At 40.1% G+C, this 144,179-nt stretch overlaps 1 protein-coding gene across 1 annotated transcript; it reads left to right on the top strand.

The window, feature by feature from the left end:
- The first annotated feature begins 65,149 nt into the window (after positions 1–65,149).
- LOC124547332 (pyrimidodiazepine synthase-like) lies at positions 65,150–107,103 on the top strand. Its single transcript, XM_047125099.1, has 5 exons — positions 65,150–65,236; positions 79,086–79,417; positions 86,036–86,168; positions 102,011–102,123; positions 106,878–107,103. The coding sequence occupies exons 1-5, from the start codon at positions 65,212–65,214 to the stop codon at positions 106,998–107,000; spliced, it is 726 nt and encodes a 241-aa protein (XP_046981055.1). The 5' UTR covers positions 65,150–65,211; the 3' UTR covers positions 107,001–107,103.
- Positions 107,104–144,179: the final 37,076 nt, after the last annotated feature.

Here is a 144,179-nt window from a genome sequence, read left to right as displayed (position 1 = left end):
AGTCTTTTCATCTATATATAACTGCTACACCCCTTAAGCAGTGCAAATGCAATTAACGTACTGGATAGCAGAAGTACCATGAGTGTATGTGCTGGATTGTTGTTGAAATGAACTATGTACACCTCAAACCAATGTAGGAAGATTTGGCCCTTGTGCCATGGACAACTATCCTCCTGATATACATCTAGCATAAAGAGGTGTGAACTTCAGAATGGAAAAAAGACCTCACATATAGTAGTGAGTCCAACTACTCAAAACGAGTTTTTCTTATGTATATTGTAATGCAGCCTCTACAAATTATATGAAATTTATTATATTTTATTTACTGCTACTGATTTTGGGTGACGGGTGATTTACAAGCGGTACATAGACACAATTAGGCTACTATCAACATATATAACTATACATGTACATGCAAATGTATAATATTTGGTTGTAACACTAATTTTTACTTACATTATAAGACCTTGAATGTTAATTTTCAAATATGGTCTACTTTCGGTTTTGTAATATTTTCTCATGATTGTTATATTTCTGATTTACATGTAACTGATATGGTTTGCCATTAAATTTATACGTTTGATGAAAACCACCTACGTTGGGAGAAATGCTCATCATAATAAAATAAGAAAAATCAGAGCTCGAAATGAAAGATTTAGGTGTTCCTTTTTCCCACACGCCATTTGAGAGTGGAATGGTAGAGAAGTAGTATGAAAACAGTTCGATGAACCCTCTGCCAGGCACTTAAGTGTGAACTGCAGAGTAACCATGTAGATGTAGATGTAGATGCGAAAAATAATTTATATCTCATATAAAATTTAGGGTTGTCTTTTATTCTGAATTACCTGTCACCGATAAGAACTTTATCAAAGTTCTCAATACATTTTTTATTTCTGAGATATGTTTGTTCCTTTAAGATATTGTTCTGTTTTTTTGTTAAATGTTGCAGAGTTCTAATTTCTTCAAGATTCAAAACAAAAGATAATCCTAAATTTCACATATGTTATTCACTGATATGACAAAAATAGATTTATTCGTAAAATAACATTTATCATACTACAACATAACTAAAACTTATAATATACCCAAAGATTATACATTCATATGTAAATATATAGACTTATGTATTTATAATAGCTGGGTTGCATATGGATGCTTCTTGAGAATGTGCCATCACTAGAAAATGGTAGCTGTAAAAACAAATGTTTAAAAGCAGCTCTGGTGCATCGTTATTACAACAGCTCACATTTAACAATAAAACTGAAACAGTTGTGCACAGTATAGTGAATACACACAGCGAAATTTATCAATTTTCCTATATAAATGCGATGATATTGCATAGCTTCATGTACAGGGCTCTCAAAATGAGCTGTCATCAATAGGCATCTCACTTGACGATGCTCATTGGCAGAAATAGAAGTAAGCAGGCAGTAATATGTGAGGAATGAACTCAACAGTATGCTGCAGATACTGTACTAACGTCATAAACAAGAAGAGAACTCTTGTTCAGTCTGATCTCTCATAACCATCAAGCAAATAATTCAAGAAATCTACACATAGTGCTGACATAATTCCAGAGACCAGATCTCTGATTTCTGTCACAGACTGTCAGAAGCTGACAGTTGCAGACATAATCATATATGATGTTTAAAAAATAATACTTTCATCAAAACAAGAAATAGTTCAACCACATCACATCAAAAAAAGGTTTGCACCATCTCGATTCCGAGAGTTCTGGTACCTGTACGGATAATTGAAATTGAGATCAACATAGACATCATTTCCGCCCTTTTTATTTCTCATGAAAACCACACATTGCATGTTGTACCACCATATAGCGAGAGCTTCAGAGGTGGTGGTCCAAATTTCTGCAGACACTGGTACCTCTAATACCCAGTAGCACGTCCTCTTGCATTGATTCATCGTGGCATACTGTCCACAAGTTCATCAAGGCACTGTTGCTCCAGATTGTCCCACTCCTCAATGGCAATTCGGCGCATATCCCTCAGAGTGGTTGAGGGGTCACGTCGTACATAAAGAGCCGTTTTCAATCTATCCTAGGCATGTTCAATAGGGTTCATGTCTGGAGAACATGCTGGCCACTCTAGTCGAGCGATGTTGTTATCCTGAAGGAAGTCATTCACAAGATGTGCATGATGGGGGCGCGAATTGTCGTCCATGAAGACGAATGCCTCGCCAATATGCTGTCGATATGGTTGCACTATCGGTCGGAGGATGGCATTCACGTATTGCACAGTCATTACGGCTCCTTCCATGACCACCAGTAGCGTACGTCGGCTCTGCATAATGCCACCATAATGCCACCCCAAAACATCAGGGAACTTCCACCTTGCTGCACTCGCTGGACAGTGTGTCTAAGGCGTTCAGCCTGATCAGGTTGCCTCCATACACGTCTCCGACGATTGTCTTGTTGAAGACATATACGACACTCATTGGTGAAGAGTTTCTTTTTCAGTGGTTGAGTACTTCTGTTGGAATTTACTCAGCATTCTGTAGCCAGAGTAATATGTTGTGTCTCTTCCCAATAATTGGATTACTATACTTAGCAAGCTTCATCTATGTAGAAAAGAAATTGTGGCACTAAGATCAAGAAAACCAAGTGGTGGGCCCATTATACCACCTCTTCCTATACAATAGGAGGCTCCAAATGATTTTAGTGGGCTGTTAAAAGTACGACACATGTGAATTAAAGACTCTAAGAAGGGAAATTAAAATTTAAATTTTTCTGTATCATTTGAGAACTATTTGATTGCCGGTTGTGAATTTTCGATATTTGTTGTCATGCTCGTAAAAGAGGCCAATTTTATCACATTTATTACGTCATCAGTGCCAACATGAATTATGATACTATTTGCTGTCTTACCTGAAGGCTTCATGGAGCTTGAAGGATATTAAGTTCATGAGTACACACACACACACACACACACACACACACACACACACACACACACACACACACAAACGTATGTGCACCAACTATGTATGTTGTATTGAGTACTGCTTTGTTGGCAATGGTAAGGATACTTTCCTTGTTGAGAGCCCTTCCTGGCACAAAGTAACAATGCGGACGCGATCGGACCGCGGTATTGATCGTCTGGGCATGGATGAACTACAGACAAAATGAGCTGTGTACGTCCATCCTGGTAGAATGACTGGAACTGATCGGCTATCGGATCCCCTCCATCTACTAGGCGCTGCTCATGCATGGTTGTTTACATCTTTGGGCAGGTTTACTTTCATGTCTGAACAGTCAATGGGACTATGTCTGTGGTACAATATCCTCAGTCAACATCTATCTTCAGGAGTTCTGGGAACTGGGGTGATGCAAAACGTTTTTTGATATCTGTATAAACACATATCCGAAATTTTTCATTTTCACATTATTAGTGAAAGTTTACAGTTTAGGTGATGGAAGCTCATTAACACATGAATTCAGAATAAATGCTCAAATGTCCTCTTCTTTCTTCTAAACAAGCATGAACTTGTCAAATCATGGTTTATCACGCCCTTTCAAATACTTCCTGGTTGCCTGAATGGTTTTGCAGGCTTCCATAACACGTCAATGCAAAGTTTTTGCATCTGGATGGTCTGCTTCACCAGAGTACTGAGATCAGGGAAATGTACAGGATATGGAACTGGTTGTTCTCTTCATATCCATCCACCTCTCATGGTAGATACTATCCAGTGCATCTTGAACACTGAGACTAGAATCTGCTGCAACTCCATCATGCATAAAATACAGGGTGTTACAAAAAGATATGGCCAAACTTTCAGGAAACATTCCTCACACACAAAGAAAGAAAACATGTTATGTGGACATGTGTCCGGAAACGCTTATTTTCCATGTTACAGGTAATTTTATTACTTCTATTCAAATCACATTAATCGTGGAATGGAAACACACAGCAACAGAACATACCAGCGTGAGTTCAAACACTTTGTTACAGGAAATGTTCAAAATGTCCTCTGTTAGCAAGGATACATGTATCCACCCTCCATCGCATGGAATCCCTGATGCGCTGATGCAGCCCTGGAGAATGACGTATTGTATCTCAGCCGTCCACAATACGAGCACGAAGACTCTTCACAGTTGGTACCGGGGTTGCGTAGACAAGAGCTTTCAAATGCCCCCATAAATGAAAGTCAAGAGGGTTTAGGTCAGGAGAGCGTGGAGGCCATGGTCCGCCTCTACCAATCCATCGGTCACCGAATCTGTTGTTGAGGAGCGTACGAACACTTCGACTGAAATGTGCAGGAGCTCCATCGTGCATGAACCACATGTTGTGTCGTACTTGTAAAGGCACATGTTCTAGCAGCACAGGTAGAGTATCCTGTATGAAATCATGATAACGTGCTTCATTCAGCGTAGGTGGAAGAACATGAGGCCCAATCAAGACATCACCAACAATGCCTGCCCAAACGTTCACAGAAAATCTGTGTTGATGACGTGATTGCACAATTGCGTGCGGATTCTCGTCAGCCCACACATGTTGATCATGAAAATTTACAATTTGATCACGTTGGAATGAAGCCTCATCCGTAAAGAGAACATTTGCACTGAAATTAGGATTGACGCATTGTTGGATGAACCATTCGCAGAAGTGTACCCGTGGAGGCCAATCAGCTGCTGATAGTGCCTGCACACGCTGTATATGGTACGGAAACAACTGGTTCTCCCGTAGCACTCTCCATACAATGACGTGGTCAACGTTACCTTGTACAGCAGCAACTTCTCTGACGCTGACATTAGTGTTATAGTCAACTGCACGAAGAATTGCCTCGTCCATTGCAGGTGTCCTCGTCGTTCTACGTCTTCCCCAGTCGCGAGTCATAGGCTGGAATGTTCCGTGCTCCCTAAGACGCCGATCAATTGCTTCGAACGTCTTCCTGTCGGGACACCTTCGTTCTGGAAATCTGTCTCGATACAAATGTACCGCGCCACGGCTATTGTCCCGTGCTAATCCATACATCAAATGGGCATCTGCCAACTCCGCATTTGTAAACATTGCACTGACTGCAAAACCACTTTCGTGATGAACACTAACCTGTTGATTTGATGCTACGTTTTGATGTGCTTGATGCTAGTACTGTAGGGCAATGAGTCGCATGTCAACACAAGCATTGAAGTCAACATTACCTTCCTTCAATTGGGCCAACCGTCGGTGAATCGAGGAAGTACAGTACATACTGACGAAACTAAAATGAGCTCTATCATAGAAATTAAGCGTTTCCGGACACATGTCCACATAACATCTTTTCTTTATTTGTGTGTGAGGAATGTTTCCTGAAAGTTTGGCCGTACCTTTTTGTAACACCCTGTATATGTTTCTCCTTATTTGAAGGTGCACGTCTAGTAGGTCTTGGCAGGTGCCTTGAATAAAATCCCCGTAGACAGTACCTGTAAAATGTGCCAGTCACCTACAATTACTGCGGCCCAACAGAAATCTTAAACTGTACTGTAGTATGAATTGCAATTAGCGCCCTATGCATGTTGGTTGTGAAAATTTATTATTCCATCTCGTACAAACATTACCTCGTCTGTGCACGAAACTGTAGAGAAAACAACATATTGGCAATTTGTGCTATAAAGAATCAGCAAAAGATCTTCTGTGGTGAGTGATTAGCAGATATAAGCTCCCGTACATGTTGATGATAAGGATACGTGAGTTACTCTTGAAGTATCCATGATGCTGAACTTGGAGGTCCACTTGTCCTGCGCTGATAGTGGCTCTTCTTCGACAGCCCATAAAAACTTGCACTTCTTGGTCCAGTGTTTGAGCAACACGAGTTATTCCCTGGCACAAAGTTCGTGATGCTACAGATTTTGTCTCAGTAACATGACAATACAAAGCACTTAAGGTTGGATGACTCAGCTGTCTTTGGTCCGGAAACACCATATGACACGACCGTGCAGCCTTGACCCCATTACCACTCACACAGCTACACACAAAAATCATATCTGCCTGCTCACAAAATGAATATCCTTCTATGTTCGAACTGAGCATCTTCAGTTAACTCGCTACCTGTAGTACATGTACGGAGTGGACACACTGAAGAGTAATGAATGACGAATGTAAACAAGACTCCCTAGCATCACACTGATTATCTAGGATACAGTGAGACCACCAAGCCCATAGATAAGTTCACAGGTTGTACTTGACAAGCCGTTGAACATTAGTTTTTATAAATTTAAAAGGATTTTTTGACATATATTTATACAAACGTTTTATCTTGTTTTGGTGTAAGGAACCTGTTCCTAACATTTGTCACGGTATTTTGAGACACCCTGAATAGGTTTGGTAAAATAAGAAGTGATATGAATAAAATATCTTCTCTGGAGTGTAATTTCTGATTACCTCTCAGGCACAGACTTGGTCATGCAGCTCTCAATGCTTCTAATATCATGATGATGGTGTTAACAAGCTGTAACATCAGACTGAACAGAGTTTGCACAAGGGAAGACAGACGACAACTGTCACATATCAATTAGAGGCAATCAGAGATACCATATGTAGTGTTATAGCTCTATGGAAACTTTAGTGCTCAATGTAATATAGAAATAATAAGCAAATGCAGTTGGAGAAGATTGTGACATTTCTGTTTCATGGAGGTGATAACTGGTATTAATATGTTACTTGAGAACAGTGTCACTAAAACAGTGAGACAGTAGTTGCAAAAGCACACAGTGATGTAAGGAGCATATTCTTGCTATAACATAACAATGTATGGAGCATTTTGTTACAATTTTGTTGCAAACCTGGAGCAATGTACTACAATTTTTCTATAACATGAGGCACTTTGCAACAATATTACAGTAACATGGGACACTTTGTTATCATTTTGCTATAACTTGAGGCAGTTCGCTACAGATTTACTGTAACATGGGGCATTCAGTTACAATTTTGCTGTATCTTTGAGAATTTTGTTACAGTTTCCTTTAACATAATGCTGAATGTGGTAATTTATTACAACTCTGCTATAGCTGATGATATATGGAGTAATTTTTGAAGTTTACGATGTCTGTGAATGTGACATCATGATAGCATAAAAATACAAAAATAAACTTGTCAGAATGTAGTAGGATCTATTTCTAGAATCCTCTCAGCTCAGTTCTGATTCAGAGACTTTTTACCAGGAACGTGAAGTTCTGATAGCATAGATACATAAATGTAAAATGGTCATAATGCTATTATACATCTTTGTTCCAGAGTTCGAGTGTTAACAACCACCACCACAGATTTCGTGGGACATGGGCAATCTGACAAAAGTGCTGGCTGAAGTAGCCGTGGAATGTTTATGCACTATGAATAGCTCCCACTACAATTACAGGGATGTCACCACATTCCTGAATGAGTGGATTCCCATGTTGTCTCATTCTTGACAACAGAAGTAGTCATGATACGATGTGACTAAGAATTAGTCAGCCTGTGAGTACGATGTGCATTTTGACTGTTGGAAGTGATTGTGAAGACACAAACTGTGGGATAAATATACACACAATAGCCTGATCAGTTTAGACCTGCATGTCTATGCTAATAGAATGTTGCACTCCTGACTGTATGTGGGTCCTGATGCTGATTTGACATGAGTGCATTGTCGAATAAGATCCTACTATATTCTGATCAGGTTACATTTATGTGTCTGTATGCATATTAAATATCACTTGTAAATGCAATGCTAACCCAGATTGCTTTCTGCTTATACGAAGGAAGAGTGTAGTTTAAAGTACGGTCTGCATTGCCATCATCAGACACAAAATGATATCTCACAGTGACGAGTGTATAAATCAGCAGCTTAGTTGTCGAAGGGGCTACACCGACACAGGCACAAAATCTGTGTGATCTGAACACTACTAGCATGTCATAGAACGTCAACTCTGCACAAACAATTTATTTGAATTGTGTAAACATTTAATGACATATACCTCTGGAAACCTGAAAGCTCAGCTACAGCCCAGCTGACTGTCGTTGCCATGCTCACAGCCATGCTTGGTTGACAACTGGCCTCTGCACCAACTCCGACATCACACATTTGGGAAGTAATTTTAAACAAAATTGTTAAGCAAGACGCTTCTAGAACTAGTACTTGTGAACGTGATTTACTGTGATGCTGAAACTTTGTAGCCCCTGCCCCTAGTATCTTTTTAACATTTGATGTACACCCTCCATTAGGATAAGCCCCCTTTTCTGAAAAAAAAAATGTTGACCAACTTCTGGTAAGCCATTTCAACAGTTACACATCTTGATTCTTAAATTCGATGTAAATCAATTAACGACCCGTAACCGGTTCCCGCGGAAGGGGGAGAGAATTTTGCAGTCCAAAGTGGTGTTAAGGGTAAAAAGGAGCATTATTTTTTTTCCAAATTTTGCAATATTTTTCTTGCAACTACCACTGTGCCTCGGTGGCGTGATATAGGTTACAGAAGCAGCTCCGAAGCACTGGGGATGGATCCCATGTTCGGTTCCTCTTAAGCTAGGAACGCTATCCACGGGGCTGCTGAGCAAGCAACGCTTTCAGAAGGTTCAAAGCCAACCTGTGGGAGAGCAGAGATCAGTCCTGTGCGGTGTGCGTGTTGGCCAGCGAGACTGTGCGAGCAGCAGCGGATCGCTATCTTGACTACCAGCCCTCCTACCCTACGGACGTGTCAAACTGTTCCTACTATTGTGGCCGAAATGCTCACCACCACTAAGCAACCATTCCCGCCACGTTCGTAGCAGAAGGCAGACCAAATGTACCCCATAGAATAGGAGAAGGACAATAAATCTCCATTCTTTGGCAAATCTCTTTTTCATTCCACATACTAGAGTGAACAGGATCAGTCCTGCATGCCTACTTACGCTTCTTATCCCATCCTGAGAAGTACAGCGTGATTGTCTTAAACAGAAGTTGCTTTATGAAATTCCTATACTTTCCCTTTCCTCGTGTAGTGGTGATATTGCTCTTGATTGTATTGATGATAATATCAGTTTTGAGGTTGTTACGGAAGATGTAAGGATTTTGCGAAGTAAACTCTTCACTCACTGAAAGAAATAAGCAAGAGAAAATTTTCTTAGAGCTGAAAGTAAAGGTGTCAGCAAAAATTAGTTACGGGGAACCTCGAATTAGAATATACATAAGATTTTTTTTATAACTGTGCTTGTATGACTTATTTGTTTCATGTCTTTATAAATATGTTTATGTATATTTTGTAAATCTCTGAAAACCAATCTTACGTGACTTCAGACATATTAAAATGTGCAAATACGTCTGAAAGAGTCCTGCGTATGTTGTACAACAAACCTCAAATATGTGGAGTTGCATCTAGTGGTTAAAAATTAGTGTTGTGCGACGATTCAAGTTTGTAATCCACAAATGATTCACCCTCTGCAATGGGGAAAGTTTAACGAATCTACAGCGCCGAGTTAAAGAAATGAAACAGGGGCAGTTGTGTGCTAATGGAAATCTGAAAATTCACCACAATGTCGACGAAGATTTCATCCAGAAGTAGCTGGTTCAGCAGGGTCCTTCAGCCTCACGATGCAGTGCAGACCATCATAGCTTATAGAATCCGTAGGCAGGTGTAAATAGCTACCCTGAGTGGACATACGAACTGTCCACACTCCATCACGCATGTGAATAATGCTTTGCATGGTGTGGAAAACAATAGCTGTGAGGAACTTCAAACAACAGAGTCAGCTCACACCGACCACTCAGCAACGAAAGAAAAACAAAGGACAGAGAACTTGAAAATTTTTGTTGCTAACTAAAGGAGAGACACACAGTTGTCATAAATGCGGATAAAGAAAGATAAACATTTAACTGCATGTGAAAAAGGACTACATGAGATGAAACATAATTTGTAATATTTTCCTTCTATATAAAAAGTATTTGATTTACTTGTTATTTTAATACAGTATCAGAAAATTTTTGGTAAAATATGTCATATAAAGAATTTGATAAAAACGATGTTCCCACAAAGCTGACGCACATTAGTCAAATGGTATATAAAATTATAATAGACAAATATGGCAACAGCTGAATGGCTAAAATAAAGGATTCTGACCCTTGGATCATGAAAGCAGACGACTGCATCTTGCCCCCTTTGGGTAGAAAAACGTAAAATGTATAAATCTGTATAAATTAATAAGAAAAGGAAATTTTGTACTGTGTGCTACATATACGAATTCACCGCCCATAGTACAGGGCAGGTGTAATGGCACTTACTAGATGTTTCAAAGAAGTATACATAAAATAAGAAAAAGGAAGTGATGTGCTGTAGCAGAGATGCAGTTATCTGAGACAGACGTGACTGTCACTTTTTTTTAAAGTTGGGTGATATAGAGAGTCTGTAGTGTGTCTTAGTGAAGACAGAATGTGAACATTTTATCGTTCCTCCTATTATAATAGTTTTGTTAGTAATATTGAATTTTGGGTTAATACAAATACGTCAAGTAAAATACAATGTCTGTATATTGATTTGACTAACACGGCATCGAAATATATGTTTCTTTCATTATGCAACAAGGTCAACAATTAGCAACTTCTGTGGCAGCCGTATTCATGATGACCATCGCAGCAGAAAGAAGAAGTAAATTTTCCCACTGAGAAGAAAACACAACTGAGAAAATTTACTGTCAAATTTCCTAGAAAGTTTATTTAAGACATGTTAGATGATGTCTGTTCGGCAGCTGGCCGTGAAAGCATTTCATTAACTTTCATTTATGATCTCACAGTTAAAAGTCATAAAACATTTCGAATTAAAAATCTCAAATTTATTATCCAGCCACCAGTAAAAAATAGAATATAATACAATACCCATTTCTGGTGACTGCGAATGTTGGTTATCGTAATGCACTAACTTCCAACTGACAAGTACACCACCGTGTCACCTTCAAATCTTAATTTAAAATGTTATACGAAAATGAGATAATAATAAATGAAAAGCACCAGTTTGCTTTTGTTCTACAATATTTTGTTCTACAATATTGTAGAACAAAAGCAAACTGGTGCTTTTCATTTATTATTATAATGTTGTTCTACCAAGAACCGACGGAAGATTCTGTTAATATGAAAATGAGATACTTTGGTTCCATACTGTTCATACTTACCAGAAATACAATTCCACCTCTAAATGACCATTCGCCATCATTAAAATAACAGTATAAAAATGGCACATAGTCTATAAAAGATTCTCCCATATTGTAGTCCTCATGGCTGATTTGGCCTTGCTAATGTGTGCACGAATCTACAGGAGTCCTACACGAAGAAATATTAAGGTAGAATCTGAAGCAAGTGATGGAACAAAATGCAATAAGCTTAATGAATTGTTCCTTGAATATGCAGTACTACGATGTTGCTTTACCTTGGATTGCAGAGTATGTAATTATCGTATTGTTGCCTGATATATGGTACTATTGCTAGATTCCAGTGATACGATGGAAATGAAGAATGATAAAATACCAATATAACGGACAACTATGAAGGAAATAGCTTGGGCTGTTTATGGAATGGGCAGAAAACAATCAGGATACTTTCGAAAGAATCATTACTGTTTTACAGCCCACCCTCCTTATACATCTGCGATAGTGTTCTTTTTCTAGCAACAGTGATACATACCAGACAATGAGCTGTAATTTTCATTTTCTTAAGAAACGTAAATACCTCGAGGAGAATTGACGATAATGAGGCGAAGGAAAAGGCACTAAATACGTTAATATCTGAGTGTGTATGTCCAGAGCTGAATGAGAGCATGTATTACACCGACAACCGATATCTCAGCGTCTTGTGGCGGTAACACGACACTAATGCTGTAGGTAGATAATAAATTTAAACAAAGTTAATAAAATTCAAATAAATTTATACAAATTTAAAGAAATTTAAAAAATTTATAAAAATTATATTCGAATTGAATGAGCATCATCTAGTGAGGGCGACACCATACCAAATCGCCTCAGCTGCAGGAGTAAGCTCTTAGAGCAAAATTAATGTCCATTTTTTGCAAGAGGTTGGCGAACACACTTTATGCTGGTACTGCATATAATTGTTTAAATAAAGACTTACGTCCAGTTCCTAGGATGAGGTGAGTTAGGTTAGTGGAGGTAGCCCAAGTGCACTCTCTTTCCCGCCATCTTCTTTGGTTAGTAGATGTAGTCCAAGTGCCCTCTCTTTCCCTGCCAAAATTCAAACTTTCGGCCAGTTCATAGGAAGAGGTGATTTAGGTTAGTGGAGGTAGCTCGAGTGTCCTTTCTTTCCCGCCATTTTTTAGGTTAGTAGAGTAAACTCCTAGAGCAAAATTCGTGAACATTTTCCAAGAGGTTGGCGAACATACTTGGTTGTGGTACTGCCTCTAATTGCTTAAATAAAAACTTAGCCCAGTTCTTAGGAAGAGATGACTTAGGGTAGTGGAGGTAGCCCTTTCTTTCCTGCCATTTTCTTAGGTTCGTAGAGGTAGTGCAATTGAGCTATCTTCCCTCCAGAATTCAAACTTGCCGCCATGGGGTGTGGCACTTCCTTAGTTTGGTAGAGGTAGCGCAAATGAGATATCTTCCCTCCAAAAGCCGCCATCTTGGATAACGGTAGTTGTGTCATCAGCTGATGTTAATCGCGTCATCAGCTGATGTCACATGACGTCACGTACTTGCGTCACGGCCGTCATCTTGGATAATGGCACTTGGGGTGACCTACTTTGGGATGACGTCCTGCTTGCCCTACTACTAGTGTTCCTTACATCTGCTGTATGTCACGATAAGTGTTTCCATCCACCTCCACCACACTCCAGACACCAAGCAGTCATGTTAGGAAACGAGCCACATATTTAACATATAATTACAATTATGTATTACGATCCAGGCGCGAGTTTGGTGACATTCGACAGTGACCGACATATCGGATATACCTTGTCCTGACGACTGTGTCTCTGGAAATATCAATTTCCCATGTAAACCTATATCCTCCAGAAGACTGGATATAATTTTCCATGTAAAAATCTTTCATATGCATCACAGCTATAGATACATTGAAATCACAATTTCCTTCATCAAATCTATACCTCCCTTATGACCAGAAATAATCTCTTTACTTCCCACTCACATCGTTTTCTTTGCAGACATCAGCACTTCCCACCCACATTATTTCCTTTGCACATGTTGGAACACGGACCACAGTAACTTTACACTCCAACACATATGCATTTCAGACAAGCGGTGCAGTTATACGTGTAGAGTGTCCGAAAAAAATCATAATATGTCCACACTCACACCAGCTAGGTGTCTCGATTATCCTCAGTTCTACGAAATTATTTGATATTTCGGTCTTCCACCCAATCAGATTCGAAAACAGATAGCATGTATTTTCTTTCAACACTTCCAGAAGGTGCTACATCCGCCAAGGCCCTCTCAAAGAAGTGTTTTAAAGAACAAACATCTGGTATTATGTGATAATCAACAGACAAGAGCGTTGGAAAGACGTCACTGATACAGGGTGGTGTGCTGTAACAAAAAAATCGCGCTACAAAGAACATGCGAGAATCTGCTTAGGGGAGCTAATGAGACGACGAGCTGTGTGTCCTTGATGTTACAGCTGTATTGCCTGCCTTGTTTGTACACCATAGCAGATCCAGTTGAAACTTTACATTGGTATATTACACAGATGTTTAGGATATGAATCTATCACACCTTACAGACATACACATCAATGTGTTGAAATCCGAATTCCGCACATCAAACCTGTCCTCTTTTGTCTATGTATATGTAATTTTTTACTGCAATAGTAGTCTCATCACTTCCCACACATGTCTGGTAATATGTTGGACGTCCATTCTGTAGGATCCAAACAAACAAATATGCACTTACCTCACATGTGTAAATGGAGGAAAACAGACAAGTCAGCATTGCTCTGGAACTATAGCGTATTTCTACCTGTGTGTGTGGTATGTGGCCAGTGGAGCCAAATAGTTTTTTCTAAACAAAATTCCTACCTAGAATACCCCAGAAACTGTTTAGTATCCTAAATTCAACGACATTCCTGAGCGCTAGGGGAAATACTTTCTGCAAACCGAAACATGCCTGCCTTGTGAACAATAGCAAAATACCTGTCTTACCTGTGCTGACCACACCTTCCCAAATATGCATCCCCGTCTTGAATTTATAGCGATTGAGCAAACATCAAGCAGTATCATAAGAGTTTACAGTACCTTGTCAATTGAATCAAATTACGTTGGTGCAACATTCTCACACCTCCACACATAATTACGGATTTAAACACATTCTTGCTAATTTTTTACCGTCACACCCTGTTCAATAGTAAACCAACCATAACACTGTATTCAATCTAGAGCCAAGTATATCGCCATCTTATGCGTATGTGTAGTGGTAATTTTTTATTTAAAACCTAGTACTTACACGCTTAAACAGCTATCGTACACTGAGGGCCAGTTAACAAATGAGTACAAGCTGGAACAAATCAACATCAATGTTTCCTCCAGCGACTGCAGTCATCTTGCTGGAACAAATCAACATTTCATCCAGCGACTGCAGTCATCTTACTACCTCCTATCTCTCCTGTCTCTAGGTGACATACCGACGGGATTTACGATCACTTGCCACCTAGACAATCACTTCTTAGTGCATGGAATACATCCATCTCAAAAATCTGTGCATATGAATTTCAGCCTGAGATATTCTTCTGCTTTAGCTCACCGACTTGTCACTTCCTAGTGCTTGGGTCGCTTTCCTAAAGATTCCAGCAAATGAATCCTAACCCAACATAAGGATTCTACTTCAACTCACTCCAGATGCTTACTGCTAGGCATTTTAGGACACTTAACGCTTCTGCTGACAGTGCACGGAATTTCTAGTCATATAAACGTGCAATAGCTTTAGGTACGATCAGGTCAACAAGCAACTCTACCACAAGTCTTCCCATCTACTTGCGCACAACCTACGAACATCCCACATTAAAACAAATACACTGCAAGCGGCTGTACATTGCATGGTGGAGGATACATCACACTAGTATTATCGATTACGTTTCTATCCCAATCTCACACGCTGATCAAGTAAAAAATTGCGTGTTTACATCCTTACATACCCTAACCGACCCCTGTGTTTCTGGGAGAAATATATCGTCTTTCCAAGAGATTTTTTTCTATCAGATATTCGATGATGATGATGATGATGATGATGATTTATGCTGGTGGTCGCTAAACAGCTAGGTCATCAGCGCCCTTGGATTAATATTCTATATGATCATAGCAGAATCCATATGATACTTTTGCCTCACAGATCAGTCATGTTACATGAACGGATGTGGGCTCACAGGATTGGTTACATAGCGATTATTCAGTGTCGATCTGTCGTATCGATGTTACTGTTCTCTAGTACCTATCATTTAACCACAAACAGTATATGCATGTTAATGTCAAGATAGAAACTGACAATGACCTCAGAGTTACAGTGCAAATTTAGGATGTACAGTGAAGTACAAAGATTTGGCTCGTCTTGAAAGAGTGTGGGAAGCTGTGCAGAAAACTGACGCATGTAACGAATCAGCTGATGGCTGAGTGCGACACGTTCTGGCTTGGAATTCCCGTTTTCGAGAAGTGCAGCAATTACTCACTGTGCTTGGTGCATTAAAATAAACAGCTCGACAGGCATCACACGACATATTTCGAAAGCAATGAAGTACTGTGAACACTCAAGGTCTACAGAAGTGGTATGTGCTGCAATGGAGCGAGAGTAGATCTCTGGTATTGTTTTGCTTAAGTTAGTGGAAGCATTGAGATGGAGATGTGCTGTTCATGATTTCGGTCACTCAATCATTCTAACAGCAACGAAAGTTCATTACAAGATAGTATACCTTCTCCAACAGATGTTGCATGCAATAAATGTGGAATTCAAAGTATAAAAAAAGTTATTATTGAAATACTGTCTGATAGTTTCCAAACATGAGTCAGTGCTATTTAAAGTATAGTGATGCTAGGCGTAGTACTTCCTCCTACCATTAACAAATATTCCACTAAATTTAGAGTCCTCCATGTCATATACATGCATATAGAATCCGTTCTAGTTTTGAAATGTAATTTGCTTATGAAAAACAAAAACACTCCACAGTGCATTGCTATCAGATGTGTAACATAGGTTCCAAACGACTGTCAGGGCTAGTTAAGTACAGTGATGCTGTGTAAGGTACTCTCTTCCATAATTAATATGTGTTGCATTGAAGCTACTGTCCTCTGCACCATATACATATCATACTGTTTTTCTGTAATGCATGTCTGTACTGCTAGCCTTAGATAGACTCAACCTCGAGCAGCCCATTTCCACACTTAGAAACCAGATTTTAGTGGAGACATCTTCCTATCACAATCTTATAGAAGCGGGGAAAGTCTGCAACAGAGTCACTGCCAGGAAGGTAGATTTCCGATGAAGTGCTGACTAGACGTTTGAAATTCTAAGATAATAAGTATAAGCTACAGGAAAAAGAGCTACAAGAGCGTAGCTACTGCAATACTCCACATACCCGCTTCATCAGAATAGCAATTTTAACTTCAGCCATTTCCAACCTGTATGGTTAGATTGTGGCTCTTTAGATGCTTTTCTGGTAGCATACTTTACATGAGGTGGAATTTAACAGTTCTGCTGAGTTAGCACTTTTCCTAGCACACACTCCTACAAAAGTAGGAAGAGACTGTGACACAGTCGCTGCCAGGAGGATGGATTTCAATTAGAAGATGAAAAGATGTTTGAAATGCTAAGAAAATAAGCATAAGCTATAGGAAACAGAAATGTAGGAACTGACAGCTACTGCAGTATTGAAAGCTATTCCATCACAAGAGCCATTTTTAACATCAGCCATTTCCAACTTAAATGATTTGATCACGGGGCTTTAGATGCTTTCTTGCTATTGTTGTTAAGCATTCTTACTGCCATCACATTGTCATCCCAATGTAGGAGACATGTTTTCTCAGCCGTATAGATAGCTGCTAAAGCCACCACACATTCGAAAGTAGTGTAATGCGCTGGACCACCCTGCCCGAAGCTGCATCAGGGTACAGTGCTGCAGTCTACCGACCAGTTAGTGTTCTGTACTGCTCCATGTAAACCGTATTCAGTACAGCATTACAGTCTACCTACAGCTAATGATCTGTACCAATATGTCCGAAACCACATTCAGGTACAGTACTATTCTCTAACATCTACTTAATGCTCTGTCCCATCCATACATCAGGGTCTAGCTCATGAGGAACAGTCCCTCCCTCCCTGCCTTAGACACCGTGTGTGTGTGTGGGGGGGGGGGGGGGGGGCGTGTTGTTCGCTTGTTCCATATATATACATGTCTGTGATTCGTCACATCTGCTTGTTATACTCTAAAATGTCTAGCAGCCGTCAATGTCTTGGTATAAGGATGAGTTCAACTGACAAACACTTTTAAATTTGTGTGTCGACTTTAGCACCTATTGATGTTATAAATTTCTCAAGCTCATCTGGGTCAAGCCGAGAAACCAATTCTCCTACGTGTGGCTGACAATGTGATGGCAGTAGGAATACTAGGTAACAGCAGCAAGAAAGAATCTAAACGCCCGTTATCAAGCAATACAGGCAGGATAAGTCTGACGTTAAAATTGCTATTCTGATGGAGCAGCTGTCTGGAGTATTGTAGTAGCTACCAGTTCTTACAGTTTTTTTCCCTACAGCCTATGCTCATTTCCTCAGAATTTCAAACATCTAGTCGCCACCTCATCAGCAACCTACGTTCCTGGCAGTGACTGGGTCACAGTCTGTTCTTGCTTCTGTAGGAATGCGACAGGAAGATTCTTTCATTAAGAACATTCTGGTCTTTAAGCTTTGACTTAAAACTATGGAAATCGACCGAGTTTGATCTCAAATAAATGCTAGCAGTGTGGAAGTACATTACAGAAGTCAGTATGGGTTGCATATGGTGCAGAAGACTGTAGCTCAAATGGAACATTCATTAATTATGGAAGGGAGTACCTTACACAGCATCGCTGCTCTTAAATAGCCCTGACAGTCGTTTAGGACCTATGTTCCAAGCAACTGATTCCAACGCACGATAGGATTACTAGGTATTATTGTCTTCACAGGCAAATTACATTTCGAGATTAGAATGGAGTCTTTATGCATGTATATGACGTGGAAGACTCGAGATTTAATGGAACATTTGTTAATGGTGGGAGGGTGTACCACACATATCATCACTCTACTCAAATAGATCTGACATACGTTGGAGATTAAGTTACACACGTCTCATTCTTTTACGCTGCTGGGTTACTCGATATTTCTTTTTCTTTCCTTGCTAAGCAAAATACTTTTTGTGTGCATATACGAGTATATGGCATGGAAGTCTGTAGTTTTTATGGTACACCTGTGGGAGCGACTACCAAACACAGCACCACTTTACTTCAACAGCCTTGACAGATGATTGGTAATTATGTTCCAGACATCTGATTCCATTGCTTCGCTGGATGGGATGTATTTTTATCATAAGCAGATTACATTACGAAACTAGGACGGAGTCTATACGCACATACATGGTATGGAAGACTATAGTTTTAATGGAACATTTGTTAATGGTGGGGGAAGTACCACACATGACTTCACTGTACTTTAAATAGCACTGACTGACGACTGGAAACTATCAGACAGTATTTCACTAATAACAATTCTTTCTCTGCTTTGAATTCCACATTTACTGCAAGCAACACCTGTTGGAGTAAGTATATCAACTTGCAATGAACTTTCGTTGATCTTAGAATGATTTAATGATCGAAATCACAGACAGCACCTTTCATCTCAATGTTCCCACTAGCTTAAACAAAACAATACCACACACCTACTCTAGCTCCATTGCAGTGCATACCACTTCTGTAGACCATGTGTGTTCACAGCACTTTGTTGCTTTAGAAATGTGTCATGTGATGCCTCTCGAGCTGTTAATTTTGACACAGTAATACCAAGCACAGTGAGTAATTGCTACACTAACACTGCTGCTGTCGGAAACGGGAATGCCGAACTAGGATGTGTCATACTTAGCTGTCAAGTGCTCTCGATAAATATTTCAGTTTTCTATTTGAATGAGCCAAACCTTCGTAACTCACTATACATTCTCAATCTGCACTATAACTCTCAGGTCACTGTCAGCTGCTATCCTGACATTAACGTGCATAGACCTATTTGTGATTAACCTACTGGTGAGCAGTAACATTGATATGACAGCTCAACACTGCATAGTCACTGACTAGCACTCTTGTGAGCCTACATCTGTTCATGTTGTATGACTGCTCTGTGAAACAAAAGTATCATATGGATGCTGCGATAAGTGCCTTAAAATGCCTAGCAGTAAGCATCTGGAGTGAGCTGAATTAGAACGCATATGCTGCCTTCGGATTCATTTGCTGGAATCTTTAGGAAAGCGACCCAACCACTAGGAAGTGACATGTTTGTGAGATAAAACAGAACAGTATGCCAGGCTGAAATTCAGTTGCACAGAGTTTGTAGTGAGGTGCGATCCACCCACTAAGAAGTGACCATCGAGGAAGCAGTATGTCATCTAGAGACTGGCAGAACAATTCGGATTGAAGGTAGTAACACGCCTGCTGTTTCTGGAAGAAACACTGACACTGTTCCAGCTTGTATTTGTTTGTTAACTGGCATTAGATAAGTGCACAAGTACAGGGTTTGCTTCTAAATAAATAAGTACCACTACACATATGTGTACTACCTATATGGATAGTCTCTGCTCTAGACGAAATACAGTATCATCGTCGGTTCACTTTCAAACAGGACGTGGGGGTAAAAAATGACCAGTACTTTGATTAATACCTGAATATCTCCCTAGTCTTGCAGTAGCTCCAAAATTTTGTGGGGAGTTGTGAGGTTGTTGCCTCAATGTAAATGATTCAAAGAATGTTGTACTGGAAACACTATGATACTGCTATGTGTGTATCGCAGAAGACTATATTTAATGTAAAAAAACCTTAATGGCTTTATAATTGTAACAACGATGTGGTGGAAGTGTTCTGCTACAGAGAAGCTGTGGTATGCCATGCAAAACGACACCCAGCTGGTGGGATTGTGGACATACCGCAATTTTTTGGAAGCTATATAAACATAAGTGATAATCAAGCTACTTATCAGGAATATTATGCAGTTGGAACGTAATGTTACTGTGGTTAGTGTCCAAGCGTATTACCAGACATTTGTAGAATGTGATCAGACAACTATTCCTGTAAAACATTTCGTATGCCTAGCCATAAGGGGAGGATAGATTTGGTGTGGGTAACTGGAATTTCAATACATTGACGTATATGTCTGTAAGGAGTGGTAGATTCATTTCTTAAACACATGCGTAATGTACCAATGCAAGGGTTCAACACTATCTGCTACAGTATACAAACAGGGCAGGCAATATAGTTGTAGCATCGTGGACACCAACCCACATCGGTGATGTCTTTTAAACCCTTTTGTCGATGGGAGCAACTACTGCCGATTACCACACAGTGCCGGATGCCTTTGCTTTACAACATTTCTTTGAGAGAGTCTTGCAGCATCTTCTGGAAGCGTTGATTGAAAATACATCCAGTCTGTTCTCGAATCTGATTGGCTGGAAGACGTAGAACTGAGGAGAATCGAGATACCTAGCCAGTGTGAGTGTGGACATACCATAATTTTTTCTGGCGCTGTAGACATATGAACGATACTTGCAGTGCTTGTCCGTAATGCATATGTGATGGAATGTAAAGTTATTGTGGCCTGTGACAGGTGTGAACAAAATGATGTGGTTAAAAAGTGAAAAGGCTATGTCCAGTTCTACGAGAGGTATAGATTTGACGTGGAAAAATGGCGTTTTCAACGCATTAGCTGTAATAGGTATGAAAGATTTTACTTGGAAAATTATGTCCAGTCATAAGGTGGATATAGATGTATATGGGAAACTGATATTTCCACAGCCGCTGTCGTCAAGAGAAGGTATTTCTGATACTTCGCTCAATGTCGAATGTCACAAGATTGGTGCTGTGCTCGTAATATTTAATTCTAATTGAAATGATAAATATCTGGCTGGCTTCCTAGGACGACTATGCTTGAAATGATGGATAACTGTAACTATCATGGCACACAGCAGATGTAAGGAACGCCGAATTCTTGTATGTCCATGATTTTTTTCAATTTGCTTATTGCAAATCAAACATGATTTAAATTCATAAATGTCTCTCAGGCATCCCATTCAGCAGCAGACAGAGACGACGACTACTCACCCATTCTACAGAGGCCCATTCCATTTCATGAAAGCACGCACAGCAATATTAGGAGCTTCTCCTTGATAGTGAAGTATGTTCTACGATTACTATTACTACAGTGATGTTTTCTTTTTCTCCTCTCAAGTAGGACAATGATTTGTGGTCATTCGACATATGACTATTTTAATTTGCAGTTTTATTGTCTGTAGGAATATGCTGAATTCCAATGTCTTTTGTAACACACAGCCTAACGGTACAATGAGCAACAGCGCTGGACCTCGCGGCAACCGGCCAGTGTGGAGTATAAGCACTGGTGGCTCATGCCATGGGCAGCACCGGCCTGTTAATGGAACATGGAAATAAGTCGGGACGTGTCTAGAAGATACCCAGTTTTTGAGAGCACAGTTTGGACTTTTAACTTATAGTGTGGTGGCGTGGAGGTTTGTACACATCTGTGATGTTGGCTAAGTTATACATTCCACTCATAAATCTATTGTGTTTTTTATAAGCGTAATACAGGAGCGACCTCAGTATCTCAGCGACAAGGTGGTTATGGTAAGTGTGCTTAGTCCTGCCTGATGTCTATGATGGCAGGCAGCCCTGGCAGCCCCGTGAGTGACAACGGACGGTCTGCAGGTTGTGAACTTATCAGAAGAGGGGCTCCTGGTGATAGTTTGACACACAGTTGTTCCTATCCTAACTTTCCACATAGCGGGGGTACCATAGTGGTGGATTCTCGACCTGTCTGGTGATAATGAACTTTGCGATCGCAGGTTAGGGAGCTTCCCACTTAAAGATATTTGTTTAAATAAAGAGTGTTTATACTACACAATGTACACTTTGACTTCAACTTAGGGGAATAAGTCAGGGCTGCTGCCTGATGGTGCCCGCATAGTGAAAGGTGGCTGTATGCCGTGACGGACGACAGCAACAGCCAGAGAAATGATTTGTGAGATGGAGCGGTAACCAGGTGTTTTCCATTGTGGAGTGTAACTGGTAAGAACAGATTTTTTTACCAGATGAGGCATTACTTAGAGGAAATGAAGCCTATGCCATATTGCTGTACAGGACTTTCACAAAACTTTAGCGATTTGAAAACGTGTGTCAGTCACTCACTCACTATGACAAGGGGCTTGATATGTTGAGGAAGGAGTGGTTAGCAGAGAGGTTCAAAAATGGTTCAAATGGCTCTGAGCACTATGGTACTACTTGAGGTCATCAATCCCCTAGACTTAGAACTACTGAAATCTAACTAACCTAAGGACATCACATACATCCATGCCCGAGGCAGGATTCGAACCTGTGACAGTAGCAGCAGCTGTGTTCCAGGCTGAAGCGCCTAGAACCGCTCGGCCACAACGGCCGGCAGCAGAGAGGTATTTTGCGATTGTTCACAAGGATGGCATGTGTCAGTTTGCAGAAATCATTTCCCTAAGTTTTCAGGGATATCTTTAAAGCCAGAACACATAACAGTTCATCGGATATGCTAGACATGAATTTTGTGCATAAACAACTATTCGGTTGTGACAGGTATTACCCCTCCCTCTCTGTTGCAGATGCTGAGAAAGCTTTTAGCATTAGCAGCAGAGTGCTGTGGAAATAACTGTATTACTAGAGGCTGCTGTTGAAAGTTTTGACAAAGGGGGTTAGAGAGAGCTGTATCTCAGGAAGTACTTTGTCTGTGAAAACGATCAACAGAGTCCGTTATCTATTAATGGAGAGGTCTGCAAACTGTGTACCTAACACACACACACACACACACACACACACACACACACACACATATATACGTGTTGTGGAAGTAAGCTATTGTTCTAAACTGGCGACAACTTCTGTCTGCTCTCGCCCATCTGTACACATGATGTTGAGGGTATATTTGTGCCTAGATCCTGCACAATTGGTTATGTCACTCTTGTGATTCATAACAGGACTCCACATGCTGTCTTACGCAGCAACCACTTGGAGCACTGCACTGAGTGCCTCGTATAGTTCCGCTGGTGGCTGTAAGGCATCACAAAGGTCGGCAGCACATGCGGCAGCCTTGCTACAAGCCACAGTTGCTGGCAGAGTGCCAAGGCAACTACAGATATATTTCCGCTGGCAGCCTGGTACCTTGCATCGCACCACGCTGTGCAGTAAATATACAGTTGAGAGCGTCATGTGTAGCAGTATTTAACCCTTTGAATGTCAAGGTAACAATCTATCGTCACCCCCTACTGACGCTAATACTGTCAGAGTGCCGATTCGTCGGTACTCTGCTTCGTTTTGTTTAGCTTACAGAATCGGGCGCTAGATGGTGTTGGCGTACTGATTACAAATGCTCTTTGCCTAGAGCTATGTGTAGGTCGATAGCTATCGACAATTGAGCATCGTTTCGGTAAAATATTAGCGTTCGATAATTCCGCTTTTGCATCGTTTGTTTATTGACGTCGTGTTTCGCAGTTCTAAGATCTTGTTTTTGCGCAGTATTGTTATTTATCAGGGTTAATGTCCACTGCACTAGTACCATCTAATTTACAAAGCTTTTTCAAGTTGTTTTTATATCCCGCAGCATGCATCTGTAATTTACAGATGAATTGGTGTTACTCATTGTGCAGATGGTCTTAGCACGGTGTTATTATCAATAGGAGGTATGTGTAGTCCGATTTTTAACACCATTGCAGTTCTCAGTTTTAACAGTCCGTAATTTTTGTGCATATGCCAGTTTAGGCAGTTGTTTCAGCTATCGTTTTAGACTGAGTCTTTTTCCCACCAGTTTATGCACAGAGATTTATTGCGACTTGTGGGTGAAGGGAGCGTCCTACATGGAATTACCATTTATTTTGAGTCTGCCTGCTACAGTTTCGACTGAACTGTGAATTTTTTTCCAGCAGGGTATCAACAGTTGTGTGACATTGTCAATTTTGAGCTGTATTGTGAACTTAGGCACTCGCTGTGTAGCAATCTGCATACAAATATGTAATTAGGAGCCATCTTTACTTTAGTCTCCCTCCAAAAATAAAAAAAAGGACACTAACCTGATCTGTTCCTCTCCAGCAGTTAGACAGAGACTGACCTTTTCCCACCAAAATTTCCCACTATTTCCGTGGGGTGAGTGACGACATAGGAGTGGGGAGAGGGGTGGGGGATTTAGGTTTTTAGATTAGTGGAGACAGCGCAACTGACCTTTTCCCGCCACTTTCAGGTGGTAGAAAGGGGTGGGTGATGTTATAGGGCTGGGGAAAACCAGCCACTACTCTTAATAAATCATTAATGGCTTGTTCCACTACTGACACACACAATCACTTACTGTCAAAAGTATGACTATTTAGTGAAATTTGTGACTGTATCTAGGACTTCTTGGTAGGAAGGACAAATCATATTATTCGTTGAGTACCATACCATATTATCTAGTGTGGAGAGTCATCAACAAATGTAGAAGTTACTCTGGGTGCGCCAAGGAAGGTTGCTGGAAGCCTTGGTATTCAAGTGGATTATGTTAGTGGTAACCTCAGACTGTTTACAGATGCTATAAAAATTTCTGTCTCAAAGAGGCTGATCTTCATAAGATTCCAGAGTAGTACAATGACTGGACAACTTGCGTTAACTGTTCAGAAATAAAAGGATAGTGCACTTTACAAAACGTAAAAACGTAGTATCCTATGGTTATAATATCAATGAGCCATAGTTGGAAACGGTCAACTCATAAAAATACCTGGATGTAACGCATTTTAGGGATATGAAATAGAATGAATGATCACACAGGCTCGGTAGTAGTTAAAGTGGGTGGTAGACTTCGATTTATTTGTAGAATACTGGGGAAGTGGAATCAGACAACAAAGAAGATTGCTAACAAATCATGTGTCCGACTCATTCCAGAATACTGCTGAAGTGTGTGAAGTCCGTATCAGGTAGGACTCACAGGGGATACTGAACACATACAGGTCACACGAACGGTCGCAGATTTATTTGACTCGTGGGAAAGTGCTACAGAGATGCTGAAGAAAATGACTCTTGAAGATAGACATACACTATCCCAAGAACGTCTAGTAACAATGTTTCAAGAACCGGCTTTAAATGATGATTCTGCGAAGGTACTACAACCTCCTGTGTATCGCTCACATAGGGATCGTGAGGACGAAGTTGGAATAATTACAGCATGCAGAGAGGCATTCAATCTTTCTTCCCGTGCTCCACACGTGAATGGATCGGGAAGAAACCCTAATAGTTGGCACAATGAGATGTACCCTCTACCATGCACTTCACTACGGTTTGCAGAGTATAGATGTCGATGTAGAACGAGGTCGTAGAACGACCGGCTGTTAGCTGGATTACAAGTTCTCATCTGTAAAGAGCCTCCTCTTGGTATTTGGATCCATTTTTTTATTCACCGAGAAGCACTGGCATTAGAAAGTATAAGCCCTATCCTTCATGAGGTTCATCAATCAGTGGTCGAAATGGTAAACATCATTAAAAGTTGGCCACTTAAGTCGAGATGTTTTCAACAGACATGCAGTGATGTAGAGGCAGAGCCCATTTCCCTAATTTATTACAGTATTCTGGATGTCTTAAACACGGGAATGAACTTTACTCGTACCTTGTTCAACAGAAACGTTAAGTTCCTAATAATTCACAGACAGCGACTCTATTTTAACGCTGGCGCATCTTTGTGATATCTTTGAAAAACTCTGTTCATTTAATGTATGTCTTCAATGTAATGCGACCGTCATTGTACCAGGCTCCTACTGTCAGAAAAAATTTCAGCAGAATGAGATGAGGTACTGATGGAAGTAAAACTGTGAGGACGGGTCCTGAGACTTAACTTCCGTCAACACTTACCACTGAAGGACAAGAGCGATTCATTGATTTATCTTAAGATTCCGCTTTGAAACTAAAATTAATTTCCTCGTTACTGCTTCAGTTTTGGAGGTTGGCGAAGCATGAGTATTAGCTAGTGAGTCACTAGTGTCCACGGGTTTTGATACCTTTTGCAACAACTTACTTATTTGAGGTATGGTTTTCTTCGAAAGAAATACGATTGCAACGTTGCTTTTTTTCTACTAATAACAATTTGAAAAAACCTTCATTCATAATTTACATTCTATTCGTTCCCCTTTAGAAAATTCTGGTGTTTACAAAATTGTCTGTGATACTTGCTCCTCTTACTATATAGGAGAAACTGGACGTGCCTTCACTACCAGATATAAAGAACACTTGCTAAGAAAAAACTGCACTAGCTCCCAAAATTAGTCTTTTACCGACCATCTTCTAATTACAGGTCATTCACCTAAAGCCATCGGCGATAGCAACATTTTGCACACCGAAAAGAAAGGGCGTAGACTGGGTATTCTAGAAGAATTAGAGATTTTCAAGCATTTTGCTCGAAAGGATAGCCTCATCCTTAACGAACAGCTACAGCTACATAACAAAAATTTTTTAAATGGTATAAAGCCATTACTCGATATCTGACTGCGGGTATCCTTGTACAGGTTACCGAAAAGTTCTTTTCCTTCTAAGGTAGTCCTATGTTTTTTAATTATCAAATGTTTCTGGGCTGTATTTCACGTCAATATTGCTTTCTACAAGTTGTCATTCACTCCTATTTACATTTTCATAATGATGTTTTCATATTTTATCTTACTGTTATAAGCTTTAATGTGGACAAAATGTTATGTTGTATGCTACTATCAAACAAACATTGCTTTCCATTATGTACTAAATACTGTTTATTTGTAACCATTTCTGCCTATATTTCAATGTGAAGTAGCATAATTGTATCTGCGGCTACTAGATGGCGCGCTCGTTGCAGTGCCATGTTCACCTGGCCGCATTTGTTAACGCGGGCACCTCAGTCCGTTTTGCAACCTGCACCACGCAAGTAACGAGCAACCCTTAGTGGCTCGCCATCACACTTTTCCTTATCTTAAATATCTTTGTGACTAATACCCTTTTTGGCATATTAATTATTTTATAAATGATGTATAAGTACTGCCAGTCTTTCACGATGATTCCGTTCATAGACTCGTGTATCATACGTTTTTAGTCATAGTTCTGGAACCATGTTATATACCATTCTTTGATTTAAATTCTGAGGAAGACACTCCCAGCAAAACCCGGCTAATTCGTTAAAAATAATGACAGAGGGCTGTTTTCTTTCAATGGTAACTATTCACGCTTTCTGAACGTGCAGCCATGTACAAAATTTTGTTTTGGTAATTTACTGCTTGCCCCCTTCCCCCTCCCAAAAGTCAGTAAACGGTTTTGCTAGCTACCCATTAAAAGAGTAGTTGGTACTCCACTGAGACACAGTTCTGGTGTCCGTCTCTTCAAATTACTCATCTCATAGCACTGGAAAGTTAAAAACTGTGTCTGGTAGTTCTAATCAAGTGTGTAAAATCTCAAAAAGAGCTGCAATTTATTATTTGCGGGAAAATTTCCGCATGAAAACTGATAGTGGAAAATTCATTCCTGGAGATGAACTAAAGTCCGTCCCTAATGCTGAACAGGTCTCACAAAACCTGCAATGGTTCAAATGGCTCTGAGCACTATGGGACTCAACTGCTGAGGTCATTAGTCCCCTAGAACTTAGAACTAGTTAAACCTAACTGACCTAAGGACATCACAAACATCCATGCCCGAGGCAGGATTCGAACCTGCGACCGTAGCGGTCTTGCGGTTCCAGACTGCAGCGCCTTTAACCGCACGGCCACTTCGGCCGGCACAAAACCTGCAATACACACACTTACATCATAATGAAAAACATATGAAATATGGGAACTATATTTAAAAAAAGTCCAGTTTCGACGAAGTGTTACGCTATTAAATTAAAACTCTTGTAATATTTAACTTATACAATATTTTGGCGAAATTAATAGGAGGTTACAGAAGGGAGGTAATTTCTACCAAACAATAAAATACCTGGTGTGGAATAAGAAAGTTTTTAGAAAAAGTAAAACTCCTTATGTATAAGACTTATTACTTCCCTATTGTCATCTACGGAGGATAAACATGGACAATGACAGAAAGGGACTGGAGCAGACTGCAAGCAGGGGAAATGAAATTTCTCAGAGCAGATAAGGAAAAAAAAAGTATGGAGAGAGTAAGGAACGTAGATATCAGACAGGACCTTAAACTAGAAAGTATAAATGAAGAAATTGAAAAAGAGAGATTAAGATAGTACGGGCATGTTAAGAGGAAATGTGGGAAGAGACTCCCCAAAATTGTGGAAGAACTAAAGTTGGATGGGAAAAGACCTAGAGGGCGCCCAAGAACACGGTGGAAATGGGAGTGAGAATATCTGTGGAAAGGAGAGGTGTGACCTGGCAGCAAGTGGAGGAAGAAAAGTGGTGGGAGGACCGAGCCAAATGGAGAGGACTCGTCAGCAGCCAGACCCGGCAGTAGCTGGAGCGGGATCCAAATATAGATAGATAGAGAATATTTTGGCTACAATAAGTATGAGAAACGTTTTCCAAGTACACATAGCGATTACAACGCTGCTCCACTCATCCCGTCAGTGGTAATTTACCAGGAACAGAGTCATTTCTCCTCGATGCATAAGGGCATGCACTATGCGCAGGGCCTTGCAATTGTTGTTCTTCGACCATTATTCAAGCGCTTTCGCACTCCGCTCGTTACAACAGTCTAAACCGTCTCCCATGACGCCATCACTTACAACGTAGTTCGACGCAACAAGGAATTTTTTGCGTTTCGACAATGGTCCTAAATATAATGTGAGGCGGAAGCAATATAATCCAGCGGATGCAGGGCGTCGGATGTGACACTAATACCACTCCAACTTATTTTAGAATGAAAATGTTGAGTACAACGTCGGGCGAACGGTTCAGTTAGAAAAAATTCTTACTGTTAATGCAGATCAGCACATAGGTGGGAAGCGTCCTTAGCGTCCGTGATCAGGGGTGGAGAGGGGGGGGGCGCAAGACAGGGCACTTGCCCCCTCCTGGAACCTGGGGTGCGGACTCTATTTATTACAGGATTCTCAAGAAATTCTAGAAATGGTTACGGGCGACTCTACTACGCCGCAGATATAAGACCACTGAGTGCGAAATACAATACTGAGATTTTAGCAATGACAGCTTGTCTGGGGATGATTTAGATTTTCATGCCGATCATGTAAAAATTCTTTCACGAGTTGGTAGTTTCGGTGCTATGCAGCACACAAGATATAAGCAAAACTTTTCAGAACAGTGATGAAATATGTCATCGATCTTACCTGTCATTTCCTCGCAAGGGCGCCCATACCCTGGGGCAACGCGGGGTGGCGGCTCCTCACCCCTAGCTCTCAGGAAAACTAAACAATGTAGTGTAGTCAGGTATTGTCCTTTAAGAAAAGATTTCTAAAATATTAAAAATATTCCAAACCCATACGTGTAGCCTCACCCTCCTACAAGCTATCGTATGGGCATTCTTATTTCCTCGTACAGCCCTTTTCGAATTGCGAAAAGTGATCCATCCAGTACCCTGAAGCACGGAGTCCAGTACAAAGTAAGCATGGCAGCAGCATCGTTCCTGTCATTTGTCATTAGCATCGTTCCTGTCATTTGTCATTAAGTTCCTGAGGAACGCCCCCAACCACTGCAGCACAACGGAATCTCAAGAAGAATCGTGATGGCTTGCGAATTCTACCTTCAGATTTACACGGAAGAGCTAATGCAGTAATAGAACACAGCTATTTGCACGATATCTATTAGCCCAAATGTAACAGTCCAAAAAGAAAATCCTATTTTATGCACTGGAAGAGGTAAAAAATTTCAGGGTTGAAAAGAGTTTCTCTCCAGAAACTGAATGTTTTTTTAGCTTTATTGGGTATAACACAGGGTCACATGCCATTTTGAGGATGGTTTTAGAAGACTTCTCACGTTCATCTAGTCGGTTACAGGCCTAGGCCACGTAACTAAGCCAAAAATGCAGTTTATAAAACACAATTTGTTGTTTTATTTTTTCCAGTCAACATTAAAAAATGGAAAGTACGAAAGTGATGAACTAAATCAATTGAAGTGGCCAAATGTGCTCTGTACGTTAAGAAACTGTTATGAAGGCAATAAAGTCTTTTTTGAAAGATAGCAACTAATCCCTTCCCTTCGGGACGTATCCATTTGATGTTTTTAACAGTCTTTCTTATTTCTGTTGTAGATTTTTAATTTTCGTTTCGTACCACATTATAGGACTGTAACTAAATTTTGCTGCAAATATTTTATAGCTCTACTTCACAATTCGTTGAGTACCCTGGGTTTAGTCACATGTGGATGTAATTTTAGACGCTGGAATCAATATTCATATTAAAACAAGATAATATGTACTTTACATATGCAGTTGAATATGGTTACCGTTTGGATATCAAAGTAATCTGAAAAATTTTAGCTGGATTATTATAAGTCGCTTATGCTACAAGAAACTGTGTACTTCTTGCCAAATTTAGTTCTGGGATGCAAAAAATTTTCAAACGCACCGAATCACATACTACATATCAAACACGGTAATTTCGATGCGTTGTTTTCATAATTGATGGAATAGATACTGACTAGTAGCAACTGTACCGAGAACCATTTGTCGTGAAGTCTCAAAACTATTTCGCCATTCACCGAGAAATTACTGAGTTGTCCCTTCCCTTCCCTATGTCAGTTCCAGGGAATAGTACTATGGTCTATTAAGCAACCAGATACCAAAATTCATGAAAAATATTCACTTTTTCCTCTGGGGCTAAACAGTATTCGTTTCACATGTTTTCAGAGAATGATTTCCCTGCTGCCACACCGGATGGTTTGTTCTGTATGTCAGATCTAAAAATTCTACGAATTTTGATTGGTGAGTAGTGAAATGCCTTTTCCATGAATCATATAAAACCTCGCTCATAAAAACGCACTTGCCAGCTCAAACAAGCTCCAAATGAACAAACATACTAACGGAATGGAATTTCGCAGACAAAATTTGTTTTGAAGGTTAATGGCTGCAGTTACTCAGCTGGTCCTACTGAGCTGTCGGTGTAACGCTGTACTTCGAACTGAGGGAAGAGATGATGTATTCTGTTTATTAACTAATGAAACTAAGCACACTGTGAAGGATATTGCACGATTAATCGTACTCAAGAATCAACGACTGTAAATTCTAGGGATGTAGTATTGATTTCCTAGCTAATTACAAAGCCTTGCTTCTCGAATTCAAGAATTTTACTGTAACAGTGAACATTAAAAGTTTTGTTTTCAAAGTGTGCATTTCGTAATTTATATAGAAAACTTGCTAAAGGTGAACTCACCGGGCTAGGAGGCATTTCAACAAGATGTGAAGCAACCATTTAACGTCAGGGATATAGTTCTCGCGTTCACTTCCAGCCAAATTCAGTTACTTAAACTGCTGTAAATATTTCTTCCTCCCTGAGCACAAGGCACTCCGCCAGTGCCAGTAATTCCACGGCTTTCTACCTACTCGTAAAGGAAACTGCAATACCATGCTCGTTAGCGCTGCACCATAGAATAAACAGTGTTCAATGTGTGAAACAGTCAGAGAAGTTTGCGTCGACTATTGTCATCGCTGTAAAAGACAAAACAATATTGCCACAGTATTGTGCGTGTCGTCGAATGAAACTGATTACAGACAGATTGACATACAGTAAATCCCGAAAAGCAAATGTAATAAGAGTCATAGATAATTTGAATAGAAAAACTAATAATTGTCGGTGTTACGGTGTACAAGCGGTGACGACGATGAATAATCACACAACACACATACAATATAGTATACTTTTATTAACGAAAGGAGCGTCACATCACAAGCATCCGTACTCAAGTCATAAGACGATAGGGGTGGACAAGAAATCGCTTATGTGATACCAATCAAGGCGATTGAGAAGTCACAGTATCACAATAAAAACTTCACGGAATCTGGCTGCGATTTCAGTCGGGTACTGTTAGTTTCACAACAGTTCCAGCAAACGTAACTCATTTTGACATCACATGCAGCACCGATGTTCGCATGATATGATCAGCTGTCGACTACTGTTAGCGTTCGATACGGGACTCTCACAAGACTTAATGCAAGCGTTCCGAAGATTTTTTGGTTAAAAAAAGTGTTGGAATGATTCGATTCATCAATAACTATTGCTATAATACAATGTTATACACAACGATTTATCGATGGTTAATGCCTTCATCTCCGGGCGGGGACTACTCAAGAGGACGTCGTTATCAGGAGAAACAAAAGTGGCGTTCTGTGGATCTGAGCGTGGAAGGTCAGATCTCTCAATCGGGATGGTAGGTTAGAAAATTTAAAAAGGGAAATTGATAGATTAAAGTTTTATATAGTGGGAATTAATGAAGTTCGGTGGCAGGAGGAACAAGACTTCTGGTCAGGTGAATAAAGCGTTAAAATACAAAATCAAATAGGGGTAATGTGGGAGTGGGTTTAATAATGAATAAGAAAATGGGAACGTGGGTAAGCTACAAAGAACAACATGGTGAACGCATTATTGTAGCCAAGACAGACACGAAGCCCACGCCTACCACAGTAGTAGAAGTAGGTATACGCCAATAAGTTCCGCAGATGATGAAGAGATTGATATAATGTATGATGAAATAAAAGAAATTATTCAGGTAGCGGTGAAGGGAGACGAAAATTTAATAGTCATGGGGGACTGGAATTCAGTAGTAAGCAAAGGAAAAGAAGGAAAAGTAGCAGGTGAATATGGACTGGGAGTAAGGAATGAAAGAGGAAGTAGCCTGGTAGAATTTTGCACAGTGTATAACTTAACCATATCTAACGCTTGGTTTAAGAATCATAAAAGACGACTGTATACGTCGAAAAGGCCTGGAAACACTGGAAGGTTTCAGATAGATTACTGAATGGTAAGACAGAGATTTATGAACCAGGTTTTAAACTGTAAGACATTTCCAGGGGCACTGTTTATTGGTTATTAATTGTAATTTAAAACCGAAGAAACTACAAAAAGGTAGGAATTTAAGGAGATGGGATCTGGATAAACTGATCGAACCAGAGGTTGTACAGAGTTTCGAGGGGAGCATTAGGAAACGACTGAAAAAAAAAACGGAGGAAGAAATACAGAAAAAGAAGAATGGGTAACTTTGAGAGATGAAATAGTGAAGGCAGCAGAGGATTAAGTAGGTAAAAAGACGAGGGCTCGTAGAAATCCTTGGGCAACAGAAAAGATGTTGAATTTAATTGATTAAAGGAGGAAATATAAAAATGCAGTAAATGATGCAGGCAAAAAGGAATACAAACGTCTCAAAAATGAGATCGACAGGAAGTGGAAAATGGCTGAGCAAGGATGGCTGGAGGACAAATATAAGGATGTAGAGGCACACATCACTATGAGTACGACAGATACTGCCTACAGGAAAATTAAAGAGACCTTTGGAAAGAAGACAATAACCTGTACCTATATCAAGAGCTCAGACAGAAAACCAGTCCTAAGCAAAGAACGGAAAGCAGAAAGATGGAAGGAGTATAAAAAGGGTCTATACAAGAGCTATGTATTTAAGGGGAATATTATGGAAACGGAAGAGGACGTAGATGAAGATGAAATCCGAGATATGATATTGCGTGTAATGTTTGACAGAGCACTGAAAGACTTAAGTCGAAGCAAGGCTCCGGGAGTAGACAACATTCCATTAGAATTACTAGAAGCCTTAGGAGAACCATCCATGACAAAACTCCACCATCTGGTGAGCAATATCTATGAGACAATCGAAATACCCCCAGACTTCAAGAAAAATATAATAATTCCCATTCCAAAGACATCAGGTGTTGACAAATCTGAAAATTACTGAACTATCAGTTTAATAAGCCACAGCTGCAAATTCCTAACACGAATTCTTTACAGACGAGTGGAAAAACTGGTAGAAGCCGACCCTGGGAAAGATCAGTTTGGATTCCATAGAAATGTTGTAACGTGTGAGGCAATACTGACTCTACGACTTAACTTAGAAAATAGATAAGGAAAGGCAAATCTACGTTTCTAGCATTTGTAGACTTAGAGAAAGCTTCTGACAGTGTTGATTGGAGTACTTTCTTTCGAAATCTGAATGTGTCAGGGGTCAAATATAGGGAGTGAAAGGCTATTTACAATTCGACAGGCATGAAAGGAAAGCAGTGGCTGGGAAGGGAGTGAGACAGGGTTGTTGCCCATCTCCGATGTTATTCAATGTATATATTGAGCAAGCAGTAAAGGAAACAAAAGAAAAATTCGGAGTAGGAATTAAAATACATGGAGAAGAAATAATAACTTTGAGGTTTGCCGATGACGTAATTCTGTCAGAGACAGCAAAGACTTGGAAGAGCAGTTGAATGGAATGGACAGTGTCTTGAAAGGAGGATATAAGATGAACTTCATCAAAAGCAAAACGAGGACAATGGAATGTAGTCACATTAAATAAGGTGATACTGAGAGAATAAGGTTAGGAAATGACACATATAAAGTAGCAGATGAGTATTGCTATTTGGGAGCAAAATAACCGATGATGGTCGAAGTAGAGAGGATATAAAATGTAGACCTGCAATGGCAAGGAAAGCGTTTCTGAAGAAGAGAAGATTGTTAACATCGATTATAGGTTTAAGTGTCAGGAATTCTTTTCTGAAAGTACTTGTGTGGAGTGTAGCGATGTATGGAAGTGCCGGCCGGAGCGGCCGAGCGGTTCTAGGCGCTACAGTCTGGAACCGCGCGACCGCTACGGTCGCAGTTTCGAATCCTGTCTCGGGCATGGATGTGTGTGATGTCCTTAGGTTAGTTAGGTTTAAGTAGTTTTAAGTTCTAGGGGACTGATGACCTCAGATGTTAAGTCCCATAGTGCCCAGAGCCATTTTTTTATGTATGGCAGTGACACATGGACGATAAATAGTTTGAACAAGAAGAGAATAGAAGCTTTCGAAATGTGATGCTACAGAAGAATGCTGAAGATTACATGGGTAGATCACGTAACTAATGAGGAGGTACTGAATAGAATTGGGGAGAACAGGAGTTTGTAGCACAACTTGACTAGAAGAAGGGATCGGTTGGTAGGACATGTTCTGAGGCATCAAGGGATCACCAATTTAGTATTGGAGGGCAGCGTGGAGGGTAAATATCGTAGATGAACGTAGTAAGCAGATCAGAAGGATGTAGGTTGCAGTGGTTAGGTTGGAGATGAAGAAGCTTGCACAGGTTAGAGTTGCATGGAGAGCTGCATCAAACCAGTCTCTGGATTGGAGACCATAACAACCACAACAACAGCAATTCCTTCATATAAGAGTCTTCTCTCAGGAATGAGTTACAGTCGTCAATAATTTACAACTAAAGCATGAAACACACTTGTTTCATAATTTGCAGCATCCCGTTTCAAAGTAACGGAGCATTGAAAATTTATCACAAATACGTCACCATTATCATTAATCAATTATCAACGATATAAGCTTCATGAAAGAATATGATAACCAACACAAGAGACAAACATTACTTGATTAACTGCTAAAGTAGGTTCACATCCCACCACATTCATTTCTTTTTTTCATGTTACCGTTGTTAACACATTCTGGGATTTTCTTATGAATATGATACAATTATGTTCTGCTGAATTCGGTGTTATTTACATTCCGTCTGACTTGAGGACGAAGGATGAAATGACTATTTTAGGAGTTTCCAAGTCTGTGGTAGTCAGGTACCTAAGAGTAGGCCTACAGCTTTGAATGCTGCGACTAAAACGAGCTGCAATAAAATTCATATTCTGCCTTTGCACAAATATTTGGCTCTTTATATCCGAACATGATCGGCTATCGAGTTTGTGACAAGGGAGAATATGAATATTATTGCTACTCCATTCACTCGCAGCAGTTTCAGTTGTCCTCTTAGTTTCCTGCCTAACAACACATGGAAGTCGCTACATATTCTGAAATAAGGAGACAAATATTTGTGAGAATGAAAAATACGAATTTTATTGCAACCCGTTTGAGTCGCAGCATTTAAGACCGTACTCTTAGGTTCAAACTTACTTGGAAATCGCCACATATTCGTAAACGAAGAGCCGAATATTAGTGATAAAGCAAACATGAATTTTGTTGCTGCTTGTTTCAGTCGCAGCAATTAAGGCTGTCCCCTTAGGTTCCTGCCTAACCACACACTCGAAAGGCGGCAGGTATTCGGATACAGAGCCAAATATTGGCGAGAATGTAGAATATGAATTGTATTGTTGCTCGTTTCAGTTGCAGGTATTGAAGCTGTCCTCTTTGGTTCCTGCATAATCACATATTCGGAAATCACTAAGAATTTATTTCATGCTTCGTTCTCAAATCAGACTGAATGTAAATAAAATCCAATACTACAGAACATACTTGTGTTACATTCATAAGAAAGAACAGAACCTGTTAACAACGCGAACATTAAAAAAACTGCATGTAACGGGATGCGAACCGACAACTTTTGTCTCCAGAAAGAAAGAGTTTCATTTCTTTATTTATTTTATCTCCCCTTACATCCTGTCCTTTCTCACACCATAAGTGACTTCATCGGCCAGGCTTCAGTGCCTTTGTTGTGCACAGAAAATAAAATAATAATTTGGAAGTGAAGAGACAAATAGGATTTCGTCGTTTTCTGTCTTCAAAAAGTAACAAAATTCCTTCAGTAAAGGTAAGTCGCGAACTGTCGTTAATCATTACGCTAGCTAGTACTTAAATGTGCGATGCTTAACTCCGGTCTTTGTTATCATATTCTATATTGAAGGCTTGTATCGTTGATGCTTTATTCAGTGACATTTAGCGATAATGATGATGTGTTTGTGATAAATTTTCAATGCCCCGTTACAAGGAAACGGCATATTGCAAATTAAAAAACAAGCGTGTTTCTTTCTTAATTTGTAAGTTATTGACGACGACAACTCACGCCTAAGAGAGCATTTACCGTCTATACATCACCGCGTTAGATTTTACTGCAGCAATAATTATAATAATTCAGTCCAAGAATGATGTGTTCTTGTAAGTCCCCAATAAGCACACATAAAATCCTGTGGGACGCACATATCGAATGCTAACGAAAGTCAATACAGATCATGCGGTCATCGATATCTTCTAGATAAGCTTAAGTATTGTGGTATGAGTGGGACAGTGCACAAATGGTTTAATTCATACTTAACTGGAAGAATGCAGAAGGTTGAAATTAACAGTACAGATAGATGCTGCCAGCAGAGTCCTCTAACTGGGGAGGTATCAAGAACGGTGTCTTAATATATATTAACGACTTGCCACTCTATATTCATGAAGATGCAAAGCCAGTTTTTTTTTTTTTTTTTTTTTTTTTTTTTTTTTTTTTTTTTTTTTTTTTTTTTTTTTGCTGATGATACAAGTATAGTAATAGTAACCACACCCATCAAGCAAGAATCAGCTGAGGAAATTGCAAATAATGTCTTTCAGAAAATTATTAAGTGGTTCTCTGCAAATGGACTCCCACTAAACTTTGAGAAAACCTAGCTTACACAATTCTGCATAGTAAATGGCATAACACCATTAAAAAATACAGACTATGAGCAGAAGTCTGTTCCTAAGGCAGAGTACTCAAAATTTCTGGGTGTGAGCATTGATGAGAAATTGAATTGGAAGAATCACATCGATGATCTGCTGAAACGGTTGGGTTCAGCTACTTTTGCTATTAGGGTTATTGTAAATTTTGGTGATAAACTTGTCAGTAAATTAGTCTACTATGCTCATTTTCATTCACTGCTTTCATATGGCATCATATTTTGGGGCAATTCGTCATTAAGAGAGAAAGGATTAATTGCACAAAAGCCTGTAATCAGAATAATAGCCAGAGCCCATCCAAGATCACTTTGCAGACATTTATTTAAGGAACTTGGGATATTCATTGTACCTTCGCAATACATATATTCACTTATGAAATTTGTCATTAATAACCTATTCAAATTCAAAAACAACAGCGACGTGCATAGCTACAACACTAGAAGAAAGGATGATCTTCACTATTCTGGATTAAATCTCACTTTGGCACAGAAAGAGGTGGGTTATGGTGCCACAAAAATCTTTGGTCATTTGCCAAATAGTATTAAAAGTCTGACAGATATCCAATAAACATTTAAAAGCAAATTGTAAGAATTTCTGAATTGCAACTCCTTCTACTCAACAGATGAATACTTAGATATGAAGTAGTAACTGTAAAAAAAATTATTATTTGGTGTAAAGAAAACTTATTTTAAAGTTGCACATTACATATCACTACGAAGTATTGTATTTATGATCTATGGAACAAGGATTAATGTATGTATGTATATAAGTATGTATGTCGTCAAAATAAAGTCTCTTTTGCGGGAATTGTTGTGAAACGAGCATTAGCCATTTCGGTAATTTCCAAGACCGCTTCAAGGAATATACATCGAGAGAGTGACAGTCCGAAATACACATCGAACGACTTTTGTCGTAGTAGTCCCGACTGCTGCAAACTGAATCGATATCTCGTTCCACGACAGTCGCGCATTCGGTGTATACCGCTTGCAGGCGTTCTTGCTAATTACCACTTCAATTGTAACTAACAGTTGGAAATAGCAAACAGCAACTACAAGTTGCATGTAACATCCAACGCAGTGTGCGATCTGTTGGCCGAAGTTCGTATTATGTTCTAAATACCTTGGTTCTCATGATGTGGATATATAACATACTTATGATCGAAGAAATGAACCGAGAACCTAATTTGCTCTGAGAAAAATTTTACACCCTGTTGAGAAATGGTGCAACTAACGAAAGTGAATGCCAGATAAAGATTATGCTAGTAGATAGACCTATAGTGTAGCCTGGAATTTTCCTGCACTTGTTTTGCGGGGTTGCTAAAGTGCACGTCATATATGTTGGCGGCTGAGTTTAGGTTCGTTCTGCGCATCTGACGTCATAAAACACACTCAGCCAATGAACAGAGAACGACGTTGCCAGATCTCGACTGCAGAGCAGAGCACGGACGAGAGTCTTCAGTTTTAGAAACGTTCAGTCATAAATAAAGTAATAGAACTGAAGCAGTGTCTTGATTGCAGATATTCTTTTATAGAAAGTTAGGAAAAAGCATTCATTATACCAATTGCTTCATATTCTATTAATTAATTAAACCAAATAAGCAATAAGACTCCTAATTCAGGCGATAGCAAGGAAAAGTGTTTGTATCAATCTCACGAACCGCTTTTTCGCAATAAAGAACAGCGGTAATTGTTTATTTCCTATCCTACTTCGACGAAGTGTGAGGAATTGTTAGACGCCTTGTGGTGTTACACTATAGGGTGAATTGTGGTAGTGTAACGGTTAAGGTGTTGGGTCAGTGAGCGAAAGGTGTAGAGTTCAAATCTTGTGCAGTGCTTATAATTTTCTTCATTTAAAAAGAATATCGAAGTGTCTTACTTCACGAATTTTATTCGTTTGAATACAATTTTTTGAAATTTCTAGTGCTTTGTCACTTCTTTAACCCTTTCGCTGCTGCAGACACGTGCTCCCCGTATTCCATTCCGCGCTGTGCGCGATTTTGTCATCACTGCTTCCCACTGCTTTGACACACTTATTATTCGATTTCACAAAAACTATTCGGCCCAAAAATTAGATTTTCACACATCTTCTTGACTGATACCTTCCCCCCATAAATGACTTAATTTTGTTTCGATGTTCAACCCAGTTATTGTGCAGCATTAAATATAGTAAACCATTGCACGAAATTTTGAAGAGTTTGCCGAGGTAAAAGTCCATAGCATATACTTTCCGTATGGTCGATTTTAGTTGCCACAATGTTGAGAATGAAATGTGGACAAGGTACCTAAATTTCACATAAAATTTACTGTGTAGTAATATCTCATTTAATTTAAGTACCACATAGTTGTCGTATGTAATATTGAGAAATATTCCGTCTTTCGCGACTGCAATAAAAGTTTTATTTACACCGGGCGCATTTGGCTTTATTTTAAAACACTTCAATCAATGAAAGGTATGGCACACACACAATGGTACTCATGTTGTATTTCTTGTTTTTGTTCCACAGTCGCAGTTTTACCAATGGTATTGAAATATATTCCTCTTCTGCAACTGTAATAAGCGACGTATTTAGACCAGACACATTTCTCTCTTTTGAAGCATCTTCAGTGGACAGTATTTTGTCTCCTCCATTGCCAAGTCACCTATCATAGTTTTGTGCTGCGATAACACAATATTCAACGTTTGTGTCGGCTGATCAGTGCTCTAGCAAATAAATGCTGTTTAGGTGTGCCACACACAAAAATTATATTTGACATAGCTCAGAGCACTTCACTGATAGACGATATATTCAAGTCCTAATGTTTTTGTAAGTCCACAGCTTTGTTTAATGTATTTTGTCTACTTTCTTTTGGTTGATTGAAGTGCTTTAAAATAAATCCAAACATGCCTGGTGTAAATAAAACTTTTGTTACAGTCGTGAAAGACAGAATATTTCTCAATATTACATAAGACCCCTATGTGGTACTTAAATGAGATATTGTTATACAGTAAACTTTATATGAAATTTAGGTATCTTGTCCACATTTCATTCTCAACATTGTGGCAACTAAAATCGACCATACGGAAAGTATACGCTATAGACTTTTACCTCTGCAAACTCTTTAAAATTTCGTGCAATGGTTTACTATATTTAATGCTGCATAATAACTGCGTTGAACATCGAAACAAAATTAAGTCATTTATGGGGGGAAGGTATCAGTCAAGAAGATATGTAAAAATCAAATTTTTGGGCCAAATAGTTTTTGTGGAATCGAATGACAAGAGTGTCAAAGCAGTCGGAACACCATGTGTCAGCACAGGCGGGCAGTGCAGTGACAAAATCGCGCACAGCGTGGAATGCGGGGAGCACGTCTCTGTAGCAGCGAAAGGGTTCATGCGGCAATGGTGGCTTTACTTCAAGAACTGCGTGCTACCCCCTAAACGTAAGCTTGCGAACTATGCTATACTATGGTGCTGCTTCTCTTGGCGCGTGAGTCGTGTACAACTGGCTACGCAGCAATCTCCCGCGTCTGGGCGGGCATGCGCGAGCCGCCAAGATAAAAGAATTGAACTATAGTCCCCCATCGGGCGTCTCCCCAGTTGGCGGATAGGGGGAAGCCTCCCAGATATGTGTGGTACCGGGGAAATCATATACCTGGGATGGACCAAAACTAGCGATAAGGTCTGTACTTAAGAGGGGCGGCCAGCCAAGGGCGTCTGTACCCCAGGTTAGGGGCCGCCTCGAAATAGTATCGCCAATCCGTTCTGAAGCGAACCTTTAAAACTCATTATTATGATGAGTACCGCTAATACAAAAGATTCCGGATAAGTCCCCCAACTATTGGATCTCCGGGAAGGGGCTGCTTTAGCATCACACATACAGAAAACCATTAAAGAGGAAAACGCCAGATCTCTGTACATTTGCACATATAACTGCAGGTCACTTGCGGGTGAATACAGACTAAGCGAAATTGAAGAAGACACGAAGAAAATAAAATGGACTGTAGTTGGTCTGAGTGAAGTACGTCGTAAAGGGGAACTCTGAAGTAAGGAAACTTCTGTGTCACTTCGGAGAAGAAGAGGGCAGAATGAGGTCAGAACAAAGGGTGTGGTTTCCTAATAAATAAAGATGTAGAAGACAAAGTATCAATAATAGATGGAACATCAGGTAGAGTAGCAAGTCTTGTTATTAAAATATCAAAAAGGTACAAGTTACAAATAGTCCAAGTATACACTCCTACAGCAAGCTATGCAGATGATCAAGTAGAAGCATTTCACGAAGAAGTAAAAAATGCACATAACAAAGGACGAGACTGCCACTTGAAACTGGTAATTAAGGACTTAATGCCAAGGTTGGTATCAAAAACCAGGGTGATGTCTCAGTAGGCTGCCATGAAATCGATGAGAGGAACGAAAGGGGGTGACAGGCTAGTTCAATTTGCGGAAGAAAATAAATTATTCATCATGAACTCCTTTTTTAAGAAACACCCTAATAGGAAATGGACACGGAGAAGCCCAAATCATGAGACCCGCAATGAAGTAGACTTTATCATCTCAAATCACACCAAAATAATCAAAGATGTTTCGGTTTTAAATCAAATTAATACTGGTAGTGACCATAGACCTGTAAGAGGAAAAATAAACATTAATACTCAACAAGAACGAAGAATACATATCACAGAAGAAAGAAATTATACGTGTGAATAAATTGAACGAAAGGCAAAAGGATTTTCAGTATGCCCTTCGAGTGAGATTGGAAGAGTCAACAGAAGAAAATCTAGCTGAAAAGGTAATGGAAACTGCAAAACAAATAGGTGGACTGACAACAATTACTAAACAACCAGGAAAGTTAAGGGCGAAAACCGAAGCTTCACTCATAAAAAGACGAGAGATGAAAATCAAAACTTCTTGTGACAAGACAGAATATTCAGAACTGTGTAACTCAACAAGAACGAAGAATACATATCACAGAAGAAAGAAATTATACGTGTGAATAAATTGAACGAAAGGCAAAAGGATTTTCAGTATGCCCTTCGAGTGAGATTGGAAGAGTCAACAGAAGAAAATCTAGCTGAAAAGGTAATGGAAACTGCAAAACAAATAGGTGGACTGACAACAATTACTAAACAACCAGGAAAGTTAAGGGCGAAAACCGAAGCTTCACTCATAAAAAGACGAGAGATGAAAATCAAAACTTCTTGTGACAAGACAGAATATTCAGAACTGTGTAACTGTATCAGGAAGAATATGAAAGCCGACATACAAAAATACAATGAAAACGCCTTCAAATTAGCATTAGAGAATGAAAGGAGCTGCAAGAAAGCTTAACAGAAGCTTATGATTGGTAAATACGAAATCATAGCAATTGACGGTGATAATGGGCGCATAACGGAAAAGGAAGAAATTCTTAAGCATGTGAAGAATTTCTATAGTAAATTATATGAAAGAACACATGAACCATGATGAAGCCCCAAAAATCCTCCCCAAAGAAATAAGAAAAGCTGTAAACGAGATGCAGAATGGCAAAGCAGGGGGTGATGATGGTCTGACAACTGACGTACTGAAGCTTACAGGGCAGCAAACATAAACATCTGGCTAAAATCTTTACTTCGTGTATACAGAACGGGAGCCTCCCAACCTGCTGGAACAAAGCAAACATAATCTCACTACATAAGAAGGGAAGTCTTCACGATCTGAAGAACTACCGCCCCATTAGCTTACTTTCTGTTATATATAAAGTGTTCACTAAAGTCCTGATAAATCGCTTTAAAATGGTAATGGAAACTGCACAGTCCATAGAACAAGCTGGATTCCGCAGAGGTTTCAGTACAATTAATCATATAAACACTCTGTGTGAGGTAATTAGTCGAGCCAATGAGTATGAAATGCCACTATGTAATGTGTGGTAATGACAGCACTTGTAGTGTTTTAAACAATGGTTTAACGACTGTCTAGCTCTGCTCCCTGTAATAACCTAAATAGCACTTTTGGATTCTGAGGGTCCTTAACTGCTGGGAGAGTACCCCATAATTTGATGCCATATTTCAAGGGTCATTAAAATATGCTCAGTAAGCACTTGTTAATGAATGTTCATTTATGCGTTCTTTTAGGGCCCTTAAAATTGGAAATAATCGATTCTTTACTGCATTCAAATTTTTTTGTATTCAAATACCAACAAACTTCATTGTCTGCTTATTTACAAGGGGATGGATATTAAAGATGACATCAGGATATTGCAAGATGTTTTTTTCACTGATGTGGAGATTTGTTGTACTATTTTCCTGTTGTTTGTTATGAGCTGCTTTGTAGTTGATCTTTTCCTATGCAGGCTTGCATGAGAGGTTACTACATGCTGCTTATCTTCTTTTTCGCTACTTTTAATAATAATTTTGTGGCATCAACAAACAGAAGTGTCATAAGAGCCTACATACATGCCAAGATAATTGATATAAACTTAGGAAAAAACTGTTCCTATCACTGATCCTTGAGGTAGCTCATAGATGATTCAGCACTGTACTGACAAACATTCAGAAGCCATTAGTGATAATACTTCTACCTGTCTGAGGTTTAGTTCTTGTTTGTGATTGGTGGCATATGACTGAATTCATTCATTTGGTTGCCTCCTAATGTCACAGCATACTGGCTTGTTTAGGAGAGCTCTGTGGTATACCACGTCGAGTGTTTTTGTTAAATCCAGAAATCTACCTGGTGTTAACAGTATTTCATCAATTGCTTTCAAAACAATTGCTACGTGTCCATAGATAGCTATATCAGTTGATTACTGGCTTCAGAAATAATATTGGGACTTACGGATATTCCATTCAAATTTATTGTTATTTTTTATGAGACCTTATAAAAGCAGAACGTTTCTGTAATTAGGCGAAAGTTCAGCAGTTTTTCCTTTTCATGTGAAAAGCTGTAATAAATGTTCGAATGCACATAGGCTATACATTTTTGTTATATATAGTATATAAATATATATAATACATAAATGAAAAATGTTGTTAGCAAAAATCTCTGAAAGTTCTTGACTAATTTACTTCAGGTGTTTACACAGTACTCTAATAAACGTTCTGATAGACTTAGACTACAAATTTCGTAAAGTATGTTTCATACAAAAATATATACATCTATTATACGCTACTATATACAAACACTATAATATTAACATTATTACAGAAAACCTCAAGAAGTGCTTGACCAATTTTCTTCAGATTTTTAAATGATGTTCCAATAAAAATGCAGATGGACAAAGCTTAGAGATTTTTAATATACATAGTATATAAATGTACATTTAATATATAAAGAAGATTTGTTGTTAGCAAAAACCTCAGAAGTTCTCGATGAATTACTTCAGAATTTTACATGTAAATCCGAATGTTCATCAGAGCGTCATGTAAAAATCTGAAGTAAATCGTTCAAGAGCTTGCCGAGATTTTTCGTAACAAAGTTGAACAATGATGTATATAAACGTATATAAATAAATATTGGCCAGGAGCGAGTGGGAATCGTGCACTGTGCGTTCCGTATAAAATTAATTAAGTATATAACCGTTCTTCCATTCCAGAAATCGAGAATCGCGACTATTTTTGCCTGTTATCGACACTGGCACTGGCAAGATATCGGTCCCAAGGACTCCAAGATTTTCGAGAATATTTTACTTTCTATAAGTAATATAAACGTGACAGATAGTCGTGCAGGAGACAGGCGATCGTTGTTATAATAATCATTATTCTCCATTCGGGCTGACTGGGTCGCAATCGTAAAAATCAAGCGTCAGGAAAGGAATGACTAGTCTGCAAATGCTCGTTCCATATACAAGTCGAAGCGCCATATCTACATGCAAAATCGCTCATGGATATCTGATGGATAAATTCGGAAACACATTATATAAACAATAAGATTCATTCCTTGTACGATATTTAACTTTTAACATTGTGACCAAGTCAGCCTGAATGCAGAAAACTACATATTGTTGTAATTTCAAGTTTGATGTCGGATAACAAATGACAAAAGAAACTATTTTTAGTGTGATATAATCACAAATTAGCAGTTTTCAGATTTTTCCCTTTACTTGTAATGTGAAACCATAAGTTTTACAAAATGTCGTCATAACAGATGAAGGGGAGTATCCTATAGGTTTGATGAATGAGTTTGAAAGGTTCAAAACATGATACATAAATGGCTGTTACTTTTGATTACATTGACTTAGAAGCTAATCTTTAGTCTACCTCCAAGAGACCGTAGACCTTACTATATGATATAAATTTCAACCTGATGTGTCTACCCCTTCCTATGAAAAAGGGGACGAAGAGACAGAGAGTCAGATGAGAAATGACAAAAATAATTCTTTCTTTGTATTATATAATTAAAATTTACAGTTTTTGGATTTTTTGCTTTTACTGTACTTCACTACATCTACATCTATATCTACATGGATACTCTGCAAATCACATTTAAGTGCCTGACAGAGAGTTCATCGAACCAGCTTCACAATTTTCTATTATTCCATTCTCGTATAGCGCGCGGAAAGAACGAAAAAGGGGACGAAGGGACAGAGTCAGATGAGAAATGACAAAAATAATTCTTTCTTCGTATTATATAATTAAAATTTACAGTTTTCGGATTTTTTGCTTTTACTGTACTTCACTACATCTACATCTATATCTACATGGATACTCTGCAAATCACATTTAAGTGCCTGACAGAGTGTTCATCGAACCAGCTTCACAATTTACTATTATTCCATTCTCGTATAGCGCGCGGAAAGAACGAACACCTATATCTTTTCGCACGAGCTCTGAGTTCCCTTATTTTATCGTGGTGATCGTTTCTCCCTATGTAGGTCGGTGTCAACAAAATATTTTCGCATTCGGAGGAGAAAGTTGGTGATTGGAATTTCGCGAGAAAATTCCGTCGCAACGAAAAACGCCATTCTTTTAATGATGTCTAGCCCAAACCCTGCATCATTTCTGTGACCCTCTCTCCCATGTGTCGCGATAATACAAAACGTGCTGCCCTTGTTTGAACTTTTTCGATGTACTCCGTCAGTCGTATCTGGTAAGGATCCCACACAGCGCAGCAGTATTCTAAAAGAGGACGGATAAGCGTAGTGTAGGCAGTCTCCTTAGTAGATCTGTTACATTTTCTAAGTGTCCTGCTAACAAAACGCAGTCTTTGATTAGCCTTCCCCCCAACATTTTCTGTGTTCCTTCCAATTTAAGTTGTTCGTAATTGTAATACCTATGTATTTAGTTGAATTTACGGCTTTTAGATTAGACTGATTGATCGCGTAACCGAAGTTAAACGAATTCCTCTTAGCACTCATGTGGATGACCTCACACTTTTCGTTATTTAGGGTCAACTCTCTCTTTTCTAAATCGTTTTGCAATTTGTTTTGAAAATCCTTTTTGCCAAATTTCTTGATTCTAGGCCAATAGGAAGTAACCCATAGGTTTTGATGAGTGAGTTTGTGAGTATTAAAATATTTGACATAAATGGCCATATCTATTGGTTGCTCTGAATTAGAAGCTTCAATTTATTACAGCGCCAAGGGACCATAAGCTTCTGTATGGTACAAATTTCAGCGTGATACACCCACACGTTCCTGAGTAAAAGGGTTTTTGACAGTCTTACAGACAGAGAGACAGACAAACAGACAAAAAAGTGACACTGTAAGGGTTCCATTTTTACCGATTGAGGAACGGAACTCTAAAAATGAATATTTGTCACTCTGGCTGGGAAAATGTTAGGTTTCTGTACAGCAGAGATGAACCACCTGTGGCTCAGCCAGTGGTATCGTGGAGCTGTTGAAGCGAGGCTACTGGATTACGGTTTTCTCTCAGAATGAGAGGTATCTGTTTTTGGAGCTATTAAGGTTTCATGTGGAGTATTGGTGATTTATTATTAAAACGACAAATTATAATTATAAGTATCATGAAGTATTACGTACGTTTCTCGAGGTACTGTGACGAAGAGAGTTCATATAGATTCCCAAATCAGGTTATCTTGAAGCCGCGACCGAAGCAAAGTTAACATGGATCCCCTACAGTTCTAAATAAGCTTTTCCGAATTGCTAAGGTATAGGATGTAGAGCATAAGGACAGTGTGCAAACCACAGACTTCATACAGGGCAGTATCGCTAAGTAATAGGGCAGTGCACAAATCATTCTGGTTGCGTAGGTCACTTCTTTCGCAGTGATAAAGACACAGTATAGCTTAACGGAAAGAGAAGTGTACAGGTGATGAAGTATGTGGCTTTTTAATATTAGCGCCGGATATTGTTTGTCATATTGTTTGTGTGCCTTTTTTTATAGTTGAATGTAATGTAAGCAATAGGCGAATGTGGGGGACGCGAATATAGCAAGCTGAAAATAAGAAGGTTAGAATGCCTTCCTGATTCCCATTGCCCTACCCGAGAGGAATGGCATAGCTGCTAACAGGACAAATGTAAACAATGTGGAAATTAGAACGCATAGAGTCAGTGGTTTTGGTTGGATGCCCTTTCAAAGGAACCATCCCGGCATTTATCTGAAGCGATTTAGGTTATCTCGGAAAACATATATCAGGATGTCCGGACGCGGGTTTAAACCGTCGTCCTCCCGAATGCGAGTCCAGTGTGCTAACCATTGCGCTACCTGACTCGTTGGTGGTTTTGGGAAAGTGTTGATAATTGCTACTGAAGGCAGATGAATAACGTACCATGCGATACCGTGAGTGGAGGAACAAACACTAAGTATAAACGTGTAAATTATACAGTGTTTCTATTTCAGTAAAATTCGAGGGGGAGTTTTCTTCGCAGAGTGGAGCAGATTGTAACGGGCTAACACTATAGGAGGAACTGGAGTAGATGTCGAAGCCCAGCGCTGCAACGCGGCCGCAGCCGGACAGCGTGTGCCAGTCAGTGAACTGCGTGATCGGCTGCCGTGTAGTCGGAACACGAGCGGCGAATTAAGGACATTGGCCGCAGCTGCCCAAAGCCACTGCTTGAAGAGGACCCCTAACTAGCGTAAAGACTTCCGTGACACCATCCTACGTGTCAGATCCCTGGAGTCAGCCTTCCCAGAAGCCACTCCAGCTTGTTTGACTTCCACGTCGTCGACGATTACATCTACATCTACATTTATACTCCGCAAGCCACCCAACGGTGTGTGGCGGAGGGCACTTTACGTGCCACTGTCATTACCTCCCTTTCCTGTTCCAGTCGCATATGGTTCGCGGGAAGAACGACTGCCGGAAAGCCTCCGTGCGCGCTCGAATCTCTCTAATTTTACATTCGTGATCTTCTCGGGAGGTATAAGTAGGGGGAAGCAATATATTCGATACCTCATCCAGAAACGCACCCTCTCGAAACCTGGACAGCAAGCTACACCGCGATGCAGAGCGCCCATCGTGCAGAGTCTGCCACTTGAGTGTGCTAAACATCTCAGTAACGCTATCACGCTTACCAAATAACCCTGTGACGAAACGCGCCGCTCCTCTTCGAATCTTCTCTATCTCCTCCGTCAACCCGACCTGGTACGGATCCCACACTGATGAGCAATACTCAAGTATAGGTCGAACGAGTGTTTTGTAAGCCACCTCCTTTGTTGATGGACTACATTTTCTAAAGACTCTCCCAATAAATCTCGACCTGGTACCCGCCTTACCAACAATTAATTTTATATGATCATTCCACTTCAAATCGTTCCGCACGCAAACTCCCAGATATTCTACAGAAGTAACTGCTACCAGTGTTTGTTCCGCTATCATATAATCATACAATAAAGCATCCTACTTTATATGTATTCGCAATACATTACATTTGTCTATGTTGCGGGTCAGTTGCCACTCTCTGCACCAAGTGCCTATCCGCTGCAGATCTTCCTGCATTTCGCTACAATTTTCTAATGCTACAACTTCTCTGTATACTACAGCATCATCCGCGAAAAGCTGCATGGAACTTCCGACACTATCTACTACGTCATTTATATATATTGTGAAAAGCAATGGTCCCACAACAGCCCCTGTGGCACGCCAGAGGTTACTTTAACGTCTATAGACGTCTCTCCATTGAGAACAACATGCTATGTTCTGTTTGCTAAAAACTCTTCAATCCAGCCACACAGCTGGTCTGATATTCCGTAGGCTCTTACATTGTTTGTGAGGCGACAGTACGGAACTGTATCGAACGCCTTCCGGAAGTCGAGGAAAAGTAGCCTCTACCTGGGAGCCTGTATCTAATATTTTCTGGGTCTCATGAACAAATAAAGCGAGTTGGGTCTCACACGATCGCTGTTTCCGGAATCCATGTTGATTCCTACAGAGTAGCTTCTGGGTTTCCAGAAACGACATGATACGCGAGCAAAAAACATGTTCTAAAATTCTACAACAGATCGACGTCAGAGATATAGGTCTATAGTTTTGTGCATCTGCTCGACGACCCTTCTTGAAGACTGGGACTACCTGTGCTCTTCTCCAATCATTTAGAACTTTCCGTTCCTCTAAACCCCGGACACGGGTCATTGTCTTGTTGTCGATGGTTGCAGCGGCCCACAAATGCAGCCCTTCCGCGAATTCAGCGCAGAGAACCAGCATTTAAACACTGGTCCAGCTGAGTACATGTTCGACACGGTGGGCCACGCCCAGCTCCTGCCGTGTGTCTGCCTGTGAACTCTGCCGCCACAGGACCGTGGCGGAGGGATCTCTGCCGGTCTGCTCAGCCAGCGCAGGCAACACTGCATCATCCGTCCGTCCCTGCTCCTCGCCGTCGATCCAGACTTCAATTCCAGGCAGCGCTGTCGCCGTGCCACTGGAACGACGCGATCTTTCACATTAGCTGTCTCAGCTCGCCTCACACACCGGAGACGCCAGTGCAGTGCTCTGTCTCCCGAGCAGTGTGTGCACGCCGGCTGCTGACTGTCGTACACCTGCAGCTACGACATCCGAGTATTACAAGGGAACTACGGACCGCGCCGGACAATGAAGCGCCATCAGGAGAAGTCTGAACTGTATGAATTACTAAATAATAAATAAAGAGTTGTTGTATCTTCACCAGGACCCCATCTGCTGCTCTCAACATCCACCATCTTCGAGAAAGCCCAGCTCACTCCCAGACGGCCTACCTCTCTCACCTATATATATATATACATGCCTCACACGACCCATGGACCTTGCCGTTGGTGGGGAGGCTTGGGTGCCTCAACGATACTGATAGCCGTACCGTAGGTGCAACCACAATGGAGGGGTATCTGTTGAGAGGCCAGACAAACGTGTGGTTTCTGAAGAGGGGCATCAGCCTTTCCAGTAGTTGCAGGGGCAACAGTCTGGATGATTGACTGATCTGGCCTTGTAACACTAACCAAAACGGCCTTCCGTGCTGGTACTGCGAACGGCTGATAGCAAATGGAAACTACGGCCGTAATTTTTCCCGAGGGCATGCAGCTTTACTGTATGGTTCCATGATAATGGCGTCCTCTTGGGTAAAATATTACGGAGGTAAAATAGTCCCTCATTCGGATCTCCGGGCAGGGACTACTCAGGAGAACGTTGTTATCAGGAGAAAGAAAACTGGCGTTCCACGGGTAGGAGCGTGGAATGTCAGATCCCTTAATCGGGCAGGTAGGTTAGAAAATTTAAAAAGGGAAATGGATAGGTTAAAGTTAGATACAGTGGGAATTAGTGAAGTTCAGTGTGCAGAAGGAACAAGACTTCTGGTCAGGTGAATGCAGGGTTATAAATACAAAACCAAATAGGGGCAATGCAGGAGTAGGTTTAATAATGAATAGGGAAATAGGAATGCGGGTAAGCTACTACAGGCAGCATAATGAACGCATTTATGTGGCCAAGATAGATACGAAGCCCACACCTACCACAGTAGTACAAGTTTATATGCCAACTAGCTCCGCAGATGACGAAGAGATTGATGAAATGTATGATGAGATAAAAGAAGTTATTCAGATAGTGAAGGGAGACGAAAATTTAATAGTCATAAGCATCTGGAATCCGATAGTAGGAAAAGGAAGAGAAGGAAACGTAATAGGTGAGTATGGAATGGGGGTAAGGAATGAAAGAGGAAGCCGCCTGGTAGAATTTTGCACAGAGCATAATTTAATCATAGCTAACACTTGGTTCAAGAATCATAAAAGAAGGTTGTGTATATAGAAGATGCCTGGAGATGCTGACAGGTTTCAGATAGATTATATAATGGTAAAACAGAGATTTAGGAACCAGGTTTTAAATTGTAAGACATTTCCAGGGGCAAATGTGGACGCTGACCACATTCTGTTGATTATGAACTGTAGATTAAAACTAAAGAAACTGCAAGAAAGGTGGGAATTTAAGGAGATGGGACCTGGATAAACTGAAAGAACCAGAGGTTCTAGAGAGTTTCAGGGAGAGCATTAGGGAACAATTGACAAGAATGGGGGAAAGAAGTACAGTAGAAGAAGAATGGGTAGCTTTGAGAGATGAAATAGTGAAGGCAGGCGAGGATCACGTAGGTAAAAAGATGAGGGCTAATAGAAATCCTTGGGTAACGGAAGAGATACTGAATTTAATTGATGAAAGGAGAAAATACAAAAATGCAGTAAATGAAGCAGGCAAAATGAAATACAAACGTCTCAAAAATGAGATCGACAGGAAGTGCAAAATGGCTAAGCAAGGATGGTTAGAGTACAGATGTAAGGATGTAGAGGCACATATCACTACAGGTAAGATAGATACTGCCTAGAGGAAAATTAAAGAGACCTTTGGAGAAAAGAGAACCACTTGCATGAATATCGAGGGCACAGATGGAAACCCAGTTCTGAGCAAAGAAGGGAAAGCAGAAAGGTGGAAGGAGTACATAGAGGGTCTATACAAGGGTGATGTTCTTGAGGACAAAATTATGGAAATGGAAGAGGATGTAGATGAAGATGAAATGGGAGATATGATACTGCATGAAGAGTTTGACAGAGCACTGAAAGACCTAAGCCAAAACAAGGCTCCGGGAGAAGACACCATTCCATTAGAACTACTGATAGCCTTGGGAGAGCCAGCCCTGACAAAACTCTACCATCTGGTGACAAGATGTATGAGACAGGCGAAATACCCTCAGACTTCAAGAAGAATATAGTAATTACAATCCCAAAGAAAGCAGGTGTTGACAGGTGTGAAAATTACCGAACTATCAGTTTAATAAGCCGGTGCTGCAAAATACTAACACGAATTCTTTACAGACGAATGGAAAAACTGGTAGAAGCCGACCTCGGGGAAGATCAGTTTGGATTCCGTAGAAATGTTGGAACACGTGAAGCAATATTGACCCTACGACTTATCTTAGAAAAAGATTAAGAAAAGGCAATCCTACGTTTCTAGCATTAGTAGACAGAGAAAGCTTTTGACAATGTTGGCTGGAATACTCTCTTTCAAATTCTGAAGGTGGCAGGGGTAAAATACAGGGAGCGAAAGGCTGTTTACAATTTGTACAGAAACCAGATGACATTTATAAGAGTCAAGAGCATGAAAGGGAGGCAGTGGTTTGGAAGGAAGTGGGACAGGGTTGTAGCCTATCCCCGATGTCATTCAATCTGTATATCGAGCAAGCAGTAAAGAAACAAAAGAAAAGTTCGGAGTAGGTATTAAAATCCATGGAGAAGAAATAAAAACTTTGAGGTTCGCCGATGACATTGTAACTCTGTCAGAGACAGCAAAGGACCTGGAACACCAGCTGAGCGAAATGGACGGTGTCTTGCAAAGAGGATAGAAGGTGAACACAACGAAAGCAAAACGAGGATAATGGAATGTAGTCGAATTATTCGGGTGATGCTGAGGGTATTAGATTAGGAAATGAGACGCTTAAAGTAGTAAATGAGTTTTGCTACTTGGGGACCAAAATAATTAATGATGGTCGAAGTAGAGAGGATAAAAAATGTAGACTGACGATGGCAAGGAAAGCGTTTCTGAAGAAGAGAAATTTGTTAACATCGAGTATACAGGGAGGCCAAATATCTCACGAAGTAAGCATCAAACGAAAAAATCTACAAAGAACGAAACTCGTCTAACTTGAAGGGGGAAACCAGATGGCGCTATGGTTGGCCCGCTAGATGGCGCTTCCATAGGTCAAACGGATATCAACTGCGTTTTTTAAAATAGGAACCCCCATTTTTTATTACATATTCATGTAGTACGTAAAGAAATATGAATGTTTTAGTTGGACCATTTTTTTCGCTTTGTGATAGATGGCGCTGTAATAGTCACAAGTACGTGGTATCACGTAACATTCCCCCAGTGCTGACGGTATTTGCTTTGTGATACATTACCCGTGTTAAAACGGACCGTTTACCAATTGCGGAAAAGGTCGATATCGTGTTGATGTGTGGCTTGTTGTTATAAAAATGCCCAACGGGCGTATGCTATGTATGCTGCTCGGTATCCTGGACGACATCATCCAAGTGTCCGGAACGTTCGCCGGATAGTTACTTTATTTAAGGAAACAGGAAGTGTTCGGCCACATGTGAAACATCAACCACGACCTGCAACAAATAATGATGCTCAAGTAGGTGTTTTAGCTGCTGTCGCGGCTAATCCGCACTTCAGTAGCAGATAAATTGCTCGAGAATCGAGAATCTCAAAAACGTCGGTGTTGAGAATGCCACATCAACGTTGATTGCATCCGTACTATATTTCTGTGCACCAGGAATTGCATGCCGACGACTTTCAACGTCGTGAACAGTTCTGCCACTGGGCACAAGAGAAATTACGGGACAATGACAGATTTTTTTGCACACGTTCTATTTAACTACGAAGCATCATTCACCAACAGCGGTAACGTAAACCGGCATAATATGCACTATTGGGCAACGTAAAATCCATGATGGCTGCGACAATTGGAACATCAGCGACATGGTGGGTTAAAAAAATGGTTCAAATGGCTCTGAGCACTATGGGACTTAACATCTGAGGTCATCAGTCCCCTAGAACTTAGAACTACTTAAACCTAACTAACCTAAGGACATCACACACACCCATGCCCGAGGCAGGATTCGAGCCTGCGACAGTAGCAGTCGCGCGGTTCCGGACTGCGAGCCTAGAACCGCTAGACCACCGCGGCCGGTCATGGTGGGTTAATGTATGGTGCTGCACTATGGGAGGAAGCATAATTGGCTCCCATTTTATCGGTGGCAAAGATGTTTCATTGCTTGACAGAATGGCGATGTACTTCCAACATAATGGATGTCCGGCACATAGCTCGCATGCGGTTGAAGCGGTATTCAATAGCATATTTCATGACAGGTGGATTGGTCGTCAAAGCACCATACCATGGCCCGCACGTTCACCGGATCTGACGTCTCCGGATGTCTTTCTGTGGGGAAAGCTGAAGGATAGTTGCTATCGTGATCCACCGACAACGCCTGACAACACGCGTCAGCGCATTGTCAATGCATGCGCGAACATTACGGAAGGCGAACTACTCGCTGTTGAGAGGAATGTCGTTACACATATTGCCAAATGCATTGAGATTGTCGGACATCATTTTGAGCATTTATTGCATTAATGTGGTATTTACAGGTAATCACGCTGTAACAGCATGCCTTGTCAGAAAGGATAAGTTCACAAAGGTACATGTATCACATTGGAACAACAGAAATAAAATGTTCAAACGTACCTACGTTGTGTATTTTAATTTTAAAAACGTACCTGTTACCAACTGTTCGTCGAAAATTGTGAGTCACATGTCTGTATTACAGCGCCATCTATCACAAAGCGAAAAAAGTGGTCCGACTAAAACATTCATATTTCTTTACGTAGTACACGAATATGTAATAAAAAATGGGGGTTCCTATTTTAAAAAACGCAGTTGATATCCGTTTGACCTATGGTAGCGCCATCTAGCGGGCCAACCATAGCACCATCTGGTTTCCCCCTTCAAGCTAGACGAGTTTAGTTCTTTGTAGTTTTTTCGTTTGACGCTTATTTCGTGAGATATTTGGGTCGGTCACGATCAATGGACCACCCTGTAGATTTAAGTGACAGGAAGTCTTTTCTGAAAGTATTTGTATGGAGTGTAGCCATGTATGGAAGTGAAACGTGGAAGATAAATAGTTTAGACAGAAAGAGAACAGAAACTTTCGAAATGTGGTGCTACAGAAGGATGCTGAAGATTAGATGGGTAGATCACGTAACTAATGAGGAGGTACTGAATAGAATTGGGGAGAAGAGAAATTTGTGGCACAACTGACTAGCTGTGCATTTCGTGCAACTGTTTCGGCGTCGTGATCGGCCTCATCTTAGTGCGGCTGTTAGACACGTTAACATGCGGCTGGAGAAGGAACTGATGGGAGAGGGCATGGGTCACATTTTCGTGGTGCCAGTTGAGTCTATCAGTAGATCGGGTCTCACTAGGCATGGCCTGCACCTCAATACATTTGGGAATGAGATGCTGGCAAAGCTTATAGGTGGCAGTGTAGTGGATGGTGGTGGGATCACTCATGGAAAAATTCCTGTGGTAGTTGGCGTTATAGCTGCGCCTTTTTTAAATTGAAGTCAACTGATAGGTAAACCTGCTTAAAGGAAGTGCCTCTAAGGGCTCCCCTTCAAAGGACGTCATGTTTGCAAGTAGAGAAGGAATTAGCATATTCCATCAAAATATAAGAGGTATTAGAGATAAATATAGTGAACTGCTTGTAGATGTTGACTCTGAAATTATTGGTATATCGGAGCACCACTTAAATAATTTGACAATTCAGAGGCTTCCTTCACCATGATACAGATCAGCTGGCTGTTTTTCAAGGAGTTGCTTGTTGGTTAGGGGAGTGGCGATGTATGTAAGAAACACTATTTCGTTTAAGGTTATAGACGTATCACTGCACTGCACTGAACAGATATTTGAATGTTGTTAGGGGCAGTTGAATTTAGTGAAATTAAACTTCTAATTGTTATTGTTTACAGGTCCCCTAACTGTGACTTCAGAGCATTTCTGCTCAAGCTATAGAGGGTTCTTGATTCACTTTATAGGAAGTACCAGAAATTGGTTATATGTGGTGACTTCAATATAAATTTTATATACTATGGTGCAAGAAAAAGGATGTTGGTAGATCTCCTAAATTCATACGATCTGATGCAGACTGTGTTTTTAACAACTAAGGTACAAGAGAATAGTAGTACAGCCATAGACAATATTTTTGTTCATTCTTCATTACTAGATGGGCATTCTGTTAGTAAAAGCCTTTCAGACTACAATGCACAAAATTTAACACTAAAAGGCTTTAGTACACAAACCAATGTCACGTATAATTACAAACTATGTAGGAAAGTTAATTCAACGGCAATAGAGAGTTTTTTAAACCTCGCCAAGGAACAAGAGCTGCAGTATGTTTATAGTACCGATGGCATACATGACATATTGATGCTTTCCTTAACACATTTCTCATGCTCTTTGAGAGTTGCTTTCCGTTAGAACATTCTAAATGGGGTACTTGCAGCAAAAGGCGGCCCAGGTGGCTGACTAGTGGGATAAGGATATCATGTAGAGCAAAGCAGGAATTGTATCAAAACGTTAGAAGTAGTCACAATCAAGTTATAGTAGCCCACTACAAAAACTACTGTAAGGTGCTTAAAACGTTATTAGGAAGGCAAAGAGCATGTGGTATGCAAATAGAATAGATAATTCACAGGACAAAATTAAAACCATATGGTCGGTTGTGAAGGAAGCGTCTGGTCAGTGGCACAAGGTTGACTATATAAAGTCAGTTCCTAGTAAAAATATTTCTGTTATTGATAAATCAGATATAAGTACAGTGTTAAACAATCATTTTGTGAGGATTGCTGGTGAATAAAATAAAAAATTGGTTTCTACAGGGAATCATATAACTCTCTTGGCAAATGTATTTCCGACATTGATGTATGAAATACTCCTCTGTGATACAGATAAGGGGGAGATTGAGTCAATAATTAAATCATTGAAGGCTAAGGACTCATATGGACATGGTGGAGTGCCTAGCAGAATATTAAAGTACTGTGCTGCACATATTTGACCTGTATTTAGCCATATTTGTAATTTTTTCTTTAGGAATGGTCAGTTTACTGAACGATTAAAGTACTCAGTAGTAAAGCCGTTTTATAAAAAGAGACAAAGGGATAATGTAGACAATTTTAGTCGTATTTCTGTGCCATCAGTGTTTGCTATGTAATGATAATGGATCATTTTATATCACACGATTTTCTGTCAAATGTGCAGTTTGGCCTTAGAAGTCGTTTAACAACTGAAAGGGCTATATTCTTTTTTCTATGTGAGGTACTGGAGGGGGTTAAACAAAAGGTTTCGAACGCTAGGAATATTTTTTGATTTAACTAAGGCGTTTGATTGTGTTGATCACAAAATATTGCTCCAGGAGTTGGACCATTACCGAATACAGGGAGTAGCTCACAACTGGTTCACCTCTTACATTAGCAACAGACAGCAAAAGGTCATTTTTCACAGTGTTGAGAATGTCTGTGGTGTGGGGTCTGAGTGGGGTACAGTCAAGTGGGGGGGGGGGGGGGATCAGTGTTGGGGCCACTCGTGTACCTTATTTATATAAACGATATGCCCTCTAGTATTACACGTAACACTAAAATATTTCTTTTTTCTGATGTCGCTAGCTTGGTAGCAAAGGATGTTGCGTGCAGCATTGGCTCGGTTGCAAATAGTGCAGTTCATCACATAAGTTCATAGCTTATAGAAAATAAACTAAGGCTAAATCACAGCAAGACTCAGTTTTTACTGTTTCTAAGACACAATTCAACAAAACCTGACGTTATAATTTCACAGAATGAGCATACGATTGGTGAAGCTAAACAGTTCAAATTCCTAGGTGTTCCGACAGATAGTAAACTATCGTTGAAAACCCACATTCAGGATCTGTATCTACATCTACATCTACATGGATACTCTGCAAATCACATTTAAGTGCCTGACAGAGAGTTCATCGAACCACTTTCACAATTCTCTATTATTCCAATCTCGTATATCGCGCGGAAAGAATGAACACCTATATCTTTCCGTAAGAGCTCTGATTCCCCTTATTTTATCGTGGTGATCGTTCCTCCCTATGTAGGTCGCTGTCAACAAAATATTTTAGCATTCGGAGGAGAAAGTTGGTGATTGGAATTTCGTAAGAAGACTCCGTCGCAACGAAAAACGCCTTCCTTTAATGATTTCCAGCCCAAATTCTGTATCATTTCTGTGACACTCTCTTCCATATTTCGCGATAATACAAAACGTACTGTCTTTCTGTGAACTTTTTCGATGTACTCCGTCAGTTGTATCTGGTAAGGATTCCACACCGCGCACCAGTATTCTAAAAGAGGACTGACAAGCGTAGTGTAGGCAGTGTCCTTAGTAGGTCTGTTACATTTTTAAGTGTCCTGCCAATAAAACGTAATCTTTGGTTAGCCTTCCCCACAACATTCTCTGTGTGTTCCTTCCAATTTAAGTTGTTCGTAATTGTAATACCTATGTATTTAGTTGAATTTACGGCTTTTAGATTAGACTGATTTATCGAGTAACCGAAGTTTAAAGAGTTAGTTTTAGCACTCATGTGGATGACCTCACAATTTTCATTATTTAGGGTCGACTGCTACTTTTCGCACCATTCAGATATTTTTTCTAAATCGTTTTGCAGTTTGTTTTGATCTTTTGATGGCTTTATTAGTCGAGAAACGACAGCGTCGTCTGCAAACAACCGAAGGCGGCTGCTCAGATTGTCTCCCAAATCGTTTATATAGATAAGGAACAGCATAAGGCCTATAACACTACCTTGGAGAACACCAGAAATCACTTCTGTTTTACTCGATGACTTTCCGTCAATTACTACGAACTGTGACCTCTCTGACAGGAAATCACAAATCCAGTCACATAACTGAGACGATATTCCATAAGCACGCAATTTCACTACGAGCCGCTTGTGTGGTACAGTGTCAGGATCTTGTTCAAAGACTTAATGCTGCCATTTTCGCAACTATTCGAATGCTATCTGAAGCGAGTGGTCGGTTGGCACGAAAACTGGTTTACTTCGCTTTTGTCGTATGGTGTATTTTGGGGTAATTCTTCCCATTCTAAAAGGATATTTTTGGTTCAGAAACGGGCGGTTCGGCCGATCAGTGGTGTAAGTTCACGAACCTCTTGTCGAGCCCCGTTCACGAGTCTGGATTTTTGACATTGGCCTCTCAGTATATGCATTCCTTACTGTCATTTCTTGTTAACAATATTAGGTTGTTCCCAAAAATGAGCGGTGGCCGAGTGGTTCTAGGCGCTTCAGTACGGAACAGCGCGACTGATACGGTCGTAGGTTCGAATCCTGCCTCGGGCATGGATATGTGTGATGTCCTTAGGTTAGTTAGGTTTAATTAGTTTTAAGTTCTATGGGACTGATGACCTCAGATGTTTAGTCCCAAAGTGCTTCGAGCCTTTTGAACCATTTGAACCCAAAAATAAGCAGCTTTCACTCAGTTAATACTCGGCAGAAATCAAACCTGCGTTTGAATTGGACATCCTTAACTCTTGTACAGGAAGGTGTGCAGTATACTGTTGCAACCATTTTCAATGAACTACCCCTAGAATTCAAAAATCTTAACAGTAATCCACGTGCTGAAGAGTTTCCTCATGGGTCACATCTTCTATTCGGTCGAGGAGCTCCTTGAAAATTAAACTGATTCTTGTTGTATTGTTGATTACGTTTACTTAAACTTATGCCTTCACTTTTTTCGGGTTCATAAATATTTTATTTTTATCTGCTATTATTATTATTACGTGCGATTGGATCCATACGGATCACGCAAAGCTTTTCCGATTCAATTTTTTAATTCTCCAAACTTCTCTCATTCTTTCCCCATGAATTCTTTTTCTTTCCTCTGTCCATTTTGTCCCCTGTCTCTTGCAAACTTCGTTCTCGGGTTGTACTTTCCAACTATTGATTTTTTGCCTGTGTACATTTCTGTTTATAACTTCTGAAGAATTTATTTGTGCATTTGCTAGATCTGTTTTGGTTTCTTGTATCCAGGGTATGGTTTTCAATTTTTCAATGTATATTAAAATTTTGTGGGAGAGTCTGGGTGTTGGGAGTCTGTGGATATGACCGTAAAATTTTAGTCTTCTTTTCCGGATGTCTGCGGCGAGGTTAGATAATTTTTCTGTAGTTTTCCGAGACTGTAACCTGTATCCATCTTTGTCTGCTATTATTTTTATATTGTAATTTCATACTGACACGTTCCACGACCTTAGAGACTTGCTCCTCAATTTGGTCCTACGGAAACTGACGTGTAAATAATACATAAATAAAATAAAAGAAGCTCAGGAAGAAGTTTATGTCAGTACAGAAATCCTCACTGTTTCCGAACGGTGTTGGCTTGCTTGAGAGAGAGAGTTAAGTGGCTTTCTTGTGTAAAATGGTAGGTATAATGTTTTGTCAACCACACAGAGAAGAGCCCGGGGGGGGGGGGAGAGGGGGAGTAATGTAAGGAGCATTTTTATCGGTCGGTCGGTGCTTGGAAAATCAGGAGCCCAGCCAGTCTAAATTCAGTAAGAGGCACAAAACTCGGCCATGCGAGGTTTCCTCGTAACAAATGTTCGAGCAAAAAGCACTTCATCTAGAACTCAATCTTCTTCTTCATCTAAAAATTTCATCACAAAACTCATCTTCAGCTCCATCACTGGACCGCTGAGAATCACTGGACTGCACTGCCAGAGAAATTTCGGGCTGCCTTGCACTTGCGATGGTCATTGGTACCACTAATGACTGATTTTGCAACCACTTCTGCCTCCATCTACAATACTGTTGTGAGATAGAGCAACAACCAAAACACGATGTGTAGGGAAACCTGTTTTCAACTCCCACCACAAGAGTGACGTATTTCTTTCTGTAGAACTAACCTGTTTGCAAGTATTATCATGGCAATCACTGGGCTCTTCACAATTGCAATAAATTCACTTTGTATGATTATTATTATCTTCCCCCCCTCCCCCTCCTACCTGACCCCAAGTCAGATATGCCAAGCTCTTATCATATTAAAGTTGCCACTGTTTTCAGTTGTTTTGTGAATAATTTTACTGGAATAATTCAAAATAATTGTGATTCGTGTCTCATTTAGTAGTCATAAGTTTCCTCATTCATTGTTTTGGAAGGCACCATAATTTTTGTGACGTCTCCCAGGCTTACAATTCATTTAACTCTGGGTCAGCTTGCAAATGTATATTTGGATGTCAGCATTGCACAGAAGTAAATAATGGAATGAAGGAACATGTAGAAACATTGTTAAGAAGGACAGTATGATAAGACGAACGATAAGATGTCTAGGAATAAGTTCGATCATACTGTATTTAAAGGGGACGTATCGAACAAACACCATTGGATTCAAATGACACCCAGAGATGAAGAGGTTGGCAGAAGAGAGGAATACGTGGCAGGCTGCATCGAACCAGAGGGCTAATGGTCCACACATTCACCAAAGCAGAAAAGTAAATAAATATCAATACGAGTACTCTGATGAGTCCATGAAATTTAGAGAGAATGATGAAATTCAGCTACAGTACTTTGTAGGAAAATTGATATATTACAGAAAACATTTTATTCTTGTGGTGATAATCCTAATTCATCACGGAACGCAACCGTTCTACACTTCGCCATTCACCTTACAAGCTGAATAACCGTTACAGCACGGGAAATTAGTCTAAAATATAGTGCACCGCCGGGAAAGACCGCAGTTAATTCTAAATATTTTGTTGCCTCCATTGTCGAAACGAAGCTTCTAATTTTGCTATCCGGTTACTCTCCTTCTTTGTTGAAATCTGTCCTTTTTACCAACAAACCTTCACTTCTTGCACAGCTGGTTATTTCATCGCCACTGTCGAGCAGTAGAGACCAAGAAATGAATGTGCTGGCCATCAGAGATTGTGTAGCGACATCGACTTGCACCGATCGTGACTCACGCCCGAACCGCGGCGGGCGCTGCGGAATGGTCGGAGCCACCGGCTAATGCAGCGAGATACTACTCATCATCTGCCCTATATGTTACTATTATTTCGATCCGAATATTGTTTGCTATGTACGACCCTGATGATAATTTGAATCTCGCCTCCAGTGTGTATATATTGTCCTCGCTGGATCACGACGCTTATGGCTTTCCACCCACTTTGTTGAAGTACGAGATTGTTTCTCCGACTTTCTTCGAAACTACGACATCTGAGCGTAATGGCAGCTCAGCTGCACTCAAGTACGTTGTACGTTACGTACAGTGATTGTGTATTTGCAGTGGTACAAAACTGTAGTGACATATCCATGTGCAGTTAATCTGCGCACCCGCAAGTTATAAAAGACAACCATTAACGTCTCTTTCGCAGAACACAGTTTTATCCCAGTTATTTAGCGCAAGTAATGCCCAAGTAAACGAAATAAAGATATTATTTCTATTTCTAATGATCATTCTTTCGAGTGCTGTAATTTTTACAAATATTAGTGCATACCATTGAACTATGTATAATTCTGGTATTTGGTTGGTAGTCGAGAAGGGTTCTCGTCTGTGTCCATTGTGTTCCAGAAGCTTGCAGCAAAGCTTTCGAGAAGTATAATTTTGATAACTGTACAGAAAGTGAGGCTTGTTTCATTATTTTTCCGATGACTTTGCTCCATTTCATTTACACAACACACACACACACACACACACACACACACACACACTTTATATATATATATATTTTTTTTTTCACCTGTTACCTACAAAAACAGACATCGGATGCAGCTTACTAGGAATCTTTTGTTGTCAAGAATAATGGAACTCCTGAAAAGAGCTCACTCAACTGCGTGTTCTTCTTCAGATTCTCAATACCGCTAACGTTGATTTCCGAACGGGTAACGTGGTTGGGAGGTAGCTTAACACTCAGGCATGAAATTTTTGACCTTCAAATCACATTCTTTCAGTAGGTAGGGAGTAGGAGAGTCGACAAGAAACGTGTGTTATTCATAATGTTTTGAGTGACTGTGGGGAATAAACCATCAATAAACACATGCACTTCGGATCGCCAAAGATTGCAGTCGGTCGCTCATTTCAACTCCGCCACACACTACAGATTTACCAAGCAGATTCAACCAGTGTTTCAAATGTCAGTTTGTCGTGAAGTTCTGCAATGGAAAATGAATTACGTACTTGGGCAGCGAGGATAGTGCGCTGACTAACAATTGCAAAAGAAAAAAATATGTAATTGATATTGATGAGAGTTGTTTTGAATCATCTTTCTTGAGAGCTGTAAGCCAGGCCACAGAATATATTACATTTTTTACTGATACAAAGTGTGTTGCATACATTTTTCATTCTGTATTTCATAAATACATTTTTAAGTCCATTGTTCTTTCTTCAGTTATTAGTCTTGTAATTTAACTGCCGGCCGGGTTGGCCGAGCGGTTCTAGGCACTACAGTCAGGAACCGCGCGACCGCTACGGTCGCAGGTTCGAATCCTGCCTCGGGCATGGATGTATGTGCTGTCATTAGGTTAGTTAGGTTTAAGTAGTTCTAAGTTCTAGGGGACTTATGACCTCGGAAGTCCCATTTGAACCATTTTATGTAATGTAACTACAAAGTATTTACACAACTAAGTCATATATTTGCACAATAGTTTTGTAGCCTCGAAATGTTATTGATAGTAGCTCTGATGGTCTCCATAAGTTTTGTTGAATACTGCACGTTAGAGATCATATGAAACGACAAGGGGACAGGGAACTGACACACGACTGTAACACATCTAAACATATGAATAAAAATGCCCACTTAATAAAACCTCATTTTATTTAGAAAAAAAATAAACTTTACTAATGCGAGTAGCAATTTCGTATACGATGTAAGTCCATCATTTGTAGGATAGTACGCTCGATTTTCCACGAATTTCTACAGTATATGCTTCAAAATATTGCTTGCTGCAAAACTGAAGAGTACCAGTATCTATAGTTTTATATACCTCCTTAGTGGCAACTTCTTCTTCAACTTCACTTTCGGTCGGGTTGGTTCTTCCTGAATAACTATGAATTCTCACTTCTTCCTTCTTCTAAATTCTTACTTCAAGTGGCCGCAGGAAAACGAAACAGACATATACAGCCACACTCAATACCTAGCCAAAAATTAGTCGCAGTTAGGCAGCCATATTGGTATACATAGCCGATTCGTTGCAAGCCATATGTCAGATTGCTTGGCAATAACGAGCGAACAGCGACCGATCGCTGCGATCTGAGCTATCCCCACTAACGTGCGGTATGCGGACAGATTGCGGAACCTGCTGCGATCCGTCGCTTCTGTGTGCGCCCCTCTATGTCACTCAGCATTTAAAGAAAGAAAAAGCATTTTAGCAGTGTCAGGCTGAACACGGGTGTTTGCTTTGTGCATGACTAAGGAAAGTCCTTGAAGCATCGAGATTAGATACGCACGGTTTCTTTATAAGCGCAGCCGACAACGAGTTGCACAGAGAGTCCCGCACACTTTGTTGGACACGTAGTTTTCACGAGAGTCAGTTATGGGTGTGAAGTTCCTGAAAAAGGGTAAGTGGAGTATAACATGGGATTTTAAAACCTTTCGATCAAGGCCCCAATGCAGTTCCACTGCACTGAAGTATTATTGGAAGTAATTTTTGTATGCATGAGCCTAAAGTTTCGGTGACAGGAACGAATACCGAAGCTTCGAGGAATAAAATCTCAGCATACGCCAGAGAATGCGTAATCTGCCCATTTTTACGTTTTTATTCTCAGTATTACAATTAAGACGAATAGTACTAGCTTGATGCTAGTTTTGCATTCCTGCAAGTAATGACACATCTTTGTTCCATCACTTACTAGTATTATAATTGGGTTTTCGAAATGATATGACAGACAGCAGAAGCTTAATGATAATCTTTTGGTTCTGTACTTCCGTGTTATTTTTCTCTATTGTGAATATTTTCTTTCTTTGCTTCATTTTAAAGACAGTTTTTATTCAGTATATGAATCGGAAATATTGTCAAAATAATCTTGCATATCTCCGTTTTTCTATACGTAGCGTTATCATCGACATGCAGTCTGAGAGTGATGCATACCTTCCTTTGTTAACACATATACGGTTAACATTGATAATATTGAACATTCACTGACCAATGTCAAAAGTTCTATGAGTCAGTCACATATTTGTAAAAATATTCCCTTTCATAGCAGCCTAGTTATCAATCGAAAACGTACAACGACAATTGCCTTTCGAAATTAACCTGTGGTCTTGCAATTCCTGTTTGCAAGATATGGTGTATAAAACGAGCAATAAGTGTTTTATGCCAGTGCTCTTCTCGAAGTGCTGATTCTTTGTGAGAAAATTATCTTCCTTCAGGAATATCAGAATGTTCGAAGTGCCGTATTCAGTAGGATATGGTAAAAGACAGAAACTAAGAATTTGACCTGTAATTCTGTTTATCCGTTTCGTTTTCTACAACGCAAGTTACGCTCTCTATATAAGCGGCGCATGGCAATTGCAGTGACTTCTAAATCAATAAAATTGTACTAAGAAAGGGGTTAAATCCGCAGCGTACTGATTGTCAAGTTTAACAGCAATTCATTTAAGGCATGGCACCTTAGTCGCTTTGAATTTTCTAAATTGTATTTTGATATGCAGAATTTAATCCTCGGCTTCCTGGTACCTTTAGCTTCAGCATCAGACAGATCCACATGAGACTGAACAATGGGTATGCATGAGTTAAATTGCTACCTGTAAGTCCAGTAGCTCATATGACAAGACGTTAGTTTCATCGCCAGGATCGAATTGGAAATGGTTATAGGATTCTTCCAACCGTAAGAACTGAAATTTTTTCTGTCGGTTTCATACTAATCTCGTTTGTTTCTGTTTCCGTAACATTCTACGTATGGTAGAATTAAACGAAGGCGCTTTCTTGCGTTTCTTATTATCTTTTGGTACGCTTTCCTCTTATCGCTTTGGGACTTGATAAGCCTTGACCTCCTCAAGAATATGTCTCCGTACTTCTGTTTTCTTTTCTCTTGGTAGGTCCTTCCCTTCTGGTTAAATACAGTATACCTTTCACTACTCCTTTCGGCATCCAATCATCTATCATCCTCTTCATACGTCATACACGGGGTACACTCTGATATTTAATAAATATTACCAAATCTTTCTCTTGTGTAAGCTGTTGTAATTCATGATGCTACCTGATTGTCCAGCCCTCTGCATATCTCACAGGCCCATTGATTTTGCACAGCATTTTTCTTTCAAATGGCCTTATGTTGCTTATATCCGCCTCTGCTGTAGGCCTAGTTAAATCTTTCCGCTCGAGTTCTGATTTCTTATTTTAATATGATGATCTTTTGTTGCTATGTGGGATGGTGTAAAAAATATTTTCGTAATCAGAGGAAAAAGTTGGGGGTGAAATTTCGTGGAAAGATCTCTCCGCAACGAAAGACGCCTTTATATTAATGATTGCCACCCCACCCTGCCTATCATATCCCTACACTCTTTCTCCCATTTCGCGACAGTACGAAATGAGCTGCCGGTCCTTGGACGTTTTCGATGTCCTCCGTCAATCCTCTGATAAGCATTCTATACCGCACAGTGATACTCCTTAGCAGAGGACGGACAAGCGAACTGTAGCCAATCTCTTTAGTACTGCCGCCTTTAAGTATTTTGCTAACAAAACGCAGTCTTTGGTTGGTTTTCCCCACATAATTATCTTTGTGTTCATTGCAGTTTAAGTTATTCGTAGTTATAATTCTTAGGTAATTAGTTGAAGTAACAGCCCTTTAGATTCGTGTAGCCGAAATTTAACGGATTCTCTTCAGTACTCACGTGGACTCATTACTTCGTGAGAATAAAGTGCTAGCTGTGTTTCACAAGAATTAAGTATCCTGAATCTGTGCTGATTGTGTGTCAAAAGCTCGTTTTCCTAGAGGTAATTCGCAATGTTTGAAAACGTTATATGTACCAAACTCCAACTGCAAATGGGCGTCAGTGATTTGGCTCTATAATTTATCGGACTACTTCAACTTCTTTTCTTTGGTATTGGTGAGACCAGCGCAACTTTATAGTCTGGAAGAGGAACACAGCTCTTGAAGGCAGTTACGGGAGAGCAACCGATCGTCCGTTTATCATACTCCAGGATATTTCGACAGGACACCGGCCTACCGTCCTCGCGTGAGCCATCTAAGAGCGAAGAAGACTGATCATTCTGCAATTTATTAGTGGGCTGAGTGTATTGTGCGCATGCGTTAAGTTCGTGATGACACATTGGCCACACTACTTGGCGAGCAGCGCCTACGCTGGTGAAATTGCGGTATTCAGCTGTCACCAGGATTGGCCTTCGCCGTAGCTCTAGGCGTTCTAGGTCGTATTCGTTTATAGCTCTAATTCACAGAAATAAGGCAAGCAGTCGCTGTTTAACAGTCGATGTTTCTCCTGTTCTCGGCGGCCGACGAATTCGTTGGCAACTTGTGTTCCTGGAACTTACTTATGGTTTTCGATCGCACTAGACCAGCGTGTTCGAGGGACTGTTGTCGCCTATCGCTCGAGGACTGGAGGAAACGTTATGCGCGAACGGCAGAATCGCAGTGTCAGTTACTACAGCATTTCGAAAACAGCAAAAAATTTTCGTCTTCAGGTACTACTGCGGCATAATTCACTCTCTAAGGTGGAAGAATATATCTCGGCGAAAGTTGTTTGTCTTTTAGTCGCTTTTTTGAAAATTAGTTGTTAGTTTTCTTACTAGTTCGTAGCTTTTAAATCGTCATGACCGTTTATGCATTAAATTATTTGTCAACGTTGTTGATTTACAATTCGTGAGCGTAGATCTGTATTGCAATATTAGCTTAGTCTGTTTAGTAGTTCCTCGTTTAAGTAGCGTGCATTTTCGTAGAATTTTTGCGCCAGTTTCGTACACATGTCCTTTAATTGTTCTGATTCCGCTTCAGAGTATAGCTTACATCTGCAGTTGGAAAGCTGTGTGGAACATGGAGAGTTCTTGTTAGAGCTCGATGTATACGGTTTGTACACCCTGAAGGACGGATTTTGCGACAGGTTCACACACAGGATACGCATTTTCAAGCATTGAGGATGAGGCTGCAATATGACCTTAACTACCCTCTGATCCCCCCCCCCCCCTTCCACCCATCCTTGTCGTTGGTCGTTGCACAAAGCGCGCTGTCTGCATTTCCTGGAGGCGGATGGTGATATTTCTTGAGGCACTACATGCGAAAAACCCAGTGTCATCAGTATATTGTACTCGTGAGCTCCTCTCTTCCTTTGACTCAAAAAAGAATATGTTAAAAGTTGCGTTCCAAACAGCAAACGCCTAGCAACTGATGAGAACTGCAAAATGCGCAACATTTCCAAATAAAATTAATAAAGTAGGATAGTTGAGTAACTGAAGACGACCAGTATTTATAACTGAAACTGAACAAAGTTTATTTTACGTAATAAAATTGCATTCACTTGCGAATTGTGGCCTCAAAATAAAAGAACTAAAATAAGACCAGTTTTGACAAGAACAATTCGTCTACAAGGTCCATATACAAGGGCTGTTCAAAAAAAAAAAATCCCGACAATTCCTAATTTTGAGCGTAATTTCGTGTCTTGCAGCGATATGCGGTTAGCGTCCCTGCACACGCCTTTGTTTAATGTGTAACTGCCGGAAGTTTCATTCTTGTATGTCTGTTATTGTTCATTGCTGTATTGAGTAGAACGTTGTGTTACAGGGGCAACGCGTCTGAATTAAATTTTGCGTGAAGCTCAAGAAAATCTTTACAAAGACACACCAAATTACGCAGGACGCCTATAGTGATGAGTGCTTAAGCCGTACTCGGTGTTACGAATGGTTCACATGGCTTAAAAATGGCTGGACGGAAGTTAAAGGTGACCCTCGTTTAGGACGCCCTTCGACGTCTATCGGCGGCACTCACGCAGGAACGTCAACAAAATTGTGCGTGCCAATCGAAGATCAACTATCCGAGAGATTGCAGAAGAATGTAACATTTCAATTGGATCCTGTCATGAAATCCAGACACAGCATCTTGAAATGCATCGTGTTGCCGCCAAGTTCGTCCCTTGGCTCATCCGTCAAGACCTACCATTCTTGTCGTGTGCTTGTTCTTGCAAGGTCAGTAAGCAATATTTACGTCACAGCAAGCAAGAGTGGGAAAATGGGCGTAAGACAACTACCACTATAAACGAAATGAGCGTTTGGCGCCATTGCCCGGGAGGCCACTTGCGGGGCAGGTCCGGCCGCCTTGGTGCAGGTCTTATTACATTCGACGCTACATTGGGCGACCTGCGCGCCGGATGGGGATGAAATGATGATGAAGACAGCGCAATCCACAGTCCCTGAGCGGAAAAAATACCCGACCCAGCAAGGAATCGAACGCGGACCCATCGGACGGTAATCCGTCACGCTGACCACTCAGCTATCGGGGGCGGACTCTACAACTATACAATAAGTACTACTTTTGGCGAATAGCTAATCAAAATAACGTACTTCTCCTTGATTCCTGGTCTGTGTACAGAATTCATACTCCTTTGGAGCAAACTATTCCTCCTGAAAAATGTGTGACATTGCAGTTATATCACCTGGAACTCCTGGACAAATTCAGCCTTAAACAATAGCTAGTTTCACGATAATATCCAAGCCAGACTGTTTCGCGTTCGGTTGCATGTCATCACATTCCATCAATTCTCATCACCCCGTTGCTTCAATATTATTCCACATGCATTTCTTAGGAGTGGATGCCTACCGGAACGTCCTGCACGGCTTGTAACTCCCAAGAAGTTCGCCGTCGATCCTGATGGTGCGAACCTTGGTGATCATTGTAACGCGCCATTTTTCATTCGGTCTTCATGGTGCAAGTTAATGTCTTGTTTTGAGCATTTCTCGAACGTCGTCAATGTCTATTTTGTGAAATTTAATACCTTCATCCCTTAGAAATTAATCTCTGCAGCTTCCGGAAACTCATTTTCTGTCGCCCTCCTGATGCACAAGGTGGGTCATTAGCAGCTAAAATTTTTTCTGTCATAATTGTTAACACAGTACTTTCAGATGAGCCTTATAAAAGATTCAACTTGCGACCTTGCACTCAGGGGGTTCCTTGTGAGTTGCAAATTTCACCTGAAGCATCGTTGGTGAAAATCATTGGGCTTATGTGCTGACTTTTGTGCCATTTTTCAGGTCTCTTATGCACATTGGCAATTGGTAGGATTTTAGAGGCGTAAGCCAAAGCTTTGTCGAAATAACTATAGAGTCTAATTTCCATACGGACTGCACTTGTTGGAAGACAACAAAGACTTTCCCACTTGTACTGCTGATGAAAACATGAGCCTTAGGAAGCCATAAATGAACAAAAAATATTGGCATCTTAACTAAAAAAACTTCCAAGATACGGAAACTGGTCTACATCTTATTCTACCGTCGGTCACAGATTAATTTGAGTAGATACGTTTCTGCTTCTTTCGCAAATTGTTTTGATCTTATCGCCACTTATTGTTTTCGATATAGAACTGCTCACTCCATCCAGCATAGTAGTCATTAGTGGTAAACTTATGAATATTATTTTTAGCTTAAGTAATTCTCATGTTGACTGAATGGCCTTTAAATTGTAGGTGTAAATTTGGACTGTAAATTAACATTAAACCACCTCACAGAGTTTTTGTTTATGAAATTCAGAGAAGTTACGTATACCTCGGCATTAATTTTTTTGATGCACTACGGCGTCAACCACCTATCATCGCAATAAAGATTTTATGAACGTCTTACAAAGTTGGGTGAAAAAAGGCTTTTATACAATGAAATATTTCATAGACTGTACAAAAGAAGGCTTAAAACTTCGACTTTTACTGTATGTAAATTTATGTGTCAACTGATATGTTATTATGGTTATCAATATTACTATGATTTATAGTTATGTAACTTACACTGAGCTTAGTTCTCAATATAGTATTTATTGTTATGAAGGTTACATTATTTTACGTAGCACTGTGCGTTAGTTACTTTGTACAAACTATGAAGAGATCGACAGCATGTACGCCGCTAAAAGATGGATAGATAAACTTAAAAACTGAAAATCAAATTAATCAATAGATCACTAACGTTAAAAGCATCTGACCTGTACAGTAACACCTCTGTTGTTTCCATGTATGATGACACTTCGGCTGTTTTCAATGCTAAAAGACCTTGCCTCGACAATATCAGTTAACACTAAGAGCATATATATCATGTGCACATTAGATATTGGTTATCTGACAATATTATGTGTTTTTAGTAAGTTATATGAATTATATATTCATTTCACCAAATTTGGTACGTGTATCCAAGACTGCCAAGCAACAATTCTGTGCAGTTCTGTGGCGGGAAAAACCACCTACCTATTATAGTTCAGGAGATAAGACGTTATAAACAATGAGACGGGTGAAAAAGTGCATCATGATGCATGAAGTTTAAATTTATTACTTCCGTGCTACTAATTCTGTTCACAATAAATTGCACAGATAGTATCCAAAAAATGGTTCAAATGGCTCTGAGCACTATGGAACTTAACATCTGAGATTATCAGTCCCCTAGAACTTAGATCTACTTAAACCTAACTAACCTAAGGACATCACACACATCCATGCCCGAGGCAGGATTCGAACGTGCGACCGTAGCAGTCGTGCGATTCCGGACTGAAGCGCTTAGAACCGCTCAGTCACTGCGGCCGGCGATAGTATCCACATATGCCGCTAAATGCACCTACAAAATTATATCTTGGTAACACATATGATTCAGGAGATGTGACGTCATTAAACACTGAGATGCGGAAGGAACTGTCGCATTATGCATAAAGTTTAAATTAGCACTGCTTTGCTACTCACTCTATTCGCAACATATTTCGCAGATAATACCCACAAATGTCGCTGAATGTACATACACATATACTTCATTACCCGACACATAGTTCAAGAGCTATGACGTCTTAAGCACTGAGATGCTTGAAAAAATGCCCCATCATGCGTGAAGTTTTAATACATTTATTCTTTACTACTAAGACACTCATACAGTCAGCTTAAGGCAATCCCTGACACGTGGCAGTGCTTTTGACAGTTTTAGACTGCGAAGCGCAAATGGTTGTAGGCGAAAACAACAGCCGTCTATACATCTATGAAGAGGTTCTGCCATAGAGACGTTTACAATATCGGGTTGTAGGCAAGCGAAGCAGCTGTATTTATACATTTGTACATTAAGCATTATTTTTTTGTGACTGCTTCCCTACGCACGAACCATGGACCTTGCCGTCGGTGGTGATGGGGGAGGAGGGGGGGGGGGGGAGGGCTTGCGTGCTTAAGCCTTACCGTAGGTGCAACCACAACGGAGGCCAGACAAACGTGTAATTTCCTGAGGAGGGGCAGCAGCCTTTTCTGTAGTTCCAGGGGCAACAGTCTGGATGATTGACTGACCTGGCCTTGTAACATTAATCAAAACGGCCTTGCTGTGCTGGTACTGCGAATGGCTGAAAGCAAAGGGAAACTACTACTGTAATTTTTCCCGAGGGCATCCAGCTTTACTGTATGGTTCAATGACGATGGTGTCCTCTTGTGTAAAATATTCCGGCGGTAAAATAGTCACCCATTCGGATCTCCGGCGGGGACTACTCAGGAGGACGTCGTTATCAGGAGAAAGAAAACTGGCGTCCTACAGATCGGAGCGTGGAATGTCAGGGGGCCGGTAGGTTAGAAAACTTAAAAAGGGAAATGGATAGGTTAGAGTTAGATACAGTGGGAATTAGTGAAGTTCGGTGGCAGGAGGAACAAGACTTCTGGTCAGGTGAATACAGGGTTATAAATACAAAATCAAGTAGGGATTATGCAGGAGTAAGTTAAATAATGGATAAAAAAACAGGAGCGCTGGTAAGCTACTACGAACAGCATAGTGAACGCATTATTGTGGCCAAGATAGATACGAAGCCCATGCCTAACACAGAAGTACAAGTTATATGCCAACTAACTCCGCAGATGACGAAGAGATTGATGAAATGTATGATGAGATAAAATAAATTATTCAGATAGTGAAAGGAGACGAAAATTTAATAGTCATGGGTGACTGGAATTCGGTAGTAGGAAAAGGAAGAGAAGGAAACGTAGTAGGTGAATATGGAATGAGGGTAAGGAATGAATGCGGAAACCGCCTGGTAGAATTTTGTACAGAGCATAACTTAATCATAGCTAACACTTGGTTCAAGAATCATGAAAGAAGGTTGTATACATGGAAGCACCCTGGAGACACTGGACGGTTTCAGATAGATTATATAATGGTTCGACAGAGATTTAGGAACCAGGTTTTAAATCGTAAAACATTTCCAGGGGCAGAGGTGGACTCTGAACACAGTCTACTGGCTATGAACTGTGAATTGAAACTGAAGAAACAGCAAAAAGGTGGGAATTCAAGCAGATGGGACCTTGATAAAGTGAAAGAACAAGAGCTTGTAGAGAGTTTGAGAGACAGCATTAGGAAACGATTGACAAGAACGGGGAAAGAAATATGGAAGAAGAATATGAAATAGTGAAGGCAGCAGATTATCAAGTAGGTAAAAAGACAAGAGTTAGTAGAAATCCTTGGGTAAGAGAAGAAATATAGAATTTAGTTATGAAAAGAGAAAATATAAAAATCCAGTAAATGACAAAGGCAAAAAGGAATACAAAGCCTCAAATAGAGATCTACAGTAAGTGTAAAATGGCTAAGAACGGATGGCTAGAGGATAAATGTAAGAATGTAGAGGCATATATCACAAGAGGTAAGACAAATGCTGCCTACAGGAAAATTAAAGAGACTTTTGGAGAAAAGAGAACCGCTTGTATTAATATCAAGCACTCAGATGGAAAATGAGTTCTAAGCAAAGAAGGGAAAGCAGAAAGTTGGAAGGAGTATGTAGAGGGTCTATACAAGGCCAATGTACTTGAGGATAGTAATATGGAAATGGAAGAGGACGTAGGTGAAGACGAAATGGGAGATATGATACTGCGTGAAGAGTTTGATAGAGCACTGAAAGACCTATGTCGGAACAAGGCCCCAAGAGTGGACAATACTCCATTAGAACTACTGATAGCCTTGGGAGAGCCAACCCTGACAAAACTCTAAGATATGGTGAGCAAGATGTATGAGACAGGCGAAATACCCTCAAATTTCGAAAAGAATATAATAAATCCAATCCTAAAGAAAACAGGTGTTGACATGTGGGGAAACTACCGAACTATCTGTTTAATAAGTCACGGCTAAGAAATACACTACTGGCCATTAAAATTGCTACAGCAAGAAGAAATGCAGATGATAAACGGGTATTCATAGGACAAATATATTACACTAGAACTGACATGCGAATAAATTTTCACACAATTTGGGTGCATAGATCCTGATAGCCTGTGTTCAGTACACAGAACAGCCACCTCTGGCCGTAATAACGGCCTTGTTACGCCTGGGCATTGAGTCAAACAGAGGTTGGATGGCGTGTACTGGTACAGCTGCCCATGCAGCTTCAACACGATACCACAGTTCACCAAGAGTAGTGCTCGGCCACCATTGACCAGACCTTTTCTGTTCGTGAGAGATCTGGAGAATGTGCTGGCCAGGGCGGCAGTCGAACATTTTCTGTATCCAGAAAGGCCCGTACAGGACCTGTAAAATGCGGTCGTGCATTATCCTGCAGAAATGTAGGATTTCGCAGGAATCGAATGAAGGGTAGAGACACGGGTCGTAAAACATCTTAAATGTAACGTCCACTGTTCAAAGTGCCGTCAATGCGAACAAGAGGTGACCGAGACGTGTAACCAATGGCACCCCATACCATCTCGCCGGGTGATACGCCAGTATGCCGATGACGAATAAACGCTTCCAATGAGCGTTCACCGCGATGTCGCCAAACACGGACGCGACCATCATGATGCTGTAAACAGAACCTGGATTCATCCGAAAAAATGACGTTTTGCCATTCGTGCACCCAGATTCGTCGTTGAGTACACCATCGCAAGCGCTCCTCTCTGTGATGCAGCGTCAAGGGTAACCGCAGCCATGGTCTCCGAGCTGATACTCCATGGTGCTGCAAACGTTGTCGAACTGTTCGTGCAGATGTCCCCATCTGTTGACTCAGGGATCTAGACGTGACTGCACGATCCGTTACAGCCATGCGGATAAGATGCCTGTCATCTCGACTGCTAGTGATACGAGGCCGTTGGGATCCAGCACGGCGTTCCGTATTACCCTCCTGATCCCACCGATTCCATATTCTGCTAACAGTCATTGGATCTCGAACAACGCGAGCAGCAATGTCGCGATACGATAAACAGCCATCGTGATAGGCTACAATCCGTCCTTTATCAAAGTCGGAAACATGATGGTACGCATTTCTCCTCCTTACACGAGGCATCACAACAACGTTTCACCAGGCGATGCCGGTCAACTGCTGTTTGTGCATGAGAAATCGGTTGGAAACTTTCCTCGTGTCAGTACGTTGTAGGTGTCGCCACCGTCGCCAACCTTGTGTGAATGCTCTGGAAAGTTAAATTTCGCGTCTGTAGGACGTCATCTTCGTGGTGTAGCAATTTTAATGGCCAGTAGTGTACTAACACGAATTCTTTACAGACGAATGGAAAAACTGGTAGAAGTTGATGGCACATTAGGACATGCCGTATATCGGAAACCAACACTCACAAATCTATATCTACATGCCAGTAGCTGCATCACCCTTCAATGACCATAGGTGTCCTTAAGACCTTAGTGCACAGGGCGCATTGTATATCCGATAAAAGTAATTTGCAAGAAGATTTCACTTGCCTCAAGAGAGTTTTTAAAGCGAATGGATTTTCTCCGCAGCAAATTCGTAGAGCATTCAATACAAAACATAGGATGCAGGTATGTGATGTGGAAGAAGATGGTAATTCCTTCACATCAAGTGCGCTTTTGCCCTATGTGGGTGCTCTTCCCTCGAAGATGGGCCGTATTCTTGAGAAACACTGTGTTAAGGTGTTCTTCTGGCCCCCAGGAAGATTGCAGCTTTACTAGACTCTGTAAAGGACGATTTACTGCTTCGTAAAGCGGGTGTGTATCAGATCCTCTGAGGAAATTGTGAGAAGTCATACACAGGTCAAACAACACGCACCGTTCATGAGAGATGTGTGGAGGATCGAAGATACACACGCTTATCACAACCAGACAAGTCAGCTGTGGCCGTACATTGTATTGATACAGGGCATTCCGTGAATTACACTGACGTGAAGATCTTAACATCCACCTCTTCGTTTTGGGTGTCTGTCTTCAAGGAAGCTAAAGGGATTAGATTAGCTAATAATTTAATAAATAGAGATAATGGTTTTCCTTTGGACAAAGCATGGAATCTGGCTCTTGGGGTAATTAAACCGTAGAGAAGTCGTCATGATATCACAGCCGCCGAACATACATCGATAAGCGTATCAAATGTCTGTACGCCTTCGCCACAGGCGGCGGCTCAAGTGTAAGCGTTTTTCCCTTTGCCGCCGTCGAGCATCTGTGACACGCATGCGCAGTACCGCCGCGGTGGAGCATATACGGACGCGCTTGGCATCTTGTCATCAGTCTTTTGACTCACTCTGAGGATGGACGGACGATACGCGGCCGAAATATCAGTGGAGGAAATTTTTTTTGGGCGGTTGCATGCTCGAAATTTGATGGGCTATTCATTACGACGCGAGAAGCTGAAGATGCACAAAAACTTTGAGGTTTGTCGATGACATTGTAATTCTGTCAGAGACAGCGAAGGACCTGGAAGAGCAGTTGAATGGAATGGACAGTGTCTTCAAAGGAGGATATAAGAAGAACATTAACAAAAGCGAAACGAGTATAATGGAATGTAGTAAAATTAAATCGGGCGATTCTGAGGGAATTAGATTAGGAAATGAGACACTTATAATAGTAGACGAGTTTTGCTATTTTGGCAGCAAAATAACTGATGATGGTCGAAGTAGAGAGGATACAAACTGTAGACTGGCAATGGCAAGGAAAGCGTTTCTGAAGAAGAGAAATTTATTAACATCGAATGTAGAACTAAGTGTCAGGAAGTACTTTCTGAAAGTATTTGTATGGAGTGTAGTCATGTATGGAAGTGAAACATGGACGATAAAGAGTTTCGACAAGGAGAGAGTAGAAGCTTTCTAAATGTGGTGCTACAGAAGAATGCTGAAGATTAGATGGGTAGATCACGTAACTAATGAGGAGGTACTGAATAGAATTGGGGAGAAGAGAAATTTGTGGCACGACTAGAAGAAGGGATCGGTTGGTAAGACAGGTTCTGAGGCTCTAAGAGATCACCAGTTTAGTACTGGAGGGAGCGTGGAGGGTAAAAATCGTAGAGGGAGATTAAGAGATGAATACGCGAAGTAGATTCAGAAGGATGTAGGTTGCAGTGAGTACTTGGAGATCAAAAAGCTTGCACGGGATAGATTGCGCGGAAAGCTGCATCAAACCAGTGTCTGGACTGAAGTCACCACAACAAAACGACTGTTTCATAATTTGAAAGCTATTTTCGCGAATACTTGGAAATGAAATTTTTTCGATGTTACTTTACAAACGCAGTTGATGTTTTGTATTAGTTTCTTCTAGACTATAGGCAAAATGAATGCCTGGGCAGCTAGTATATTACATAATCAGTTTTTAATGTAACTGAAAACAAGTGTACTTAACGTGCTATTCCTGTAGCCGTATGACGCGATTTGAAGAAAATAATGCCGGAAGATCATCGTAACTGTGAAGAAACAGCATCAGCTGTGTTAGACAGTAAAATAGTGTCTTTCATACGCCACTCAACAGCTATTGGTCACAATATACAGGACATTTATTAAAAAAAAAGAGACCCAGTTGTTAAGTAGCAACAGTAAATAGCTGACACGTACTTTAGGTATGGTTTTTACTCATTCTTATACAGCTTCGATACTCTGATACAGGTGCAATTTATCGAACGATTCAATGAAATACGAGGAGTCTCGGCAGTCTGATACCCCTGCACTTTAGCCCTACAAGTCCTACTGCGTCTGTTAACTCTCCGTCAGGCTCGCCCCGAAGAGGGACAAAGTTAAGAGCGTGGACGGTGGGAGTAATCCAGTTTAAAAAATAAACTTAAATTTTTGCCTAAACTCACCAGAGGTCAGACCTACAATAGCTTGAACCTCCCCTCCATACAGAAATTTACTAGATCCGATGCATCTCTGTGCCTCTCTACAGCGGGATGGCAGTCGGAGTTTGCACGGGCTGCACTTGATTCAGCACCACCAGCGGAAGGTTAAAATAAACAACAGTTAGCGACATGTTCAGGAAAACCCATCGTGGCCCATAATGTGAAACACATATCAGAGCAACTGCAGCTGATTTGATTTGTGTGTCGGCAGGTGACCCGCAACCGCCCCCGGTGGAGGCGGGCAAGCTGCGACTCTACTCGATGCTGTACTGCCCGTACGCACAGCGGGCGCGGCTCGTCCTGGCTGCCAAGGGCGTTCCTTTCGAAATGGTGGACATCAACCTGAAGAACAAGCCGGAGTGGTACAGCAAAGTGCATCCGGAGACAAAAGTGCCCGCTCTAGAGATGGGTAGCGGCGAGGTGGTCGTCGAGTCGCTCGACATTTCAGACTATTTGGACCGAAAGTTTCCAGAGCCACCACTGTGGTCTGCCGATCAGGATAAGAATCTTCACCACAAGCAGCTACTGGAGACGGTCGGGAAGGTTAGTCACTTTTACTGAAGGGAGCAGCCTAGTAAAACATAATGTGCGATTTTCCCATCTTACATTGAACTTTAACCTTTCCCCGGCAACGCTGATGACTTTCGGAGCATGCGCCAGAGGAAAAAAAAAAAAAAAGAATATCCCAAACGAAGCCTGAGTCGATGCGTAATTTGAGCTCCACCTGATGTTTCTCTTTTTGGTGGCCAAGTAAGACAAAGCATCAGTTTCATACACTATTTTAATGTGTTAGAAATTTCGCTATGCTTTCATCGCTGTAGTTTCGTGCATGTTCTGCGGTTAATTTTGGAAATCTGTAAAATTAATATAACGATGCGACATATGTAATTTCCCACATCTATTACTCACCAGGTACTTAATAACGCTAAATGTACAATGCAGATTCTTCTGCGGTACAAACGAGTTATTAAATCTTATGGCTCAATGTTAATTGTACAATAAATAAAAATTACAAATCGTATAACCTGCTTTAGTGTGTTTTCTGTATCTACATTTACGTGAATACTCTGAAAATCACACGTAAATGCCTGGCAGAGGGTTCAGCGAACTACGTTCAAAAGAATTATCTATTATTCCACTATCGAAAATTGCGCGGAAAAAAACGAACATCTTTGTCTTCCCCTGCATGCTCTGATTTTCCTTACATATTAATATGAAGATCATTTCTTCTTATTTAAGTCAACAAAATGTTTTTGCTTTCGGAGAAGAAAGTTGGTGATTCAAATTTTATGAGAAGATCCCGCCTCAAGCAGAAACCCATTTTTTAATGATGTCCACCCCAAATCCTGTATCATGTCCGTGACACTGACTTCCCTATTTTTCGATAATATAAAACGTGCTGATCTTCTTCGAACTTTCTCGGTGTACTCCGGTAATCCTATCCGGTAAATACCCAAGACCGCGCAGCAGTACTCGAAAAGAGGAAGCAAGAGCGTAGCGTGGGCAGTCTCTTTAGTAGACCTGTTGCATCTTCTAAGTGTCTTATCAATAAATCGCAGTCTTTGGTTCGCCTTCCCCACATCATATTCTGTGTGCTCTTTCCAATTTAAGTTGGTCGCGTCCGCAGCTGGTGGTCGTGCGGTAGCGTTCTCGCTTCCCGCCCCCCGGGTTCCCGGGTTCGATTCCCGGCAGGGTCAGGGATTTTCTCTGCCTCGTGATGACTGGGTGTTGTGTGCTGTCCTTAGGTTAGTTAGGTTTAAGTAGTTCTAAGTTCTAGGGGACTGATGACCATAGCTGTTAAGTCCAATAGTGCTCAAAGCCATTTAAGCCATTTTTTTAAGTTGTTCGTAAATATAATTCCTAGGTATTTAGTTGAATTTACGGCCTTTAGATATAACTAATTTATCGTGTAACCGAAGTTTAACGGATTCCTTTTAGCAGTCAAGTGGTTGACATCACACTTTACATTACTTAGACTCAATTGCCTATTTTCGCACCAAACAGATATCTTTTTTAAATCGTTTTGCAATTTGTTTTGATCTTCTGGTGACTCTACCAGACGATAAACGATAGCATCATCTGTAAACAACCTAAGACGGCTGCCCATATTGTCTCCTTAATCGGTTATACGGATACCGAACCGCAGAGGGTCAACAATACTACCTTGGGGAACGCCAGAAATCACTTCCGTTTTGTTCGACGACTTTCCGTCAGTTACTACGGACTGTGGCCCCTCTGATAGGAAATCACGAATCCAGTCGCATAGCCGAGACGATAACGACGCAATTTGAATACAAGCCGCTTGTGAGGTATAGTATTAAAAGCCTTCTAGGAATCTGGAAATACAGAATCAATTTCACATCCATTGTCCATAGCACTCAGCACTTCGTGTGAGTAAAAAGATAGTTGTTTTTCACAAGAACGATGTTTTCTAAATTCGTGTTGACTGTGTGTCAGTAGACCGTTCTGTTAGAGGTAATTCATAATGTTCGAAAACAATTCATGTTACAAAATCCCGCTGCACATCGACGTTAATAATATGGACCTGTAATTTAGTGGATTGTTCTAATCCATTTCTTGAATATTGGTATGACCTGTGCAACTTTCCAGACTTTAGGTACTGATCTTTCGTCGATCGAGCGGTTGTATATGATTGCTAAATTTGGGGCTATTGCATCAGCATACTCTGAAAGGAATCTAACTGGTATAAAGTCTGGACCGGAAGATTTGCTTTTATTAAGTGATTTAAGTCACTTCACTACTCCCTACTACCTAGTTACAAATTTTTTGTGTTGGTAGCTGTTCTTGATTCGAATTCAGGAATATTTACTTCGTCTTCTTTGGTGAAGGAATTTCAGAAGCCTGTGTTTAGTAACTCTGCTTTAGCAGCACTGTCATCGATAGTATTTCTATTGCTACCGAACAGAGAAGGCATTGGTTGTGTCTTGCCGCTAGCATACATCACATACGACCAGAATCTCTTTGGATTTTCTGCCGGGTTTCGAGACAAATTTTCGTTGAGGAAACTATTATAAGCACCTCGCACCGGGGTCCGCACTATATTTCGTGGTTCTGTAAAAATGTCGTGTCCCAAGAGGGACAGACATGGGCACGTTGCTACCACACAGGGAGCTCACCTCTGTCGATCTTCTCGATGAGTGGAAGTATGCATGGGCTGCTTGCAGTCTCCACCAGCTGTAGGAGACAAGCTAAAAAGTTGGTGCATAGTATGGAACTCGGTGAGGATTTCTTAAGGAAGCAGGGAATTAATTCTAAGTCCCTTGACTACTGAACATTGAAGGTTCCTCTGGCACTGCCACTTCCCATCAGTTGCCCATCTACTTGATCTGGCTTTATCTCCGTAGCGACGGCGGTGCCGAGGTTTACGTAGAGACCTAATTCAGATGTCAGTGACGAGCGACATAGACGCGGTGTCGACTGTTCACTGCTGAGTCCCAACCTGACCTGAGTATTGCTGGACCCCTATTTATATCACCAAAAGCTCGTCACGAGGAGGTTCCTCTAACCTGTGACACACGAGGCGGGTCACACAAGTACTCAGTACTTCTCCCCCTGCTACGGCCACATCAGTTCTTCCTGCCGCTTGTGCAGCCCAACCCCCAAGCTATTTGTCTAGCTGGCGCCTTGAGGTCGGCGGAAGCTGTAATCGCTTTCAACGCGCATCCTGGCAAGTGGCCGACTCCTAGCTCGGCTATAGCAAGAATTGTTCTTAACAGCTCTATTTGAGATATTCGATGAGATGGAGATTTGCGGCATCTCCCATCACTGGGGAAATTTCATAAGCTCTGTCCTCAGAGGTTATAAACTTTCTGTTCCTATCCCCAGTGCCGTATAGATAGCCCTCCATTTGTTTCATTCCATCACAATTTACATACAGGTCATTGTACATGGATAATATTTACAAGGATACATTGCTCAACAATGACAATATTCTTTTTACATGAAATATCCTTTCCATTCATTGTCCATTGGTCGTAAAACACAACGGCTTACCTTACTGGATGTACAGTTTCAAATTACATATCTTTTACCGTATTTACATATTTCAGAAAAATTTGCTTTTGCCGTTATTATACTCTTTACTAATCTTAATGAGCTTACAAACCTTTACATTGCTATCTTTGCTAGATACGTAATTTTGGTGATTCCACTACTGAAGTCGCAGCTCTCCCCTCCGTTTGTGTCGTTTGACTCCGCTCTCTCCAACGTGCTAGTTTTGGAAAAGGCGAGAGTAGGATCGACTTTAATTCGTCTTCGTCGTCATATGAGTCAGAGGTATGCGTGTGAGCGTATCCAACTATTTCTCTAGGTGGGCTACTGTTCACAGCAGTGTTTGTTACACAGCACCCTCTACTCATCTCATACAACCCTTTACCACACTTTTTGCAGGATTGTAATATGCACATAAACAGCAAATTATTACTAAAGTTACGCATCCTGAGTAACCCCACAGGGAATACGTAAACATCGACCATCCTCGGAAGGTGGTTCGTTGCTGATATTCAGTCTCATTTTGAAGATTTTTGGTTTTGTGCCCAGCTACATTCGTATCATCTAAATGTCTCACTATATCCTTCAGCAGCAAAACTACTTCGGACACCTTTTGTTTTTCATTTTCCATTTTACAACAGTCAATATCTACATTTAAGGTGGGTGCTATATCCTTTTTACTACTATTCCGACTGTAACATGATTTGCGCTCCATACGCCTTGCATTTACTCAAAAACTTCAGTTTCCCGGTCGTTCGCACAATGAGGTCTGCGGTTGGTAGATCATTACTGTTAAGCCTTCGTCCTTCAGGATGACAAACAACCACTCGTTGTTCCGTAACTGCGTCCAGATACTTTTGTTCAGTATTATGTACTTCAGATAGCAATCTTTCGGTATCTCTCGGACGAGTTGCAGCATGCGGGCTTCGAACCTCTTACGATCATAAGTAGATATTAATACATATTTGGTGCTTCGTAGTTACAGATTTACAGGGTAAATTATCCTGGACAGTGCGTGTACTGCTGTTTTGCTTCATCAGTCACTGAGAAATCTTTTCCTGAAGCTATATACCGTCTCTTAGTATTAACAAACTCTGCGGAGAGTGGCCACATCTTGTACAATTTAAAGTCATTACTATCAACTAGAGGTACATTTAACACATAACGTAAAGTACTGCCAGCTGGAAATACATCTAAATCTTTTATTGTTGTTGTTGTGGTCTTCAATCCAGAGACTGGTTTGATGCAACTATCCATGCTACTCTATCCTGTGCAAGCTCCTTCATCTCCCAGTACCTACTGCAACCTAAATCCTTCTGAATCTGTTATTGTATTCATCCCTTGGTCTCCCTCTACGATTTTTACCCTCCACGCTGCCCTCCAATACTAAATTGGTGATCCCTTGATGCCTCAGAACGTGTCCTACCAACCGATCCCTTCTTCTAGTCAAGTTGTGCCACAAACTTCTCTTCTCCCCAATCCTATTTAACACCTCCTCATTAGTTATGTGATCTACCCATCTAATCCTAAATCTTTTATCCGCAACAATAAACTTTGGTCCTCGGTGAGTTCAGTCGGAAATTTGTTATCTTTTAGTTCAACATTAATTAATTCTAGATAATTTACCACTTGCACAGGATTTACTAAGTGTCGTTCGAAGAGACTCTTCTTTGTGTTCACAACTGCTGCTATTAAAAGGTCATATGATTTCAAGAAGCCAAAAGTGAAACATAAAGCCGTGCATTGCCACTGCAAGCTCTCTCTGTCCTGTCAGAGACGCATCTTCTCATAGTATTCTGATGGTACAGCTAAAGACACACAGATGCTTCCACCGCAACCTGTCTAACATTCGACAATACGTTCTTCGCGTTTGCTTTTATTTATCACACTCTGCTGAAATTCCAGTCTGTTCTTTTAATACGACAAGCTCGGAATGCATATATATAAATCATTCATTGTCTCGTTGAAGCTCGATGGCCAGATTATACATATGGATCCAAAATTCCCCTCAGATCCACGTCAATGAAGTATTCAAACTAACTGTGCTTTGGCTTTTATGGTGGAGAATGGCAATTTTGGAAGCACTCAGATTTGTGTCAGCAGCCCCCTTCTTTAAGATGTTAATTGTGCCCGTCTTTCAGACTGGCCGTATAAGATTCAACACCGGACATTTAATAAAAGAGCTAACTATTGTCTACTTGTTGAAAAACGGAATACGTTCACAATGAAAGGAGGGAGTAGATACTTCATCTCCCGTGGATAAATTCGCAGTCTGGCATCCTCTGCAATGAGGAAGTTGACATATTAGCGAAGGTAGTTGCATCTGTCGGCACTGTCCTTGATATGAAATTACGTGTACAGACTACTTAAGTGATCTTAAGTGATCTCAATACCCATGGAAACTATCAGTGGCAAGAGATGTGGCATATACCCTAACAAAGGAACGGTGGTTATTATGCAGCGTTACAACCTCAAAGTCTTACAAGGCCATGGTTCACAACGACTCGTTTGGACTGATCAGTGACTTCCACAATCACTCGACAACACCTCAACCACGTCTTTTCTCCATAATCAACACTTGCGGTTCTCTTGCATGTGATTGTGATTCTCAGTTGGAAGCCGATGTAAACTAATTGTTTTCGTGTCCCAAATTGGACTGTGAAATATGCGAATTTTTGAACACATTGATAATTATGAGATACCAACTCCCGTAATCAGAGTCTTCTCTTTTGTTTAGTAAAGATATTTGCCTTCATAAAGTGACTGCTAACTTTCTTGAGAGTGTAGGGAAAGTCTGTAAGTTGTAATAGTACTCATATTTTAATTTGTATGTATCAAATGATTAAATTTAGAAAATAAGTAAACTGATAACACAAAAATGCCTAATGCATTTTCTTATGCTATTTGTCAACAATTTATTGTGGAAGAAATTGTGACAGCCTGAACTTTTATATCGGTATATATTTATTTATATATTATCTTCAGAGTAAACGTATACCGTCAAAGCCGACCAACAGCGTGGTTAGATTTTGATGCAGAATTGTGATTGTTTCAATTGTTTATTATTTGTTGTAACAGCAGTCTTGTCTGATGTCATCTGTTATTGTAAACACCCACCCGTCGTGCACTGACGTATGCTTCATATTGCAGGCGTTCCCATTGTACAAGAAGTTCTTCAGTACCATCACTTCACAGGAGCTGGATGAGACAGTGTCCTCTATGGCGGCTGTCATACAGCCCTTGGAGAATGAGCTCTCAAAGACAGGATCCAAATTCTTCGGAGGTAAGGCATATCGGCTCTCATCCGAGTCTAAGTAGTTAATATGTTGGTACAGTAGTTATTCCTCACAGTGGCTGTGACGATAATACGTGATATCATACGCAAAAACCGCTCAAAAACTAAGGTGCAAAAGAGCAGCAGGAATGCGGTGAGCGTTGGAGATCAAATATGCGTACCGGCCGTTACCCAGAATGTGCCCAGTGGAGGCCACGCACCCTTCCTAAGGCATGACCTCTTTCTAAGCCGCACCCATGCCTAAAAGGATCATCGTGAGTGCGCGGTCACAAAAGGCCAATGATGTTTACGGTTTACAGCATTCGACGCCGCACCCCCCCCCCCCCCACCCCCACCCCCAATATTGTCTACCAACCATCCGCAATAGTAGCTGCTAATGACCCCCTACCTAATAGATCAAAACGAAAATTTCTGTTCCGACACTGACAATGTTGAGTGTGTATGGAAAAAGTTCAAGGCAATCGTAAAATGCGTTTTAGACAGGTACGTGCCGAGTAAAACTGTGAGTGACGGGAAAAACCCACCGTGGTTCAACAACAAAGTTAGGAAACTACTGTGAAAGCAAGGAGAGCTTCAATCCAAGTTTAAACGCAGCCAAAACCTCTCAGACAAACAGAAGCTAAATGATGTCAAAGTTAGCGTAAGGAGGGCTATGCGTGAAGCGTTCAGTGAATTCGAAAGTAAAATTCTATGTACCGACTTGACAGAAAATCCTAGGAAGTTCTGGTCTTATGTTAAATCAGTAAGTGGCTCGGAACAGCATATCCAGACACTCCGGGATGATGATGGCATTGAAACAGAGGATGACACGCGTAAAGCTGAAATACTAAACACCTTTTCCCAAAGCTGTTTCACAGAGGAAGACCGCACTGCAGTTCCTTCTCTAAATCCTCACACAAACGAAAAAATGGCTGACATCGAAATAAGTGTCCAAGGAATAGAAAAGCAACTGGAATCACTCAACAGAGGAAAGTCCACTGGACCTGATGGGATACCAATTCGATTCTACACAGAGTACGCGAAAGAACTTGCCCCCCTTCTAACAGCCGTGTACCGCAAGTCTCTAGAGGAACGGAAGGTTCCAAATGATTGGAAAAGAGCACAGGTAGCCCAGTCTTCAAGTAGGGTCGTCGAGCAGATACGCAAAACTATAGACCTATATCTCTGACGTTGATCTGTTGTAGAATTTTAGAACATGTTTTTTGCTCGCGTATCATGTCATTTCTGGAAACCCAGAATCTACTCTGTAGGAACCATCATGGATTCCGGAAACAGCGATCGTGTGAGACCCAACTCGCTTTATTTGTTCATGAGACCCAGAAAATATTAGATACAGGCTCCAAGGTAGATGCTATTTTCCTCGACTTCCGGAAGGCGTTCGATACAGTTCCGCACTGTCGCCTCATAAACAAAGTAAGAGCCTACGGAATATCAGACCAGCTGTGTGGCTGGATTGAAAACTTTTTAGCAAACAGAACACAGCATGTTGTTCTCAATCGAGAGACGTCTACAGACGTTAAAGTAACCTCTGGCGTGCCACAGGGGAGTGTTGTGGGACCATTGCTTTTCACAATATACAGGGTTATTACAAATGATTGAAGCGATTTCACAGCTCTACAATAACTTTATTATTTGAGATATTTTCTAAATGGTTTGCACACACATACAAAAACTCAAAAAGTTTTTTTAGGCATTCACAAATGTTCGATATGTGCCCCTTTAGTGATTCGGCAGACATCAAGCCGATAATCAAGTTCCTCCCACACTCGGCACAGCATGTCCCCATCAATGAGTTCGAAAGCATCGTTGATGCGAGCTCGCAGTTCTGGCACGTTTCTTGGTAGAGGAGGTTTAAACACTGAATCTTTCACATAACCCCACAGAAAGAAATCGCATGGGGTTAAGTCGGGAGAGCGTGGAGGCCATGACATGAATTGCTGATCATGATCTCCACCACGACCGATCTATCGGTTTTCCAATCTCCTGTTTAAGAAATGCCGAACATCATGATGGAAGTGCGGTGGAGCACCATCCTGTTGAAAGATGAAGTCGGCGCTGTCGGTCTCCAGTTGTGGCATGAGCCAATTTTCCGCGGGCTACGCGTGAAACTTGCCCGCACGCGTTCAACCGTTTCTTCGCTCACTGCAGGCCGACCCGTTGATTTCCCTTTACAGAGGCATCCAGAAGCTTTAAACTGCGCATACCATCGCCGTATGGAGTTAGCAGTTGGTGGATCTTTGTTGAACTTCGTCCTGAAGTGTCGTTGCACTGTTATGACTGACTGATGTGAGTGCATTTCAAGCACGACATACGCTTTCTCGGCTCCTGTCGCCATTTTGTCTCACTGCGCTCTCGAGCGCTCTGACGGCGTTTCTCCTGAAGTGCGGCTTCAGCCGAACAAAACTTTATGAGTTTTTCTACGTATCTGTAGTGTGTCCTGACCATATTTCAATGAATGGAGCTACAGTGAATTTATGAAATCCCTTCAATCATTTGTAATAGCCCTGTATATAAATGACCTTGTAGATAGTGTCGGAAGTTCTATGGAGCTTTTCGCGGATGATGCTGTAGTATACAGAGAAGTTGTAGCATTAGAAAATTGTAGCGAAATGCAGGAAGATCTGCAGTGCATAGGCACTTGGTGCAGAGAGTGGCAACTGACTCTTAACATAGACAAATGTAATGTATTGCGAATACATATAATGAAGGATCCCTTATTGTATGATTATATGATAGCGGGACAATCACTAGTAGCAGTTACTTCTGTAAAATATCTGGGAGTATGCGTGCGGAACGATTTGAAGTGGAATGATCATATAAAATTAATTGTTGGTAAGGCGGGTACCAGGTCGAGATTCATTGGGAGAGTCCTTAGAAAATGTAGTCCATCAACAAAGGAGGTGGCTTACAAAACACTCGTTCGACCTATACTTGAGCATTGCTCATCAGTGTGGGATCCGTACCTGGTCGGGTTGACCGAGGAGATAGAGAAGATTCAAAGAAGAGCGGCGCGTTTCGTCACAGGGTTATTTGGTAAGCGTGATAGCGTTACTGAGATGTTTAGCAAACTCAAGTGGCAGACTCTGCAAGAGAGGCGCTCTGCATCGCGGTGTAACTTGCTGTCCAGGTTTCGAGAGGGTGCATTTCTGGATGAGGTATCGAATATATTGCTTCCCCCTACTCATACCTCCCGAGGAGATCACGAATGCAAAATTAGAGAGATTCGAGTGCGCACGGAGGCTTTCCGACAGTCGTTCTTCCCGCGAACCATACGCGACTGGAACAGAAAAGAGTGGTAATGACAGTGGCACGTAAAGTGCCCTCCGCCACACACCAAAGGGTGGCTTGCGGAGTATAAATGTAGATGTAGATGCAGAACAGGGGACGGAACTGGATGGTGAACACAGCATGAGGCTACAAAGCGTAGATGTACTGCTTAGTCAAACAGTAACTCACAACAGTGATATAGTGATAGTGGCACTGAAATAAAGCAGAGTAATGGCAACGATAAAAAAAGAAAACATAGCCTTATATCTCCAACAACAGCTGCCGAAATTAAGATGTTGTCAGAAAGGAAACCAAGAATTTCGCAGAGTGAGAAAGAAGTGGCCGATGAAATATTAGCGTATCCGCAAGATGAGTCAGTGAAATGTGTGGTATCGTATACGTTCGACTGTGCAGACAATGTACATGAGGAGTACAGTGGCGACGGTAACTGCTTAACAAGTGAAAGTAATACTGAAACGGTGTCCAGCCATGTAGTCCATGTAGTTAATCATCCTGTTCGGACAGGGAGCCGCAAATCCCGTCTCCAGTGAAACGTAGTAAAGGGCATCGTTGTCCAAAGAGCGGGTACTAAACATAATTACGTGCATGTAAGATCATCCGCAGCGCAGTCGATAAACAAGTATGAACATATTTCGAACATATTGGCCATGTAGTGCAAAAGAAAAACTATGGATATTCAACGGAGGAGAAGGCGTACTTGTTATAAAAACTGGTGTTTGCTCGTTTCAAGGACGCTCGATACAATTTCCAGGCTATCCATGATAATGACCTACTGCGTTATGCACATCAAAGTGCACGCGACATAGATTACAGTGATTTGAAGGGAAGCGGTGGATGGTTGCATAACGTACAACAGTACTGCAGAACAGGAAGACGTAAGATAACGGAATTTCAAACAAAGCATCAACTTCACGATGCACAACAAACTACGGAATCCACCAGAAAATTTGTAGATGAAATAAACAAATGTATCCCATTATTGAGTAAGGAATTTGTTTTCGTCTCCGACCAGTCGGGATTTGAAGAGGAAGTGCAAGGAAATAAAAGGAATCCTGCAAGTTAGAGGTACCAAAGGAGTTGTATCAAGATCAATTAACATCAGTGCCATAACGCATTCCTATATAATTATGCCGAAAGTTAATCTGGATGGTAATTAGGCTAGAAAATTATTAACTGTGCTGCGAGAAGTTGTAAGTGCTCTACCCCCTACAATTCTTCTCGGGTGCGTGTTCGTGTAAGAATGTCAGGGAATGCTTACGTCAGCAAGCAAGAATGGGAAAATGGGCGCAAGAGAACTACAACTATCGTATGAGAACTGCTTTTGGCCAATAGCTGGACAAAATACCTCGATTTTGCTTCATTCCTGGTCTGCGTATAAAAATCATACTCCTTTAGAGCAAAATATCCCTCCAGAAAAGTGTGTGACGTTGCAGTTCATGTCATCTGGAACCACTGGACAAATTCAGGCTCAGGATGTTGGTCATTTCCATGCCTATGAAACATATTATCGCACTATCTCCAGCTACATCTTAAAGGATAGCCAGTTTCACGATAAGCTCCACGACAGACTGTTCCACATTCGGTTGCGTGCCATCACATCCCATCGGTTCTCATCATCCCATTACACCAATATGATTCTTCGTGTTTTCTTTAAGAGGGGATACCTAGATGAATTTCCTGCACGGATTGTAACCCCCAAGGAGTTCGCCTTTGATTTTGATGGTGTGAACCTTTGTGATTACTGTGATGCGCGATTTTTCGTTCGGTGTTATGGTGAACGTTAATTGTTTGTTTTGATAATACGTACATCCCATGAAAGTTTGATCTCTGCCCCTCTCGGACACTCATTTTCTGTCGCTCTTCTGATACCCGTGATGAGTCAGTAGCAGATAATATTTTTCCTACCGTAACTGTTAACACAACATTTTGACGTGAGACTTAGTAAAGATTTAAGTTACGACTTCACATTCAAGAGGTTCGTTGTATGCCATGCTCTCATCTCTAGGCCGCACTACACTTCCTAAGCCACACCCTCCTTTCTACGCCATGCCTCCCTTCCCCTCCGCTCCCCTCTCTTCCAATCATATCCCATTAGTTTACTGGCCATTGAAACAGAACAGGCAGCCACAGCCCCTTAAGTTACGAGCCTTCCACTCAGTACGTATCCCCGGAGCTGCCATCTTGGCTATGTTCAAAAGCTTTTGACCGATATGAATTTTGTGTACGTTGCCGCGATTTTCAAAAGAATCCGAAAGATATGAATTATTTATCAAACATACATGAATGTAACATATAGTATCTCCACTTTTAGATGTCTGTATTATTTATCAAAAATATGGAAGTTTCGTCAACAGCACAAAATGCTTATGTCAACTGTCTGGTGTAATTCCACGTCTAAAATGTCTGTAAAAATACTTGGAATTCGTCAGGAAAACACACACACGCACGCACGCACACACACACACAAACGCACGCGCTCGCACACACACGAAAAAGTATTCTGCACATATCTCCAGCATTCCAGACTTGAGTGCAACTGACGAACCATCTCTAATGTTAGAGCGTCTGTGAAGTTCTCGAACACAGGATGTACTTCCTAAGAATAGTTAGGTGCATTTTCTCTGGTTTTTCGGCAGATACTTGCAATTTACTTTTTGAAATATATAACAGGAGGCAGACCAGAACAAATACTGCGCATAACATTTTTCATGTGGCGACCAGTTTCGACGCAAAGCGCTGGTTTCTTTCCCATTGCAAATAAAACGATTTTTAAAGCTGAGTTTCACATTCCGATTCGACAGACTGGACCCAAATTAGGCTATTTCGATGTATGTTTTAGCGATATGCATAAACAGTGACGGTAAAACACCAAGAACAACCAGTACTGCAACAGCGACAGCACTGCGCGTGTCCACGCCGGCTGTTACTGCCACGGACCATTGCTGTTTAGTCGCTGCTGGCGTACTGGTTGTTCTTCTTGCTGTACTGTCCTTGTTAATGGATTTCGATAAAGCGAATATCGCATTAGACTAATCTGTGACAGCCATATAGCTCGGGTATGTAAAGTTCGGCTTTAAAAATCAGCTTGTTTGTAATGGAAAACAAAGCGATACTTTCCATTAACAATGGGCGTCACATGAACGATGTTATAAGCAGTGTTTGTTTTTCGCTGACCGCAGTTATGAACTGCATGAACGAAACTGCAAATACCAGCAGAAACTTCACCGATAGTGACACTGATGACTCTTAAGAGGGACACCTGGTGCATATAAGCGCCTTTCAAGAATTATCCATTTCCAAGGCCATATACACTACTGGCCATTAAAATTGCTACACCACGAAGATGACGTCCTACAGACGCGAAATTTAACCGTCGGGAAGAACATGCTGTGATATGCAAATGATCAGCTTTTCAGAGCATACACACAAGGTTGGCGCTGGTGGTGACACCTACAACGTGCTGATATGAGGAAAGTTTCCAACCGATTTCTCATACACAAACAGCAATTGATCGGCGTTGCCTGATGAAACGCTGTTGTGATGCCTCGTGTAAGGAGGAGAAATGCGTACCATCACGTTTCCGACTTTGATAAAGGTCGAATTGTAGCCTATCGCGATTGCGGTTTATCATATCGCGACATCCAATAACTGTTAGCAGAATATGGAATCGGTGGGTTCAGGAGGGTAATACGGAATGCTATGCTGGATCCCAACGGCCTCGTATCACTAACAGTCGAGATGACAGGCATCTTATCCGCATGGCTGTAACGGATCGTGCAGCCACGTCTCGATCCCTGAGTCAACAGATGGGGGCGTTTGCAAGACAACAACCATCTGCAAGAACAGTTCGACGACGTTTGCAGCAGCATGGACTATCAGCTCGGAGACCATAGCTGCGGTTACCCTTGACACTGCATCATAGACAGGAGCGCCTGCGATGGTATACTCAACGACGAACCTGGGCGCACGAATGGCAAAACGTCATTTTTTCGGATGAATCCAGGTTCTGTTTACAGTATCATGATGGTCGCATCCGTGTTTGGCGACATGGCGGTGAACGCACACTGGAAGCATGTATCCGTCATCGCCATACCGGCGTATCACCCGGCGTGATGGTATGGGGTGTCATTGGTTACACGTCTCGGTCCCCTCTTGTTCGCACTGACGGCACTCTGAACAGTGGACGTTACATTTCAGATGTGTTACGACCCGTGGCTCTACCCTTTATTCGATCCCTGCGAAACCCTACATTTCAGCAGGATAATTCACGACCGCATGTTGCAGGTCCTGTACGGGCGTTTCTGGATACAGAAAATGTTCTACTGCTGCGCTGGTCAGCACATTCTCCAGATCTATCACCAATTGAAAACGTCTGATCAATGGTGGCCGAGCAACTGGCTCGTCACAATACGCCAGTCACTACTCTCGATGAATTGTGGTATCGTGTTGAAGCTGCATGGGCAGCTGTACCTGTACACGCCATCCATGCTCAGTTTGACTCAATGCCCAGGCGTATCAATGCCGTTATTACGGCCAGAGGTGGTTGTTCTGGGTACTGATTTCTCAGGATCTATGCACCCAAAGTGGGTGAAAATGTAATCACATGTCAGGTCTGGTATAATATATTTGTCCAATGAATACCCGTTTTCATCTGCATTTCTTCTTGGTGTAGCAGTTTTAATGGCCAGTAGTGTAGTCTAGAACCGGTGTGCCAATCAGGCATAATCGCCGTGAGCATTGAGATCATCCCTCAGTCGCACTGGTTGGTATCCTCCTGCGTGAAGAAGCCCGTAACTGTCTGCTGTACGTTCTCTTTCGACACGAGACGTCGATTGCTCAAGGCCTTTTTTGAGTGACCGAAGGCATGGTAATCGCATGGGGAGAGATCAGGATTACAGGGTGGGTGCTCGAGAGTCTCCCACTGGTTGTTGTCCTTAACGGATGAGGCTGGCCTCCCAGATCGACAGGCGTCTTGTGTCGAATAGCGGCAACCACGGAATTTGGTGTACCATTCCACAACTATGGTTTTCGACAGATATGCCGGCCCATACGCATTCTTCATTCTGCAGCTGACGTCTGCCACTGTTTGATCTTCAGCGTCCAAGAAAATAATAACAGCACGTTGGTGCTGTTCGGACGCGTTTGGTAATAACGTCGCCATAGTTCATATTTCCACATTTACCGCACCCAATCCAGGAAGACACGAGTACCACACTAATCCTCTACTGTGTCCGTACTTATCTACCCGCGTCAGAGTCGCGCTACGTTGCATATACCGAGCAGCAACGCCCTCAAACAGAAACTTTTTGATTGCCCCTTATAGATCCAGATCATGTTTCTATGAGTTCCACAAACATGGGACAGTATAAAACAATTAAAAATCTGTTGCAGCAGGATATCGTTGCGACATAAAATTTTGGTTTGTAGATTCATTCAACTTTCTGGCGTGCTCTGCAGAAAAATGTCTCGCATACACTGACGGAAAAAAATCGCCACACCAAAAAATAATTCATGCAGCATAATGAAACTTCGGGAATACATTTGTCTAGGTAACATATTTAAGTCATTAACATCTGCAAGATCACAGGTAAATGTAAGCGCGAGATAAGCCATTACAAATGTGAAATGCTGGTACATTAATAACTGGTGTAACCGCCATAATATTGACTGCAAGCATCCAAACGTGCATGCGTTGTGATATAGAGGTGCGGGATGTCAGTTCGTGGGATGGAATCCATGCCTGTTGCATTTGATCGGTGAATATAGCGACGGTTAATGCTGTTCGTGGTTGACGCTGGAGTTGTCATTCCATGATGTCCCATACTCGACGGGAGACAGATCTGGTGATCGAGCAGGCCAAGAAAACATGTCGACTCTCTGTAGAGCATGTTGGGTTACAACTACAATGTGTAGGAAAACATCCCCTTGAATGCTGTTAATGAATGGCAGCAGAACAGGTCAAACCATCTGACTGACGTACAGGCTTGCAGTCAGGGTGCGTGGCATCACGACAAGAGTGCTCCTGCTGTCACACGAAATTGCAGAATAGACCATAACGCAAGGTATAGGTCCTTTGTGCCTAACAGTTAGGTTGATTGCACTGCATCATCAGCTGGCCTCCCTGTAACCAGCACAGTGCCATCACTGACAGAACGAGCATTCATCAGGAAACACAACAGACTTCCACCCTGCTCTCCAACGACCTCTTGCTGACGCCACTGAAGTCGCAAATGGCGGTAATTTGGTGTCAGTGGAATGCATACTACAGGGCGTCTGGCTCGGAGCTGTTCCTGAAGTAACCCATTTGTAACGGTTCGTTGTGTCACTGTGGTGCCAAATGCCGCTCATATTGCTGCTGCAGATACAGTACAATGCGCCAGAGCCATACCGATGGTCTTCGCTCTTGGCAGAGCAACGTGGCCGTCCGGAGTTCGGTCTTCTTCCAACAGCAAATTCTCGCGACTGCCGCTGCCTGCAATTTTATACAGTGGCTGCACTCCTGCCAAGTCTTTCTGCAGTATTTCGGAAGAAACATCCAGCTTCTTGTATCCCTGTTATACGATCTCGTTCAAATTCAGTGAGGTGTTGATAATGGCGACTTTTCCCCTTGAGTAACATCAACTCACTATGTCCAGCCTCAAAGGTAACTAACGCGCTCGACTGTTGCGGCGTGTATTTGAAGCAAAACTGATTGGCATTCTCATAATGGCGCTACTAGTGCGACTCTCATGAGCTTGGCACGAAACTGAAGTAGATATTATCTTTAAGATTATAAACACGCCATCCAACGTTCGTTTATGTCGCACCACTCCTTCTTGGTGTTGCGATTTTTTTTGCGTCAGTGTATTTAAAACCTGGTGATGTGCAAAATGACAGCGAGCATTTTAACGTAATTAATGAAAAAGATATTTTCCATATGAGTGTGTAACTGACGAATCCGTCTTGTTGGAAGAACGGTTGGCACCAATTGAAGTTTTCAAAAGCTAGCTGAGCAGTGAAACAACAAACAGAGAGATGAAATACCAAAGAGAGTGCAAAGTTTGGATTTAGTTTTAATGCAAGGGATCAGGAGATTACTCCAATTTACATTTGGTGTCCGATGTCTTGCTTTTCGTGTACATACGTGAAAATCTCTGTGCACTCTTTCTTGAAACAAACGAACTAGATCAAGTCCATTGTCTGACTTCATTTGGTTTATAAGGAACGATAGAACATAGCTATCAGTCGTAATACCATTTTTTTATTCTTGTATATCAGACTGCAGCTATAAATGGCCAACTTCAGTGCATCTGGATGAATTATAATCCAACAAACTCCCAGCAGTAGAAGTCACCGTATGACTTTACTGGTGTACAGGCAGAAGGAAACTCTTTGACGATTTTTGTTGCAATTTTATACAATTTTTATGTTTTTTTGTAGAACTGTACCCTTTCTAAATTCCAAATCTTGTGGAAAAGGTAATTAAATAAAAATAAAGTGCCATGGTAGTTACCTTTCCTTAAAGCAATAACGAAAGCATGTCAACATAAACTGGATAATAATATATCAAAAAGAACATCAGGAAACTGAAGCGAATATAAAACAGGATTTATCTGTCTAAAAGCTTGTATTTCACTTAGATCCTGAAGACAGTAGAAATAAAATGATCTGCAAACAATCAAGTACGTCAATAATACCTTTATGACAGTGGACACTGTTCACAATACTAAGTAATATCGTTGCTTTAGATCTTCAATTTGCTCTCATTTAGATTACAGCATTGCCCGCATCTCGTGGTCGTGCGGTGGCGTTCTCGCTTCCCACGCCCGGGTTCCCGGGTTCGATTCCCGGCGGGGTCAGGGATTTTCTCTGCCTCGTGATGGCTGGGTGTTGTGTGCTGTCCTTTGGTTAGTTAGGTTTAAGTAGTTCTAAGTTCTAGGGGATTGATGACCTAAGATGTTAAGTCCCATAGTGCTCAGAGCCATTTGAACCATTTTAGATTACAGTAGCAGGCATTCCATGTGAACTTGATGCATACTTTGAGAACTGTGTTGGAACTCTCATTACCAGTGCAAGCTGTTTCACTAGCTAAAAGTACTATTGTTTTATAAAACTGCAATGGCTGAAGCTATTCCCAAGTTGGGCAATGTCTTTCGTTTCAGAGACAAGAAGATTAATGCTTCTGATCAGTGTGTGAGGTGTCAATTGAGCCAGCGGTTTTCCTCTTTTACACAGAATTTCGTACTTCATGATATCATTACTGTCAAACACATCATCTTCTACATGGACGGAGAGAAGGAGAGTTCATTACATCGGCAGCCTCTGATTTCCAATCATTCAACTCACAAGGCGTATAGAGATGAAAAACAGTTTCATCATTAGATAACATCTTTACACATTCTTCAGGAAATAGGAGTTTTTTCACATTGATCACGGCAAGAAGCCTGCGAATACGGAAATTAGTGGGAAAGATTAGACAATATAATGAATTATTTTGCCTACTGTATGATCACTTTGCTATGAAATCTAACGATACAAGGTCACAGAAAAAAAACTTTTACAACATGCTCAATTACAATATTTGTAATATTACATGTATCTGCTGAGTGTGTGTGAAGTGTGGAGTAATGTTAGTGTTGTGTGGTGATGGTGGTGATGTTAGTAGCAACAGGGCGAAACTTGGTGCTGTCACATAGCCTGCTCCTTGCAAATAGCAAGGTCGTAAATAGGCGTGCTTAACATCCCCATTCGAAGGACAGATCACCATCAACAGTGTCACATGCCCTCACTTCATGAGATTCTGCAGGGAGATTTCGTATTTAAACCAGTAGATCGGCTCAAAGGCTAGTGATCAGGAACATTACACTGTAACTTCTCCTCCCTTCGCTAGCCTAATACCGGTAATGAAAATTTTTTCAATCGTCGGGACTCGAATCCATTTACTCCAGTCGAGCACCACTGCACAAGCGTGCATTAGTGGTCTTTACGCTCTCCCCATTTTATCGATCAGTGTGTTTACACTTACTAGACCTCTAACTGCCGCTAGGTTCCAGTAACTCATAATGGCAAATGTTTTGCTGGCCTGTTGTTGCTTTCGTATTCATCTGATACCTTGCTTTACATCCAAACATGGCCGTTCACTAGCTACTGGTGAATTCCTTATGGCCTTGTGGCGCTACGCAACGCTTTGAGATTACTATACACCTGTCAGACACTGATATGGATTGGTTACGCAAGACCTAACGTAATACCCAGCGTCAGATAATCACCGCGACTTCATCCGTGACTATCGCTTGTCCATTCGCCACAGTTGTTGGGGCAGCACATGTTCAGTTTTTCCTCGTGTTCCAGTATTAGGATGTTTTCATGGGTGAAAACATGCGTTTGGTGATGTTCACTGCTACGGAAGAAATATAAAGTCTCACGGATGTGTAATTACGAAGCAGTGCTAAAAAGTAATCCTTCTGAATCTTTTACCCTGTTCTCAATATAGATTGAGGTATTACAGGTCATGCATATTACTCATTCGACTTTCCCGCTTCGCTGAGGCAAGCTGCAATCCTCTGCCGCTAGAGGGGGCCAAATTGTTGCGTGTAACGTGGTGGTGTGTAACGTAAATACATACACTACTGCTACACCACGAAGACGACGTGCTACAGACGCGAAATTTAACCGAGAGGAAGAAGATGCTGTGATATGCAAATGATTAGCTTTTCAGAGCATTCACACAAGGTTGGCGCCTGTGGCGACACCTACAACGTGCTGACATGAGGAACGTTTCCAACTGATTTCTCATACATAAACTGCAGTTGACCGGCGTTGTCTTGTGAAACGTTGTTGTGATGCCTCGTGTAAGTAGGAGAAATGCGTACCATCACGTTTCCGACTTTGATAAAGGTCGAATTATAGCCTATCGTGATTGCGGTTTATCGTATCGTGACATTGCTGCTCGCGTTGGTCGAGATACAATGACTGTTAGCAGAATATGGAATCGGTGGGTTCAGGAGGGTAATACGGAAAGCCGTGCTGGATCCCAACGGCATCGTATCACTAGCAGTCGAGATGACAGGCATCTTATCCGCATGGCTGTAACGGATCGTGCTGCCATGTCTCGATCCCTGAGTCTACAGATGGGGACGTTTGCAAGACAACAACCATCTGCACCAACAGTTCGACGACGTTTGCAGTAGCGTTGACTATCAGCTCGGAGACCATGGCTGCGGTTACCCTTGACACTGCATCAGAGGCAGGAGCGCTTGCGATGGTGTACCCAACGACGAACTTGGGTGCACGAATGGCGAAAGGTCATTTTTTCAGATGAATCCAGGTTCTGTTTACAGCATCATGATGGTCGCATCCGTGTTTGGCGACATCGCGGTGAACGCACATTGGAAGCGTGTATTTGTCATCGCCATACCGGCGTATCACCCGGCGAGATGGTATGGGGTGCCATTGGTTACACGTCTCGGTCCCCTCTTGTTCCCTTTGACGGCACTTTGAACAGTAGACGTTACATTTCAGATGTGTTACGACCCGTGGCTCTACCCATTATTCGATCCCTGCGAAACCCTACATTTCAGCAGGATAATTCACGACCGCATGTTACAGGTCCTGTACGGGCCTTTCTGGATTTAGAAAATGTTCTACTGCTACCCTGGCCAGCACATTCTCCAGATCTCTCACTAACTGAAAACGTCTGGTCAGTGGTGGCCGAGCAACTGACTCGTCACAATACGCCAGTGGTATCGTGTTGAAGCTGCATGGGCAGCTGTACCTGTACACGCCATCCAAGCTCAGTTTGACTCAATGCCCAGGCGTATCAATGCCGTTATTACGGCCAGAGGTGGTTGTTCTGGGTACTGATTTCTCGGGATCTATGCACCCAAATTGGGTGAGAATGTAATCACATGCCAGTTCTGGTATAATATATTTGTCCAATGAATACCCGTTTATCATCTTCATTTCTTCTTGGTGTAGCATTTTTAATGGCCAGTAGTGTATGTCAGTGTGTCAGAAACAGCGTACTGTAATTAAGTTTCAGGAATTCAAAGAGATCGTCCACACATGGGGCATGGCATGGCAATGCCAGACGACACACGAGTGCTGTGACATCTTCAACAATCTGACACTTTGGCTTCACCTATCATCGATCGTCCTCCATACAGTCGCGAATTGGTCCCATTCGATTTTCGTCTGTTTTCAAAACGCAAAAAACACTTTCGAGTACTTCGTCTTGAAAGCGATGAATCAGAGGGAGGTTGTGGCTCCGTCAGAAAAGTAAAACTTTCTACAGTGTCGGAATCAACAAACTGATCTCTCGCTTTGAGAAATGGGTTCGTCGCCGGGTGACTATGTTGAGAAATAAATAACCAGACATCAGGAAAAAAGATGAAGAATATTGATAAAGCTTGCTATATTTACAAAGCTTTAAGATCTTTCACACAAAAAGTTCAGAGGCATTGCTTTTTAGCATGCCTTTGTATTTCAATGCAAAACTGACCGGAAAGTGGTTAAAATGTGTGAATCATGGAATGTCTCCAAGACTAAATCGTTTCAGACGGAAAAGAAATCAACACGAAGTTGAATTAACCTGCATTAATTTAATACCATGTATTGCATAATGCGTTGCGTAATTGTGGTCGGCATGTCGGTGGTCTAGTGGTTAAGCTGTCTATGGATTTTGGGACCCGGGGTTATTTCCTGGCCGCGTCACAGGTTGTGTTCAATCGGAGTCTGGGTGTTTCATTTGTAACCATTTCACCTTATCTTCATCAGAAAGGTGCATAGTCGCCAAAATGGCCTCAAATATAGGACATTGGACGACAAAATAACGCCAGACGGGGTCTCTTTGTCAATAACGTAATACGATCACTTCATTTTAAAAAATATATATAATCGTCCCTTTCTTCTATGTCTGTATAATCTTAATGCTGTAAGATATTAAACTTGATGTTCAATTTAAATCAGCAAATGTCCTTTTAATGGAATAAATTCTCATAATTCACATTTATGATTTCTTGCCTGATGGATTTGCTTCCGGTTTTGTTCGGAAACTTACTGGTCTATCATCACTTGCAAGTCGCATAAATTACAGAAGTAAGAAAAGCTCGAGACGAAGACACGAGAAACATGTTCGATACTGATCACTTAACGTTCTCTCGAAATATTCAGTCTTAGTTATCAAATGGATAAGTAGGCAGTGCCCTGCATCGTGTATATTAAGTAGGGAACTTCGCATATGCTATACTGACTGTCTAAAACAACTAGCCTATTTGATCGGGAAATGTCATCTTGATGGTGCACATCGCCTTGGTTGAAGATAAACCACTTCTTGCGTCACTGCTCACAAGAAACTGAGGCGTACCTAATGAATGGACATTGTTTCAGGTTATAAGAGGTAAACCAGTTTATTCTGGAGTTTAATTTAGATTTAGCATTTCACAAATTATGTGTAATTTACGCTCACTTTATTCGTCTGAGATATCACTCCTGGTCACTGTGACGTACGTACACTTTGGCTGAGATGTGGTGTGTCCTCACGGCACTGGATGTGTGTGTTGCAGGTGCGAGGCCCGGCATGCTGGACTACATGATCTGGCCGTGGGCGGAGCGCATTGAGGGGCTGCGTACGATGCACCCAGACGTCAAGCTGCCGCTGCAAGACTTTCCCAGACTCGTGAGTCTATTCTGATCGTCTCGTTCATCAATCATTGTCGTAAAGACCATGGGAGGACTATTCCTATTACTATGCCTTGCATAATCTCCGTAAAAAAAACCCGAGACAGAGATATGTGCGACCCTTAATTTCGGTAGAGAGTTGGAACGTGAAATCCACGTTGTAGATAAATAATTTTCGATTTTTCAATGCCCTACAACACGGTAACTGATCTTTCTGCTGTTAATGAATCTGAACTGATGGCGGTGCATACTACTTTCTGTTTCTAATATTTTGTAAGGCAAACCAAATCATACGTTAAGTTTCCCTTTTAAATAAATACTGCTGTATTTTCAAAATCTTTCGACACTGCTTATATTATCTGCTAGTCTTGACACTGTTCTGCCAAGTGCATTCAATCCGTCATCGAAAACCCGATACAAGATGGTAACATCAAATCACTCTAGGCGTCGCTGATATGAATGCAGATTGCTTCAGCACCCCTAGCTGCTAAAATCATTTTAATTCCTTCATTACATGTATCGGTAACGAATAACATGTAACTCGTTAGTTGACATACAGATGTTCTTACCAATATCGTTTTATACAACCCATAATTCTCTACCTGGCCTTCAAAAACCAGGTGCGAGAATTCCATATTTTTTCTCCTGCTATGTGCAAATTATTAGTCCTACAGAAAAATAATCAGACCGTTTTGGTAAGAAATTTGATGTAGCTTAATTCTGTACTGGGATACATTTTTGTTAGAGACCATAGTTTTCCAGTTGTTCTAGAAAAACGTACAGAGATGAACAAACACCCCACCCCCCATTCAGCCCCCACTGGTCTAGATATTTAGTACGTTGTTCGTGGCACTCACTTCTACCACTGCACAAAAACTTGCGACTGTACGAATTATTTCCCAAATTCGACCTTTTTTGGTCTTCGTTACGACACTTAGTCGAGCATTTACAAATCGCAAAACTGACGTTTGTGTAGGTTTTGCCTAACAATACTGTTAGAAAACCTGACTGGTCAACGATGAGTGTGGGTGTGGAGGTGGCTTTGAAGTTCAATTTTGTACGCTTTTCCTGAACAGCTCGAAAACCGTGCCCTCCAGAGAAACGCATGCCAGTAAAAAATTTAACTACATTAAATTTCCTGCAAAAAGATCCTGTTCCTTTTTTTCTGTGAGCTAATAGTTTGTGCGTAACGAGCGAGACAATAGGAAAATCTCGCACATGGTTTCTGAAGACCAGGCATAACATTGCGGGTTGCATCAGTAGGGGAAGCTGAATCACCTTCTATACAGAATGGGAAAGCACTAAAGAATGCTGTGTGTATTCCTGAGAGCATGCTCATGGCTTATTTGCTGGTGTAGACATACGATGTGAGTTGTATTTTGTGACGCAGTTGTTACTTTTACTTACCCAATCCACCAACTACTTCTTCTCTTCGTGGTCCTTGCTCCACTATCTGGGATATATACGACCGCTTCTGTCACATTTTAGCTAAACGAAACGCCATTCTAATAATTTATAGGCAGTTTAGCGAATTATTAATATCGATAAAAGTGAATGAATACATCCTGTAAGGTTAATAATGTTGACTAACACCAAAGAATTATATTTCAAATCGAATAAATGCTCAGTGACATTTCTCAAATATCAATAGATGGTGATCACACATCACTTCGGATTCAATGATTTTTAATACAAATAATCGATAATACATTCAACAGTACAATGTAAACGCGAAAACCTAGTGTACGAGAGTTCATTTCTCAAAGCAATAATTATAAAACTGATTAGCAAACTTTCTAAGTCCGGCAGGACTGTTCCTTCAGGAAAAGATTTGATATATTTTTCATCTCTGTGCAAGCAATGACAGTCACAAATTGCAGTAAAACTTCACTGCTACCTCGATTCTCAGAAGCGCAAAATTTAAGTTGATGCAAGTGTCCCAAAATTTATCACTAAAACTGCCACCGGAGTCTGCAAAAATTTATTCATTGCGTGGCAATGCTCTAACATTTCTATCTTTAATATGAATGATTTGGTCGATCTGGACATGTGTCATGTCATACATCTACGTGATTACTCAGCTATTCACAATAAAGTGCCTGGCAGAGGGTTCAATGAACCACCTCCATGCTGTCTCTCTAACTTTCCGCTCGCGAACGGCACGCGGGAAAAACGGGCACTTAAATTTTTCTGTGCGAGCCCTGATTTCTCATATTTTATCGTGATGATCATTTTTTCCTATGTAGGTGGGTGCCAATAGAATATTTTCGCAATCGGAGGAGGAAACTGGTAATTGAAATTTGATGAGAAGATCCCGTTGCAACGAAAAACGCCTTTTTTTAAATGACTGCCACCCCAATTCACGTCTCATGTTTGTGACAATATCTCCCCTACTTCGCGATAATACAAAACGAACTTCCCTTCTTTGTACTTTTTCGATGTCATCCGTCAGTCCCACCTGATGCAGATCCCACACCGCACAGCAATACTCCAGAATAGGGTGGACAAGTGTAGTATAAGCAGTCTCTTTGGAGACCTGTTGCACCTTCTAAGTGTTCTGCCAATGAATCGCAGTCTTTGTTTTGCTCTACCCACAATATTATCTATGTGATCGTTCCAATTTAGGTTATTTGTAATTGTAATCCCTAAGTATTCAGTTGAATTTACAGCCCTCAGATTTGTGTGACTTATCGCGTAATCGAAATTTTGCTGATTTCTTTCAGGACTCATGTGAATAACTTCACACTTTTCTTTATTCGGGATCAATTGCCACTAGATTAGATTAGATTAGATTAATACTTGTTCCATAGATCTTGAATACGACACTTCGTAATGATGTGGAACTTTTCGCACCATACAGATATCTTATCTAAATCATTTCGCAAGTCGTAGAACTAAACTATATAGACGATACAAAAAAAATTGTTATATCCCAAAGAACTGACGATTACTCTCTCAATATTTAAGTTGATTGATTTTATACTTACGAGGAAATCATGATTTCATAATTATCTCCAAAGAAGTTACTTCTGCATTTTCAAAATCGTTGTGGAACAGACACATTACTGAAGTTGATAATATGAAATTATTTCCTTATACGATTAAGTCTGACATGTATCCACCTAAATTATTAATATCTTAGGAAATAAAGCAGCAAACTACTGAAGAGTCCAGGAAGGGAGGCCTCTTGTCGGTATCAGGTGCGTCATAGCAGTGTGCAACGTGTACACGATAGCTCCAAGGACCGAACATTGTAGCACTCCAGGTTAGATAAGACGTACTGTGGACAGTCCGGCCTCGGCTCCCTCACGGAAGATCCTGTCGTCGTGATAGGAGCTGATAAGCTAGACACCCGATCCGCGTTGAAGTAACTTCAACAGGAGGTCGTCTGGCCACACTGTGAAACGCTCAGGAAACGACCAGGAGCACCGCCCGAAGTACTCGGGTCTCCTCTAACCGCATGAGTTGACTTCCGATTTAATGCTCCTTCCAACACCTGAACTGATCCTCTGATAGGGCAACCTTGTTGCTCGTCCCAGATCTTCAATTAAAGTCATATCGTGAAGGATCAGGTGAAAGTTATCTGCTGTTTCTTTTTGATCGCATGAAAGAGCTCAGAAATCTACATCTGCATCAGTACTCTGAAATCCACCTGATGGTCTCTGGCGAAGGGTACTTCTGGCACCACTAAGTGATTTCCTTTTCCCTGTACCCCTCGCGAACGGCGGGTGGGAAGATTGGTTCAAATGGCTCTGAGCACTATGGGACTTAACATCTGTGGTCATCAGTCCCCTAGAACTTAGAACTACTTAAACCTAACTAACCTAAGGACATCACACACATCCGTGCCCGAGGCAGGATTCGAACCTGCGACCGTAGCGGACACGCGGTTCCAGACTGAAGCGCCTAGAACCGCATGGCCACAGCGGCCGGCGGGTGGGAAGAATCATTGCTGGTAAGCGTCTGTATTAGCTCCAATTTCTCGAATTATCTCGTCGTGGTCATTTCGCGAGATGTATTTGAGGGAAAGTAATATGTTGTCCAACTCTTCCCGGAAACTACCCTCTCGAAATTTCAGTGGTAAATCTCTCCGTGATGCACAACGCCTCTCCTGTAACGTCTGCTACTGGAGTTCGTTGAGCATCTCTCTGACGTTCTCCGGCCGACCAAACGATCCCGTGGCGAAACGCTGCGCTCTACGCTGGATCTCTAGCTCTTCTATCAGAAGAACTTGAAGAACACATTGGAGGACCACTGTAATAATAGTGATGAAGCAGTGCAAGCAGAGGTGAGGTTGTTGCTTCGTCAAGAAAGTAAAACATTCTAGAGGGAGGGTATTAACAAACTGGTCTCTCGTTGGGAGAAATGTGCTCGTCACCAGGGTAACTGTTGAGAAATAAATATGTGGACATGAAGAATATAGATGCAGAATGTTAATAAAGTTTGTTTTATTTAAAAAGCTTTACGAGTTTTCAAAAAGATCGAAGACATTTCTTTCCAACATGTCCTCGCATATATTAGTTAATAAATATTGTTTAAATAAAATTAATGAAAATAAAGCTTCGTTTAATTAAGCGATGGTTTGGTAAGATTTAATACACTCAACGTAAAACATTTAGAGAAATTTGCTATTACATAGACAAAATTCTCATCGCGGCACGAATTAAAGAAACTACTGTCGTATCACAAACTTCTGTTTACTTTGATGTTAGCGCTGTATACGAAAAATTTATAATTACGTTTCTTTTCCAGTTGGCATGGGGAGCAGCTATGAAGCAGGATCCCGCAGTGAAAGCTTCACTCATGAGTGGAGAAGCGCACGCCAGTTTCATCAAGAAGATCATGGACGGCAGCCTTGACTACGATAAGCTATAGCAGACACAGCGTCCCGTTTGCTACCACATCACTTTTTTACAGCATCGCAACTATATCATCTTGGCAGATGGCCTGCAGCTTTTCGACATTTGGCGTTGATTTCACTGACTGACATAAACATAAAAGCTGTTAAATAGAGTTTCCTTACTCAAAATATGAGAACATACACATGTAAATGAAATAAACTTACATGATGTTTCATTGTTTTAAGGTGTCTTTATGTTTTGTTTTGTTTCGTCGTTCCTTATTTCTTGAGTGTGATTAAGGAGACCGAGGACAGATCTTTGTTACTACGTCCTGAAGCTCAATTATGTTTTACTGCAGCGTATTAATGAGCTATTGCTATGATTAATTCAGGACAAACGCTGAGGAAAAATGGAAGTGTAAAAGCACTGGCAGTTCTACCACATATTTCTAACAAAAAGCAAGAGACGTATTTCGTGTATCGTTGGTAAACGTCACATGTAGGATAAATGTAGGATGTATCGTGAAAACAGCACCTATATTATTCGTACTGCTGCTGCTTATGAGCAGACCCATATAACTATCGCAGACCAACACCGAAAACTAGGCAATACATTTGCGAACTATTTTTCAATGACACAGTTGAAGTTTTGAGCTTCCCTTCTTCTTTCTTGTCCCTACACTAACGTAAGAAAATAAACGACGAGTACAAGTAAGTTTTTCACTAAATCTGAGACGCTCTTACCACTCAACAAAATATTTTGCAGCAGAAGGTTGTTACAGAGTTGTTATTTAGTGAGTGGACTGTTGACCAACCCACTCTGATGCTGAATAATCTCCACCCGTGCATCATTCGTCTGAAAGTGCTAGGAGATGTTGCACAGCGTTGTCTCGTATTATGGTTCCGTTCTGACTAGTTCCTAGACTTGGCTGCGCCATCTGGTGACAATGAGTGGAATGTGAAATATTTTAGCGGCCCAAGAAGAGTATAGCAAAAACACAGCAGATTTGAGACACGTGGTATATACCATTTTGAGTTATGTAGTATGTGAGATAGTGACGTAAATGGTTAAAACTAGTTGAAAAATTACAAAACTTCGGCAGCTTTTGGTGGTACACATGAAAATGTCCACTCTTAGACAAAAAAAGCAGTATATCACGAAGAAATTATTCTAATGGGACGGAAATCGGTGGATGTGATGTACACGTACAGAAAAACAAATGGTTACCGTGTCAGAACAGCTGCATGATTTTTTCAAGAGCAAGAGCTTCACAAGCTGAGTAAGTCGGTAACGCATTGGTACACCTCCGACCCTTATGCAAGCAGCTTGCCACTGATTGGCATAGTTGCTGAATGTCCTCCTGAAGAATATTCTGCCAAATTCCGTCCAATTGGCGAGTCAGATCGTCAACATTCCGAGATGGCTGGAGGGCCCTACCCATAATGTTCCAAACGTTATGATTTGGGGAGAGATCAGAAGACCTTGGTTATCAAGATAATGTTTGGCAAGCGCGAAAAGCAGTAGAAAGTCTTGCCAGCTACGCATTGACGTTATCTTGCTAACGTAAGTGCAGGATGGCTAACTACGAAGGGCAACAAACCGGGGCGTGTTATATCGTCGACTTGCCGCTACGATGAAAGGGTGTCGCGGATGACAACCAAAGAAGACTTGCTATGAAAAGAAGTGACACCCCAGAGCATCACTCCTTGTTTTCGGGCATGTAGCGGGTGATAGTCATTTTGGTATCAAACCATTGTCCAGGGCATCTCCAGAAACGTCTTCGTTGGTCGTCGGACTTAATTCGAAGCGGGACTAAACTCTGAAGACAATTCTACTCCATTCAACGAGATCCCACGCCGAAGACGTGTCTTGAGAAGCCATGGAAAGCAGTGGGATACCAATCTGACTGTCACCCGCCATATGGACCGATATCCCGGAATGATAGTCTGGGGTGCTATTTCTTGTCATAGCAGGATCCCTTTGGTTGTCATCCACGACACCCCTACAGACGTCGAAGATATTCTACCTTCCGTTTTGTTGCCCTTCATAGCAAGGCATCCTGCGCTTACAATGCAGCAAGATAACGCCAGCCCGCACAAGACAAGAGTTTCTACTGCTTGTCTTCTAGCTTGTCAAACCCTACCTTGGCTAGCAGGGTCTTCGTATATGTCCCCAACTGAGAACGATAGGAGCAATATGGACAGGGTCCTCCAACCAGCTCGGGTTTATGACGATCTCACGCGCCAGTTGGACACAATTTGACGCGATATCCCTCAGTAGTACATCCAACAACTCTGTCGGTCAGCGCTACAAGGGCCAGATGTGGACCAACGCGTTATTGACTTACTCACTTTGTGAAGCTCCTACTCTTGGATAAATCATCCAGTTTTTCTGCAACTGTAATTATTTGTTTCTCTGTGTATGTATATCACATCCAGCGGTTTCTGTCCTGTTCGGGTAATTCCTTCATGGTGAGCCTTTCTGTTATCTTGGAGTGTAATTTATCGAAGTCGTGGAGCACAGCCTAATGAACACAATGTCCCTAACCTTCCTCTGATAAGAAATCCTGATTAATATTTTAAACTTGAATGTCATAACGTTCGAAGAGCAAGATAATGTTCTTTGAGGTGTGTACCCTTAGGACCGTTAAGGTCATCAGACTGCATAAGTACAGGTAAATTCAGGTATAAATGGAGACTGTTCGCTGATAATTCTGCATATTACGCAAAAGTATCGTAAGTGGTTCAATGTAATGATGCAGTTGGTGTACTAAGTGACAGATGCCTTTAAATATGGATAAATGCCAGATAATACGAGAAAGAAAGAGGGTGCAACAGTATTCACCTACAAAATTGTTGTTAAACTTCTAGAGTCTGCTATATTGTCTAGACAGTACAGGTGTGATGCGAAATGGTAGGAACCCATAAAATCTCTAGTAGGAAAGGTGAATCTGCTGCTTAAGGAAGCTATTGGGCATCTGTTATGGGAAGAGTGTCCGAGGTGTTGTTCAGTCACTTGATCAGAAAGGATTTTCTTCCTCCGCACACTATGACTCGTTCCATAACGTATACGGGGTTATGTTTTAAGTGTATCTAAAGAATGTAGATGACTGTAAGGGCTGTGTGTATAGTGTAGTATCATTTTGCATGATGATGAAAAAAGGGAGAGGTTAACAACTGCCACCTGCGGCACACCAGTAGATCAGCAAATTAAATATTAAGTTTTTCTGTGCTTTTCCGTTGTTTAATTCTTAAATTCCTTACGTGTTTTTTTTATTTAAAAGGTATGATATTGCGATTTTGTAAGTGTAAACTGTAGATTCCTACAGTCTGTAGCACAGTTATTTCTATTGAACGGCCATCGACGCACCTCAGTATGGCTTCAGCCTACGTTGGTGACGCATCAGAAAGGTATCTAGTTAAATATTTAACTTTCCTTACACTTTTGTAATTAATTCTTGTTAGTAGTACTAGGACGGATGACTATGTGTGCTTGCTGTGTGCGGATGCTGGCTGCAGTTCACGAACAGGTGAAGACGTTTTTGGCCACGCTCAACGGTGTACAGGCTGTTGCCTCAGAGTATAGCGGTTGCGGAGGATCTGGCGCGTAGCATGTGGCACCTCGAGTATCGCTTATTTCGCCAACCGGCTCTGGTGTCAAGACACCTTCCAGTGCACGCGACTCGGGGGATCCGCCTTCACCACAGGATAAGTGGCGGGTTGTTATGCGGTCGCGACGCTTGAGGTGGAGATTGAATATGGAGGCTTGCCGTCTGGCCTAGCCCAGTCGCCCTGTGGTTGGATAGGTGGTCGCTTCTTCAGCAGGGTCTGAGCATCCACACAGGGAGAGGAGTCGCAACCAAAGGCCCTGTCGATACTCTGACAGTCTTGATTGCAGATTTATTGACATACGGTATAGGGTGGAGAAGTGTAGGACTCCGTTTCAGGGGTCAGAGGTGCACTACACAAAGAAAGCGGTCACTTGGGTAGCAGAGTGCTTATGGAGTGCACATGGAGGTCCACAGGCTATCCGGATATCTGCTGTCTTTTGATGACACTCGGCAGTCAATACGCAAAGAGCGTAATCAGACCCGCATTCAGAGTAAAGGCACTTCGACTGTCAAAACTGTAATAGTAAATCGACGAAGTATTCGACATCAAAGTTCCTGAATTCACTGCCCTCCAGCAATGTTATAAAAAACGTTTTGTTCCAGCTCAATAATTTTTTAAAGAAGTTAGAACTGGTTGCATTATATCAGAGAAACCTGGAGGGTATTTTTCTCGATATTTCTTTCTTGTTTCTCATTTTGCGCTCCTGGTTTTGTCTTGTGCTGGTGGTGTGTCATTTTTTTACTGCTGCTGTCCCATTTGTTCTGTTTGTTGATTGTTGAGCTGCCAGACGTGAGCTACCAGGTGAGAGAGAGCTGCCAGTATAGCTACAAGATGTTCTTGAAGAATGCATAACAGCAAATGATTTGGCCGAACCATTATCTAAAGCACTAGATTTGAGCATAGGGGCTAGCATAAACTGTCTACAAATCGTATATATAGTAGATATTTGAGTTATATATTTCATTCAAATTAAGATGTTTTCATCGACTTATTTCAGATGCAAATACACTATTGCCTTTACCTTGTTGAGTTTTTTTTTTTTTAGAAGAGACGAACTGTTAGCAAAAGATAACATGAATTGAACGCTCCAGATTAAAAAGGAATGTTTTGCTTGGAAAACGAAGTATATCCCTACACGTGTTTTCAATGGAGACTGCCTCAGTGTCATCTATGAATGAAGTTATCAATTGCTGCGCAAACAGTACAGACGTGCTAATCAAATGAGGCGGAGGTAAGTAGCCAGAGTGAAGCGGAGGACATGGTTTGACATCAATGTCAGTCATGCCCACTTCCTGAATATGTCACTCGAGTCAGTTCACTCACACACGTGGGATATATATACTGCTACTACCACCTGCCAGCTTCCAAATGGATCGATTTTCGTTTATTTCTCAGCCAAATATTAAACGATTTTAAAAATTCAGGAAGCTTCCATAATTTACACACTTCCTTGCTTAAACATTTTTAGTTGATACCTTGTGCTGGGCAACACATGTGGGATTCTTTTTACCATACATAATTACATAAGCAAGGGTACCAGCAGGAAATTTATCATTATCAGTTCCACGAAGCTGCATCGGTTTTTATTTTTATTTTTTTAGTGTCAACTATATTCTTTCTATGAGTCTTATTAATGAAATAAATTGGATAATTCGTTACGAAATTATCCATATTTGTATTTATATCAACATCACCTTTCAACTGTGTAACTCATTTAAAACTCAGAAAACAACTGTAAACCTTCAAATAATTATTTTGTAGGTCTAAGTTCCATATTTATTGTGGAGAAACATCATTTCATTCATTCTTAAGATAAAGTGCACACAGTTTACATGATCAAATAGTGACAAATCAGACAGCTGTTTAATTTTTTGATTTGTCTGAAATGTAATGAATATAAAGTAAGGCATATCTGATTCTATTGAGTTACAGAAATTCGTAATACCTAATTCAAAATTCTTCTTACCACTCAATGCAGCGACTTCCGTAGTTTGTAGTTCATAAAAAGGTATTGGAGTTTTGGGATTTTTCATTATATTTTCTTGTTGCTCTTGTCCATAATTTGGCTCAAACTTAACAACATATCCCATAGATTCTACAACAATTCTACATTCATTAGGAAAAGAATCTCTTACTTCAATTCCAGCATCGTTGAAAACAGACCAGCTAAGAACAGCATCTCTAGCACTAGAAGACCATGCAAAAATTACAGACCCCCTTATAATTTCTGAAAAATCCACCAAGATTTCCAAATGGATAAAGCACCTCTTTCTTCTTGTTCTTTATTTTTCCATTATAAGTATATGATCTTCTATGGTTATTTTATCAGCAAGAGATGAAGTCCAATACAACAAAACTGACAATAAAATAAAGGAGTGTTCAGTTCTAGAGGAAATATCATTTCCTTTCTTTATGGTTATAGAATGGAATAGCTTTGCCACACACTTACCTATTAATTTTTATTGGATGTTGGGTAATCTGATCCCACTGCTTTAACTGTCTTAAAGCTGATGTACAATTGACCATGATTATGATGAAGCTATCCATTTGATATGTGAATGTCAATTTCACTATCCTTGTTAGGAACATTTAGGTTGTATTTACTTTTGTCATTCAGAGGGAATAAGTATAGCTTGTAAGTTTCTATCTTATTCATTTAATAAGGCAACAATTTTATTAAGTCATTTTTAGAGCAATAGTTACACAAGCACCACTTAAGTCAATTAAATGGTCATTCCATCAGTTACAGTCATTTATAAACTGTGAATTTTATTGTGAACTGCAATACATGCAGGATAATGTAGTTCATAAATTAGCAGTCCACACCATTCATTATTAGGTTTGAATGAAGCAATAATGTTACTTTCTAAACGAAAATGATCTGTATGCTTTACAGACATTTCATTAGCTACATTAAAATTTATGTTGATTAGTTTGAATGAAATAATTTTAGGAACATCATTAGCAACAGTCTTTTCATTAACAAGAACAGTTTGGCCACTAAATCCAAATGGACTTTCAGTACTGTAATTTATATCCATACACAATTTAACATGAATTTCAACAATAACTCTATTTAAAATTTCATATTCCCTAATGTGAATATATTTGGCTTTTTTGAATGATTAAATGTCTCTAAGATTTTGAAAGTGTATTGACCAACAGGAATTATTATTGTCTCTCCAGTACAGTACAGTTTATTATTTTTTGATATAGTTGTTTGGAGTTAGAAATTTTTTGTGACAACCACTTGGTGCAACATTGTTGTAGTTTTCTTGTATATGAACTTACAGTCCCTTTCTGAGAACAGATGACTTCCCAGGCGAATGAAATAAGTAACTCATTTACTATAAACAAAAAAATTATTAATTAAAGGAAAACTGGTTGGAAACCAATAATAAGAAAACCAGTGGAGATGTCGAAAAATAAGCATGATAAGCTCTAGCTTAAGTCTATTCAATGTGCAATAACAGGGCCAAGCAGAGGTGGAAAACTACATTAATGATCGACAATTGTATTCTGGCTTCAGGATGGCTGAATTGGAATAAAACCAACTATCTGTATGTTTACTCTAAATACTTAGATCAGCCAAAATATCAAGATTTTATAAAAATGTGTAAAAAACTGGAAGATTAAAATAATCATATGATTACTACTTTTATTCAGAATAATCAAGAAATTATAACAATAGATGAATGTCAAGGTAATTCACTTGTAGTATTCAATGATTCCATTCTCGAAAATTAGGATTTAGTTACATAATATTTTACTAGAGACAGAAATAAAGGAATGAGGTTGTTTTTATTCAAAAATAGCAAAACAATTAGTAAAACATAATCTAAATTTTTAAATATATTTACACAAGATGATACAAATATAAATCATATTTACCATAAGTTTGTTGGTGGTTATTTAAAGTTTGATCAATTTCAAGGAGATTGTAGTAAATGCTGAAATGATGATCAATTCGAATTTTTTACAATAGATATAACTAGGAAACCCACTGAAGGTAAATACAAAGATCAAATTAAAGGTTCTTTATCACATAAAAATAATTTGTTAATGTTTTTCTGCAGTAAATCGTTGCAAAATACAAAGTCCGAAAAGTTGTCAGAAAAGCTGAATGAAATAAAAAACTGAAAAATTGAAAAAAACCATTCAAGCTTTGGAAACAACAACCAAGAACAGAATATGTAAAATTTAACAAAGACAACCAGCCTGTTATTGATGCAATCCAGCAGGTAAAACAAGGAATATCAGGATTAGATGATAATTTTGGTTGGTTAATTGGTTGGTTTGTTGGGGGAAGGAGACCAGACAGTGAGGTCATCGGTCTCATCAGATTAGGGAAAGATGGAGAAGGAAGTCGGCAGTGCCCTTTGAAAAGAACCATCCCGGCATTTGGCTGGAGCAATTTAGGGAAATCACGGAAAACCTAAATCAGGATGGCTGGATGCGGGATTGAACTGTTGTCCTCCCGAATGCGAGTCCAGAGTCTAACCACTGCGCCACCTTGCTCGGTGGGATTAGATGATAATTTTCTGAAAGCTATTGCAGCAAGTAGAGAAGCAGAAAAACAATTGATTCCATATCATGGGGTTTTTCTAAGATATAAAAGTCCACATTACTAATAGTCTGATGATAAATGTTCTATGTTTGATTATACATTAAATGATTGAGGAATACGGGCTCCACTGAAAAAAGATGAAAAATTTAAAATAATATGAAAGTCCACAGTTTTATCACACATTAAGTGGATCAGAAATGCATGCTGCACTGAATAATTGTGCAGAATAAAAAAAAGTAAAAAAAAAGAAGAGACTGATGTTAAAAAATAAATATAAGTGAAAAACGGTAAGTACATCAACCATAGCAAAGATGAAGTTTTTCGATTAATACTTGTTGGTACATTTAAATTTGTTGGTTGTCTGCCAGATGAATTCAACAGAGATAAATTAAAAATCATTGAATAAGAATATGAAGGTGCAGGTGGACAGATAAATCTTTTAACTAAAAACAGATTACTATGGATTATTTGAACACAAAATTGAATACTGTTGATTTATAAAATTATATGAAGATATTGTACCAGTCATGAGCATTATATTCTGATAATAATCCAAATGAAATAAAAACAAATGAAAGAAATGAAAGTTTAACTAGAAGAGATGAAGGAATTAATCCATTAGATGAAGCTTGTAAACAATATGACATTGTCTATAAAGGTCATAAAGATTTAGAGAAAAGACATGAAGCAGATAAAGAACTTTAGTTAGCTCTAAAAGAGAGAATGCATGCTTCTGATGCTTCATAAGGAGAAAAATTAGCTGCAACAGCAGTTAGAGGAATAATGTATGGAAAAAATTAGGTATAGACATTGAACTTGATGAAAATAGTTGGGGACTATAAAATATACATTCTCATAAAATTTTTATCTACATAAAAGAATAACTTCAGTACTGTTTACAAATTGCTACCTAGTGGGAAAACTAAATAAAAAGCAATTAAAATTAAACTTAATAATGAACAGTAGCATAGCATTGAAAGCTTTTAATTGATGGTCAAAAGAAAGAGATTAAAAAGGTAGAAATTTATTCATAACATTAGGTATACCCACTGTGAAAAAACTATTGAATGTCTAACAAAAAAGAATAAGGCTCTAGATTAACACAACAAAAAGCATTTTTTCCACTAATTTTTTGCAATATTATTATAATGAACTGTCTGCAGCTCGTAGTCTTGGGGTAATGTTGTCGCTTCCCATGCACAGGGTCCTGGGTTCGATACAGGTGGGGTCAGGGATTTTCGCTGCCTCAAGATGATAGAGTGTTGTTGTGTTGTCTTCATCATCATCACTGATCCCCATTACAGTTGGAGGAAGGCAATGGCGAACCACCTCCGCTACGACCTTGCCTAGTCAGCGGTGCGGGTCTCCTGCATCGTTCCCTATGCTCCATGTGTTCATTAGATGATGGATCAGCTGCTGTTGCAAATACAATTACAACAAAAATAAAGGTGATAAAGAATTGGAAGACCAAAAAGGGCATAATCAAAGAATCGATAAAAAAAAGGTTCAGGTTTAAAAAACGAAATTCCAACAAATAATCAGTATGCATCCAAAAGCATTATGTAATTTCGATATAGAAAAAGTTGCAAAACAATAAATATTAAACACTTTCAAGGTGTCTTCATGATTAATGAATTATCACACAAACCAAAAAATAACGAAGATGAAATTGGAAATTTAGATTTATCTGATTATACACACTCTGGATTTGTTACTATAAAACAAATAAAACAAAAATTGTTTTTGATTCATTTGGTGGCAACATACCAAAACAGTTAGTTAACTATTTGGGAAAAAAATTACTATACTACAGTTTTTAGAGAATACAAAATTTTGACACAGACATTTGTAAGCATTTGTGTGTATTTGTACTATAACTGTTGTCAGATAATTATAAATTCAATAATACTTCCAATTCAATAAATAAACATATCTGGATATAAGATAAATTAACAAACTATTTCTAAAATTTAAGTTTTCAACTAAAATAATTAAACAATTTCAATAAGAATTACATAACATTTTCAAAGTAACTAATGGTATATTGATTTTACAGGTAGATATAAAAGATCCTGCAAATGGCTGTGATGTAGATACCAAACAATACTTAGAAAGTGAATTAAATATAATATTACCAAATCTAAATACACAACTTTTCTAATAAAATTCAATAATTGTGTTAACACAATACATGTCAATCAGATTTATAAAGATTACTTTACAAAAAAGGAAGTAGAAAAAACTTTTACAAATTATTTCTTAAAGACACATTTCACAGCATGTCTTCAAAATAAAATGTGTGACAAATATAAAGGGAAATTTAAGTTTGGTACTGGTGATGAAGCATTAAAATATACATTTGACCATGATGTAAAAATTGAGAGAAGTTTTATTTTTGAAGCCAATGTATATAGCAACCTGTCAACTACTTATTTTAAAGTAGAGATACAAAGGTATAATGTCGTTGAGTTGTAAATTTTGTATTCTACTCAACCAAATAATCCACCAAGCTAAAACAAAAATGAAAGATAGATTTTTTATATCTCTAAATAATTCTGTTAACACTTCAAATGTTTCAGGTGATTACTCATTTTACTGACTTGGTATTAGAAAATGATCAATTATAACAATAATTACTACAATTTTAGTTCCCATAAATGGATAACCATGCCTTGTGCCTGAAGTTCAGAAAGTTTACTGACACACATAATCCTCACAATATAACAACTAAAATGGAAGACAGAACTTGGAAGGTTTTTGCATAATATGCAAGACGAAAAAGAGTAAATTTCTTAAAAAAATTTGTAGGTGATGGAGTGAACAAATCAAATACTGCTAACAGTCGAGAGGAAATAAGTTATACATTATGTACATCAGTGATAAAAAATTTTAAAAGATGAAATACTCTCACATTTGGTATAGATGCTTTATAGCACACTGATCTATTAGAAAGGGACTCAGATGGGTTTTCAAAATTTGTTTTGGCTGTGCCAGTCAAAGATAAAGTGGATAAAAATGTAGCTGTTGCTTTTTAAAAAATATTTAGAGACAGAACTCCAAGAGAACTACAACCAGATAATGGTAAAGTGTCCTATAATAAAGAATTTTAAGAACTTATAAAAAATATAATGTATATAATTATTTAAATTTTACTGAATTAAAGGCATCTGTTTTTGAAAAATTCAATACAATGCTAAAAGAAAAAATGTGGAAGAGATTATAAGTGGGTGAACCTAAACAACAAACATTATAATACAAAACATTCAACAAAAAATGAAGCCAAATGAAGTTATGGCAAAAATTATAATTCATCTGGTGTTGTATCTAATGGCAAACAAAAATTTAAAATAGGAGATAAAGTTAGGATTAGTTAACTCAAAAGAATTTTTGAAAATATAATTTGCAGCCCTTCAGACAACAGAAATTTTCGAAATTGAAATGCTATTCTTTCTATGTGTCTTGTTGAAAGAAAGGAGATGAGGCAAATGTTAAATGGCTGAGATCTGATCATTCACATAATAGTTGCTTAAAAAAGATAACGTTAATTATTAATAAGACAAAATTGTTTTACAAAAATTTTATGTATAAATGCAGTTTGTTACTTTAGAAAAGTTCTTTGAAATTCGTTACAATATTAACTTTGCTGTTTGTGTTATTAAGGAAGGTAAAGTATATTTTGATATTAAAATAAAAGGTAATAAGGATGACATGAGTTCTGAATTATTTGAGTACTTTAAATTTGAGGTGATTGAATCATACTGATTTAGAACGTTTAGTTTATTAATCACAAACAAAAATTGATGGTATACAGAATTCAATTATGAAAAAAGTAATTGTGTTTCAATTTTTATTAAAGAATAAACTAGTTTTCAAATTAACTCAATCTCATGACCAATTATTTTATCATTAATCAATTGTTCTTGAGTCGAGCCATCCAAAAATAATGAATAGACTATCCTCCAATTTTCTTTCATTCTTTAGTTCATGTTCATTAGATTAGGAACATAATTAATTCTTAACACTTACTCACAATCTAGATGTCTATCTTGAATATGAGCATTTGTTTTTGTAAATACATTCTTTGCATTCTAATGACATAATAATCATACTCACAGTCAGCATAAAATAACTTTAAAAGAACATGCGTATGTCTTATATTAATATCATTAGTTGCTGTAACACATGTGATTTTATAATACATTACAAAAATATGAACTGCATATGCATTATTGTCTCTCTAGGAAATGACCTTATCCCTAGGAAAGACATATATAGGAGAACAAAAGAACTGCATGAGAATGTAAAAAGAAACTTATGTACAAAACATGAATATTTGTAGATTACAATAACCGGTATTGATCAGAAAACATCTACATACAGGAAGAATTATGCAAATTATGCAACATTCTGTGGCAGATACAAAGTAAAATTAACAAGAGTAGGAACTGACTGGTATGCACAGGACAATAGATTTTAAGTTGCAGAAAATGTTCAGTTACTCAGAACTAACAACTAACATGTAAAACATAGGAACAAAGATAATAAAGAACATATATGAAAAACATAAACACATTGTATGAGGAGAATTTATAATATCAGAAGCAAAGGACAAACAACAAATGTATCATGGGTCATGTAGAGGAAAAAGAAAGGGAATTAAGTGCACTTCAAAGTCATATTTCATCCTAGTGTCATGTACCACTCTAGTGTGCTGATCAACTTTCTAACTATTGTACTGTATGCATACTGTACTTACTCTGAAGTTTAGTACTTTTTCCATAATATCCTTTAGCTCAATTTACTTGTCAGAAACATCATATTCATATTATAATACGTTTCACGTCAATTAACCTGCCCCAACTAACGTACAACATCTCTCTTCAACCAAATCATATATTTAGTTTTATTTGACCAACTTATTCACGTAGTTTACTACCTTTATTTCTCTGTTCTCATTACTTTCTTTTTGTAGGCGTGCCTGCTGCATTCTCAAATTACTGTCTTCCCTACACCCACTTTTCATATTTATGACATTCAGCTTATTTATAGCCTCTAATAATAAATTCTATTTCTAAGTGAGTTCATAAAACTACAGATGCCACAAAACACCTATAAGCATAAAAATAGTTCATGAGAAAGCCAAATAGATTATTGAGATGCTGCTATACCTGCAGGACGGGACCAGTAGTTTAAGTTGTGGAAATGGGTCAAAATAAGTGGCTGTCAGTTACAGTCAAACATACAACCTTTTATTTGATCAAACATTACAAGAACCAAGAAAAATAAAAAAAAAACGCAGCTTTAGTTTTGGAACTTAATTAGGGGCTGAACGTGCCGTACAATCCGATGCCTTAAGGGCAATACCACTTTAATATTAAAACAGCTGAAAGCCAATAACTTAAAGTTCAACCAAAATCAGAAATTTAAAAGGCAAAGCCTTATCTTAAAACAGTTCCTTAATTAGGCCAAAGGCCCAAAGAACCTGGCACTTTAAGAGTAAACAACTTAAATTCAAAATTACATTAATTTTAAAAATGCCAAAGGCTTTACGTAAAACATTTCTCAAATTAGGCTGAAGGCCCAAACCATCTGACTCCTTAAGGGGAAAAAAAACCTTAATCTAAAAATCGGCTAGAAGCCATACAAATACAAACAACAAGAACAAACAAGAAAAGGCAGTACACCCAAGGGCACTCAGAAGTTCTGAGGGTCGGTCTGGAATTCAAACACTAATGCTTAGGTGAGACAAGCAGTCAGCCCAACCATTGTTGATCCAACAACAACGCAACCGACAGTCAGTCAGTGGACCCACTGACAAGATAACCTCCACTTTACCCAACCAGCACACAACAGGGAGTTCAATCGAACAACATAGACGGTATTGCTGCCCAAAACCAATTATACACTGAGTTGTCAAACTACACACCGTGCTTGACAGCGACAACATGATGAGGAAAATACACTGCCTGAATTTACGTCAACAGCCAGGGCAGGTAACCGGAACATTAACGGCACCAAGGCAGAAGATTCTGCTGGTGCACTTCAATTCAAATAACCAAATACAGTTAAACTCCACTGGAGGGTGGGTAAAATTTGCAAACTTGAAAACCCATGATGTTGGTTGCAGGAATATCCCAACAACTGTCAACGAACTCCAAATGACACAATGTGAAGAGTCGTGAGTTGCTGGTAGAATAAGTGAAAACTCAACTTTCAAGTCCAGATCGGTGAGCCACGAATCTCATAGCAATGAGAACAGCACCACACACTCTGGCGCCGCATAGAGGCTGCTAGCGGGCCCAGCCGAACTGCACGCCACAGAGATTTCCTTTCTCCTCCACGCCAACCAACCAATTACCAGGCCCGGAAATGGTGAAAGGATCAAATATATGTCGGCCGATGAGACGGCCAACTGAATAATCAACCAGCAGTCGTCCCACTCCAATCTCCCACCATCGGACAATTTATGTGTGTCGCCAGCGGTCGGCGAGACCGTCTGTCTGCACCTCACTGGCGCTCTGTCCCCGACTTCACTGCTGCTGCGTTCCCGAATGCACAGTTGGTCCATCTCCAGCTGACTGCCGGATGCACAATGACCCGGAAATACTATTGGTCACTCCAGAGATGGTACAGCAGTGCACTTATTGATACATAGTGTTGCTGCTGCTAATGGTCAAGTAGGGCAGGAAGTTAGTGATGCCAGTAAATGGAACAAGAAAACGAAGCTGCAGTACCATAATAGAAGATGACAAACAATAAATGGGATAAATCCCCACAAAAATATGTATTGCCTCAGACACTGATAATTTGTTTCAGACAAAACAATCTTACCTTTAAGAACTCTTAATTATTCCTTGAACTAGTAGAAAATCCTTTATACACTTGGTTGTTATTCATCAATAATACTATCATTTGCAAAACGGACTTTCCATTTGGAAAACACAACTACACACACCAAAAAGTTTTGCATCACCTTGGTCCATTGAGTTCCGGAACCTGTAAAGAAAATTGGAGTAGAGAATAACATAAACATCATTTCCACCCTTTTTGTTGTTCATGAAAACCATACATTGCATGTTGTACCACCATACAGCGAGAACTTCAGAGGTGGTGATCCAGACTGTTGTACACACAGGCACCTCTGATACCCAGTAGAACGTGAAACGTCCCCTTAGAAAAATTACTGAGTTATTGTGCTGATAAACCTCTTACATTATTTGATTTTCAAACAGCTGAGCAGAACTGAACGTACTCAGACATTTCGCTCTATACCTATTCTCATCAACACTAAACTAACACATAATATTTTTAGCGCAACACAATCTGACTTTCAAAAATCCCTTCAAAAGAATGGCCCTGACTAACAATAATCTATACCTTTCATCAATCACTTACAAAAACCTTCATTACTCGAACAACTGCAATACAGCTAGCGCCACTGCTGCCAACTAAATAAAAGATTCTAACTACTGAAGGCACTAACTACTGATAGGCGTAATTAGCAAATGAAAGATTTTGATAAAGAACGAACAATGTGTTTACCATAATAGTTCAAAAGTCATAATATATGTATCAGTTCATGAGATCCAGTCTTACAAATTTACTGTCTCTGATGGACAAACATCCAGATCATCCGCTCTCAAAACTCCGCCATCTCTCTCCCCACATCCACCACTGCTGGTGGCTTACCTCCAACTGCGCAACTCTAGGCACTGTTAACAGCCAACTGCCCAACACTACAATAGCGACTATTCCAACAATGCCACCCAGCCGCAGACTGCACACAGCACATCCAGTGATTTTCATACAGAGCACTATGTGGCGGTAGCGTTACCAATATAAGAACCTAAACAGCCCACTTACATAGCCCCCATGCGCCCCACAAAAAATTTTACAAATTGTTTTGGGCCAATACATATTTGTTAAAAAATTTTCACAATTACAATAACAAAGAAATCACATGCACACACTTAATGATACAATGTCGGTCAAAAGCTAAAATTTTCTCACAGTCCATAAAGACAGTCCTGATCATTCATCACAGTATTAATTACAATTTTATGCACAAAGTCTGAGCAGTAAAAGAAAATGCACGCAGAAGTAGTGGATTTCCATGTAGTCTTGAAAGAAGTAGTGTTGTCCTACCAACAGAAAGATAATGCTGACTCTTGACATGCAGACAGGTAATGGTCCACAACAAAACAAACCCACCGCAGAGTCAGTCGAAGTTTTGAAGAATATTGGTAGGTAGGTCATCACAGAGCAGACCCACTGTAGTCCTGGTAGAGATTACGATATTGGTGGGCCACTAGAGGTGCAGACCCACTGCAGTACTTGTAGAAATAATGGTATTGGTGAGTCATCAAAGGTATAGACCCACTGTAGGCCTTGTATAAATTATGGTATTGGTGGGCCATCAAATGTGCAGACCCACTGTAGTCCTTGTAGAAATGGCTAGCAGCCATCCATTGTGACTGTGCGAGTGCACAATCACCATTGAAGAGTCTTGTGGATAATATAGCAAGTCCATGAACCAAAATTTTTTGGAATGTCCTTAGAACCAGCAATGCTGTTAACTAGTCCCTTGCTGAATTATTAACACACATGCAAACACTAACAGTCCCAACTTCCACATATTGTGCATATACTATGACCAACAGAAATGTGTGCAGTGAAATGTATGCTTACAAGTTACTTAATTTGATGAACTGGTGTACATTACAATTTTATAACATGAGAATACAATTACAAAGATACAGAAAACACCATTAAACATAATAATACAGATAATATTTGTAGTAATACAGGTTTTACAAAAGAATCGAATAAGATATACATCATTGTTACAGGAATTATGACATAAGTAAATACATAAAATAATGAGAATAGTTTTCGAAACATTAATTTCACATATGAGCATTGCATGGGGGCTTAATTAAATATAATGCAAATACTTTTTAAATTTTTAGTAGCTGTAAGTCCGATTACGCAAGTCTCGTAAACAGTTGGCCCTGACCAGTATTATAACGCAATCTGACTGCATGAACAACAACAAAGAATGAAAGAAAATTTTCGTTAGCACAAATAATTAATTAAGTCCCCAGCAACTATAAAACCTACAAAACCAAGGCACAAGTATAACTGTTCTGTGTGTGGAAGTATGACTCAACGTACACATCTGGCACAGTTCTTCTTCAATAAGACAAGAAATTTCAAATACCATTTATACTGACGTGATAAAAAAAAATTAGAAATACTATAATTGCATAAGGAAAGCAGAATTACACTCTAATACAAGAACACAAGCCAGATGCTTTGTTGACTGAACCTGTAATGACGCATTATTCAGGACACTGAAATAATGAGAGAGAAAAGAAAAAAAATATTTTTTTTTTACCTTCGTTTATATTGATGAAAAGCACTCTACACATTACAATCTCTCCACACCGACTCGTTACTTTCACATCTCAACAAGAACTTTTCAGTATCACATCTCAGCAAGCACTGCCTACTAGCACATCTCAACAAACACTTACTACTACGAGTTCTGCCCAAGCACTGACTACCACGAGACCTCGACAAGCACTCCGTGGAGGCGGCTGAATAATACTCTTTGGCGCAATCTCTGGCGCAGTGGCTCAGTGTAGCCACCTTTCATACGCCCCTCCTCCACGGGCCAGAATTTGATGGTATTTTTGCCAGCATTGGTGGTGAAAATACCACCAAATTTGTCCACAAAAATACAGACAAAAATAAAAAAATAATATTAATACCTATATATCACATAATTAGTTAAAATTTTTTGGCTTTGCACTGACCTTTCAATAACCTACTATATAAAATACAGTAAGCAATACAAATTCTTTTCATACATGTGGCTTTACATAATAGTTTACACAATACACAAAAAATCAGTTTATACAAAGGTTCACATAACATGTTTTCCATAGTTCAAGAAACAAGTAGTTGACAGTTCCAGTAGTAGCACCCAGCAATGGTCAACAGGTGCAAATACCAACAAGTGACATCATTTTAGTAGAAGCAGTCCATCAGTGGCACCCAGCAATGTTGAACAGGTGCAGACACCAACAAGTGACATCATTCAGCAGAAGCAGTTCCATTAGTGGCACCCAGCAATGTTGAACAGGTACACACAGCAACAAGTGACATTAGTTCAGTAGAAGCAATCCATCAGTGGCACCCAGCAATGTTGAGTAGGTGCAAACAGCAAGAAGTAACATCATTTCAGTAGAAACAGTTCTAACAGTGGCACCCAGTAGTGTTGAACAAGTGCAGACACCAACAAGTGACATTAGTTCAGTAGAAAGAATCCATCAGTGGCACCCAGCAATGTTGAGTAGGTGCAGACACCAACAAGTGACATTATTTCAGTAGAAGCAGTTCATCAGTGGCACCCAGTAATGTTGAGTAGGTGCAGACAGCAAGAAGTAACATCATTTCAGTACAAACAGTTCTAACAGTGGCACCCAGCAATGTTGAACAGGCACACACAGCAACAAGTTACATTATTTCAGTAAAAAACAGTCCATTAGTGACACCCAGTAATGTTGAGCAGGTGCAGACACCAACAAGTGACATCATTTCAAAAGAAGCAGTTCATTAGTGGCACCCAGGAATTTTGAACAGGTGCAGACACCAACAAGTGACATTATGTCAGTAGAAGCAGTTCATTAGTGGCACCCAGTAATGTTGAGCAGGTGCAGACACCAACAAGTGACTTCATTTCAGTAGAAGCAGTCCATCAGTGGCACCCAGCAATGTTGAGCAGGTGCAGACACCAACAAGTGACATTATGTCAGTAGAAGCAGTTCCATCTTTGGCACCCAGCAATGTTGAACAGGTACACACAGCAACAAGTGACATCATTTCAGTAGAAGCAGTCCATCAGTGGCACCCAGTAGTGTTGAGCAGGTACACACAGCAACAAGTCACATTATTTCAGTAAAAAGCAGTCCATCAGTGGCACCCAGCAATGTTGAGTAGGTGCAGACAGCAAGAAGTAACATCATTTCAGTAGAAACAGTTCTAACAGTGGCACCCAGTAGTGTTGAACAAGTGCAGACACCAACAAGTGACATTAGTTCAGTAGAAACTGTTCCATCTGTGGCACCCAACATTGTTGAACAGGTGCAGATACCAACAAGTGACAACTTTTCAGTAGAAGCAGTCCATCAGTCGCACCCAGCAATGTTGAGCAGGTGCAGACACCAACAAGTGACATAATTTCAGTAGAAGCAGTTCCATTAGTGGCACTCAGCAATGTTGAGCAGGTACACACAGCAACAAGTGACATTATTTCAGTAGAAGCAGTTTCATCTGTGGCACCCAGCAATGTTGAAGAGGTACACACAGCTAGAAGTGACATCATTTCAGTAGAAGCAGTCCATCAGTGGCACCCAGCAATGTTGAACAGGTGCAGACACCAACAAGTTACATCATTTCAGTAGAAGCAGTCCATCAGTGGCACCCAGCAATGTTGAGTAGGTCCAGACAGCAGTCCATAATATTCACAATCTCTAATCACACTGTTCATCAGAGTTTATAAGCAGAAATTAAACATGTCCTACTGGCACCAATCACGTAGAAAAAGTACAAGTAACAGTCCATAATATTCACTATCGTAATCACACAGTTCATCAGCAGAAATTAATCATTTCTAAGTGGCACCCATTATGTTGAAAAAGTGCAGGTAACAGTTCATAATATTCACCATCACTAATCAGACAGTTCAAGCATGAACAATAGTTTGAATACACATACAAATGCTTTTACACACTAAACATATAAATTCTAATAAACACACAAATGATATCAGATAATTGTCATATTAACTATTACAAATACTCAAATATCAGTAAACCTATAATATTTATGGGTGTCAGTGGAAGCCACTACAAACAAATAAAATAATATTTAGGACATAGGTGGGTAGGATTAGGAAAGGAAAACACACAAAACACACTCACTCATCTTTCATCCACATTAAGTACTACTGTGCAATTGAATAGTGTTAACTGTGTAAATGCAATTCTGTCAAAATTTGATGTTCATCATGTGTATCAAGTAGTAGTGGCAGCAATGTATAACAGTCAATAATAGTTAAGTCAACGTCATAGTCATCATGTCAAGACCAATGTTTGCCAAGCCAGATCAAAATGTACTGTTGCTGAACAACTGTCAGTGTGCCAAGATATGCAAATACTTCCTCTCTTCAAAAAAAAAGTATCAATAATAGTTAAGTCAACGTCATAGTTATCATGTCAAGACCAATGTTTGCCAAGCCAAATCAAATGTACTGTGGCTGAACAACTGTCAGTGTGCCAAGATATGCAAATACTTCCTCTCTTCAAAAAAAAAGTATATACTTCTTAGTGATTTAACAAAGTGTGTGTAGACAATCTTCCTTCCACTTTAGTATTCTAGTCTGCTATCTTCATCTTCCTTGTTCCATATAGACCAACAAAAAAATATGCACCTCACTTACTTTACCTCTTATCCACCAAAACTCCAATAATCATCAGCATCACATAATCTCAATACTTCAATAATACCTCTTATGTCGACACATATAAACCTTATCATTAATAGCATTTACCTTACCTCTTGTCCACCAAAACTCCAATAATCATCAACTTCACATAATCTCAATAATACCTCTTCAATACGTCGATACATATAAACCTTATCGCCAATATCATTTCACTTCCATAACAACTCTTTCCTCTAGTCAGTCTCCTAGAACAAGTACAGATAAAATGCTAATGCAAACCTCATCATCCCATACAATCCGAAGACACATTGTCAACACACAACCTCTGTGTAATCCATCTGAGCCAAATCTTCTACTCATTATGAATTATAAACAAAAGAAATGCATACCTGACCTCTAACAGACTTAGTTCGGATAACTCTCAGTAATTAAGTACGATTACGGAGTGTGAATGATCATAATATTTCACAGTGTGTACACCACTTCAAGAATTATGGCAAACAGAAGCAAACATGTGGAGTATTTCTTGTGTCAAGTGTCACTTCCTATTTCAATTGCTCACGAAAAATGCAGTGTAATAACTGTCAATGGTCTAAACCTAGTTTTGGTATGTCATGTCGTTAGCTTCCTTCCTATTAGCATAAATTTCTACAGCTTTCATAAAACCTCAGCTCATGTGACTTCTATGAAGTTTCTTGTACTAATGTCGTTCGTCGAATTATAGCACTTCATTTTCTTATCTTAAAAATATAAGGCACTGAGCGTAAGCAAAACAAGCAATAGCGAGTAAATATACCAGTAGAGAACAGAATGTCAACAAGTGGATGCAGCACAATTCTTACAACGAGGCTCTGCCAAGCAAACAATCTATAATTAATACAATAGTGTGACCTAAACTCTATGTTTGTACACAGTATATCAGCATTTCTATACACCAAATTAAAGAGTAGTTATGACAACAAACAGAAATGTATAAATATGCAATCCATACGCATAGCAGCAAACAGGTCATTAGCATCATATCAGCATAAGCAAATAAATGTTCATATGTAATCTTAATAAGTAAACATGAAGGCGCAAGCAGATAAATCACAAAGTATAACTTACATACATATCCACAGTCAGCACAATTAATCAGGTGACAATTATAATTTAAATAAATAAGCACAGCATGCACATAATAGAAAAATATGACATCAGTGAAAAAGCATTGCAGCCAAGCGATGCATAATATACACAAGTTACAACCCTGTTCATTAATAAAACATTGACAAAAATCAGCAAATGTACGCAAGCACGTCGCTTCACAAGTAATTTCATAGAACATGAAATTTAGCACAAAGTATGAATCACGCAATTGCGAGCAGCATATTACGTCTAAAGTACGTACCTAAGTGGAAATTTGTTACCTGAAAAAATAAACTCAATTAATAGTTACCTCTTTTAGTTTATTAGTTTCTTCTTCGAAATTACATTCTTCCTGAAAATTTCTCGATAGCAAGTCGTCTTAACGTCGGACACGCACAGAATTTACCTGAAGTTCTTAAATATTTTATAGAACCGTATCCTGAAAAATACTGAATGTTAATAACATAATTCATCAAGTCACTATAGCTTTATACTGAATTTAATCGGAGAAATTAAACTGTGTATTTGTTTACGGCTGTCAGTGCATTCGCCCTGAGCGCTCGATCAGCTGTAGGCGCGTGACGTAGGAAGCAATTGTTTGCGGTCAACGACTGCCTTGTGCGGCGCGCAGACTTGACTGTTGCTTTGAGTATGTGCCGCCGCCAAAACACAGCGCGGTATCCTTGTACTCTGCGTGTTTACATGTAGCTGTTAGTTTCTCACAAGTATGTCATTCCACAAAAATTTTTCAAAAGTATATCATTCCACAAAAATTTTAATGTTAGATATATGATGTATTCCCTTAGAGCGTCGCGATTTAAGAGTTTCTACTTCGACAGTGTTATCATGAATAATTTTGCGAATTCTATATGGACAGTTATAAAGCAGAAAAAATTTGCGACACAAGCCTTTTCCTTTATGAGACAAACGATGAGACTTAATTAACACCTTTTGGCCAACTGAAAAAGTTTTTGAACTACCAGGACGTTTCGCTGATTTCTCTCTTCTAGCAGCCGCAGATGCAATATTTTGTAGAGCCAGGTTCACAACTTCAGAATGCCGCAGTTTCCGTGAAGGCGGAAAAGGAACGATTTCAGATATGCGATTTGTCGGTGCTTTGTTTTTTAATATCATTAATTGCGGTAAAGAAGTTGAATCATTAGGAAGTTCATTCAGAATGTTTTGAAAAATATGAAGATACTGATCCCACGTTCTGTGATTCTGATGACAATAAAGACGACACAATTTATTGATTTCCTTCATCCATCTCTCTGAAGCGTTAGATTGAGGGTGAAAAAGTGAAATGAAAATTGGTTTAATTTCACGACGCCGTAGAGTACGAAGCCAAATTTTAGAACGAAACTGTGATCCATTATCTGATATAACCTTATCAACATGACCAACTTCTTTAAGAAAATGATTGATGAAAGCATTAGATACTGAACGAGCTGTTGCTTTGCGTAACGGTGTAAAACACACATATTTTGATGTCAACTCCACTGCTACGAAAATGTACGCAAAACCATTAGTAGAACGAACCACTGGACCGAACAAATCAACTGCAGCCATGTCTTTTAATTTCGCTGGAATGATAGGAAACAACGGTGCTCTGTGAGAAATTGTTGGCGGCTTAGCCTTTTGACATAATTTGCATTTGGCCAGAACAGATCGAATACGTTTTCCCATGTTACTGAAGTAGCAATTTTTTCGTAATTTATGGAAGCATTTTCTGGGACCAAAGTGCGCATAACTGAAATGTGTGTACTAAATCAATTTGTTGACCCACTCATCAGGAATACAAACTAACCAAAAAGAGTTGTCAACCGATTTTCGTTTAAAAAGAATGTCATTGCGAATAGCGTCAAGTTTTTCTAGATCATGAAGAATACCTTCTGTAGAAATAAAGTGACCGAGAAATTTCACCTGAGAACGACCAAATTCAGATTTTTCGAAGTTCACTGTAATGCCAACTCTTGCAAAAATACGTAATAATGAATCCAAAATTTTGTTGTGCTCACTCCAAGAATGTTTAGCAATAAGAATGTCGTCAACATATGAAGTAATATTGTCACGAAGATAAACAGATAAAATTTCATTTAAGCTACGAATGAATGCTGCTGAAGATACAGTAAGTCCAAACGGTAATTTCCGAAATCACATTTAGGTAAAATAGTCATATCAGGTTATTGTTTATCTACCGTCTAGATAGATTGATAGTCAAAGAGTTGTTTTGACAGATGCAAAGAATAGTAAAAGAGTAGGCAGCGGTGCAGAAAACTAAAAGGGAAATAGCACCACTACAGCTCGGGGCCCTATGCTCGCTGCAGCACATATTCACTTAGAGTAGTGAATCCCCTGAGGACATTAATAGCCGCACATAATTTCCAGTTTGTGACTTAGTGGCAAATTTGGCGGAAGTGCGTACATAAATTGATCTAACCATGCACTTGGATGTATGTTATTCTTAAAATTGCGAGAGATCTTAAATTTCCGAACAGTCAAGAAGTGTTTATAGTCAAAGATTTCGCCTCGTGGCGACAAAGACCTACCGCGTCTGTCCCAGTCACAATGACGATTATTGTTAAATCCACGCGCCTGGCGCTCTCTTGTTGCATCCCGTAAATGAAACAAATTATTTTCTTCAAACCCCTCTGGTATCTGTGATTCTAAATTTCTTTTGCCGTCTTTTCCTACGATTTCGCCTTCAATTTGTTTGACTTGCTTTCGTAATGCCTCAACTTCCCTTTTAATGCGTTCATTAAATTTTCCCTGATCTTCAACATGTTTATTTATGTTCTGATACTCTTCGGTTTCTGCAAATGGCAATGGTGCTGTATCATCTGAATCTCTGTCCCCATTTAAACTAAGACTTGTCAATTTATCTGAAATCTCCTCATCTCTTTCCGATAAGTCACCTATTTTTTCTTTCTGTTTATTTACGTCTTCCGTAAGTGTCGCGACTCGGGTTTCAGTATTGACACATTTGGTAGTTAACTGTTCATATTGTTGTGTTAGGTTATTTATTCTGTCATTTGGTACGGATTCCTCGATTCTCTCAAAAATTTCTTCCTTATCGTGTGCACGTTGTAAATTTAACTCTGGAAATTTCTGTACTATCACTCGATCTCTTTCTTCCTGTTCTCTATCCTGTTCCCTTTGTCTAATCTCTACTGCAACTAATCTATTATTATGAGAATTCAAAATCGGTTGTACTTCTTCTCTGATTTCTTTCTTTAATTCATCTTTCATATTTTTGAAACATGTCCCTATTCGTGAGTCTAACCGTGTTTCCATTGTTCCCATCTCAGTTCTAATTGTTCCTATTTGTGATCCCACTGAGTCTAACCTTGTTTCCATTGTTCCCATACCAGTTGTAATTGTTCCTATCTCTGTTTTAATTGTTCCTATTTGTGAGTCTAACCGTGTTGCCAAAGTTCCCATCTCTGTTTTAAATTCAGATCATAACTGTGATCCCAGTGAGTCTAACAGTGATCCAAAATTTAATATTGCACCCATCAACTGCTCCGTATGAGCTAGTTCAAAATTCCTTTCGACCCTAACATTTCCCACAAAACCAACTTCCTTCGTCATAGCTGTAAGGTTATCTGTGTTCGATACTATTTCAGAATCTTCTATCGTTAATCTCGTATTCTGTGAATTTTCTGATTGAGAAAAATTTTGAAATGGTTCCAGACTATTTTCCCGACTTATTACATTGTTTTCCACTTCATTATTCATCACACTGTTTTCCTCTGTTGGCGAGTTCGCCATGTTAACAATTTCGTCATTCTCACTATCCATCATTTTTGCCTTTTTCATCGATCGCGTAATCATTTACAAAACATACAAAACACGTCACTGTACGAAAATTACACACAATGACTCCTTATCTCCTACAATACCATTCACACGAGATGTTTCCCTCAAACACGATTAACGAACAATTGAAATAATCGCACTAGATTGTAAAACGTGTATACAAGACAACAAAATTAAATTATGAAATACCATTAGAAGAATGACAATTACCAAATCTACACATGCAATATAAACTACAATTACTAAACTACAAATTACTACAACAATACTACTGTCTACTATTTTTACAGTCAGAAGATTCCAAGGGACAATCCGAAGCAGCGGTCGCCACGTGCATGGGGGCTTAATTACATATAATGCAAATACTTTTTAAATTTTTAGTAGCTGTAAGTCCGATTACGCAAGTCTCGTAAACGGTTGGCCCTGACCAGTATTATTACGCAATCTGACTGCATAGAACAACAACAAAGAATGAAAGAAAATTTCCGTTAACACAAATAATTAATTAAGTCCCCAGCAACTACAAAACCTACAAAACCAAGGCACAAGTATAACTGTTCTGTGTGTGGAAGTATGACTCAACGTACACATCTGGCATGGTTCTTCTTCAATAAGACAAGAAATTTCAAATACCATTTATACTGACGTGATAAAAAAAAAATTAGTAATACTATAATTGCATAAGGAAAGCAGAATTACACTCTAATACAAGAACACAAGCCAGATGCTTTGTTGACTGAACCTGTAATGACGCATTATTCAGGACACTGAAATAATGAGGGAGAAAAGAAAAAAAATATTTTTTTTTTACCTTCATTTATATTGATGAAAAGCACTCTAAACATTACAATCTCTCCACACCGACTCGTTACTTTCACATCTCAACAAGAACTTTTCAGTATCACAGATCAGCAAGCACTGACTACTAGCACATCTCAACAAACACTTACTACTACGAGTTCTGCCCAAGCACTGACTACCACGAGACCTCGACGAGCACTTCGTGGAGGAGGCTGAATAATACTCTTTGGCGCAATCTCTGGCGCAGTGGCTCAGTGTAGCCACCTTTCACCATTGAAACAGAACAGAATTAATAATGTCTAAACATCTTTACAAAGTAAATAACATAGTATTAGAAAATTCTACAACATAACTCGTATCAGCTAAACACATAAAGACAGGAAAAACACAAATACACAAGGGTATACAAACACATAGCGGAATAACACATAAGGACAGGACAGGGTTTGTTTTCAGTGTGACATTTGGTACTGCAGTCCAACCCAAAACTTCATTCCATAGATCTTTCCTCTTATTTCAACATCTGCTCCTGCAACAAAAGCCTATCTAACCATGTTAAATAAATATTTCTCATTGTACAATACTCATTTTTGCTCAAATCTTTTTCATATAACGTCGCAATGCATTTCTTCCCTATTCTTCATAGTTAGTTTCTTATATAGTCTACCCCCTCTTAAACAAACTTAAATCTACTGAGCTCAGATATATATACTAAGGGACGAGGCAATGTAGCAACACACAGCAAATTAACACAAACAGGAATGACAAAAAATGCAAATTAGCAAAGCAAGCAGCAGTATATCTAAATTAGCAGAGCAAATGCAACATTATCACTAATATGAGCCAATGTGCAGCAAAAAGAAAAATAAATCAGTAGTACAACTGGCTTAACAGAGTAATACAAGGTGAAATTTAATAGCACTATGCCTGGCAAGCAGCAGCAGCAAATGCAGTAACTTATACATAAGCATGACAAAGCTCAAGCAGAAAAAATATTACAGTAAAAATGCCCATGTTTAATACCTATGTCACAACTTAACACAAGAGTGATGCATCACGAGATTTTACTCTAGCAGACAAGTTACCAAATCGTAAAAAATTATTTATGCAAATCCTGTGAAGTGGAAATGTCTTTTTGTGCTCCCTCGTTTTTTTGGAGATAGATCATAAAATTATTATTTACTGGATCTGTAGACATAAAATAACTATATTAGTACATCTAAAAATTTTATTTTAACCAATGCTGCACTGCAGCTAGAAACTAGATGTTAAACGAAATGAGTAAATAAACACAAAGCATGAAACATCATTCACTAGGCAAATGGCATCTCCAAAGGCAGTAAAAAAATCTCTCAACTAGAAAGACAATAGACATAAAATGTTTTTCATCACTTCATTAGGCATTTTAGTAAATATCATAAATTAAGAGCTCCACAGTGTAATCATATGTTTTCAAGTTCGTGCATGTCGTATTTGCGATGCTTTCTACAAAGAAATGTCAATAGCGAGGATTATGGCCTCTTTTTTTCACCACCTAATGGCTTTTATCCAGGCGACTGTCACACAGCTGGGTGCTTACAGTGCATTACGTCAAGGTCACTTTACCTTTCTTAACGAAATATTTACGACAGCAGTTTCAGCTACAGTGACAGTCTCATATAAAAATTACACAGGTCGAGAATTTGCATTACAAATGTGTAGAAACAAAATCCTGTAAATATAACAGTGTCCAAAAAGTTTCGTCGGCATTATGATACATTCATCCAGATACATACATTTCATAACTCTTAAAGTACGATTCTTGGTTTCCAACATCCCTTTTCACAAATCAGAGCCCCTAACCAATACTCATTAGTCCTTACCTTATTACACATACATATTCGTTGACACGTCAGTCTTGCATCGACACTTCAATATTTCATCATAATAAATACGTAGCATAATCAGATTCCTCATATAGCATCAGCTTATTGTCCATAAACATACCTCAACAGCATAATACACATCATCGTTGTAATAATAACATCATAACACCTCAGTCAAATCTCAAAAACGTTGCAGCTTTCTTCAATAATGTCAAAACCTAAAAAAAATGCTCTGCTCATTTCAATAGTGTCATCTACCTCAAATGTACTTTAAAAATCATGATCCCATACCAAATACATCATTCAAACCTCTCATAATATCACAATGGATCCGAAAAAATATGAACAGTTCACAAAGTACAGACAAAATACAATTTCGTAAGTGTGAAGTTACCAACTGTGTAACTACGTAAACATCTGTCATTGATGTAGTAAAATTAATGTTTGTCTCTCTCAGTTAAATGATCAGATAGCTGTGTAATTCTGTGTTAGAGGAATATGGTACCGATGTGTAAAGTTGTATAAGCAAATACCACATTAGCTAGGGCTCCTTGTGCTTGACAAACACATGGTACACAAAGTAAGCGTGTACCCCCGTGAAGATTAATGTAATTATACCCTCAGATGCTACAGATTACAGCAATGAAATGAAATGTATCACAGAAAACCTTTGTATCATTGTAATGCAAAAATCTTTAAAAATAAATGTTTTAAGTACAAAATTAATCACTCAAATATGTGTACTGCAGCGCTAAACTGTGCGTCTTGTTGTAAGATAATCTCTGTCACTACTTAATGGTAAAAATGTGCTAAGTATAGTCATTATCGTCGTCCGTAAGCAAAGTTCTGTAGAAGTCAATGTACTTACCTCATAATAAACAAAAGTGAAATGCTATACATATAGATATCGTAGTTATTACGTACAGTACCATGATCAAGAAAGTACTATACTGTAATGTATTGCTGTGCTACGAAAAAGGTTGTCTCATTGTAGCTATACCACAAAAGTTACTACTAAAACATGTTTTACTTTCCAGAAGAATTCAGAAAAACAGATACACTGCAAAAGCAACAATGGAAATTGTGTCACATATTAGTAGTGTCGTGATATAATCGTGTAGCTGTCACAGAAACCAAATACTAAGTCATCTTCAATCACACAGAAAGTACTTCAAATAAAGAATGTCTTTTCAAGTAAACCAAAATGTTGCATAAAGACTCATTAGCAGTATATGTTCCAAGTATGTAAGCCGCATAGTCGTTACATAATCTTGCAACTATCAAGCAAGAATGTACACACAGTAACACTGTGTTCTCTGTTCACTATCACAATGCAGTGGTAATTACTGTCTACTGTCTGAATATGTTCCCTAGGTTCTAGACTGGATAGTTAGTTTCAAAACATTGTTGCATGATAACAGTTTCTAAGTGTGACAACGCGTACTAGTAGTGTGAAGTGAAAAATTTTATGGCAAAGACTAAATTAAAAAACAGATTATCTCTCAATAAACGGTTTTACATGTGAAATATGGTGCAATCCTTTACTCTTCCTCGTGCGCAGAGTTTCAACTGCAAAGCATTTATCATTTTGTATGCGTCAGTAAGGAATGCCAAAATTTTTCTCAAGGTTAGCGTCTATGTTATTTTTCTCTGAGCCAGCCGACGCACGTGGCTGCCTGCGGTGCGAGTCATTGTCTGTCTCTTTGTTGGCGCACGTCGTTATTGGGATTTGCAGATCTAACTTCTACAAATTCACCTTGTCGAGAGGGCCCTGCCCTGTTTGAATCCCGACAGTTCTGATGAAATTCAGGTCTGTCGTTTTGACGGTAGTTTCTGTAATTTTTCTTGTGGGTCACGTGGTGGAGAATATCTCCATGAGTCGTAACTGCGTGGTGGACCGTTGCGTCTGAAGTTATTCTGACTCCCTTGATAATAATTATTTTGGTACCCATATTGTCTGTTTCTCTGATTGTCTCTGTGATAGTCATTACTGCCGAGAGGTGAGCATTCCCCGTAATTATTACTACTCTGCCGACGGTTGTCATGTGGGTGGTGTCTGTTTTGGTCACAATTTACGTTGTAAGAATAGTTTTGTTGTGTCCAGTTATTATTTCTTTCATCACGGAATTGTGACCAATATGACCTGTAATTGTTGTGTTCCCGTTTTCGCGTCCCGCGATTGTCAGTGTCAATTTCCAATTCTTGTAAGAGTCCCTGAAAAGCTTCAATGTCGTCTTTGCAACGTCCTCCCAATATAATATGTCGTAAATGTTCAGGAAATTTGATGAAGCAAATGCGAATGAGTTCTGTGGGGCTGTATGGGTTTGACATGTACTTGTTCTTGTGCAACATGTCTTCAAAATATTTCACAAGACTGGAAAATTCAGACTGTTCGAAATGTTTCATCATTATGATGCTATGTTTTGCTCAGTCTTGTGTAGCTTGAGACCAATACGCTGAGAGGAAGGCATGATAAAATTCTCCTTCACTGTGACAATCGTGAATGACCGACCGAATTCTTACAGCTGGTTCATTCTCTAAGTAACCACACATTAATTCTAACCTGTGCTCCAATGACCAGTTGGGAGGAAAACAATTAGAGAATTGATGGAGCCATGTTTGTGGATGAATGTCGTTGCCAGAATTCTTAAATGTTTTGAATTTACGTGTAGTAATGAACAGCTTATAGTCAAAATCATCGTGTCGGCGAGTCGCATATCGGTCATTGTTACGGCGTGTCGTCGGTTCCATCTCAAAATTCGGTGCACCTTGCCAATTTCTTTCATAGTTTCCGAAATGCCCTGTGTTATTATTTTGTGGCTTTTCCGTATTTCTACGTCCCTCTTCCCGTGTTGGAGCGTGAGTGTCCTCTGAAATATGTAATTCTTGTATTACTTGTGCCAACTGATCTTGCACTTCCCAGATTTCTCTTTTGTACTGTGTATTGATTTGATTTCGTTTGAATTTTGTAATTTGTTCATAATCTTCTGTGTCAGTGAAGGCTACGGGTCTTGTGCCATCCAGATCATCATCCAACTTTGTAGATAAGTTAGTGAACTGATCCGAAAGTTCGGCTAATTTCTCCGGTAGTGAACTTATTTCCTCAGTGTGTTTCTCTGAACCAAGTTTCAGAGTGTCCATTTGTGTTGAAATCGTATCTACTGTGTCCTTTAAGTTTTCCTGGAATCGGTAGGTGCAACTGTGTCAATTTTAGCTTGCAAGGTGTCGTGATTTTCATGATCAATAGTTTGCAGTTCTTTTATGGCTGCTTCGTGATTCTGTAATGCATTTTCATGCCGCAAAAAATAGGTTGATAATGTTGACAAATTTGTGTTTTTACGTCATTACAGACTTTTTGACATTTAGATTCGATTTTAAGTAACTCAGCAGTTAAACCTTCACGTGTTTGTTCAAGAGTGGTGTCTAACTTTTGAAGCTGTTGCTGTGTTTATCTCTGATTTTGTTCCATTGTGTCTAACTTTTGAAGCTTTTGTCCCATTTGTTGTATTAATTGTAATAACAATGCACTGGTATCTGAAACATGTTCCTCAGTGCTTTTCGGCAGTGCATTTGCACCGGCAACATTCACATTTTGACAAGCAGAAAATGTGTCTTGACTTGTCTGAGAAAACGGTGAGGACCCAAAACCTGAATCTACAGTATTTGCGAGATTCTGTCCTGTCATTTCGGATTCCTGAGGCGAGCTGTAGCCGACCGATTGATCGATAATGCTTCCCTGTTCACTAATTGTTTCACTGTCTACACCATTATTTGCAGCCCGCTCCATTTCCCTATGCACAATTACCAAATTACTACATTGGACATTAGTTAATTCATTATTCGGTGGCGCTAACACACTGCTTTCGTCTTCACTGTCATTTCTCAGTTTAGTTTGGAGCCTAGTATTACGTTTTTCACACGCCATTATTGTCGCAATATTTCACACGATAACACAGAAAAGCACAATTTGAAGAGGAAAATAAGAAAACACATTAACATAGTACTGAAAATAATAACTAGTTAATTGCAAGCGCAGCTGCGAAATACTTGGTGAAAATCTACATGTATGCCACAACAGTTTTACTGTACAGCAATGAAAAACTACAACTACGAAGGAAATTCTCTCTATAATTACGCGCTAGCAATAAGAAATAGCTACACTAATTACACAAACTACAAGAAAAAATCAGAAGATTCCAGTGAGGTATCCTCGGCTAAGTGTCGACATATTAAACGTCCCCCTTGAAAAATTTAATGAATTACTGTGCTGATAAACCTCTTACATTATTTGATTTTCAAACAGCTGAGCAGAACTGAACGTACTCAGACATTTCGCTCTTTACCTATTCTCCCTGACTAACAATAATCTATACCTTTCATCAATCACTTACAAAAATCTTCGTTACTCGAACTACTGCAGTACAGCGAGCGCCACTACTGCCAGCTAAATAAAAGATTCTAACTACTGAAGGCACTAACTACTGATAGGCATAGTTAGCAAATGAAAGATTTTGATAAAGAACGAACAATGTATTTACCTTAATAGTTCAAAAGTCATAATATATGTATCAGTTCATGACATCCAGTCTTACAAATTTACTGTCTCTGATGGACACACGTCCAGATCATCCGCTCTCAAAACTCCACCATCTCTCTCCCCACATCCACCACTGCTGGCGGCTCACCTCCAACTGCACAATGCTACGCGCTGTTAACAGCCAACTGCCCAACACAACAATAGCGACTATTCCAACAATGCCACCCAGCCACAGACTGCACACAGCACATCCAGTGATTTTCATACAGTCACTACGTGGCGGTGTCGTTACCAATATAAGAACCTAAACAGCCTACTTACAAACGTCCTCTTGCATTGATGCAGGCCTGTATTCGTCGTGGCATACTATCCACAAGTTCATCAAGGCACTCTTGCCCCAGATTGTCCCATTCCTCAACGGCGACTCGGCGTAGATACCTCAGAGTGGTTGGTGGGTCACGTCGTCTAAAAACAGGTCTTTTCAATCAATCCCAGGCATGTTTGGTACGATTCATGTCTGGAGAACATGCTGGCAACTCTAGTCGAGCGATGTCGTTATCCTGAAGGAAGTCATTCACAAGATGTGCACGATGGGGACGTGAATTGTCGTCCATTGGTTGCACTTATCTGTCGGAGGATGGCATTCACGTATCATACAGCCATTACGGCGCCTTCCATGACCACCAGCGGCGGACGTCAGCTCAGCATAAGGCCACCCCAAAACAGCAGGGAACCTCCACCTAGCTGCACTCGTTGGACAGTGTGTCTAAGGCGTTCAGCCTGACCGAGTTGCCTCCAAACACGTCTCCAACAATTGTCTGGTGAAGGCATATGTGACACTTACTGGCGAAGAGAACGTGATGCCAATCCTGAGCGGTCCATTCGGCATGTTGTTGCGCCCGTCTCTATCGCGCTGCATGGCGTCGTGGTTGCAAAGCTGGACCTCGCCATGGAAGTCGGGAATGAAGTTGCTCATCATGCAGTCTATTGCGCACAGTTTGAGTCGTAACACGTCGTCCTGTGGCTGCAAGAAAAGCGTTATTCTATCTGGTGGCGTTGCTGTCAGAGTTCCTCCGAACCAAAAATCCGTAGGCAGCGGTCATCCACTGCAGTAGTAGCCATTGGGCGGCCTGAGTGAGGCAAGTCGTCGACAGTTCCTGTCTCTCTGTATCTCCTCCATGCACGAACAACATCGCTTTGGTTCACTCCGAGACGCCTGGACACTTCCCTTGCTGAGAGCCCTTCCTGGCACAAAGAAACAATGCGGACGCGATCGAACCGCGGTATTGACCGTCTAGGCATGGTTGAACTACAGACAACGCGGGCCGTGAACCTCCTTCCTGGTGGAATGACTGGGACTGATCGGCCGGACCTCCTCCGTCTAATAGGTGCTGCTCATCCAGTGACATATGTGAACAGTCAAAGGGACTGTGCCTGTGATACAATATCCACCGTCAACGTCTGTCTTCAGGAGTTCTGGGAACTGGGATGATGCAAAACATTTTTTTGATGTGTGTATAATATATTATCGGAACTGGTACTACATATTTCAATTTATAACTTCTAACTGCTAGTTCTCTATGCAACCAAAGCTGTATGGTTGTTCCGCCAATATGCGTTTCATTTCATATTAGAAAATGTTTACTGAGAGTGTAATTTCTATTCCTATTTTTCGTGGCCGACAGTTTAACGTAGTGCTTGGGACAATTAGTAAGATGTCCCACATATTTCTGTGAACAAAGGTCAGCTTTGTAGCAGCGGTTTATTCTGAGTGATCTGAAGCATTTTTTATTACCAGAATTGCAAGTCGCTGTTCTGTAGTACGTGTCGAAATTAAATGAAATGCCGCTTGTTTTTTCATTTTAACATTTTTCTAACTGGTTGAAATGTTGTTACTGTCAGGAAATGCACCTAATCGAAGTTTCCAATTTGTCAGTCTCCGACTGTACTCTGTAGCCAATGTGACACACTCTTAGTCGTACCTCACAAGTCACTAAAATTATTTTCGACTCTGTTACATTAGGATAGTGGAGGAAAATTCCTACAGTGGAGGAAAATTCCTATAGTAGGAGAAGACGAGCGTATTAAGAAACTGAATGACGGTTAACACCCAGCAAGGGCAGACATCGTTAGCCAGTCATGTACTGAAAAAGTATGATGGATCTCCTATCTACTTTTAAACGTAGGTAATGCATAGAACTCACGTTGTTGCTTTTTTCGTAATTCTTGTGCTCAAATGCTCAGTGTAATAACGCATGGACTCTACACTGCCTTTTGTGTGTAAGTGTATTTTTGTACAAAAAAATAATCGCCTAAGTTGACTGTATGAAAATGTTTGTAATCGTTACTGCAGTCTTTATGCATCCACGAAACTTCTCTGGATGCCTCCAATACTGTTCAATACCTGAACTCCGAGTGAAACTTTGTTCTAGCGAAAAGTCACTTAAATGCCATGAATACATACAAATGCTGAAAGTGCCAAAATGTAAACAAGAATTAGCAAAATAATCGCACTTGTATTTTCGTCCACCGTGTGTAAGCTGTTGCTCCATTAGTCTTACGGAATCGTCTTCATGCTGTTTCAAAGCTTTACGTTTGTTTGTACGGCAAGAACAAACCAGAAGAATGTTATTTGGGGCTCTGCTTATGTTCGTTCGTGTTCTTCACAGGCTGGGATATACATGTAAGATGTATTTGTTGTCCTCCGTGAACTGTAATGGTATAGGATATTACACTGTTTTCCTTGTATAGCTATTTCACTTTGCCATTGAGCGGATTTGTTTCACTATTTTAACTCGTGTGGGCAAATTTTGTGCTAGTATTTACTTTGTGTTTCTGACCTCGTTTGATTCGCTTCTGATCAACGTTACATTGTTCGAAACTTCTCATTCTACTGTTTTCGAAAAGTGAACCAGTGAAGTGTCGTCAGATTTTTTCTCTCTGTATTGTTTGACAAATACGTCGCATTGATAGTAAATTCTTCAATTTTGTCCGGAATCCTACCTCTGTGACGTAATCATTTCTTTTTGATTCTTAGTATATTCTACCTATGACGTAGTATTTTCTTTCCGTGCCCTGCTCGTGTCTCTCGCTGACCTAGTAAATTCTTTCTCCGATTTATTATCCTCACGCAGTGACTTACTTATTTTAGCTTATGTCTCTTGCTCTAACCTATTATACTCATTCACACTTTCTTTAACTAATTGCATTCTCACAATGAAATTCAACAGAAGTGCCGACAGTAGGCGACACAGGTGAGGTTTGTGCATAAGAAGCCATAGTAACAAGTTATACACGTCTTAAGAAAAATCAACTGCGTCAAATTTCTGTCCCTCACGAAATAAATTATTTTCAAACACCAGTCACAAAAAACATAAGATTGAGCGTTTCTAGAAATACAAAAGAAACGAATTCAATATTTGTATAACAAATAAACTGTGCGAAATATCTGTACTACAACCTTGTCGTTGACCAAAGGTCTATCCTAGGCGAAGACGATAGACATGTGTAAGCTTTCTATCAAAAATTTTCTGTGTGTGAGAAAACTGAACATATACTGATTTCAAAAAACGTGTACTTTATATATCTTATTCAATTTCTGATCAAAACTGACTGTTGGTTGGCTCCGTGATGCGCATGTGAACAGTCTCATCACACAAAATTGAAACATAATGAAATGCTAAATTTGAAATAAAGAAAATGGATCTAATTAATTGTCAAAGGAAACTAATTATGTGCTCAATGAAAACTATATAATTGAAACGCAGTACCGATGTACATTACGAACGCTACGTGATATGAAGTGCAATGTTAGACTTGGAAAACACACAAAGAAAGTGCGGCTCTACTCGGAAGAAAACAACGACAACACCTGACAATACTGAATATACACAGTTTGTTCGAGAATGTAAGGTGAGATCTGCCCTGAAATAAAAGTGGTCTCTCTGTTGCTCAGCATGCTGTTTTTGTGACTAGAGTGCTTACGTTGTTGCGGTCTTCAGTCCTGAGACTGGTTTGATGCAACTCTCCACGCTACTCTATCCTGTGCAAGCTTCTTCATCTCCCAGTACCTACTGCAACCTACATCCTTCTGAATCTGCATGGTGTATTCATCTCTTGGTCTCCCTCTACGATTTTTACCCTCCACGTTGTCCTCCAATACTAAATTGGTGATCCCTTGATGGCTCAGAACATGCCCTACCAACGGATCCCATCTCCTAGTCAAGTTGTGCCACAAACCTATTCAACACATCCGCATTAGTTATGTGATCTACCCATCCAATCTTCAGCATTCTTCTGTGGTACCACGTTTCGTAAGCTTATATTCTCTTCTTGTCTAAACTATTTATCGCCCATGTTTCACTTCCATACAGA

Source organism: Schistocerca americana, chromosome 1 (assembly GCF_021461395.2).
Source record: "Schistocerca americana isolate TAMUIC-IGC-003095 chromosome 1, iqSchAmer2.1, whole genome shotgun sequence".
Lineage (NCBI taxonomy): Eukaryota > Metazoa > Arthropoda > Insecta > Orthoptera > Acrididae > Schistocerca > Schistocerca americana.
Note: the sequence above shows the minus strand (reverse complement) of the source record. Positions and strands in the feature narration are given on the sequence as shown.

What these genes read in the sequence shown, in the direction of transcription:
- LOC124547332 (XM_047125099.1), top strand. Translation starts at nt 65,212, where the DNA reads ATGGGTGTGAAGTTCCTGAAAAAGG. An exon ending in TGTGAAGTTCCTGAAAAAGG is followed by an intron (nt 65,237 to 79,085) that starts GTAAGTGGAGTA and finishes GTGTGTCGGCAG; the next exon opens with GTGACCCGCAACCGCCCCCG. An exon ending in TACTGGAGACGGTCGGGAAG is followed by an intron (nt 79,418 to 86,035) that starts GTTAGTCACTTT and finishes TTCATATTGCAG; the next exon opens with GCGTTCCCATTGTACAAGAA.